The following is a 144,179-nucleotide window of genomic DNA, read 5'->3' on the forward strand; positions in this document are numbered from 1 at the left end:
TACTGATGGGTGAATCACGTTGCGCGCGGCACAGGAAACCAGCTGGCTTTAAGGCAAATTCTCACTACGACCATCATTAACAAGATTTTTCTCAGCAGTCCGCGATATGTCGTCAATTTTACAAAACACTCCTTGGGTCGAGAATAGTGTTAGGTCTGAAAGGGATAGACCAATCATAATTTTCTCCGCTGCTGATAATCATCGAGTGATGTAGCACGTGCGTTATTAGTATTATATATATTTATTGTGCGCGTTTATGTGTGATGATTGTCCCTAATTTTCGTAAGCTACATTTTTTTAAATTCATGCGGATTCTTTTTATTTTCGTCAAATATTTGAGAAATGGGTAGGCTATGCACGCACATGAAACTCGCACGGGGAAATTTTCTAAATTACTGTAAAAAAAAATGGTTCAATGATATGCTCAACAAAAATATATGAATTTTCAAAACGGCATTCTCTCCCATGTTTTCACACATTTATCTACCGTCTTGATATTAAGACAAAATCAAGAACAAGTAACCTTTTATTTACATCATTAATTAGACGGTTTGTTTCATACAACATGAAACTGCACTCAAGGATTAGAAAAAAAATTATTTCGATTTTTTATAGTGTACTTGGTGCGCAGAGTATACTGTGTGTGTTGTGTGTTCGTAAGGGTGTTTACTCATTACACTTCTGTGTACTGCACAGAGAGTAGCAGTGCAATTATTTTAACATAAGTGACATAATATAGAATTTTAATACGTTTTGTATTACGAAATATCGATGTTATTAAACTAAGAAAAAAAAAATCTGCTATGGAAGAGTTTAAACGATATAAAAAAATATATATATATATTGTAGCGAATTTCAAAATGTCTTGAAAACACATCGCGATATAGAGAGATTCACCAGTTAAATAATATTCTTATATTGGGATGAGTTTGACATTAGAATAAAGGCATTTGCATGCAAGATTTAAAAAAATATATATCGTAGAGAAATTTATCTTTGTGCCGAGTATAATAATTTATAACGATTAATCACCATGAATAACTTTTCCAAGTGTGCGTAATTATTAGGGATACGTAAATTTTGCAAAAAAATTTTTTTAAATCTGAAATTTCGCATTTTTATTTCGCAAAAAAAAAAAAAATTCAGATTAGAAATTTCGCATTTATTCACAATAACGAATTCCAAATTCACTTTCGTTCACACACAAAAAAACAACTCGAATAAGTGAAACGGTTTAAATCAAAAATTTCGCATTTAAAAAAAAAAAAATTTATATCTATTTTCTATTAATTTAACCTTATTTTTCAAATGCTTTTTATAGCATTTTCCGAGAATTCAAAAAAATTGCATATACAGTCGGGTACACTTATAACCGGTGAATAAAAAATACACTTTTGAAATCCTTAAAATTTGTCCCATTCACGTCTATACTTTTTTAATCTCTGTTATAACATAACCTGCTTAAAACATATACTGTGGATATAAGCAGCCAAAAAATAGTGGCATAACCCTGCAAAAAAAAAAAACCAAGGAAAATATAGAGTCAAAAACGGCCTTTTATGGACAGCATTCCTTGTATACGGGCGATATCTTAGCCCTAAATTTTTTCAATAAACGCGAAGATACATGGATGAAATAGTTACACTTCCTAATCAACAGATAGCACTGAATATAACACACTTTAGTGCCACATGTCGATAATAAATGTAACTATTTTGGCGATAACATTTTTGATATTTAAAATCCTGTCTTCCTGTACAAAACTGCATCGTTTATGCTTTTCGGAATTATAGAATTTTTACAACTTTGTGGTCTTTTTATTGGTGGTCTCAATTCAAGTGTATTATTAATTGGCGAATTCATGAATATCAGTGGATCATTTTTTCTGAATTTTTTAAATGTACAATATTGTCAACTTCCAAGTGAAAAACTATGAGCACAAACTAGAAGAAAATCTCTCTCACATTAACATTTTAAAAAATATCTGCATGTTGTATATTTTATCTCGTTTTCTAAATAAATTTCCAAAATTTTCACGTACCAATCAAAAACTACTAATTTGTTCCATTGCTCTGGCCGCGTTAGGGAAAAATGTGTTATTTCCCTAACGCGTGAGCTTAATGAGTGCTTTCCAGTCGCGTATATACCGCTTCGCATAGGGACAAAGCTGCAGTAAGAGAACCTTTGAAGCGGCTTTGCATAGGGACGATGTGAGAAAAATCAAACCAATCTAACGAGAAAGAGTCCCCGCTTTTAACGATGGTAACGTAAATCTATCCCACAATGCACCGCAAACACGTTTGAAACGCGGGCATAAGTTCTAGGCATAACGACATAAACGTAATAGACCCCCCCCCCCGATTGGTTCATTGCGTATTGTAACTCGTATCGCGTGTTGGGTAGCATTGTGAAATTTTTGTGCATCGCGTAATATCAAAGGCGTTGCCCGACCGAGCTTTTTTCACAAGCAAAGCTAATCGTAATAAAACTAACAACGTAAGGCAGTGGTTAAATTTAAATTAATCGCCAGACCATTTAATTGACCATTGTTTTTGAAAAAAAAAGGATTTATTCCCAAACCTTCCTTCCTCATACATGCACTTCACAAACATTACTCACTTGCCTTTCCCTTCACCGGGGGTCCCCAGCCTATTTGTTGGCTAAGGGCCAGTCACCACCGAAAAAGTCTGGTCTGGCATCGCGGAATGCGGTTTATTATGTATTGTGAGATGTTTTATTACTGGTGGAATTTCGCTTTATTATTTACTATTGAAACTCGTATTGTGGAATTTTTGTGCATTCTGATTCATTACGTGTTGTATCGCGTGTTGGGTGGTATTGCGTATTATGCGTTGTTTTGGTTTATTACGTATTTAGTTCATACATGTGGAATTTCGCTTCATTACTTTTTACTACTGAAACGCGGTATTGTGGAATTTTTGTGCATCGCGTATTGCGATACATTACGTGTTGCAACTCGTATCGCATGTTGGATGGTACTGCGGAATATTGCGTGCTTCAAGTATTGCGCTATATCACTTATTGTAACTTGTGGAATTTTTGTGCATCGTGGCTTCACTTTATTACGTATTGTGAGATGTATTGGTTCATGCGTATTAAAGCTGTGGAATTTCTTCGATGTACTTTACTGGCCCATAATTAACTTTAAAGCATCCTAAACTACGTGAATTTATGCTGTTGAACATTAAAAGACAATGTGGAGACGTTCATGTTCGAGAAGATATAAAGGTGAAATCAATGTTATTGCATGAATATCCAACTCAAAAGTAGGTCCGGCTAATTCATATTTCATTTTCTCGGCTTCGTATCTCTAAGAACCTTCAATACAATTTTTAAAATAATTGATGTGGCGGGAAAACGCCATTAAATTTCCATATTTCTGCAGTAAAATCGGCAATTTCTGTGGGGATCATTCTTTGCCTGACCCTCAGTGATGATGATTCTGACGTCTATTCCAAGAGCCTCATTACTGGGAGAATTGAAAATGTGGCAAACTTACACCAGCAGCATTGAAGGAGTGACAAACCATTGTAATGGCATATACACGTCTGAAACCGATTGATTGGGAACCACGGTAACCAAAATAAATATTCCGAAAGTGTTTTTTTTTTTGGGGCGTAGGTTGGTGGTGCTCCCCGGATAACGCAAAATGCACCTGGTTTTTGCCCTAACCCAGTGTTGAATTAATTTGCTATTATCATAATATAACAGATTAATTAATAGCAAAGACATGTCTTTGTCCTATTTTGTAAATTGTTTAATATTAAATATCAAATATACTAGGGATGGCCTTGTATAAACCGAATAAGAAAGTGATTGTTGTGGCCCAAATACCATTGTTGCCCGACAAATTTTCGGGCATTTTACTTGCTCTGACGAACTTTTAAAGAATGTTTTATGTATGTATATAATGTTTAACGGTAGATGGCGCGATTTTTTATGACTCAAAAATATCGAAATATGTTGGCAAGAGCAGATAATACCGGTTTAGCGCAAGGACATGCGATTGGTGGAGAACGCGGATGGGTAAGACGTTCCAGAGGGTTCCGCCCCCTCCAGACAGTGGCGCCACAAACATGGTTCTATGAAATAGAAATTTGTAGAATATTTTTTTCTCGAAGTGTTGACCAAAGCTATAAATAGACGATCACGAGGAGAGAAACTAGATTTTATATATATATACTAGCTATAATACCCGGCGCTGCCCGGGTTTTCTTCCATGAGGCTGTTTGGATCACGTGATATCTCCCTCTTTCTTTGAGGGACATGCAAACCGTGTCTAAGTTAACCAATATGGCGACTTCATGAAATAAACAAATCTAGATTTAAAGAAACATAGAAACGAATATATTTTTTTCCCCTTTTTTTAAGGGGTGCTAGGTATTTCGATCCCCCCCCCCCCCTGAACTTTAATTTATCCATCTGCCTGTTTCAGCTTTAAAAAATGCTTAATTGAAGCTGTGGAATTTCTTCGATGTACTTTACGGGCCCATAATTAATTTTAAAACATCCTAAACTATGAATTTATGCAGTTGAATATCAAAAGACACTACGGAGACATTAATTTTCGCTTGAGAAGATATAAATAAAAAGTTGAAATCAATGTTATTGCATGAATGTCTAACTCAAAAGTAGGTCCGGCTAATTACTTCATATCTGATCTCCTGGGCTTCGTATATCTCTAATCAAACTCAATATTTCAGAAATCTAGAATTCAACACAATTTTTAAAATTATGTATGTGACAGAAAACTCCACAAAATTTCAGCATTTCTACAGTAAAATCGGCAATTTTAGCACTGATTTCTGTGGGGTATCATCCTTTGCCTTACCCTCAAAGGGATGCTGATGATGGTGTCTATTCAAAAAGCTCTCATTACTGGGAGGATTGAATAAAGTGGCAAACCATTATAGAGGCATAAATATTATACATATACGTACAGCATTAAAGAAACGGCAAACCATTGTAAAGGCATATTAACACGTCTTAATATAAAGGCATATACACGTCTTAAACGCATTGCTAGGGAACCACGGTAACCAAAGTAAACGTTCGGAAAGTGATTGTTGAGGCCCAAAAACCATTGTTGCCGGACAGTTTTTTGCCCATTTGGAGCATTTGCCCTGGTCTGACAAAATTTTAAAGTAGCCTATCGTTCAAGTCGGGTCCCATTTGGTATATATGCAAAATTTGGTGACGATCGATCTAAAATTGTAGATTTGTATAGAGAACATACACACACAGAAAATCAATTTTATATATATAGAGAGAGAGAGACTGGATGAAAAATCAGTTGTGATTGAACTTAGTGAGAAATTTGTTAGCTCTCTGATTAGCTTGTAAATTGCTTTTCTGTAAATAAATCTGTGTTTGTCCGTCGAACCTCTTCTTGTTTTGCAATCCCGAAATCTTATGGAAATTGTCCGGAACAATTTGGTGTCGGAAGCGGGATAATTCAAGACTGGAATGAAAACCAGAAGAATGGTCATGAAAATGAAATGCGAGAACAGCTGAACCAACTGATGTCTGTGATGGGACAGATGAACAAATCTACGGCCACCCACCGTCAACGCGTCCATCGCTGGAGTGAAAGAAGATGTCACCACCTCCATTACTGCCGTGAAAGACGACGTCAAAGAGGAAATCACATCCATGCCGGGGTGAAGGAAGACATCGCTGTCGTTGAAAGCAGAGTGGATGGAATAGTGAACACCGTGGAAGAGAGAGGACACCTCCGAGCCGTTAAACTGAAACGCGGCCATCTCGCGGGGCGGAGGTCGTTGTAAGGAGATGCCCATAAAGTGTCTACCATATCTTACAGCTGAGCGGCGGAGACCATGGAATGTTTGTGGAAGGTGAAATTGACGGATTTCCTTGCCTGATGGTCATAGACACCGGAGCCAATGTGGCTCAAAAATTCCGACAACGGCTCCTATACGTGGCACCTTCACTGACGCTACAGACCGTTACCGGGGACAAGATGACCGTGCATGGGAAGATGGAAGTCTCGGTGAAATTCGCTGCGGTCTCTTACCGTCACACCGTCTTTGTGGCTGACATTAAGACCCATGCATTATCGGATTGGACTTTCTCGGAAAATACAGGATCTCCCTGGATTTGAAAAATAACCAGCTTCGTACGCCAAAAGAGAACGTCGCCCTATTCAGATGTGACAGCAAAGAAATCCCTCTCCCAGGGGCGTAGCCAGAAATTTCGTTCGGTGGGGGTGGGGGGTCAAAGTGATAAAACAATAGGTTTGGCCATCTTTTTCCCATTTTTTGGTGATTTTCTCAAATTTCGGGGGGGGGGACCCCCCCCCCCCCGCTACGCCCTTGCCTTCTCCGGAAGATATTGGCTGTTCGGGACTTCACGATTCCGCCAAGAATGAAGAGCATCATCCATGGGACAACCCGGGACTTTCAGCTCGGACTGAAGGATTTTTCTAGCGAAAACAAGAATAGCCTGTTGATTGCCGCTGCCCTGGTGGATTCATCGAAGTACGTCGTTCCTGTCAGACTAGTCAATATTGGCGACAAGCCGAAGAAGGTTCGGAAGGGTGAAGAAAATCGCTACGTGTGTGGTTCGGGAAATGCAGCAGAGGACTCCGAAAGTTTGTTCAAGAACCTGATAGGAGACGCCCAGCTGGATCCTGACCAGAGAACTGCTCAGTCGACAATCGAAAAATTCCGAGATTTTTTCTCTACCTCATCAGCTGATGTTGACCGAATTAGCTTGACGCAACATCACATCGACACTGGGGGCCATTCACCAATTAGACAACATCCTAAAAGACTACCAACTTCTTCTTGCTTCGCAAACGGAAAACTACTACAGGAAATGCAAGTCAACAACATCAATGAGTCCATGGGCATCGTCGATCGTACTGGTGAGAAAGAAGGACGGTTACACGCGATTCTGTGTCGATTATAGAAGATTGAACGACGTCACCAAGAAAGACAGTTATCTACTTTCAATTATCGACGACACTTTTGACACGTTTTCCGGACATCAGTGGTTCTTTACCCTGGACCTGAAGAGTAGAAATACACCCGGACGATCGAGAAAATGTGGCCTTCACGATTGGATAGTTCGTGTTCAAGGGACTGTGGCAGTTCAAGGTGATGCCATTCGGCCTGTGCAACGCCCCAGCTACTTTCGAACGACTAATGGAGACCGTTTTACATGGACTGTCTTACGAATTGTGTCTCGTGTACTTGGACGACATAATCATTATGGGGGGGGGGGGGGGGGAAACATCTAGAGAATTTGAACGAAGTCCTTCAGAAGCTGAGAGATGTCAACTTGAAATTGAGCTCGACAAAGTGCCTCTGTAGGTACGAAGTCACCTACTTGGTACTTGGGTCACATCATCTCACGTGAAGGAATAAGGACAGATCCTGAAAAGACCAAAGCCGTGAAAGACTGGAAGCGACCAGAGAATGTGCACGTGCTTCGGAGCTTCCTGGGGCTTTGCACAAATTCGTCCAAGGCTTCTCTACGATAGTGAGACCCCTCCATCGTCTCATTGAAGCCAAGCAAAAATTCCTGTGGACTGACGAGTGCGAAAGAGCGTTTTTACGTCTCCGAACAAGCCCCCAACATCGGTTCCAATATTGGCGTTTTCACGAGCAGAGAGGGAATTTATCCTCGACTCTTACGCAAGTAACAACAGGATTGGAGCTGTTCTATCGCAAAAAGTGGACGGAAAAGAACGCGTCATCGCCTACTTCAAGAGTTTGTCCAAGCCTGAAAGGAATTGGTGCGTCACGAGGAAAGAGTTGCTTGCAATTAAAGCGACTGGATACAATAGGGGCTATAGTTCCGTCAGGTAAGGTTTCTTCGATAAAGTAAGGACCAATGATGTTAAGAGGCTGGAAAATCACATTTGCCAAATGCTTGCCGGTTTCTTTTAGCCCATAATTGCGTATATTGACAGTGAAGTTCAAACAAAAATGGATTACATTGCTCCATGCAGGGCCGCAACTATATATTTTGTAATGTAGAAGAAGCAGTTAAAGGGTAAATTCGGCGTCCCCCTTCTGGTTCAGTACCCGGGGCACCAGATCCACCTGCTTCCCCTAGTTGCAGCCCTCCATAACATGTGCCTCACTAAGCGTGCGCAACCCCAGTCTATCACCAAAGAGGCAAATCACTTACGTTTTTTCCTCCAATGAGAGATGGCTATGCGGAGCATTAAATAGCGCTATCTTTAAAAATATCAGAAAATAACTTTTTTTCTTCACATGAACATATTAAATGATTCAGAATTTTTCACACTGTCAAGGTTAAATTTTCAAAGTTATGTACTTATTCTATTAGATATTTTTGATAACTTTTTAAAAAAAAAATTAAATTCATGTATTTTTTTGAACAAAAAAAAATTTCGATCTTGAGAATGACCCGGAATCTATTTTTTTGTGTTAAACGTGTCGTGCTGTCGGGATCGTTAGCAATACTAAGATTATAGAATGCCTATGGTGGTTCAAATGGGCTGGTGAGTGTGTTGCTATCATAACCCGACACGAATTTACATTGAATTTCAGTCACGATAAGTTTTTAAAAGTGATGACACGCTGTCTGAACATAATCCGAACATGTTGATCGGTATCGTAGGTTCGAATCGCACGAATCACAAACGGTCGTGAAAATGCATCGGAATCTGGTTCTTTACATGTGTTTCTTTAAATTTACGTAAAGCGGGAATGAAAAAAGCGTATTCAACGGTTCCAATATAGACTCAGATGGGGATGATATGACATATACGGCGTGCATTTTCCAAAAAAAAAAATACGTGAAATATGTCTATGAAATTGTCGGTTCGTCCCGTTATCGGTTCATTGCAGCTGCTTCGAGAGTGAGGATCGATGAACAAGACTATAAATAACCTTTTAACGTGGTCGTAAAAGCCTATTTCTGCTTGGATTTGCACACACAAATTGCGTATAAATTTCACAATATTTCAGTCATCTTCGCTTGATGAAGAAGCGAAGCGAATCCACTCAGCGCAGAAGAACGAAGTACGCAAATTCTTAGTATCATTATTGTAAGTATTTATTCCTGCTGTATTTGAAATTTTATGACCAATTCTCTAATCTCGTTTGCATTAGAACTCAATGAGAATTATTTTTATTAATGAATATTTTCTATCTGAAGAATATGTATGACAAAACGGAAACTTTATCGTTTCAACCAACGAATTTATCGCAATGGTATTATGGCAATTGATCAATTATAAAGAGAGGATGCAAATATTTTCAAAAATTATAATAAAATAAATGATTTTTATTAATTTCAAACAACTCGAAAATAAACTAAAATCAGTAATAGTTTTAAAAGTTACAGATTTCTCTTTTTTTGTGATATAGTACAAAATATGTAAAGCATCGGCCTACAACAGTAAAATCTTCAATCATTACACTTCACTCATAGTTCGAAAAATGGGAGGCAGATGGCAGCATTATAACACACAGAAACAACCTTCACATTACGTTCACAACATATAATAATTCGTTAGAAGTTCCGAAGAGGAATATGGACGAGGTGCATGGGGTTTAGTAGCAGTAGTACATGGATCACCCAAAAAAGAGGCGCATTGGACCCACTTATTACGCTATTGCCCCCTATGCAGTACGTCCATTTACTCGTTAAAATTATTTATGACTCCAATGATCGGAACTTAGCAACTGATATAAAACGCAAATTTTTAAAAGAAAATTTATTCTAAAATATATGGGGTTTTTCAAGAACAATACAATCAATAAAATACCAGGTTATTTGGAAATTTAAAAAAAACCTTGAACTATTCAATAAAACATAGTTTTATAGTCAAATAGTAACTATATTATTAGCTTAAAAATGATCTCATTCGCTAATTTAAATTTAAAAAATTACTAGTAAAGTGCAAAATTTTTCCCCCCACATATCTTAAAAAAATTGTGAACCATTTATTCCGTTCTCAAGTGATGAATTGAAATAATGACCAATAATTTAAACAGAATATACTTGGAAATGTTCATTCAAAAACATTATTGTTCTTCCCATATACTAATGACATAAATCAAGTTTATTTAACCGTCCTTAGAACTAAGGAACAAAAATGCAAATGGAAAGCAAATAATTTTATGATATGCTTATCAGAGATCACTATGTACGGGGTATACTATAATGAAGCCTTTATCTCGTCAACCGTCCTTCGTAAAGGCGTAGTTTCGTTTTAAAAAAATGCTCAAAAGGCGCTCAAAAATTACCTTGCACCAGTTCTGAGACTGAAAATACAGTGTGTCACAAAATAAAAAATCGAACTTTTCATACGGTGTCTTTGTCCTCTACCTTCCAATTAGAAATTTGTTGCCTTGTCTCTCTCTCTTGAAGCCAACAAAAGACAAAACTTCCAAGTTTCCATTTTCATGATCTTCATAATTTAAGGCATATTTTTATATTTTAGAGCATTATTTTGCATATTCCAACATAAAAATTAAGAGACATTTTTACCCCCCCCCCCCCACACTATCTCCCCAATTTTCTCATTTCCCGCAATTGGCAATTTTATTGGTAAAATCAACTGAAAATTTTACACACCTTCGATGTCGTTTTTTTGGCAATGATTGGTGATTCCCTGTAATTTCCCGTATTTTTTTCTCGAGAAAAGTATGGTCAGCCCATTTATAAAAGCATATTTTTAGGTTTCTACGGCATATTTTTAAGTTTTTAAGAGCATAGCATATTTTTATGGAGCATATTCTGTAGGTTTTAAGTCATAAAAATCCTATCCCTATTCATAACTTTTCTCCAATTTCTGAATTCAAAAATATCTTAGCGAATATTGCACTTAGATACATGGAATTCTTTCTGATTGCCTCAGTAGATATAGGGCAACAATTTCCCAGTTAGAGGTCAGGGGACCGTATAAAAATTTAGATACAATTTCTAACGGTTTCTTATTTTGTGACACACTGTATTTTCACTCTCAAAACTGGTACAAGGTAATTTTTGAGCATATTTTGAGCATTTTTTAAACTGAAATCATACCTCTAAGACGGGCGGTTGATGAAATAAAGGCTGCATAAGCACTTTACAGGACACGCTGTATAGTTGAGAGAGATTCAGCCTCTCTTCGATAATTTGCATCTCACAAGTAATTTTAATTCACTTAATGAGGTGATGTTGAATGATTCTGGCGTTGAAACCGGTTTATACAAGGCTGTAAAATATTTGGAGATTTCATTCTTCTAGCAAAAAAGTTCATTTACAAGTATGATAAGAAAGTTCACTTTTTGAAATTCTAATCTCATTCTTTACCGTGAGTTATGTATTAATGAAATGGTCTATTCAAATATAGTCACCCGTGTTTTAAATAAGATATTTATCATGAAGTAGGGTTTTTGTTTTTTATGTATTTTCACAAGAAATCAATGATTTGCTCCCAAAGGACGCTGTATCATTAAAGAACTTGACAAAACACTTGAAGCGCTGCACTAATATTTATCAAATACGTTGTGCTGAATTAATATTTATCGTAATTTGCGTTGCGTAAAATTGGTACATTTCATTATGGTGGACACCCGATTAGACGTATTTCCTTCTACGTCTAATCGGGCTACAGGTGATAATTCAAGCTTTCGTTTCGTTGTGCTCAGCAACTAGCTGTAAAAAAAACTTAACAACTCGTTTCTGGATCCCGAAACGTAATATTTGCAAATGTTGTTGATCTGTTTTGGTATCTATACTAGTTGCATATAGAAATGTCCTGAATGGAATAGAATATGCCCCCATAAATAAATAGAAATGTCCATTCACAATTCCTCTCCACTTGTCAATACAAGATTCATTGAAAGACTGGTTATTTGGGGAGATGAAGATCCACAAATAACCAGTCTTTCAATGAAACTTGTATTGACAAGTGAAGAGGACATTTCTATATGCATGTAGCCATCTGGTGGCTTATGTCATTCACGAGCTATTAGTTGATTGTTGACGCCGTCCATGTACGGTGCCTTTCCACATACATATACGCTCCAAGGTTGAAGTATTCTATCTGCTTCCATAGCTTAGATGGTAGAGCACTCGTCCGGCAAGCGAGAGACCGGGGTTCGGGTCCCCGTGGGGGCAGTGATGAATTTTCTTCCTTGTAATCTTCATCTCCACAAATAACCAGTCTTTCAATGAATCTATACTCGTTTTCTACGTACCTTTTCATGGCTGCTGACCGGTGAAAGTAGTTGAGCAATTTCGTGGATTAGCAAAATAAAAAAATTTGTGCGATTTCTCGAAAAATAAACAAATGGCCAGGGTGGTGGAGCTAACTAAAAAAAACAATTTTGGGCCAATGTTACCCTCGTATGTGTCTAACTTTGGCCCATTTCACATTTCCTATCTTAAAGCATTAAATTAAAAGCTAGAATATTTCTTGAACCTGGGCCCGTAATAAAACTTTACTTGTTGTGTTGCAAAAAACCCTGTATTTCAACTTTTATTGATCATAAAAATATCTATATATTTTTTTAATTTTTACTTGATTTACTGACTACAACTAGTACCTGACTAAAACTAAACAAAGACACCTTTTGACAGGCCTTGGACTAATTATTAAAAATCACTAATTAACCATTTTGTGAAATTGAATAATAGCAAATGCTATTTCTTCATCGCGTAGCGTGGAGGGTTTGGGCCTGTTTAAAAGAGTGCTGCTATCGATAAACTATTGCATCTTTCTGAAAACGAAGCTGTATCAAAACTTATGAATTCGATTTCGGTATTAAGGTATTTCTAAAGAACATAATGTGGGAGTATTTATTTATATTTTTGCGTGATATAGGAGATGGCAGCAGCGATTAATCCGTTATCGACACTAGTGTTCTTCTTCATTTCGCTAGAGTCATTGGCTGATTCTACCCCACGTAGAGATGTCATTTCGAACGGAATCATTGGTAAATATCATTCTTATTCAAAATATATCGGACTTGGCTAAAACTTGTATTCCGTGTTTTTTGCCATTGGAAATGGAACTGATGTACTCGATGACACTGTTTCCCCCTTTCAATGAGGATTGATTCCCCCTTTAAAATTATGAGTCCGGATTAAGATAGTTATCGTAATGCATGTATATCTTTCTACCATATAGTCAGAGTATGTTACGATGAACTTGGATGCTTCGATACTGGTCCTCCATTTTACGACGCTTCCAAACGTCCGATAAGTTTGCCACCCGTCGATCCTTCCAAAGCCGACACTAAATTCAAGTTGTTTACACCTGGTCGGAAGCAAATACCTTACGAGCTCGAACCCAAAGAGGACTCGGTCCGAAAATCAGGATTCGACAAACGATTGCCCTTGAAAATCCTTATAATCGGTTACATAGAGGTAGTTACGGGATTTGACTATTTTTCGGTGAGTCTTCCCATGTCTTATCTTTCTCAATGGGTGCATGCGATATACAAAACGTTTAAAAATGCAGTTATGAAGTTGTTATATGTGTTACTGCCAAAGCCCGAAGTGCGGTAAATTTGCGACGAGGCCGGCCACTTCTCGAAGTGGTTGGAAATCCTTGGCCAAAACTCGATGTGCTGACATAAGACGGCTCGGTAGGAGCCAAATATATTTTTTTAAATAGCCAACCTGTGATACCTGTCCATTTATAACAGTTGTATTGGATTAGCTCCATGTGACAAGAGAAAAACAGTGAAATTTTAGAGAAAAGGCTATAAAAATAATTATACAAGCATATAGTTTCTTATGACTAATTTTGGAGAGAAAAAAAAGAATTTTCCGCATCGCGACTGCGGTTTCATGGTTGCCATAACGAACGTGGGCATAATTATCACGAAAAAATTCACCAACTTGACGACGATCCCGAATAATGTCTTTTGTTATCGGACTTTGGCCAGAGATCACCGGCGACTTCGGCAAATGTCCCGAAATTTCGGGCTTTGCATAGCATATGCACTGCTTCGAATTAATATTAACTACAAAACATCTCCTTTACAAATGTAAATTCAGCTCATGAAAGACGCTCTCCTCGAACGTGACCAGTACAACGTCATAATAGTGGATTGGTCGAAGAGCAATCGTGGGGTGTATCCTCAAGCAGTTGCTAATGCAAGGCTAATTGGTGTCCAAACTAGTCAGCTCGTGAAGTTTCTGCAGGTGAGGAAATCTAACTAATAAATTAGTTGAAGAAAGTAATACATTTTACTACCAAATTTTATTTAGCAAATTCAACGCTAATTATTTATTTTATTGATTAATTTAGTATTCACGCAACGTCAGCGCCAGCCAAGTGCACATCATCGGCCATAGCCTCGGTGCTCAGGTTGCGGGATATGCTGGGAAGCGTATTCAGAATCTTCACAGAATAACAGGTAAACTGTTGTTGGAATGCAAATAGAAATTCTTTCGAATAAATTTTAAACTTTGGGATTATCTTATTTGGGATGACATTCGAAATAATAAGCATATATGTAGGCGAGATATCTTGTACGTTACACGTACAGGCATAATTTTTCATGCATACCTTGTGTGCTGAAACAAGTTTATAACTTGTAGCGACAAATGAATTCCGCTCTGAGAAGTCATTTATAAAAGCATTGCCCTGTACCAGGGGTTCTGAAATTGTGCACTGCGGCCGCCCTGTTGCTCCTCCGACCTTGCAAAAGGAAAAAAAATGTCAGGGTCAACGATTTTTTTAAAGGTTTTTTTGAAAATATCCTTTGTTAGACAGTTCTGGGGGAGCTCGCGGATAAGCATTGAATAGGGGAAAATGGACGCCTCGGGTACGAAAAGTTTGCGAACCCCTGTGCTCTATACCGCATTTTTCATGTTCATCGAGATATTTAAGTTTCTGAGCCAATGATTTGGTTTTGTTCATGAACTGCAAAAATACAAATTAAATTCAAACTTTAGAGAAATGCGTAATTGCCATAACGCGTAACTGAAAGATAAAATAATTCCGGAGAATCATCGCAGTTTTATAACTACAGTCGCTTAATCGGGTAACAAATAAACGTATAAAATGGTCTGTAACCAAAATTTCTCCCATAGAAATAGATGATGATAAAGTTCCTCGGTTAGTAAAAAAAAAACCATGAAAAACTTTTATCCGCTTAATCGAATGTGTTGCCTATCACACATATCTTCCTTTTTTTGGCTAATTTCTGCTCAGAGAAACTTGAAATGCATTTCGTTTGAAGAATTAAGAGAATTTGCAACATTCGAGGGGTAAAGAAGAAAAAGAAGCCTTTATGGTGGAAGACGAGCATCCTACCACTGCATACCCGTAGGGCTATAATATAAAAAGAACATTGTCCAATTTCGATAAATCAACAAATAAAGGGAATGAAAATAAACAAGTAATGTAAATACTGTAATAGAAGATGGGTAGTAAATAAATGATTAAATATTAAGAACGCCACCTAAACAATAAAATAACGACTAAGAAGTAAATTTCTCTTTCCAATTGATGACAGTCCCCTGAACAGAGATTATCAAGATATTACGACGTGAGCGTAACAAAACATCGTCGTTTTACATCTTCAATATTTCGAACGATCATTTTAAATATAATCGTAATTTTTTGTAAATGAATTTTCGAAGCAGACATTACATTCCACTAATTAGTGTCTTAGTTTGAATGTATAACTGTTTAGGAGCCATTCTAATGATCTGCTAGGGGCTATTCAAGTATTACGTAAACAGATTTTCAGAAATTTTTGACCCCCCCTCCCCCTTTGTCAGCAAAAGTCTGCAAAACACTGACTCCCCCCCCCCTCTTCAGCAGCTTAGAATATTTCATATCTTCCAAAAGATTTGGTTGATGACGTAAGCAACCTTCAAACCCTCCCCCCCCCCCCGTCATCAAAATTCAGTAAATACGAAACCCCCACCTCCCCTTGATGCTGACGTAAATATATATATAATTTATTCACGATAAGTCGAACTCCGATTCCTCGAATATCTGTTTAAGTCGAAGTTTTTACTCAGCCCAAGAATTTTTCCGTATTTAAGTGTTAAAATTTTCCCTTAACTCGAAATTTTCTTCCTTTCCGGGAATGAGAGAAATTTAAAAAAAAAACATTTAGCAACAGAATTCAGCAGATTCATTTGCCTGCTTACAAAAAGTGAATGACTTCCTCACGAAAGAAGGACGAAAAACAGAGATAGTCAGAAATCATTGCATTTTTTGACATAAATCAATCTTTTGAATACAATTTATTCAATTAAATTTTATTCATACGAGAATCGTGTATGCGTCCGTTTCCATAATACAACATATACATCTAGTTTGTTTCCAAGTATTCTCATTCAATAATTAAACATAATTAAATTAGAGAACAACTTATCGTTTAGAATTTCTTCATCTAAAGTAGTCTGGCGTATTTTACTGATACGGTATTCGTAAATAGCACTGTAAAGATTTCAAAATCATACTTTACCCAACTCTGCAATCGGAATTTTCGATAAGTCGAACTAACAATAACTCGAAGTCTTTTGTCGGCCTCTGCACATTCGACTTATTCAGATTTGACTGTATGTGAACTTCTATATAAACTTGGAAACTTTTCTGCAGATTGTCATTTTAAGAAATAGTTAAAAAGTTAAAATTTTCATTGAAAAACCAAGCACTTACTTCGAGACTAAGATGGCGAAAGCTGTGCAGGGACAAATTTTATACATTTTATTGCCTTCCCCCACCTCCACCTAATGTCTCTTGCATCTATTACACAGGGTTGGATCCTGCAGGTTCTTATTTCACTGGTACTGCGAGTGTCGTGCATTTGGGAGCCGAAGACGCTGATTTCGTCGATGTGATACATACAAATATGGGGAACGTCAAGTTAGGTATCGTTTAACAACTGTAGAGTATTTGTATTATGGCAATATATATACTGTTGAATCTCGTTATAACGAACAAGAGACCGGAGAAATCATTTCGCTATAACGAAATTTCGTAATAAAGGAATTCCAGGTTTTTCCATCGCTCCTATTGAAACTCATCTGGGGGATTAAAAAAGTGTTCGTTAAAACGAGATTTTTCGCTATAACGGGATTCAACTGTATATACATATATGTTACGGTAAATGTGATAAATCGGATATTATGCGTAATAACCTGTGATTAAATTTGATAAGTACTTGAAATTTATCGCCTGTTATTATGCATAATACCCTAGTGTAATTGGTGAATTCGATAAAAGAGGAAAAAAGTTCCAAACGAATCTAGTATGTGTGACGAATATACATAGTTGAACAATGATAAATTTTGCAATCGTAAAATATAATGACACAATACATGAATGAATTATAATTGTGTATTATATCATATAATACGATTTATCATGTTCACCAATGACGTGGCGCTTGGATATTATGCGTAATCGCTGGTAAAAGCGATAATATTTTTAGAACTTATTAAATTTACCAACGACGCTTGAGTACTTGACACAGTCGCCAGTAAAAGTGATTAATTCAGGGAGATTTATCAAACTTACCAAAATGCCCGGTGATTATCCATAACAACTGGATTTATCGTATTTATCGTAACACACATTTCTTTCCAGCATTTGGGACAACCGACATCGTCGGAGACATGGATTTCTATCCAAACGGAGGGACCCGCCAACCAGCCTGCCAGTTTGTACCACGAATCTTGTATAAATATACTATAGGTAATGAGCCAGACTAATGATCATTCAGATATTCACATAAATATGTATTAGAAATCATTCTGATAGTTTTATTTTTCCTTATATTTCTATTTCAGAAACTCTCATTCAAAGAATCTGTGATCACTTCATTGCGATTAACTATTTCCTCGCTTCGATTAAGGGCAAGTGCGAATACGGATTCGTCGGAACCCAATGTCGAAGTTACGAAGATTACGAGAAAGGCACCTGTGGATCAAACCAGAGAGCCATCATGGGTTACGATTCTACTCCAATACCTGGTCTGCCCCAGGGATCCAAATTCTATTTGGATACGTCCGCCGTGTATCCGTATTGCTCATCACAACAATCAACATGATTGATGTTAGGCAATCGAATTATTTTGGATTCATCTCGAAAATTTCAATAATTCGTCCATCAATATGTGATTTGCTTTTCACCAATTTCCCGCCCCCCCCCCAAAATCATTTGTCCAGGATTTGCATAAATGGAAAAATATAATTTGTTTGGAAAGATTGTACGTAGAGATGGATAATTCCTGGAGAATAAATTATTTTATGAAAATTACGATTAAAGTCCGTTATAACGGCAGTTCACAATCACCGGGAAAATTGTCGTTGTTTCGTACTTTTCGCTGTAAGCGATTTTTCATTTTTCGCTGGTTGTAAAATTGTAGAAAATTGCTGCTTTATGCATTAAAGCGTCTTTCAGATCATTTCGTTCTCTAGTCACGAGTCGATTTTTCTTTTTGTTTCACAATTGTTTTTTTTTGGTTAATTCTCTAAGGACATGAGAAGAAAGTCTTTATCTCTTAGTCTCAATTAATTCATCACTGTTGATTTTCATCGATGTATGTATGGACTGCTACTTCACTAATTACCAACTCTGGCCATATTGCAATTTACTTGTCATTAACGAGTTGGGTTTGAAATGAAGGCACCATCTATCGGTGGACGGCTCAAGCTCGTTAAGGAAAATATCTACTCGTAGACATCAAAAACACTCTGATATCTTCTGCATACAGTAAAACTTCTCTTTTGGGAACACCGACATCACAAAAAAAAAAAATTCGTCGAGGGGTGACCGTTAATCAAGGGTTTGAAATGCATACTTTTATTATACAACGGAAAATCATTATTTAGCCGTGAAAGAGGGTTGACCATATCTGAGAGGTGTCCGTTAAAAGGGGTTTTACTGTACCTCCGGTGATATAAGCGTTTAATGGATTTCGTTCAAAGCACTTTTTGCGAAACAGTTCAGGCTTATGCGGACGACCTTTTGGTGATTGCATCCGCCCCTACTGTCAGGGGATCAGGCGATCTAGCAGAGGAAGCCCTCAGAACAGTGTCAAATTGGCTGCACATGCATAAGCTCACTCTCTCTATGGCTAAGACAAAATTCTTATGGAGACAAAATTCTCTCTCTTCTTCAAAGAAGAGGCCTCCCACTATCTGGTTCCAAGGAAAAACTATCAAGAAAACGGACGTGCTATGTTATTTAGGTGTCTTTATCGATAAGCAACTTAGCTGGGAAGATCACATCAAGGAACAGAAGAGAAAGGCGCCCGGTGTTCTTCAGAGGATGCGCCTGATGGCCGGATCACAGTGGGGATTAACACGGGCTCTAAGGAGATCACTCTATTTGACTGTGGTTGAGCCTATGATAGCTTATGGAGCTTCAATATGGCATTCTCCCAAGGTCCAGATGTTCAGACGGCTCGATGCAATACATAGACCCTTTCTCTTATATATCTCTAGTGCGTACAGAACTACACCTACAAATGCTCTTCAGGTGATTCTAGGGCTTCCACCATTATCCGTGAAGGTAGAATTCCTTGCCAGAGTCACGCGTCTTCTAAAGCTTCACAAGTCATGTTCATTGCTTGGGGGAACATTAGTTCCCGACGCCAGCAGACTATAGGCTGGTCCTCGCATCTCGCAGAATCTCTGCAGGTCAATCAAGTTCTTCGGAGGACGATATACCTAAGGAGAATTCCGTCGTATATTACACGGATGGCTCTAAACTGGAATCAGGTACAGGAGCTGCCTGTATAAAAACCGTGGGAACGGAGATCGTGCATAAATGTGCTGCTGAACTAAAAGAAAACAACTCAGTATATTCAACTGAAATGCTCGCTGTATTTACAGCAGATCTGGATGCAGCTACAAAAAGGGCACGGACTGTAATAAAATCGGATAGCCGTTCGAGTATCCAGGCCATTCTAAATCCACTCTCTGAAAACGCAATGGCCAGAAGGATCAGGAGTATACTTGTATCTCACCCTTCAATACGCATCTCCTGGGTTGAAGCCCACAACGGCCAGTGGGGAAACGAGCTAGCGGATGCGGCGGCTAAACAAGTGACCAATACCGTACAACACAAACGGCGACATGACCACAGAAAAAATTGCTACCGCAGCGAGTCCCCCATTGAGGGGTTAGCGCCAATACCGGAGACTTTTGCGAGGAACTCTTATATCCAGCCTCGTACGCCAAGTCTTTCCTCTGGAGGGACATGATAGCAAAGTGGCAACTGGATTGGGATATACCGGAGGCATCAGGAAGATCAACTCATGAAGTTATAAAGAAAGTAGATACTAGGAGCAGGGACAGGTCACACGAGCTCATCTTATTTGTCACCGGTCATGGACCTTTCCCGGCAAACTTACAGCGCGTTAAAGTGATTGCCAGTTACAAATGCTCTTGTATTGAGCCTGGCACGCCCCTGCACTACGCTACATGCTGTCCAGAAACGATGCCCTTTCACTTCCGTTCGCCGGCTGCCCATCTACACAGACCATGGATGCTTGGCATACTACGTCGAGAGGAATCAAAGGAAAAGATAAGAAAAATGGTGAAATTCCTTGAGGAACATCCTGGGAAGATAAGGGATCCGTCTCCTCCAGCTCCTGCAACTCCGGTACCAGCACCTCCGTTAATCGGAGATCGCCGCGTCTTCACCCTGACAGTGCGCTGGTGGCACTGTTTGAAGGCGGGGAGCAGGATGAATCCTAAATCTATAATCAAGTGTCCCGGAGATATTTTAAAGACCTTCAACTGTGATCAAAAGCGAATTGGACAGAGTGTACTGAACTGCCCGAGCGCAATGGGGTGCTCTGCCTTTCTGTCAAACGATCCTCGATCAATCAAATTTATTTAATTTCAATTTATTTACTTATTTAATTTAATCGAATTTCTGATTGCGCCTTTGCGATATGATTTTATACAACTTTCCACGATTATTTATTATCCGTGCCCGTTGCACTTTGAGTTTAACTTGATTAATTTGATTCTTCTTTTTACATAATTCCTAATTTCCTTTCACTATATGTAATCTTTGACGTATCAATAAATAATGGTTTTGCCGGAGATGCCCTGGAACTCCCCCCTTCTGGGGGGGGGCGAGGAGCTTACGTTGCTTCTTGCGACAGAGCCTGGGTGTCTCGCGGTTTCTCCAGTTCTCCAGTATCGTCAGATTGTTTAATACAAATACATCGCCACAACAAGCAAAATGCCATACGAGGTGGCTGATAAAAAGATGCCCATAAAAATATGGATGTCATATATTTCAAAAATACAGCAACCCAATTAAAAATGCAATTAATAAAAATTATAAACAATATATACACATGATAAAATATTATACAACGCCCATAAAGAATACTTATGGTTGTCTTATTCTAAGTTGTTTTTTTTTTTTGAGAGAGGGAGAGAGAGAGTAAAGTTTTATATTTGATAGCTTCTCGATTTTTACCCCAACATGTTTATCGTATTTCTTTTTAAACGTGTCAATTGTGTTACAATTTACTACCTCCGGGGGTAAGCTATTCCATTTATTAACAACCCTATTGGAGAAAAATTCCCTGCGACACCATAACCTTGCATTGTCCCTCACCAATCGATACTGGTGTCCGCCTTGTAAAGCAGTCGATTGGCGGTGTACTAAAAGTTCATCGTCCATCCTATCCATCCCAAAGACATATTAACGTCTAAAAAATTTCCCACTTCAAATGATGTCTCAGAAATCGTTGAAAACAAAACAACAGCGATTGGTCATAGCGATATAATATTGACGTCACACTTTCCTATGGATATGAATTAGACGAATAGAAATTACCTCTAGCGGAATCATCGTCCCTTCATCTTACGTTTGAAAAATTATTTTTAAGTTAAAGAGTGACATCTAATCGTTAAAAAAATATGGGATGGGGTGGCTGTAGCAATAACATCGATGTCACACTTTGCGCAAAGATGGCGGATAAGTTCAGCCTGGTGTTTCCGGAAGTTACAGATGTGAACAAAACCGAGTTGTTCAGCTGGTTTATGACACAAAATATACTGATGGTGGACATCGTGACTGCCAATCTTTAAAGCTTCAGCGTAAAATTCACGCTTTCGTTGGAAAGATTAAGCTCTTGTAACGATGAATGAGACTTCGCAGCTCCTACCTGTATCGCAGCTCTTAAGTAGGGTTTTCCTAGGAGTATGTTTTCTGTGCCGCGTGCAACGTGAATCGTCCAGCGCGACACGCCGTCCACTCACCAATAAGAAAAGCAGCCTGACTGTTTTCCTACAGAGCACAATACGCCTCACGACCGCGCTTTACGTCGGGAGTGATTGGCCGACTGCTTCTGGAGGAGTCAAATGCGTCGTGCTCAGCGCGTTTTGCAGATTTTCTCTTCATTCTTGTTTTCTTTCCCTTCTCTTCAAATTGGAGCATGCAGACGACAGAGTAGCTGATGCCAAGGCCATATACTATAATATAGCTGCCCTGATCTGTTGCGTCACGCTAGGAAAACACAAACGCGTAGCGTAATTATGCAACACGTTTCTGCCGGCGCGAAATGGTCTAATTCAGTTCACGCGGCGCAAGAAACATATTCCTAGGAAAACCCGGCTTTAGGTGCGTGACGTCACGGCGAGTTGAAAATATTGATTTGTGCATGCCTTCATTTATGCTTGGAAGTGGTTCTTTTCTTTTATGAATGCATAATATCTACTAAACAGTTCTTGCGAGTACAGTTCTTGTGAATTTACAGTAGACGTAAAAAACCTCTACAAATGTAGAAAGTAGCCCAACATGTAGCATATAGAATGGTTGAAGAACATTTAAATATATACTATGTTTCTCGATTAACATTCAAGGGAGTTATCCGCATTTAAATTTTGGAAATGTTGCCTTTTTTGATTAGAATTTGAGCTGGTTAATTGTGAACAATTGAAGTTTTCTACGTCGCCCGTTGATTGCAGAAGGTTTCAATTAGCCCAGGAAGATACCATTACTACCCTTTCATCATTAACATAAGAAACATGATCATTAAATCACGGCGGGACCTCCCATAACGGACACTCCCGTTAGCGGATACCTCCACTGATGGACACAATTTTGAATTACATCGACGGGACTCAATGTGTCTTACTATCCATTAACGGACACTCTTTGTTAGCGGACAAAATTTTCGGTCCCATGGGTGTCCGTTATGGATAGGTCCGTTTTGGAGAGATGAAAAATATTGTAATGTATAAAAAGGGTGGATATGTCCCACTTTTGATGGAAACGTCTAACTTTACATTGTAATTTCTACCAAAAATATTCCCGTTTGAATAATATCGGGTGCATAATCTGGGTGCAACTGCAATGAATCATTGCTAACTTTTTTCTGACACAACTTTGCCTCATTTGAGGTAACGGAAGTAAAGTGCTTTGCATCAGTCAGGGGTTGTAAGTGGTTCTATCTATCTATCTTTCCAAAGTTCCTGGGAAAAGTCTCGTTATCATCCAGAGCTCCATAGATCAGTCTCTTCATCGTCCTGGGTTGCCTGTAACCAGCTTGCAATCAATGAGGATTCCGTGGTACAGTCTTGCAATCATCAAAAGCTCCGTGTAACACTCCCGCAACTATTGAAGGTTGAACTAGAACAGTGGTGGCGAACTTTTCACTGTCCGATGGTCAACATAATGGTCAGCTGCAACGCCACGGACCGCACCAGGAAAAAACACTCTGGTGTATAGCCGCAACAGAGTAAAATGGACTCCAGTTCATAATTCGATGCATATTAATTGTTTATCTGGTTAGGTTCCCAACTAGATGACATGTGTATCAAAAACTACTCTTTCTCTGCTTCTTCAGCAAAAATTAAGACGCTAACTTGCATAACGATGTGGCGGAAAGATATTGAGAAGAAAATACGCATAACAACTTCAAAAGCAATTTATGTTCAAAAAGACAGTATGATGATAATAATACATAACAAATTACTATCGTCGCTGGAAAATAATGATGTAAATGCGAATCAGGAAGTCTGCTGTGTGTGTGGAAACCAATAATAGCTCAAATAATCATCAGAAAATCAGTTTAATACTAGTCGGGGGGCTGCACAAATTCACCTCGCGGGCCGCATGTAGTTCGCAGACCAGGCCATCCCTGAACTTTAGAGTTACCAGATTCGAAATCTCAGAAAAGAGGACGCCTGCGAGCACCCTTGATAACATCATTTTCCCCATTGCACAACAGATGACGCACTTTTCTTCCAAAAAAAAAACTTACCACCACAAAAGTTTTTCCCAAATAAAATAGAACCGCCATGTATGTTACGGAAATTTGATAAATCCACTTATTATGCATAACCACCGGCTATTATGCATATTTACCAACCATTTTTGTAAGTTTAATGAATTTTGTTTTTCACATTTACCGGTGATTATGTGTAATCCCCAGCTCTCGTAAGTATGATAAATCGTCAATGAATTATTTGAATTTGCCGGAAATTTTGTTTAAATTTCAGTTAAGTATGAAGGATTCGATCAGTGATGTTGCTTATGTTTAAAAATGTGAAGGAAGCTCACATTGCAATGCTGATAATAATTTAAACCTTTTGTTTTTATTTCCTAACACTTATTTTTATTTACCGTATTTTAATGTGTATAAGGAACCCCTTTTGTCGAAAATTTGGTCCCAAAAATAGGAGGCGGTTCCTTATACATGGATAGCATTACAGATATATCTTTTAAACTTTTTTCCAGATTTTAGACCCAAAAAATTAGTGGGTTCCTTACACACGTTAAAATACGGTAATTTAGTTTTTATGGCAAAGTATTTGTAGGGCACCCATCCCGTACGGGCGAAACCAATAATTGGTCGAATTTAAGTGATATTTTTGGAAGTGTTCTTCTATATTTATCATACTTACTTCAATCGAGAATAATGCATAATTACGGTAAAAGTGACTAATGTATCAAACTATCAAACTCTCCAAAACGATTGTTGCCGCGTATAATTGAGATTAATTAATGAACATATGAACAGAGTTTACGAGTTTATTATCATTATAGGCCGGAGCCCTTGTATTACAATCAAGCAGCAAAAAGAACGGCAAATAGGTGGCGTGCAGAATCATCAAATTAGATCACTAGGAGTTACACAGAAATGTCGTAATGCAATAAAAAAAACGCAACAGCAGCTCAGAAACAAATCGAATTTTCCTTGCAATGACATTTTAAGAGACATAAAAAATCATTCACCAAAACAGTATCTGTCGTCAATAATTTAACCAGATCAAACAATGAAACGAATTGCAATTGTGACAGCGAATATCTGATTCCCTCTAGGACTACACATGAAAAAAATCTGGGGCGCATTCTTGGTTGCAGAATGGGCAGGTAAGGCGAAATCTATCTATTCCCTTTATGAAGTTACAACGTGCATACAGCATATTTTTGATGTAAATGAAACTGTAGTTACCATTGAGATATATATTCTTCAGGGAGGAAATATAAATCAAGATTTTTATAAAAATGATGGAAATCCGACTTACGTATTCGGTTAAGATAATGAACGTTCATAAAATGATTCCCAGCATCTCGCTGAGGATTCTAGAATTATTGACGAAGCAGAGGAAATTAAAGGTCAATGATTAAAGAATTATTCCCGGTAATTTTTTTTGAAAAAAGTAAAAAAAAAAACGACCTCCCCGGCCTATTTTTGAGTCAATGCCAAATCTAACGCACGTTTTTAACAATCTCGTTTCGGGCAACCCAAGAACCCTATCTAACGATTTTAATGTTCGTTGTAGGATAGCAAAATGAAAGGGCAGGCGACCAAATTCAAAGTAAACGATGTACGAAGGGACAGAACGAGGTAGCGAATAACTTTTTTTGAGATGAATCTAAGAAACAATGAATCTAGACTGACACCCGTCAAAGTTCCATACTTCACATGCGAACAAGGCCGGAGGTTAGTTAATGTTACCGTACATTGATTTTGTTTTCCCTTCAGAATTTCAGACCAGGCGGGAAAGTGAGGAGAGGGGTAATGACGGCCAAAAGCTAAGCAGTAGTCTTGGACTTGAAATATCTCGCGGCATTTTGACATAGCACAGACATTATGAGTTGGAGCAAAAAAATCAAAAAATATAATGACGATCCGTGTCCCCTCGTTTTTAATGAATTATGCCCACCTTCCGATCAGTTTTATTACTTCGTCTGGAGCAAGGTGGGTGGTTTCTTTCTATACCCCCAGAAGTTGTTTTTTTTTTTCATCTTTTGGGAGTATGTTTTTCCCCAGTATTTTGAGTGTTGTTTGCATCCTATTTTCTTCATTTCTGAATGGAACAGGCACCCCCCCCCCCCACTCATTTTAGTACACGGCATCAGCTGTTGGTAAGCAAAGAATGGTGGTCTCGAAATGGATGTTCGGGTCTTCTTCTTCCAGAGCTGTCTGCTTATTCGACTGTCTTTCATGTTATCTTGAGGCAAGCTGGGTCATGATTAGAATAGCATCTGCCCTGCTTGGAAGCAACTTGGATTCGTCTGGGAATTTCGAGGGCGTTAATTAAAGCATGTGAAAATCATAGGCGGAGATAGACTTGGAAGTTTGGGGTGGGGGGCACGATGATGATGTTGATGTCAATTCATCTATACATATATGCATTAGATCAGTCGACTTCACCTTTGATGCTGGGGGGCAATGCCCCCCCCCCCGCCCCTCCCTTATCACCGCCCATGGTGAAAATGTGTGTGTATGGGGGGGGGGAACACACACGCAAACACTCATGATAATGAAGAGAAAAATATTTTTCACAGAGAAAAAAAAATTCCCTTAAAAAAAAAAAGTGATTCCGGAAACCTGAAAAGGACAAAAGACTGAATTTTTCTAAAACATCGGAGGACGCTTGAAATCACCCCAAAAAGAAGGACGGATGGTAACCCCACTTGAACTAGGACGTTAAACATCTGAGCTGGAGAGGTGTGCTGCCATCTATATGATGCATTAGAAAAATAAAAATAGGAAGCAATTTTTCTTGAATATGGACAATCGTAATTTAATTCATTCCACCATTATATTGTAAAAAATTTCAATCACTTAAAAAAATAATCACCAAAGTATTATTCCAAACAAATTTTAACTGTTCAAGAAAGTAAAATATTATATGATTTTATATATCAAACATTTCAAGACGCAGTTATTGTGGTTTGACTGAGTGTGGTGGAGTTCTTTTCGCGAGAATTTCTTAATACCTGTATGCGAGGCTAGATGATTGATTCATTGCTAAGAAAACAGACAGGACGTGGATAAACATGTCACTGTATGTCAGAGCCGCCTTTACCAGACGCGGGGCCTGGTGCGAAAATAATAGTGGGCTCCTTAGCCCAGATTTTTTTTTTCTTCTGTAAGAGAGGGGAATCGAATATTCAGAAAATGTAAATTTAGAATATATCAAAGAAATAATTTCAGAATTGAAAGTTCAGAATTCCAGAAGTGATGAAAATTCATTTTTCCAGAGTTAATGAAAAATTCCAGAATTAATGAAAATTCAGAATTCCAGAACTGATGAAAATTCTGAATAAATAAAAGAAATAATCTCAGAGAGGGAGAGGAGAGATTTGATGAAAATTATAATTAGAAATTTAGAATTTATGAAAGATATTATTGTTACCGTGAATGCGGGGCTGGTGCGAAAGTAATAGCATGGCCAGGTGCGTCTCAACAATTTTTTGGCATCAAAGATGTTTAGGAGGGGGGGGGGGCACTTCACCCCAAGTTTATGTATTTTGTAGGGGGAAGGTTATTATTTCAAATATACGGGAATGCTAAGAAACGTAAATACCAAAAAAAATTAAACATGCTGAAGGTAATTTTAAACTAATGAGAGAAATAATTCCAGCACCAATAAAAATGCACAATTGACAAAAGAAGAGAATCGAAGAAGAAAAAATGATGAAAGTTCAGAATTAACGGAAGAAATAATTCCAAGGTGCTAATGAAAATTCGGAACCAATGAAAGAAATAATCCCAGAATCGACGAAAGAACTAATTCCAGAATTATTGGTGATTTTCTAGAATCAGTGCAAGAAATAATTTGAGAATTAGTGAAAGCCTCCAATATCTTACCGTGAGCGTGGGGCCTCACAAAGTGCGGGGCCCGGTGCGGTCGCACCCGTCGGACACCTGTAAGGGTGGCGCTGGATACTTCTAAGCAAACTCCTAAACGTTCGTTTTATACTTCTGACCTTTTTTCATCAAGTTTTATAAAGGGTTGGTGATTTTAAGTGATTTGAGCCATCTGTAATTGCCAACAGATGAGTGAAAGGTATATACAGGGTGGGCAAAAAGTCCGTAGAAACTTTTAGAGGCCCTGCCTTAAACAATGTATATTAAGCATTAACATCTCATGTTAAAGTATTTATTCAACTACTGACTCGTAACGCAAATTATTAACTTTGTGTGTATGATCAAAACAACAGCTGTAATTTATTATCCTTACTCGTGAACGATTCAAGCTAACACGACCGAAAAATACGCACTAAAACCATCTCAATCCGGTTACAAGAGCAACCTACGAAGAAAAATTTATTAACATAAAAAATCAATTACCATTTAAAATATCGACCATGCATTGGTCGAGCCCAAACATAGTTTTTGATAATCAGTAATTACTACACTGGTGTAAGAAATTAAGAGAATGTGCAGACCTGGTCGATTATCTCTAGAACTACTGTACCGATTTTAATGAAATTTGATATGTACATACATTGATACAATACAAAACAAATATCCATTCAATAATTGTAATACACACGCATGATCGTGCGTAACACTCGTTGGAATCGGAAGGTATGAAACAGCGGTTGCAGAATAAACAAAAAAATGAGTTAATAGATGGGTTAATAGGGGGTATGGTCCCCTCTTACAGATATACAGGTCTCGCAACGTGATTTCATACTTGAAATAAGGCAGTTTATCATTTCCTGTGGCAATTGGTCCCACTCGTTCAGCAACGCTGTTTTCATTCCCTAGATGGTTCCCGGAGGGATGGGGGGGGGTTGCAATTGCCCTCCCTAGAGCGTCCCAGACATGCTCTATAGGGTTAAGGTCTGGAGATCTGGCTGGCCAATCCATCCGGCGAATATCCTCACTCTCTAGAAAATCGTCGAGCAGAAGAGCTCTATGTGGCCTCGCGTTATCGTCCATTAAAATGAACTCAGGGCCAACTGCACCCCTGAAAAGGCGAACATAGGGCTCCAAGACCTAACACCAGTCACAGTGTCTCTTTGAAAGACATGAAGAGGTGTGCGGCCATCCAACGTGATGCCTGCCCAGACCATTAAATCTCCTCCGCCATAATGGTCGATTTCGCGGACATTGGAGGGTAGGTAGCGGGTCCCTGGTTCTCTCCATATGAACGTACGGCGAGAATCGGTGCTTAGGCTGAACCGGGACTCATCAGTGAAGAGAACGGTCGCCCATTGATCCATACTCCAATCTCTATGCTCTCTGCACCATGATAAACGGATTCTCCTGTCCGTAGAAGTGAGCGGGACGCAAACAGAAGGTCTTCTTGCAAACAACCCTCTCTCATGAAGTCTTTTGGAAACAGTCACCCTTGATACACGGGTTCCTGTGGCTGCATACAAGTCACGAGAGGGCTGAGAAGCTGTAGCACTCCTGTTACGCCTCGCTATAATCGACAAATGGCGATCTTCTCTGGCCGTCGTGGCTCTTGGACGACCTTGCCCAGGCTTTCTCTCGATTGATCCGGTATCCTGGAACTATTTCCATAAGTTACACACGACGCTGGGCGTTAAATTGAAAGCTCTACAAATCTGGACTTGAGATTGGCCTGCTTCTAGCCTCCCCACAATTCGCCACCTCATTCCATCATCTAAACGTTGGTGGTTACTCATTTTTACTGTTACAATTTGAAATTAACCGATTGCTACAAAATAACACCAAGAAATTTGCCGAGGTGTGCTAGCGAACGAAATGCGTCTTAACTTACGCGCGCTTATAAAGCCTGTTTCTCTACTGGCTCCACCTACACACACGTGTACGTTTACGTATTTGACGTACAAGATTTGCATTTTTGTCTAGAAGCAGTGGTTTTACATTCAGTTTAGTTCTTTTCATGAAATTCGATAAAATATGCAAATTCTCTTAATTTATTTCACCAGTGTATATAGAATCCCAGGGTCTTAAATTTGTTTAAATAACGACACGAAAACGAATGTATGTTTCTTTTTCTACGGTGTGCATTGAACAGCGACATCTATCAACGAATGTGTTTTTGAACTAGAATTTTTAAAAATTTAAGAAACACACACAAATCCTAAATATTATTCTTATATTTATTATTCGTCGCTAACTAAAACTTAGTTTTGTCATTACTGGAAAACAGACTTGACTGTTAATGTTATAAGTAAGTATATTATAATATTTTTTAAATTATTTTTTTTATAATATGTGTTGAAAGCGGCAAAAATTTATGTGTAATACAGCAAGGTGAAGGTGAAAGAAAATCGGGCGCTTCTCTCGTAATTGCCGTTTTCCGGGAATGTCCGGCAAATGAAGCTTTGAAAGTCAAAAACGGATAATTCTAGATACTTTATCCGTGAACATGATCTTTTCAGTTGCCATATATTGGTGTAACGCGGCGCACACGTCGCGAAAAAATATCTCAAGTATTATTTAAAAAAACAATACGATATCTAGAAACTATCCATACTTAGAATAAGACAACCATAAATACATTATGGGCATTGTATAATATTTTGCCATGTATATATATATTGTTTATAATTTTTTCGATTGGATTTTTAATTGGATTGCTGTATTTTGGTAGTAAAAGTTGTATATGGCATCCATACTTGTTATGGGCATCTTTTTCTCAGCCATCTCGTTGGGCATTTTGCCTGTTGTGGCCTTGTATTTGTATTTAAAAAAATTACATACAAATATTGCGCACTGAATAGAGACTACTGATGGGGTCTTGTAGGTTCTAGGCCCTCTTTGACGTTTTTGATAAGGTACTCATTTCCGTAAGAGAGAAGATTGAATTAAAAAAAAAGATATAGCAAACGATAAGCGATATAGCAAAAGATAAAGACAGCAAACATAACACCCGTGTGCCAAAGAGGTAATTACAAAATGTGAGAAGCTGTCAAATTCCACCAGTGTAACGTTACCAGCATCCCAAACATTACCAGAACCGTGTCAGTGGGTCCGGGACGTTAAAACTTTTTGGTGAATGGAGTGATTGGCTGATTTCATATGCAGTCGAACTTGGTTGATTCAGAACCGGAAGAGTTAGACTAATCAAATTCATCAATATAGGATAACTATACTTGCACAAAAACAAAAAAATTTGGGTTTTTTTTTTCCTCAATTTTTTTAAATTTTAATTGCGATTGGTGATGGTACCCTCTTGACAAGGATTTTTATATGACAACTGGCGATGTCCCGTATCTTACAGATTATTATTCAAGTTCCCAGTTTATCGAATTTTATTTTTCTCAATGAAATATGTCCATCTGATCATTTGAATATTTTTCGTGAAATACATGTTCCTTTACTACGATTTATGGCAGCCCTTTATTTCCTACACCCTTCAGCTATATATTTCAGCAGTAATTGGCAAATTGCATTTCAAGCAATAAATTGCAATTTTCGGCAAAATTTATTGACATATACCATATTCAGGACCGTAATTTCCTGCATTCTCCTCGATGACGTGTGGGTGAACCTAAGTATGAAGGTACAATTTTATTTGAACCCATATGGGTATTACCAAAATCAATTACAACGAATGAATAATTTTATCAACTCTGCCTGCGGACCACCTATGCCATCGTCTCGTCGTGTGGACTACCTCTGGTCCATAGGTTGAGAAACGCTGGAATAAATGAATAAATTTTATTTAATTGTCCCACCTACATCAACATATCCAATGAATTTTGCTATTTTCACAATGTCATATTTCTAATTTGAAAGCCCATTTTCAGGATTAAAATCAAACTACAAACCAAATTTTGCGGGTCGCAATTTGTAAAATTAACTTTTCGAAATCGCGTTACAGCGAAACCGCGTAGAGCGAGGGATACCCGTACAGCAATTCCTTCAATTTTCATGAAATTTTCAACTATTTATGAACATATAGGACACCTTGAATATGAGAAAATTTTTTAAGGGGGTGATTACGTTTAAATTATTGACCAGGCACACCAAAAACCCTTTTGAAAACCTGCCGAAGCATCTTGAAATTTTGGAAGTCTCTGAGATTTGTTTTCGTGACCCTATCTCACATAAAGACTAGAGATCTTAGAGTGATGACCGCTAGATAAAACTGACCCCCCACGTTTGTTTCCACTCCATTCCCAACATCACACTTTCATCTTGGAACTTTCTAGTTTTTGAACCGACCTCGTATTATCAGATCGTATAAAATTTGAATCACTTTTAAGAAGTTTTTCTCTATATAATTAGCTTCCGTTAATAATTAACATATAATAGCTTTCTCTTATTATATTTGAACTCATTAGTTACCGGGGGGAAGGTCATTCCACTCTTCATTTACCTTTCATAAGGAGATTATCATTAACTGAATTGCCCTCATTATCCTCATCTTGATGTTGTTGTTGTTGTTATTTCGTCCTCGTCGATGTCTTTCGTGTTTGGACGAGTCCCGGAAGCCGACGGACCAGAACAAATGCATCAAATATCAATCAGTCCAACATGTCCGGATGCCCCCCCCCCTCCCACGAACCTCACCTCAATTATACAATATGTAAATGCATATGTCTGGAGGAAGCAGTTTCGCGTGATTATAGATTCACTCCATACAATGGAATTTTATATCTGAATTTTGTTTAAAAAAGGTGATGGAAATTTCGATCATTAAATTGGATGGGGTTTAAGTACGTCGATAAATATTCATGGCCAATGTCGGTGAACTGAACGCGGAAAAGAATGTCCCCCTATTGATCATGAATCCAGATAAATCGATGTAGATTATACTTCCGGGGACAATCGAATCGGGGGGGAAAAGATCGAATATTCAATACCATTATTTGTTTAGAAAGGATATTTTCGAAAGAAATATTGAGGAGCTTATTGACGTGAATACGTCTTTTAAATCATCCGACTATACTGACAACATTGGCAAAAAGTTGCGTGACGAAGTTCTTCAAACGCTCATATCTCTTGCGTTGGAGGCAGGGCCGTCTTAAGAGCATCATGGGCCCCCGGGCCAAGTGGTTTTTTTGAGGCCCTACAAGGTAAATTCCAAAAAATTCCAACCAAATCTCATTTTTGTTAAGACGTCCGTTAAGACGGCACTGGTTGGAGGTACGCAAGTCAAAAACAATGTTATCGTCACTACACATTGTAAAAGGTACATTCAATGGTACCACTCCGGTTTCAATATCTCTTCATGTCTGGGCAGTAGAGCCGCTGCCCTGATTGGGAAACAAATTGTTTTACGCTGTATATCGAGCAGTTCACAAAGGAAATAGGCAACATTGGCATCGTTTGTTAGCTATTCCAAATACAAGGCAGATTTACAATATGATACAGTTTCATTATGTCAGTACCTATCACGCTATTTAAGGTACAAAAAACGTATTCACGTAAAACTTGAGGCCGTGTCTATGACACACACATCCTATCCCCAATTCTTTTTCAAAAGGGAACATTTTCACTTTTTTTCGAAATGCACTTTTTTGACGGTTTCTGAATCTTTGGAATTGAGCTCCGTCACGTTATGTGCAACAGGGTTTATTCAAAGGAGAATACTTTTGGTCGAAATCACAATGTAACGTTGGTCGTTTCTAACGAAAGGGAACATATTCACACACCTTTTGCTCATTAACTTCGGTATTTTTCATTCAAACGATACATAACATAGCTGTTGCCTTATTGGTGTTTAGTGTCTCAAACAGCACATTTTTCACAAACGCTTCCAAAGTCGTATCCCACGGTAGAACCTCTCGATAACGGACAGCCATGGGACCTAAAATTTTATCCTCTAACGAGGAGTGCCCGTTAATGGATTTGGATAGTAAGATACATTCAGTCTCGTTGATGTAATTCAAGAAAGTCTCCGTAAGTGGAGGTGTAACTAACACGAATGTCCGTTATATGTAAGAGGTTCTATTTTCTCTTTTTTCTTTCAAACCAAACACGACCCAGGCTCTATCCGCTATAGCTAATTTTAGCCATTGCCCCTGTCCAGGGGGCGGGACCGTGTCGTTGAAAACTTCATTACACACCCCTTTCTTTTCTAATAAGATGAAAGCCACGAACACTTTTACAGAATAACATTCGGCATATACTGTAATTACGTAAAATCAATAAGTTAATTGTTTTCTCATCCAAGTTCACGAGGTCCCCGGAGATCTCTCCGAAGACCCCTGGATAAGAATCACTGCGTTTGAGTGGAATCTGTGAGTAGTACTTGTGAAGCTGTTTGTTAATTAAATTAAGATCCGTAACCATGACAAGTACTTTACTGCAAGCCGTATGCTCTCAGACTCTATTATATGGTTTTTTGAATATTTTTATATAAAAATGTGCCGTTGAATTTCGACTCACCATGCATGCTCATTTTAGGATCCACTCGCTTCATTTTTAACAGTTGGTCTTTGCCTGTCTCCATATCGGAGCTCAAGCGCCAACTCAATATCCAACCGTTTTCCTGTTTCTTAGACTTAAGCTGGGTTTGCTTAGGAATAGGTTTTTTGCGCCGCGTGAACCGAATTAGACCATTTCGCGCTGGCAGAAAAGTGTTACATAATTACGCTACGCGTTTGTGTTTTCCTAGCGTGGCGCATCAGATCAGGGCGGCTATATTATAATATATGGCCTTGGCATCAGCTACTCTGTGTCGTCTGCATGCTCCGGTTTGAAGGGAAGGGAAAGAAAACACAAGAGTGAAGAGAACATCGGCAAAACACGCGGCGCACGACGCATTTGACTCCTCCAGAAGCAGTCCGCCAACCACGCCCGACGTAAAGCACCGCCGTGAGCCGTATTACGCTCTGTAGGAAAACAGTCGTACTGCTTTTCTTATTGGTGGGTGGACGGCGTGTCGCGCTGGGGGAATCACGTTGCGCGCGGCAGAGGAAACCTGCTCCTAGGAAAACCCGACTTTATCTCTCGTTTAACTTTTCTTTTCAAAATCCTCCATGGGTTTTTTAATATCGACACTTCCAACATTCTAATTAAACCCTCACTGTTAGACTCAACCATTCCCAAAAAATTACAGCCCATCTTTGCTTCTTCAGATTGCAACAAATTTAGCTTCTTCCCAAGAACTATTACCGACTGGAACAACCTACCACCAAATATTCTAGATTATACTACGATTTCCGAATTTTCCTGTATCACCAATCGTCATTTTCGTCATACATACCTTCCGTATAGGCCTCGGCCAAACAATATTGAATAAATAAATAAAACATCCGGTTATACGCTTCCCACTTGAGAATATAAGGTAGCCTACAGGATATCATTTTTTCATGCTTGGAGTAGAACAATAATAAATTGATTCAACGCTGATAGAGAGCGAGATTGTCCACGTGTGTCCGGCGATGCATTCGACATCTACTTAAAAGATAATCGAAGATTATCATCACCGGATCTTTAACCAATTATGGCTTATGAATAGGGATTAATATAACTCTCGGTTAAACCAAGAAATGCTGCAGTCGTGCCAGAACTATTGTTAGAGGCTTCCGGTTGGATAAAGATTCAACACATGTGGCGCATAGACGGACAATACACGCGCTATATAGAGACACCGAACTTGAAAAAAACAATTAGACAGAGAGTATGTTGACCATGGAATTATAACATGTACATATACGATGTCTCTTCTTGTTGTGGTAGAATTAGAAATCGGGGTACTTTTTTTGTTAAAAACGGTCATTTTGGGTAAAACAAATGTGATTTTGGTTTGGATATGGCACAAAATTCAGAGGGTAAATGTTATTTCCTTGAATATTTTAGCAAAATAAAATTTATTGCCAATTTTATATGCAACCATAGGCATACGCAGAATTTTCTCGAGGGGGGTTTCAGATTTTTTTCCTTCTGGGGGGGGGGGGGGGTTAGAACCCCAAAACCTTCCTATGCGTACGCCAATGTATGTAACATTAGTATATTTTCGGTACTTCTACTAGACATGTTACACTAACAACTACTGGTTGTGTCACCAAGTTCTTCACACAGATTGCAGCTCAGACATTTTTCTGTGCAATTAACTCTAAAGTTTTAGAATACTGTGAAAACTTTTTGAGATATGATTGTTTACGGGAAAAATTAACATTTTTGTTCAAAAATACTTGATATTCTCAATTCAAAATAATGTATAAATCAGAAAAGTCTCAAACATATCGCTTATCTCATTGCTCAGCCAGCAAAATAGCTGTTTAAAATACAGTGTGAAAGCTTCATTGAGATATTTTGATAAGTTTTTCCATGAAGTGAAAAGCAAAAAAAAACAAAAAAATCATGAGAAAACACATTCAAAGATTACATTTTCAGACTAAGGTCGGAATATCACTATAAAAGTTTTATAAAAATTATTTTACAAACCCTGCAAAATACAACAAATAAGCGTATCGGTTACATTGGAGCCTACGTAACCAATAGGCTTATTGGTTGTTCCTTTCAAGTTTTGTAAGAGATCTTTAAAGGTCTGGACACACATATCCGCAACGCGGCCGACACACGTGTAGGTCATCACTCGGTAAAAGAATTGCGCACTGCTAAGTAATGCAGCCGTTCACACATCTCCGAACCGCGGCTGAGCACCGTCACCGCAACGAGTCCGTACCGTCAGCGATAAGTTCAGTTCACATGTTTATGGTGACGGTACGGTCTCGGGCGACAGAGAATGAGAGAGAGCAGATATATTTTTAATAAAAGAGTGATTTTTTTGTAAATGTGTTGCGGGCCGCTTAAGTGATCTGGAACTGGGTTACTCAAGTGATCTGTAAGTATTCTGTGGGTTGTTGAAGTGATCCGTAAATGTGCTGCGGGCCGTGTAAATAATCTGGAACTGTACCGCGAATCACTCAAGTGTGCTTAATCACTTATCAGTAAAGGTGCCACTTAATTCATTTTTACAAAATTAAGTTTGTGATCACGGGCCACATCAGGTGTCTGCAGGCCACATTTGGCCGGCGGGTTGAGCATTTATGCCTTCAAGGCTTCCGGTTCGAGTGGATGGGAAAAAAAAAATGTTCAACATGGCGCATAGACGCACAACAAGCGCGCTGTAGAAACACTGAACTTGAAGAAGGCAATTAGACATATGCTGACCATGGAATTATAATACACGAGTCTCTTCTTCTTCTTGTTGTGGTATGACTGAATCCACGCCGACTCACTACTCGTACATCTTCGTCCTTCCTATAATAGTTATTTCCCTCAGTTAAAGCGTCATTGACAGTTCAAGGTGAGTCTTTAAATCTTTTCTAAATCGAGTGGTGAACCATCCGCTCCTTCCATTACGCGGCCGCCGCCACCACCACAATAACAACATCGGCGTATTCAAATTAAGTCACCGTAATGTTCATACAGGAAGTATTTGTGTGCGTCTGAAGCGCGCAAGAAATAACATGAACATTGAGGATGTGGTGTGAAAATTAGGAATTGATTTTCATGGGGAAAAACCCATGATGATGATGTTGTGGTGAGTCAATATGATTAATAGACCGTGGGGATCGCCGACATGAGCAGGAAAGTATGCGACCGTATGTTCTGGGACCATGTTGCGTGTAGATATGATTTACAGCAGGGGTGCACAACCTTCGGCCCGCTGGGCTAAATGCAGATAATACACTACGATAAATACATATTTCCTTCATAAAAATACGCGATTCATACGGGATATCGCTAATTATGACCAAAAAATTTTCAAAAGCAATTGAAGTGGCTAATTACAGCCAAAAAGTTATCAGGGGCAAGTAAAATTGCCCATTAAAAAAAATTATCAAAGTCATGTGAAGTGCCAATTACAGCCAATGCAATGCAAAAAAATGTCAAATGCAAGTAGAGCTATCAATTATAGCCAAAAAATTGTCGAAGGCAAATAATGCATCAGAAAAAGTATATGTCAACTATGTGTTGTGAATATATTTATATATGACTAATTGATTGTGTAAGACTCATAATTACCGTAACATAATTTATGTCATGAAAATAAACATGCATACATCCATACAACACGATAAAAATGCATATTTCCTCCATAAAATACATTACAGTATCTATACGGGTTATCACTAATTTCAGTCAAAAAATTGTCAGAGGGATGTGAAACTGTCAATTATAGCAAAAACAAATTGGCTAAGGTAAAATGAATTAAACTGGTTGAAAATAAGGGAAAAAACGGGACATTATTTTATATAAAAATCTTGAAACGGCCAAAATTACGGGAATATATAGGAAAATAAAGGCCATATCGTCATCCTACATACACAAGTTTCTGGCCCGCGGACTAAAAAAGTTGTGCACCCCTGATTTACAGGGTTTCTTCCACACACACCCCTCCCGTGACGACCCGGAAAGGACTAGTATGATTTTTCTTGGAGCCTATAATCGATTGACAAATTGCTGTTTTACTATAATTGTGTCGTAGAAGTAGAAAAATGTTAGTGATAAATTTGGTCATTTGCTAAAAATTACCTGCATCGCCGTACACAGGGAGCAAAAATTTGAAGGGTGACGAATTTCCCCAGTGACCTGTTTTTTAAAAATATTTTTGAGGTTAGTTTAAGCTGGAAGGACTTATAAATTCCTGAGGAGACGATAAATTCATGATTCCATTGGTGATATTAAATAGAAATATTCAAATATCTGGGTCCCTATTTCGTTTCAAAGACACCCTTTGACTTACAGATTCTTCGGGTGACGAAACTTCAGCCCACATATAAGCAGCCTGTCTTGACGCGCGGGCCCAACAGGACACTGCCCAGGGTCCTCGTGCTAATGTGATCAAGAACCATGATGCTTTTCAGAGTGAAAAGGAAATTGGTCGGTAGGTGCTTCAAATATGGAAGGGTTCCCCGCAGCATCTCTTGGCCCGGTGGCCCATGATGTTGTTAAAAGGTTCTGGCCTGTCTACAGTGCTAGTGGTAACATCGTGATGACGTACCAAGGAATAACTTCAATTTGGAGTGACCATGGCACCCCCAACGTACTTTAGAGAGCGTCCGGGATTTTATTTTTACTTAGAGAGTGTCCGGGCAATATTAATTTTTAATAAATTTACAAGATAAAATATTTTAAAATATATATAACGTTAATTTTGAGATCCTTTGGCCAGAGCCCTCTCAGCTTGCCTCTTATGAGGGGCTATGGCCGCGAGATGTTCAATATTTTAATCTCGATCTCGAGGATGCTACAGACGTAAAATTAGAGCCGCCCTTAGGGGGGGAGGTTAGGCATGTGACAAATATGGTCGCAAAAGGCCCCGAGTTTTTGGGAGCCCCGCAGTTACGGTGAAAGAAATTAAAATATGCATGAAATGCACCTTTTTGTAGTAAACAAGGTGTCTGAGCTTCACAAAACTATGGACTTCTGGAATTATTTTTTCATCAATTCCGGAATTCATTCATTAATTCAGAATTTTCACCAATTTTAGAATGCTAAATTTTAAGCAATTCTGAATTTTTCCATCAACTGTGGAATTTTTTGTTTTCATTTATTCTGCATTTTCATCAATTCTGGAATTTTGCATTTTTTTATTTCTTTCATTAATTCCTAAATTTTGTCAAGATTTTCTGGTTTTCATTTATTAAGTTTTCATTGGTGCTGGATAACCACTTGTTTCAATTATTTTTTAATCAGGTCTCAGATGATTTCGTTTATTAAGTCCTAATTTTCATTAGTTTCGGAATTGTTTCTTTCATCAATTTGAGAACCTTTCATTAATTTTAGCGTTAATTTACATGTTATTGTTTCCATATATATTTTTTGTGAATATTTTTCATCATTCCTATATATTTATAATAATATACAAATCTTTGTATGCCGTTTCTCGTCAAAAGTTTTGAAATCGCAGCTAAGAGAGTCCTTGAAATTATCGAGATTCCTTTGGCCCGCTATCATTTTCTCAAGGGGCCTCGTGTTTGGTAAGGGCAGCCCTGTTTAAAATGTTTGCAAATAGTCCCTGTCTCTCTCTCCCTATCTCTTGACATATACATCAGTTGGGGGTGACATCTATCTTCAAAATTAATAATGACTTACACAGTTTTCGAGTTTGGAGACCCCGGCCCAAAATATTTTTTGTAGTCCTATAAAATTCCGATAATTTAACTAAAATAATTATAAATTGACACATGCAATCACACGGCAATCCTTCTGTTTGACTGAAATCCCTGGACCGCCAAACACTGTGATTTCACTGATAATTCAGTGATAAGCTTGTTCTGCACATACGATGAAATTATTCTGGGTATAACGGGGTCCGATCTTCAAGAGTGGCCCTATAAGCTAATAAAATGTAGAAAGATTTTAGTCCGGATGTTCACCACACCTCAAAGTCATTAAAAAAAAAAAACTCCTACGATGTTCTAGGGTCCTCTCCTCTAGCTAAAAACAGCAGCGTACCAATTTCCATACTGCAATAATTCTCATTATCGAATAGGTTCCCTTACAGGCATTAACTCTCCGGAGCGTGCCCGAGTTGGCCTATGCAGGCTCACGGCCCCGCTTCGAAACTGAGAAAACCAACACAGAAATTCGAATTCGGAATTTCGGGTTTTTTTTCATTGTTTGTATGAAAACTTATTTGGGGTATTAGAAAAGTGTTCGATAAAACAATATTTTTTCGCTATAACGGAATTCGTTAAAACGGGATTCGAATGCAGTTTGCCAAAAGTTATTCTCGTGAAGTAGTATTTTTTTCTCTTTTTTTTTTGGTACAGAAAAAAATTTAATTCGATAGATGGCACTGCATAAAAGCAAATCGCCGGAATTGTGAGCACCAGAGTCCTATAGAATGCAGGATTAACTGCTTATTTGCAATTTCCCTGTTACTGGCATTCGATAAGCTTTTCATTGCGATGTTGACATTAGTGAATAAATCACTGTGTGTGAAGTTGTTTTACCTCACCCACGAATCGACCGATGACGCTTTACGAACGTTTCAGGAACAGAAGAGATTGAAGGAAGGTTCACACACACACACAGACCAACCACTCCTTCCAAGCTGATTTTCCTGGCCCTCTATCGCAAAAAATTAGAACTAATTATTTTTCCGTATCAAAGAAAATCCCCCTTCGTCAGAATAACTTTTTCGCAAAAACCACATTCAAACATATCAATTCCTTCAATTTTTATGAATGTCTAAACTATTCACGAAATTATTTGACACCCTGTTCGTGTATTAAAGTTTCCCAAACTTTTTGTTCCATCACCGCTTCTTCGAAATTTTTTTCATTCTCATCGCCCCCTCAAGTCAACTCATAGGATCCTATACTAAATTCAAAGCTTCTACCGCCCCCCCCCCGGACTTTTGCATCGCCATCCTGGGGGGCGCTATTGCCCACTTTGGGAAACACTGGTGTATTCGAAAAAAACTGAACTTACAGATAGGAAACATTTTCCGGACTCATTTTATGGCTCAAAAACTCCTTGGAAGTAACCCATTGAATGCAAAACAAAAAGAAGTGAAAGTCTCATCATCAAAAAACATGATGAGATTCATCAAGACAAGACTTTCTTTCCTCAAGGCCTGATGACGTAACCAAGGTCGCAACGTCGTGACGTCACGGGGCCCTCACTTTTCTCCTTCGAGATGATATTATTATCTTCGATTCATTTCCCTATCCAACATCCGAACAAACAAGTCGTCTCTTTCTCTCTCTCTCTCTCTCTCTTTGGAGACAATACACATTTTTCACGTGCAATTTTTCCGTCTGTGCTGGGGTCAACATGAACAACATTCTATTACTTGCGTATTCATGCGTTGTGATCGTGTTTTTTCCTAGCGTCACAGCTACGAATATCGTGAGAATCAGGCACATTGGTCCACGTGATCCTTCAGCAAGAAGAAGTAAGTAATACATATATTAAAAAATATTAAAGAACAATGAAATTCCGTTATAACGGCAGTTCAAAACCGAGAGGGAAAATTGTCGCTATGACGGAATAAGGTAAATTATAAGGGAATATATACATTTTTTTTTGCTCTGTCAGGTTAAAAAATTGTAGAAAATTGCTATTTTACGCAGTGTTTCTTAACCCTTTAACCGGAATAGCAGAAAAAATCAACGAATCTCCCGTTAATGCCACGTCTTTCTTCTTAAGAAGTAAGTTTCAGTTTTCAGCAGGAGAAAGCAGGAATAGAAAATTGCATTCCATTGATAAATCGACTTTACAAAATATCTGTGCTTGTCATTTCTCTATAATACGTTTAAAAATGCAAGATATCTATCTTGTCAATGCCGGTGAGAGGAATGAATTAACTATTTCAGATAATACACATATATAAGAGCTAAAATTAAATTTATAATCCAACAATTTTAATACCGTTTTATGGTTCAGAAGCAAAAAAAGGGCCATAAGAAGGACGGTTCACAATCACGACGAGAATCGCGGCTATAACGGACTTCTCGTTATAAGCGAATTTCCGTTTTTTGCTCTGTCAGGTTATAATATTGTAAAAAATACATACGAACTTTAAATAAGAATAAATAAGGGTTATAATAAGAACTTTTCAAACCGTTCTATGGTAGATATACAATAATAATAATAATAATAATAAATAACGACCGTTCACAATCACGAACAAAATTGTGGCTATTACGAATTTCTCGTTATAAGCGAATTTTGATTTTTGTCAGGTTAAAATATTGAAGAAAGTTGTTGTTTTATCTGCATTAAAGCATCTTTTATAGATGACTTCGTTCTAATATTAACGGACGAACAGAACTCTAGGCATGTGAAATTCATTTTTGGTCTCACAGCAGTTAATTTGATAAGATATTTTTGCATTGAATTTCGTATTATTAAAGCAATTTAGTCGGCGGCCAACTGAACAATCAAGTCTCAATTATTACATCACTGCTCACTTCCATGTCTTCACGGACTCATCAACATTTTTTCACTAATTGGAAAGTTTTCTACACGACTTTTCAGTCATTCGGAAATGACTCTGAGTTGTAAGTTTCGGTACCGTGGTCTGTTAGTCACTTGGAGAAACGGAAGTCTAACAATATCATCAGATAACCCACCATGTGTATGGTGGGAAGCCCAAAAAATAGGAAGAAGGGGTTGAAACAATTTGACTTTTCTGTGCCCATCTTTTGTTCGTAATACCTCAGAGTAATTTTTACGAAAAGCATATGCCATGATACGCGTCACCATGTTCAATTCTTGAAGGAAAAACCGGCGTTTTTGAGAATTCTTTCGACGTTATAGCGAATGCGTTTTAAACTCTCTATAACCGAGTATTTTTCATAGGTTTAACATTTGACAATCACTTACAAATCAGTCGTTAAAGTGAGATTCTCGTTATAAGCCCTACTCGTTATAACGAACGTTTACCGTATGTATAATTTTTGCGTTGATTTAAATAAGTAGTAATAATAATGGGAAAATTAATTATTACATTAGTAGTTTTTTGAGTGGGATCATGTCTATAAAATTTTTTTTTGTAATGCAAGTATGCAGAGTGTGTACACAAAGTATGTTCATTCAGCTAAAATAATGCACGCGGTTAATAATCATTAACCTAGCAATCTTAACGCGCAGCCTAAAGACAAATGTCCCTTCCCCAAAATTATTGAATTCTTCACATACAAAAAATGTACAAGATTTTCAAACATAAATTGAACGTGGAGGCTCCAAACATGCTTGTGCAGTAAAATCTCCGAACTCGTTTAGACGGCCCTGCAGTCAAGTCCGGAAGCCACATAGAGCCGTAAAATACAGTAGAAGTCCGTTATAACCTTACGGCTTATAACGAGTGATTTGCAAGTCATTGCCAAAAAGCTAATTTAAAGAAGCAAAAAAATATTCAGTTATAGTGAGTTGAAAATTAGGAAGCATTTGCTATAATACTAAAAGAATTCTCCTAAAAATGCTAGTGCCCCCCCCCCCCCTCATCAGGAATTGAACATGAAGACTCATATCTTGGCACATGATCCTCGTAAAAATTACTTTGAGGTGTTTCAAACAAAGACTGAACAAAGAAAAGTCATATCTTTTTACCTCCTCTTCTTGTCTTTGGGCTTCCCCACTATGCACATGGGATATGTAATGATTAGAGCCTGGAAGTTAAGGCACTAAAAATGCCTAAAATAGGCACTAAAAAAAGGCGTTTATAATTTTTGGGAGGAAGAAAAAATTACTGTGAAAACAAAGGTATTAAGGGTCCAAAAACTAGCTCAAAAATTGGTTGCACTTAATCCGTTAATTGTTTTAATTATAGTTTACAATAACTGCATTATATTTTTCCGAGTTAAATTGATTTCAAGCCCAAAATAAAATGTTAGTCGACCCTCGGGATTAGGCCAGTTCCAGGGCCACTATTACCAGACGCGGAGCCAATAGAGAAAATTCGCGAATAATTTAATTCTCGTTTATTTGTTGTATTATTTGGAGTAATCATTATCATTTCTATAGTTGAAGCATGGCTATCTTGTTCTATTTTTATGAAATATGTATTACCACGTATGCGGGACTCTTTCAAACGCATTACCCTGAGTGACCGCATATGTCACACACCCCTTGGGGGCGACTCTGGTCAATTTAATCGAATACTAAATATGTAGGTTTAATAAATAGCCATGGTTGTTTGCAATGAATTTATGGTACAAAAAAAAAAATCAAATCAAAACAACATGGGTCCCAGAGCCCTGTCTGCTCCTTCCCCGTCATGACCTCTTAGGACAATCATCGGTCGGCTATACACATACAACGCAGTCCAATGCCTGAGCAAGACATGTAAGAAGCATGTTGAGAAACAAAAATTTCTTAACTTCCTCTACTTTTCACTATAGGCGGTGATAGACTTCGAAAATATCAAAAAAGGCATTTTTACTAAAAAATTTAGAAAATAGACAAAGACATTTATAGCATTTTGTCTGAACTTCCGGGTTCTAGTGATGATTTCATTGGACTTTTGTCACTCCCAGTGTCTAAGACACCAGAACTTGCAGTTTGAAATCGTTTCCAAATGACTGAAAAAATCGTGCTAAAAAAAAAACTTTCCGATTAGCGGGTAAATGTTAACGAGTCCACGCAGCCATGGAAGTTAGCAGTGATATGATAATTGACACTTTTAATTGCTCAGTATGCCGACTAAACAGTTTTGATAATACGAAATTCAATGCCAAAATATTTTACCAAATTAACTGTTGTGAAACCAAATATCGAGTACCGTTCATACGGTTAATATTTGAATGAAGTGATCTAAAAGGTGTCTTAAAATACAGATAAAATAGCAATTTTCTACAATTTTATAACCTGACAGAGCAAAAAATTAGAATTCGTTTATAACGAGAAGTCCGTTATAGTGAGGAACAAATTTTCCTCGTGATTATACGAACTGTCATTTTATTGGTTTTTTGTACATGGACCATAAACTGGTAATAAAATTCTCTGATTAAAAATTTCATTTTAATTTGATCTGCTTAAAACTTTATCATTCATACTCTAGTATACATGTATTGTCACAAATAGTTAATTCTTACTGCTTATTAACCCCCTCACCGGCATTGACGAGATATCTCGCTCTTCTTGAAAGCATTTTAGTTTAAAAATGACAAGCACAGATATTTTCTAAAGCTAATTTTTCAATGAAGTACATCCCGGCTGATCCCTGGAATACATAGTACCGGCTGAAAACTGAAGCGACGTCTAAAAACCACATCATAAAAAAAACACATGTCATTTACCCGGGATTCAGTGATTTTTCCAATGTCAATTAAAGTGTTAAGAAATTCATGTTAAGAAGTTGGTTATGGCTTTTCGGTGCCGGCCCTCCTCGCTATGAATCAGCATTTTTACTGGCCCCTAATGATTTTCTATTGAATTTACAGAGCAGGAAAAAAAATCGATATCCAATCCTCTCAAAGGAAAGTCCGTCTTAACTAACAGGCCCAAACCGGCACAGCCAAATAATTGAAATTGCATAGAGGGTCTCATTGCATTGCGACAAAACATATGCAAAATAAATATATAAAATTTACAAAATTTTAAATTATGTTGTTTAATACTTCGTCACTGTGGAGAGCCCCCCCCCCCCCCCCACGTATCTTTTCGCCCAGAAGCCCATGATGCTGTTAAGATAGCCATTCTGGAAGCTGTTGCTCTTTTAGCCTTCTCTTTCTGAGGGAAGGAGCTTGCATAATTGTAGTTTGTTTAAAAAGTCGCAAGATAATATTTTTGTGCTGCGCCGAAAAATGTTCAAGCTCCCTACTGGCGTCAATAATTGGTTTTAAAGGTCTGTGTATCATCCCGGTGAGAAGCATGCAAGAAATAGCCGTCAAGATATAGCTCAATACTGTGTTTCCTAACCTTTTTGATGTCGCGGAACCCATTCAGTGAAGGTCAAGACATCCCAGATCCCTTGTAAGGAAGGTCAATTTACACGCCACCTCTTCATAAAATCCAGAATATATATTGTTTTTTTATATAATTTGCATACCATAAATAGTTGAATAAATATCAATTTCACAGCACTAATTGTGCTCTTCATGCAATAGTAGAAAACGAACGATCCCGCGGACCCCTTACAAAGTATTCACAGACGTGAACCACATGATCATAGTTCCCATTGAGAGACACGTGGAAATAAATAACAAAAAGAAACTGGATCTCTTATAAAGCAAATAATAGAAAAATGTTTTTAGAACATTATATACATAATTCGTAACTACATACATAATTCATTTGTAATAATACACTGACAATATGCAAATGCAATAATTTGCTGACAATATGCAAATGCAATAATTTGCTGACAATATGCAAATGCAATAATTTGCTGACAATATGCAAATGCAATAATTTGCTGACAATATGCAAATGCAATAATTTGCTGACAATATGCCAATGTAATAATATGCTAATCTTTTTCTTTATTGTAAAATACTTATTGTGAGCATCAGGGGCACCAAATTATGGCTCGCGAGATGTTAATGGTGCTCCCATGGATAGGATGTATATATAATTTTTTTTTACACATTGAGAAAATAAATGCTCCCTCCGGGGAACCCCGTATGGTGAATCATATTTGCCCCGGAGGGGCCCCATATAACTTACTCCCTTATTTTTAATTTTCATGGCGATTTCTTAATTCCTTTGGCTGCATTTTACTGGCGAACAGTCGATCCTAGAGGTATATTTCCAAGGTTCTTAGGGAACCCGTGTTCCCCGCAAGCCTACCGAAAATTAAAAACATATTTCGGTGAGAGAAAATTTGAAATATCGAAAGGAAATATTTTTATATGCTATAATAACCAATTTCTGTTAATTTAATTGGTTTTTGAAGGGTGGTAACTAGAAATTTCTCGGGAAGAAAATTATTGCGCCTTATCAAACCTTTTGTGTCCCTTCAAAGGTCGGTCCTGCGTACGCCGCTGATACACCCCTTGCAACATGAATAACGTATTTGAAGTCTGTACGGTATTCGGATACTTTTTCTAATTGGAAGTATGGCTTTAGGATCAACGGTTCTCCAATAAAATGCGTCAAGGAGAATTAACGAATCGTTCTATATTTTTTAATTAAATTGATGAAGATTATAGGTTTCTGTATTTTTGTTTTGTTTTTTCTCTCGAAAGATTATACGACTGCGTGTTGATTGATCCAGAATATAATGAGATATAGAAAATTATAATGTTGGTATGCGGAACACCAAGACCTCATGATTCATTTAATTTCATGTCTTCAATCGTGAACATGAATCTAAAGCAGTATTTCTCAAATTATAAAGAAAATGAATGACTTAACAGATAACATGTTGCGAAATTATGGTGGAAATCTCAAGTAATTGGAAAGAAAATGGAATTTTTCTATCCGGATATTATGATCATTTTTCTTTCAACACGTAGAAAGATAAGAAACAAAAAAAAAACACATTCAAAACTATCAGTTGGTCAAAGTTCTCTTATAATGGAAACTATCGATGCAATTTCTTTTTTTTTTTAAATAAATGTTCGAAAAATATAAATTGACGCTTCCATTTTTGCTAAAAATGGAAAAAAAAAATATTGAAAACTGCCACATATAATAATATTTCCGGCTTTATTTACACTTTACATTTTGTAATATTTCATCACGTATATAATATTGTTTGTAATTCCATTTTTAATTGGGTTGCTGCATGTTTGAAATATATGACATCCATATTTGTTATGGGCATCTTTTTCTCAGCCACCTCTTTGGGCATTTTGCCTGTTGTGGCGTTGTTTTTGTATTTGTATAAAAAAAATCTTTAACAGAAACCTAATATACAATTTCAAGCGCACACAAACTTTCATTTAGAAACGAGGAAATGAAAAAATTAGTATTGAAATTGATACAAATACAAATACAAATACAAATACAACGCCACAACAGGCAAAATGCCCAACGAGGTGGCTGATAAAAAGATGCCCATAAAAATATGGTTGTCATATGTTTCAAAAATACAGCAACCCAATTAAAAATGCAATTAACACAAATTACAAACAATATATACACCTGATAAAATATTATACAATGCCCATAAAGAATACTTATGGTTGTCTTATTCTAAGAATGGATAGCTTCTCGATTTACCCCAACATGTTTATCGTATTTCTTTTTAAACGTGTCAATTGTGTTACAATTTACTACCCCCGGAGGTTAGCTATTCCATTTATTAACAACCCTATTGGAGAAAAATTCCCTGCGACACCATAACCTTGCATTGTCCCTCACCAATCGATACTGGTGTCCCCTTGTAAAAGCAGTCGATTGGCGGTGTACTAAAAGTTCATGGTCCATCCTATCCATCCCATTGAAAATTTTGAACACTTCGATCATATCTCCTCGACACCTGCGTTCATCCAATGTAAACATATTCAAAAAATGAAGTCTTTCTTCATAACTCAAGCCCTGTGTGCCAATAAGGACACGCGTAGCTCTTCTCTGCACCCCTTCAACCAAGTCTATGTCCCTCTGTAGGTATGGTCTCCAAAACCTTACAGCATACTCCAGTCCAGGACGAACTAAGCCTCGAAAAAGCGGAAGAATGACTTTAGGAGAACGCGAAGAGACCTTTTTGAAAATGAGACCAAGCATTCTATTCGCTTTTTTGACAACCGCTGAACAATGTTCAGAAAACTTAAGTCGATCGTCAATGAGAATTCCCAAATCGGTGACTCTAGTTGCATCCGGGATAGTGACACCATTCAACTCGTAAGAGAACCGTGGGTTGTTCGAACCAAAATGAGCGACCATGCACTTATCTACGCTAAACGTCATGCTCCATTCATTTGCCCATGCTGCAATCTTGTTTAAGTTGGTCTGGAGCAACTCCCTATCGCTTTCATTTCCGATTACCCCCATTAGCTTCACATCATCTGCGAATTTGCTAGTAATTCCATCGATACCCTGATCGAGTTTGTCGATAAAAAGTGAAAAAAGTATGGGGCCAAGGACACTTCCCTGAGGAACTCCACTTGTGACGTCTGTCCAACCAGAGAATTCCCCGTTCACCATAACTCGTTGCGACCTATCTCTTAACCACGATTCTATCCAATTCAGCAAGTTGCCCCCTATTCCAATCTCGTGTAAACGCTTCAAGAGTTTGCCATGTTGGACCCGATCGAATGCCTTCTGGAAATCAAGGTAAACAACGTCGACATTTTTGCTCTTACCCAAAGCCTTAGTCACGTAATCATAGAAGCAAAGGAGGTTAGTTACACATGACTTCCCCTTCCTGAACCCATGCTGATTATCCGACAATACATTATTCTCGTCTATCCACTTCACAAACTGCCTTTTGATGATAATTTCCAAAATTTTCGAGAGGGAGCTCGTCAAACTCACTGGACGATAATTAGACACCACTTCTCTACTACCCTTCTTAAATATAGGAACAACGTTAGCCAGTTTCCAATCTCTCGGGACGATACCCTCAGCAACACTACTCCTGTATATCTGTGCGACTGGCCCCAACAATTCATTAGCACCTTCCCTGAGAACCCTGGGATAGATATCATCTGGTCCTGGTGCTTTGCTTGCACATACATTTCTTAGAAGATTTAGGACCTCCACGTCTTCCACTTGAATATCGTTGAGCGTTTTATTACCCCATGCAACACCCGTATATCGAATATCATTATCTCCATTAAAAACCGACGCGAAAAAGTCATTGAAAGCACTACACATGCCTACATTGCTCTCTACTTTTGAGCCTCCTATCGAGAGGGGGCCAACTGTCCCCTTACATCCATTATTGACGTATCGAAAAAATGATTTTGGGTCAGAGCCAATGTTATCTGCCAACCTAGATTCAACTTGCTTTTTACTATCCCTTATCGCTTTCTTCAACAGTCTTCTTTTATCAGTAAACAATGATAGGTCACCTCGTCCACTTTTATACTCCCTGAATGCTCTTTTCTTTTCAAGATAAAGGTTCCGCACGCTATCCGTGAACCATAGAGGGTGTGATGTACAAACACGCTTTTTTCGAACAAAGGGTATGATGTTGAAAATTTATTTACAAAATGAAAAAGATAACATTACATTTGCTTAAATTATCTCTAATTAATTTTTTTATGAGAGCAGCTATAAAATGTGAAGTAAAATTGCAAAATAGTAAATATCTAAGATTTGAACGCAGTTTGCTGTTGCTCTACAAAACACACACACATTATTATCTTAACTGTACAATGATGTGGATAAAATTGGGAAAAGAATCTGCAAGAAGTTTTGTTTGAAAATCTGAAATTTCATTTATCCAGAGAAAAAAAATATATATTTGGGAGAAAAAAAAATAATTTATCAAAAAAGATTCGGAGAATTGAAAAATACTTATAAAAAATAATAATAATTTAAAAAAACAAAAAATTCCAAAAATTAAAAATAAATTGTAGAAAATTGTTTATAAATCTTAATAAAATTTGAAAATACAAAATTTTAATTACTTAGGAAAAGTATATAGAGTTTATATAAAATTTTAGATATATAAAGATAAAATTTTAAAATAGTAAATTCTAAAAAATGTAAATGATCAATTTTTGATTTTTGAACATTGTAGAATATAAAAAAAAAATTGTATTTTTGATTTAATAATATGAAAACCGAATCTAAAATTCTGAATGAAATCGATTGCAAGACATTCTTAAAATGATCTTTGTCAAAAATTAATATTGGAATTTTTCTAAAAATCTAGACAAGCATTAAAAATGCAAAAAATATATTTATATAGATATGCATAAATTGTAAAGAATATAAATGTTCAATTATTGATTTTGAAATATTTAAAAAAATATACACAGAAATTTGTATTCCTGATTTAAAATTGTAGAAATGAAAAATAAATCAAAACTATAATTATATATATATATATATGACTAAAAAAGATTGCAATATACTCATAAAGTGGGAAGAGAAATATATATAATGACTGATAAATTTTTAATGATACAAAAATGTAATTACTTAAGAAAAATAGAGGTATATATATATATATATATATATATATATATATAGGTAAAAATTTTAGTTTGAATTAAAAAAATGTAATTAAATTTTTTTAAATAATTTGAAAAATGTGTAAATAAATATTCAATTTTTTTTATTTTGAAACATTGTAAACAAAATGTAATGAACTAATGTCAACAAAAACTTTTTCATTTAAAAATATAAAAAAAGTACATAGAAAAACGCATTTTGCATTTAAAAATCTTCAAATGAAAAAAAAAATCACACGATATTTTCGAAATGAGAAAAGTTTGAATTTAAAAGTTAACGAAACGTACACTTGTAGAAATTTTTTATAAAAATTTTAAAAAACTTGAAGAACACAAACGAAAAATATTTGTTTAACGAAAATAAAGTTGTTTAAAAATATAGGTACAGATAAAAATTGTTAGATTTTAAAAGAATATTAATAAATATTCTATCTTTTGATTTTAAAATATCAAAACATCTAAACAAAAATTCGTATTTTTCATTTAAAAATCTAGATATGAAAAAGAACTAAAATTTTTTTCGAATTAAAAAACCTCACGGTATTCATAAAATGGAAAAATTTTGAATTTAAAAATTAACAAAATCAATCGTAGAAAATTTTACTAAAAATTTTGAGCACAAAAGAAAAATAATTATTCATGAAAAATATAGTAGCGTAAAAATATAGGTTTAAATTAAAGTTTTAGTTAAATTAAAAAAAAGCACGAAAAAATATAATAATTAAAAATTTAATTAAAAAAAATATAATAATCGAATAAAATTTCGATTTGTGATTTTGAATTATTAAAAATGTGAACAACAACCAAAAAATTATGATTTAAAAATCTAGAAATGCAAGAGAAACAAAAATTTGAATAAAAAGATTACAAGATATTTATAAATTAGGAAATTTTGGAATTTAAAAAATATAAAAAATATTGTTTAAAATTTTTTCTAAAAATCTAGGGAAAAATTATTTAGGGAAAATACAGTATTTTAAAAGTCTGGGTTTCGGTAAAAGTTTATGCAGTTAAATTTCAGAAGAATATAAATAAATATTCAATTTTTGATCTTGAAGTATTAAAAATGTTGGCAATTTTTTTTTTTAAAAATTTGAAATAAAAAGGAAACGAAATTAAAATTTTGAATATTGAAAAATATTCATAAAATGGAGATTTTTCAGATCAAAAAATACAACATACAAATTGTAGAAAAGTTTTCTAAAAATCTAGAAAAACTTGAAAGATACAAAAAAATATATTTTGCTAAAATATAGTATTTCTTATATTTTAAAAGTATAGGAATAGAAAAAAATAAATATATATATTCAATTTTTGATTTTGAAATATTAAAAAGATATAACAAAATACTTTAACTTCTATCCAAAAAAACCTTAAAATGAAGAAACGGAAACTAAAATTTTAAACAAATCAAGTGAATGCAAAGTATTTTCAAAACGAAACAAAATATATTTTTTTTTTAAATGAATCAAAAATAAAATTTTGAATTATCGCAAATTATTAAAAAAAAGAGAGAAATTTTCGAAAGGAAAAAATGCGATTTGTATACTTTATTCGAATTCTTCAAGAATTACTTAAAACAAAAGAACACAAATCCAGTTTTTCCTGTAAAAACCTTGATAACAAAAACGAAATTACAGGAAAAAAAACAAGTGCAAATACAATAGATACATGAATAACATTATATTAAAAACGCAAGGGAGATCAAAACGCAATTCTAAAGAAAAATTGCGGAGCTCTTTTATTCTTTTAAAATGTTATTTGTGAAAATGGATATTGGAGAAAAAGACGTCATTCCTCAAGGTTGCGGCTGATTTACAAGACTACTTAGTTTTGGTTGATGGATCATAGGTCATAGGCTCCATGGCAGCAACAAGATAGGAAAATCTTTTGTTGCCTTTGTATACTTAAGGGTCACACTATTTTTGATGAATGAAGTAAGTAAAAGTCCTTTGGAAGTCCTGAAAATGCCATTCAAACGATAAAAACTATTCTACTTGAGACAACACGTAAATTTTCATGTGATAGACCTGAAAGTATAGGTTGTCCCGAAAATTCGTAAACAGTTTAAAAATTCACAGAAATTGAAGGAATTGGTATACTTGAATGCGACTTGCAAAAACTTTTTGCCCATCAAGAGGATTTTTTTAATAGAAAAATAAAAAATAAGAATAAGAAGAATAAGAATGAGAATACTAATAGAAAAATTCTCATCAACGGGGATTTCTTTTCGGTATGGAAGAGAAATTAGTTCAAGGTTTTGTCAATGGATGGCGCTGCACGAGGGTTCGGCTGTAATGTGATTGGACCCGAACCTTTCTTTAATCTGTTCTGCGTCTGAAATGTGCGTAAAGCTTCCGGCGGCGATTCGTGGTGGAGGTAAAACCACTTAACCAATAGTGCTTTATCCACCAAATGTCAGCATCGCAATGAAAACCTCGTGTAAGGTTCCTTGTTACACCAGTAGCATTCATCAATTCGAAAGATGTTAAACTTAAGCCCTGCATTTCGTGCACTCTGCTTTGCACATTTTCATAGATTTTCTTTTTTAGCGCCCTCTATTGACAAAAATTTGAACCAATTTTTTTCCTGTAACAAAATTAAATTCTCCTTCGTGAGAATAGCTTTATCGTACACTGCGTTCAAATACACTAATTACATCAATTTTTAATATTTTTTAAACTATTTACGAGTTTATGGGGCACCCTGAAAGCTTTAAATTAATTCGGAGTTTAAATACTCGGTAAAAATTGTAGTTATATTATTTAAGAATCCTCTTATACTCTAATCGAAAATAGGTGGCAATTGGTGAAGGCTTCGCAATTTCAAATGTGGCAGCTACAATGCGGATTAGGAAAATTTTAAAAGTCGCTTGAAGGGATAAGGGAATGTTCGGCTTTTGCTCTACTGATACGATAAAAAAAAAACTATCTATTACATATTTGACACTATATCTGCATAAATAACATGATCCGTATACGGAACATTTCCGTATTTTTCAGTAATTTTTTCCCTCCTCAACTTGTAAGGAGTCTCATACCATTTAACATGGTCAGAAAGCCTTAAAAACGACGCTCTAGTAGAAATACCATAGAAAATATTCCATTGAGATTTAGTTCAAATTCCATATACATGTTTTTTCCATGAAGACTTCAATACCTATGTTTCAAACGTTAAGAAAAAAAAAATTATTAACAATTTGCGTGCATGATAAAATAGCATGGCTTCAATGTAACTGAATAAAAATCAATTCAAATTCGGGACAAATTGAAAAAATTAAATATATTTTTTTATAAAATCAAGTGTTTATTAATTGATCTCAAGTATTTTGCTTCATTTGATGAGCTAAACAGTTTTCTTGGTTTTGGATAAATTTTTATTGTAATCACAATTGGCGCTTCACAATATGTGCCAGCTGATTTCTTTAGGGGCTTTGCTTCGCGGTCGCTCGTCCGGAATTATGAAACGCGTTTTTTAAAACTAGATTTATTTTCAAATAACGCTAGCTACGTACATGTGCGACTTGCCAACACGATATTTAGAATTCGACTCGCTGTTGCCATCTTTCAAACAGTAATAACGGAAATAATTGATAAAAAGGAATAAAAAATAAATAAAACGATCTCCGATCGTCCAACAATGATGTCATGCCATTTCATCATGCTTGTTAATATATATTTTTTTCTTTTTCTGATGCTTGAAAATTTGAAAAAAATATAATTGTTAGAGATATATGTAAAATTTTATGTTGGCAGAGAGCATATATTACATAAATCGAATATAGGTGCATCATATTTGAAATAAATCGATAGTTAAACGAAGTATTTTTAATTAAACTTCTAAAGCAGTATAGTTTACGAGTTAGACTGTTTGATTGTCGTCAAATATGTATGAAATGTCCCGTTCTTTCAACGGACCTCATTTTAATTCATAATCTTCCAAGGGAATGAAGATAGTTTGATCAAAAAATCAATTACATTGTAATGAATATGACTATATAGACTACGCATCTTCAACCAGTTGCACGAAAGCATCGTGGTGCTCCCTGAAGTGCCTAGACTGCTCGATGCTAGTGTCCGATTTTGTGCTCGCGAGCACTCGATCAACGTTACAATTAAACACCTTAGGAGCATTGCATCCGAGGATTTAAATCATCGTCATTTCAAACATTCGTATGTTGAACTTGCCCTAAGTGTGCTTTCTCCCTTTGATGATGGGTACAGGCAGTGCTCGCGCTTGGAAAAGGTTGAATACCTCTGCTACAGACAGGTATAAGTATTCATATTTGTCACGTGGGAATTTTTTTTTTTTGTCGTGAAATACATTTTAATTCGCGGCAAACTTGCTGTTGAACCTGCCAAGGATTATTAAACACTATAAATTGATGATTTCTTCGACAATTAGCAACATCTTTGGCAAGAATTGGCGATGTATCGTATTTATGATTCTGTAAAAATATATATATGTTACGGTAAGATATAAGATAAATCCGGGTAATACACAATATAACCGGTTATTATGCATAACCGCCGAGCATTTGGTAATTTTGATAAATTTCCCTGAATTTATCACTTTTTACCGGCGACTATGCATAATATCCAAGCGTCGCGTCGCTAGTAAACTTATCAAGACGATTGGTAAGCATGCATAATAACCGGTTATGTGTAATAACTGGTTTTTCACATTTACCGTAACATAAGTATATACAAGTAGAACCAAAGTATATAACGAACATATAAGAGGCTAAATATTGGCCGTTTTAACCCATCAACGACGACTTTGATTTTTTTTTAAACAAAAAATGAATAGAACCACTTTTCCACCATTTATTGCAAAAACAAAAACGTAAAATTTAGAATGGCCAATTTTCTTACTAACCGGCGTTAATGGGTTAATGCACAAGTCCAGTTTACAACTACAATAATACTTATAGGCGCGTAATATAATGAGGTGTATATTAATGAAAGTGCATTAGCTTGCTATAAAAAGCGTTTATCATACATAGTGTCCTATAAATTCGTAAATACTTTACAACTTTACAAACATTTAAGGAATTGTTATGTTTGAATGTGGTTTATGAAAAAGTTATTCTCACGTAGCGGCTGCATGAATAGGGTGAAATGTTCCGTGGACTGGCACCGGTCCACGGTCCACAGCAGCGGTTTGAAGAACACTGTATAAACTACATTGAATTCGATATTTCTTTCACTTGATCCACGTTCGGTGAAATGCATTACAGGGGGACACGACAAGACCATGGTAATATAAAATACCAGATGCTCCTTCTTCTTGTGGGCGTCGTCACGAAATTTGGATTCGAATAACAACACACATCTATAACAATAATAATAGTAATAATCCCTCCAGATCGTCTTGCGTATTCGCCAAATTCTACCAAAGGGCTAGAGTTCACATGTCAGAGTTCGTGCATATTCGGTTAAGCATGGCGTGTTGGCATCTGGTTTCTGAGGAGTGTCCGGATGTATAAAAACATACCTGATTCGGATGCAACATGCGTGTAAAAAAGAAAATATACTTTAGACTTTTAAAAGAATTGCATGTAAAAAAGATCACTCCAGGCATGATGTAGTACTAGTAGGAGGAGCATTAAGAGGTTATAGTTCCATAGCCAGAGAGGTGTCCTCAAAGGTTATGTAGGAAGTCACGCGCTGAGAGAGAGAAAGAGAGAGTATCTTGTTATTTTCGAATTATGGTTCTTTGGTTTTTATAAGGTAGCCATTTTCTAAAGACAGAGAGAGAGAGATAACGGATGAAATAAGAGATGGGAGTGGAAATTGTAATAAAAGATCAAACTATTTCTTGTAAGGGTTGAAAGTAGTGCTTTCGAAGGTCAGAATCGTTTCTTAGTACGAATACAGTAAATGTCCGTTATAACGACAATTCACAACCACGGGGAGAATTGTCATTATAACGGACTTTCGTTACAAGCGAGTTTCCATGTCTTGCAGTGTCCGGTTATAAAATTGTAGCAAAAATTGCTGCGTTATCCGCATTGAAACATCTTTTATATCACTTCGATCTAATAGTTGATTAATTAAATTTTTTTTGTAATTCGAACTTTTACAAACTCCCCCTTGAGGTTTTTTTTTTATCTAATATTTAATATTAAAATTTCTCTTTCAATTCGAATTTTTTGGATAATTCGAAGTTGGAGGAAAAATATCATATTTATTTTATGAGCAAATTTAGTTTGAAAAAATTCTACAATAACTCGGGCTTTTAATGTTCTCGATCAAGTCGTTAAACAAAAAATTTTCAAAAACTAATAAAAGTTTTAAGAAATTCCGTTTTCCTCTCTCTACTCTTTTCTCTTGATAATTTAATGCCCTTTTAAGCATTGTTCAGCATCGAGACTGCGTACCACTTAATACCGATTATACTTTTCAACCTATAGATCGAGGTGTACCATTAAAAATCCGATTCTGTCGTCATTAAGAGTAAGGATATTATCGGAAAGTTCAGATTTTGTAATACATTAACAATAGGATATTTCTTTGATAGCATAAAAATGATCAGCAAACTTTTTGGGGAAACAGTTTCATAGCGAATGATCATGAACTGTTTCTGCAAATCACAGGCTTTGAACATGGTCAAGAAATTCTACAGTGGCACTGATTCCAGAACAGTGGAATGATGTAGCAGCTAAGATCAATTATTATAGTAATAAATTATTAAAATTTGAGAAAAATAGTTTCGTAACCGAATGATAAAACTTTAATAATTGAAGATAATTATCATATGTGAATGTTGAGGATTAAGTTGCAATTTGTAGTAATTTCACAGTTCCATCCAGGATAGATTAATTGGATAATTCGGATTCATTTCCAGTGACTTTGGATTTGGTTGTACATATATATCTAGCACTAATGATAGGATTTTTGTTTTAATGTTACAGCGTATATGTAGTTTTCTACTTGCTAAATAATACATTGCTGACTTTCTAGCTTGGTGGTCAAATTGTTGCAGGTAGTCACTTTACTAAGCTCTGCTGTGTCCATTTTCTTTAACTGATATGTACACATTGCACTTACATTATTCAAATCTCTTATAGTGGTTGCCTCGGAGTCAAAACAAATAATGATCAAGGTAAAACCGTCCGATTCTCTGCCAGTCGGACGCGTGATGCCAAATATTCCAACGTCCATGTCGGAGTCCAAAATTCTTCACTTGAAGGTAAAATACTTCATTTTGAATTAAAATTACAGTTGTGTGTAACCTTTTCTTCGAAACTATTATTACAGGCTAAATGTTACTGTTTTTTTTCTACCAAACGGAAGGAGGTGATGAAAGCGGGCGCCGAGTCCAAGTGGAACACCCTACCACCCCTGTCCTATCCCGAACCGTTTCGAGTTATTGGGGGTATTCGATTATGGAAGAAAGGCGTATCAGGTCTGAAAAAACCCAAAGTTGTAGTGTTTTGGCAAAATTTACACGCAAACTAAGCTCATATTTAGAAAGAGCAGGAAAACCCTATCAGGTGTCACACCAATTTTGTCGAAATATCTAGATTTAACGGTGAGGTTTAAGTGCTGAAAGATTGGCAGGGCAGAGTTCAACTCGAATTGTTGCCAAAATTTTTAACCGTAAATTCTGTGAATACCCTCGTAGTTACAACCTGTCAAATTAACCGAAAACTGGTCCCTTCCACCAACTTTCAAAACAGCGTACAACAAACAAACCATATTGGTGTATTAGTTCAGGAGAAATTCAGCCTTTTGTTTGCAATACATCACTGGAATCGGCGTTTGTCCAAGTAGATATTTTATTAGATATTGGCAACAATTCGATTTTGCACTTCACTAGTCTCTCAAAGGTTGTAGCTCGCCATTTAACTCAGGTATTATGATGAATAAGGGTGTCACCTCATAGGAATTTTTTTCCAAAATTAAATTGTCGCCAAAATCTGTAACAGCCAATTCTTTTCGGCGAATACCTACTTCGACGAACGTCGATTTCAGTGATGCATTGCAAACAAAAGGCTAAATTTCTTCTGAACTTAGAACACCGATATGGTTTATTGTATTGTCTTTCGAAAGCTGGAACAATGAACACGTTCTTGGTAAATTTCGCCAGTTGTAGCCACAAGAGTGTTTGCGGCGATTGAAAATTTTAGCGACGATTCGATTTTGAACTTCTCCAAACTTACAGCGCTTGTAGCTCACCATTAAATCCAGATATTTCGATGGAATTGGGGGTCACCTTATAGTATTTTTTCTGCTTTTCCAAATATGAACTTAGTTTGCATGTAAACCTTGCAGAAACTTCACAAATCTTGGGTTTTTTTTCAGAATTGACACATTTTTCCTCCATAATCGATTATCCACCGTAACTCGAAAACGGTTCGAGATAGAACAGGGTTGATAAGGGAAGTTTGATGTTCCACTTGGGCTCATCCATCCCTCCTTCCGTTTAGCAGAACAGGTCACGTTCACCCTGTATATCACATATTACAATATCATATTCGTGTTATACATAATGTAGCCGGTCGTTCTCAAGTTCCACAAAGACAGGAAACCGAACTCAACTGCTGCAGTGGACACGGAAAAACTGTACAATACCATGCAGGCCATGGGACTGAACAAAATGGCATCACTTCTACGTCGAATACATTTAGGAGAAGAGCTCTTGAAGTCAGGTAATACAGTCTTTCTTCTTTTTTTTTCAATCTTTCATTTGTGATTTTATCATAGTAATAAACTTGTAGGACAATAACTTCGGCATAAGAAGCTTGAAATTACACCTGATGAAGCCTCTACGGAAGGGGGATCTTAACTTTTTTTTTTGTTCCACGTACTATTTGCGTCAATAAGTTGAAGTCCACGAACCCCCTAATGTAAATAAGATATAGGCCACGGACCCCCTTAAAAAAAGTTATATTGAGTGTACAGCAGTGGTAAAAGAAAGAGTTAATTGTTTTCTCATTTATACTCAATGATCCCCTGCAATTACTCCAAGGACTTCTGGTTAAGAACCCTTGCTCTACGGACACAATACTCTATCTCGCAGACGTTGCAAATATTTTCAGGAGTAGACAGGTTGGTGCAAACTACATTAGCATCATCCTTTACAACAACGGCTTTATGCACGGACTTCTAAACAAAATGATAGTCGATACAAACGTAGTAATGGGGGAAAACAATGATGTGTTAATTATTTTCCCATCCAAGCTCACGAACCCTCTTAAATCGCTCCAAGGAACGTTGGCTAAAAATCACTGCTCTACGAATAAGAGCGTGTACACTTCATCTCAGACGCTACGCTACAACGCTTTCCAGGACGGGGCCAACTGCATTGACGGCCGTAAATAGTGTCAGAGAGAGGTCATTGCATTTTTTGCATCGTCTACTACAGTGGTCAAAATCACTAAAACCAAGGCCCGTTACAACAAGTTAAGCATACTAACCTAATGACTCTGTGCTTAACGTTTCGAGTAGCTTATCTCTGAGAATTGAGTATCTACTTTATTATCTGCAGTTTTTTTGCCAGGACGAATTAACCGCATTTTTGCCAACAAGTCGTGTCTGAGAGATGGCAGATTATTCGCCGATATTCCAATTCTTCTGCTCTGGTCAAGGCAAGGAAAACTAGCTGGGGCCCATAACAAGCTAAGCATGTTTACTAAATGACTATGCAGAATGTCCAATTATCCTTTGTCTTCTTATACAACGGCCGTGTCCACACGTAGACGAAAAGTAAAAATTCATATATGCTATCTCTTTCGTTCATGTGTTCGGCGAGAGCCAATGTTCATTGATATTGAAGCGACTGCCTGCCTGTGCGTGGGCGGTTTTTTTTTTAAGTTTCATTATGAGTAAAGCGCACGTGGTAGCGGCAAACTTGCTAGGTAGTCTGAATGGCGTTTATGACAAACAGTGCAGAGGCCTTCTATCTCTAGGAAGTGCTGGTAGTACTCGCTGTGATTCATGTACAAGTGGAGCTGCTCTTGCAATGGTCTTCTTGTAGTGAAATGACGAAAAAAAAAGTCCTTGTCTTCAGTTCTTGACCAGTTTCTTTCAGTTGAACAGGTTCAATTTTTTTTTTTTCCGAGAGACTTTCTCAAGGAATCAGCGAAACGTATTGCACATTAAAAAAGTATTGCACTTCATGATATACAAATTAGACAGTTCCATTCTACTGATTGAATAACAAAAAATGCGGGATTTTAGCTTAAAGGGAAAAAAAGTCCAATTTTGGGGGAAAAATGGAATGATCGTACAAAGCAAGCAATGTGCGGGATACAAAAACCGAGTTTGCCCCGTTTTACCAATACCCGTTTACCGTACTTGCAAAAAGAACTTTTTTTTCGGATACAGTTATTTGGTTATTGTTATCAGAATCTCCGATTCCTAATGTGATCACATTTAAGCGGCGTGAACTTAGCTTGAAATATTTATTCAAACAGTAGCTCGAACCGATCAAGTGATAGGCTTATCCACATTTCCGGCCGATCTACCTCGATCGTCTTTGGAAGCTGAATGGGAAATGCCAAGAGAGAGACAATCAAATGAACAAAGCAGCATGCATCATCATCAATCATCACCACCATTCAAGTTACTGTAATACTGTTCCGAGGCCAAAATCATGAGTTCCAGTTTAAACGGTTTTTGCACCACCATATGACAACGCACGAGCAAATAACGCATCGCCAAAAAAAGAGCCCCTAACGTAGTCATTTCATAGGGGGGTTGGACTATAATGATGATGATGATAATAATGATAATGCACCGTAAATATCATGTCTCATTCCATCTTACCCCGTTTTTGTTTGATATTCGCTAGGCCCGTTGACTTTATTCTCGCCCACCGACGAGGCGTTCTCATTGGCTCCGAGAGGTCTTGTTCAGAACCTTCTTCAAGACGGTAATCAAGAGAGCCTGTGGAATATTCTCTTGCATCACGTGATCAGAGGTCACATGCAAGCCGAGGACGTGCGCAATGACTTCACGATGCCTACCCCGCACCATACTGGTGCGCCTTTGCGGTTCAACATCTATGCTGGGGGTCAGGTAAGACCTTTCTTCTCCTTTTACGTTATATTCTTATCTTTTTCTTATTTGGATTTTCTTGAAAGGCTTCGTGAATAATACGCTTTTTATAATCTTTGCCATGCAGTCGTAAAAGTAAGAAAGAAACTACACGTTTGCGAGAGTGAGACGATTTCTGATTTGTTTTTTTTTTCCTCAGCCCTATGTGTGAAGGAAAATATTTTTTTCTAGATATTATGCCTAGGCGAACTGGTCTCCGCTTGGAATCGAACCCAGTCCTCTTGTAAACCGTGCAAGCGTACACCACAGGAGTGCCACATTTGCTGAAGTTGAGAGGAGGCTTCATTCATTTCACACGCCGCAGAGGCTCTGTCAATTTTAGCCATTGCCCAGGTTGAATGGCTGGATGGTTCAGGGTGCTTTATAATGCTTGTATAAGGCACATAACTACACTTGGCCATTTTGGCCCAGCTCTCAGAAATCTCCGCCACGTGAACAGATGCCTCATTCGAAGCGGTTGTATCAGTGCTTTATTGGCTCAGTGTTCGTGCTGCCCAGCTTATGCCCTAGCGCCGAAAAGGTTCATTTATTAGAACACGTCACTTTACCATCACTAGAAGCGTATTGTTTCCGGTTATCATCAAGTCTCTTGATTTCTTCCCGTAGTTGTCTTGTCTCAATAGTGCCGGCGTACGGGATTTTGTTTTGCGGGCTCCCAGTTGAGATTTTGCAACGTGTCTCGATGATGCCGGCAAAGGGACTTAGTGTTGTGGGCTCCCAGCCCACGACTGAGCTTTTCAGCTATGTCTTGACGTTGCTGACCGGCCCATGGGGCCGATCAAACGGGACTTTATATTGTTGGTTCCCAGTTAGGCTCCCCTAGCGATCGGTTGACTTTTGCCACCATACTTCAAAGTTGCAGACCGGCCCAAGTGCCAGCCACAGCGACTTTGTGTTACGAGCTCCTAGTTGCGCCCAGCTATGAATTGAGCTTTTGTCTCGACGCTGTCCGGCCCAGTGCCGGCCGAAGAGCGTTTATCTCACTATTCAGAGAGGCTACTGAGGCCTTCTACTTCAGCGCATTACGTTACAGTGCATAAATAAGGAAGGAAAGGTCGTGTCTCCTGTGGTATAGATGAATAGCGCGCTTGCGTGATTTGCAAGAGGACTGGGTTCGATTCTCGACGGAGACCAAACTATTCTTTCCGAGATCACCTCGACATAATATCTCGAAAAAAGTCTCTTCCTTCAAACTACGAGTTTTGTTATTTCACAGGTCGTCACTGTAAATGGAGCTCAATTCCTGTACAATGTCCGAGACGTCGACGGTGTCCTCATACAAGCCATCGATAGAGTTTTGTATCCATTGGCGGAAACGAACCTGATTGATAAGCTGAAAAATGAGTTCCACGAGATGCACGCGACGTTGCTCAAAGCCGGATTATCTGATCAATTATCAAGTAATTGATTATCATTCTTACCTTCATTGAAGAAAATTATAATGGATGTTCTTTTTGTCAAAAGTGATGGATAACACTGTGTAACGAAAGATAACCCTATTTTGTCCTTGAGAAAAAGTTGTTATTTCTGTGTTTGCTTGGCTCGAATAATCATCAAAATGATAAATACTTCCCTCAAACTTTGGTTTTATACAAATACAAATACAACGCCACAACAGGCAAAATGCCCAACGAGGTGGCTGAAAAAAAGATGCCCCTTTTGTGGTTAAGGGATCGATATTTGCAAATTGGTCATTCACCATTCGCTGATTGGGTGACTGGAATATTGAAAAATGGCAAAAAAAACTTATCATACGCATAATAATTTGTAGTAACTGCAATAATTTTAAAACTATTACTACCCATGAAGAAACAACAAATTAGGCACTAAAAATCGACGTTTAGAGTAATTTTGATTTTGTTTCGTTGACACCTGTGGACATTCTTTTCCTTTATCTATTAATTTTGCCAGGGGCGTAGCCAGAAATTTTGTTCGGGGGGGGGGGGGGGGAGGACCAAAGTGATAGAACAATAGATTTGACCATCTTTTTCCGGTCATTTTCTCACATTTCGGAGGGGGGGGACCAGACCCCCCAAGTCCCCCCTCGCTACGCCCTTGAATTTTGCAATTATCTTTCAAGTTTAAAATTTTTTAATTTTTAATTATTAGTGAATAATTGATGTAATTAATTACAAAAAAACTAATTTTTAACAAATAGAAAACACATTGTCAAAGGAGAACAAGAAGATGAATTGACTTGCACTGGTGGTGCGGTATGGGGAAAAAGTCAAGAACCACTGCTATAGAGGGTGTTCATATCTGCTATGCCCGAGGGAAATTGTTAAATAGAGGTGTCCCTGTTTCTGAATGTCCCTGAATCGGAGGTCGGAGTGTAGGCCTACACCTCAAATGAATTAAACGGTCCTCGAGAACTTGCAACTTTCAGACGTTACCTTCATTTTTTCCCCGCAAAATTCCAAGGACCTAATTTTTCGAAGACGCTTCATAGAAGAAATGCTTTTTCAAGGGGTCGACGGACATATTATTTTAGAAAGCCGTGGGACTGCCAATTGCAGGATGACATATTTTGCTTCATTTCCATAAAGAAAAATCTAAACGTCAAACTCCTATTAGTTTTCTATGAAATGAGGGTACATAAATAAATTAAAATGACGTAAAACTGATTTTTCCATCAAGAAAAGACCCCGTTACCTCTTCCCGACATCATTCTTCCCTTTACAAAAGATTATTATTACAACAGGACGTTAAGTAATATTCCTTTGTAAAGATAAAAGACTTAGATAGGAGCGAGATAGAAAAAGAAAATATAATGTGCAATCCGAAAGGGAGTGTTAATGAGTTGGGGGCCCCCCTTAGAGGACGAAGGGCCCCGCAATAACATGAAAGCAATAAAAAGAGACGATGATAATAAAGATAAACAACGAATGACCTCTGGAGAGAGGTTGAGACATAAAAGAGATGAAATGTCAAGGTTTTTTGTGGCTTCTCTTGCGTTGGTTGGAGACACCATCCTGCTTACGTCACTGCTTGCTTTTGAATTGTAAGCGTAAAACACTTGCAGAAGCGTAATTTCTATTTCTTGTATTAGAGAAATACTATTATACCTTAAATTCTAAATACAGGGTGTTCTGGCGGAAGCAGGACCGCCCTTACCGGACGTGGGGCTCGGTGCGAGGACAATTTCGGGGGCCCAATATCCCCGATCTTATATACGAACATTCTATGAGAGAAGTGAATCAGCATTCAAAAATTCGTACATTATCACAAAAATATGTAGGAATGCTGAAAATATCCGTACAAGAAAATATAGACGCAATTAAATTTAAATTAACAACACAAAAAAAATTAATGCAATTTTCGAATTGAAGGAAATTTTCAAACTCATGGAAGAAGTAATTTCAAAACCAACTAAAATTAGGACTCGCAATAAAAGAAATTGTCTCAGAACTAATGAAAATTCAGAACCGATGAATCGAAAATAAGAAAAATAATTGACAGATAATCCCATGAAAATTCAGAATAATTGAAGGAAATAATTCCAGCACCCATGGAAATCCAGAACCAATGGAAAAAGTAATTCCAGAACTGATGAAAATTCAGAATTTTGATTAAAGAAATAATTCCAGAATTGTGAGGAGAGAAGTAATTCCTGAATTTATGAAAATTTTGAACTAAGGAAATAAATAATTCCAGAGACGTGAAAAATTCAGAATTAACAGGAAAAGGTTCCAGAGTTGCTAACAATTAAAAGGAAAAAAAGTTTCAAAATTGATTTTAAAAAATTCAGAATTGACGTGAAAGAAGGTTCCATAATCAATAAAAATTCAGAATTAAGGGAAATAAGTTCTAGAATTGGAAAAAAATATTCAGAATTAACGGGAAAAAATTTCCAGGATTTATTTAAAAAAAATCAGAATTAACTGGAAAAAGTTCCAGGGTTCATAAAAGTTCAGAATTAATAGGGGAAAAGATCCAGAATTGATAAATACTCAGAATCAACGGCAAAAATAGTTCCAGAATTGATGAAAATTCAGAATTAACGTAAATGGAAACGCTATAGAAAGATAAAAAGATTCAGAATCGACGGGGAAAAAAAAACCTCTAAAATTTATGAAAATTCAGAATAAACAGTATAAAAGTTCCGAAAATGATGAAAATTCACAACTAATGCAAGAAATAATTTGAGAATTGGTGGAAATCTCCAATATTTTACCATGAGTGTGGAGCCTTAAGAAGCGCGGGGCCTAATGCGCCCGTGACTATCGAACGCGCCCAAGGGCGGATCTGCATCTTAAATGCTATTAAACGCTTTTCAAGAGATGGAGTACCGTTCGGGCACCTCCAAAGGGTGCTCACATTGAACTTGATTCAACTTAATTAACTTGCAATAATGAACTTGAGTTTCTGTCTTCAATGGAACTTGAATTTATAACTAACATGTGTGGTTCTCCCTCTATTAGCCGTGCTTTTGGATACCTTTAGCCAGGATACCCTGTACATTGATTGTGTTTCTTATTCGGTACATTTTTCGTAGGTGGTACTTTCACTGTGTTTTCTCCGAGAGACGAAGCTTTCGCTGTACTTCCAACTGAAGCCAGGGATACGCTACTGAGTAACTCGACGCTCCTGAGAAGTGAGTAACGTACCGTGTGTACCGGTATTAACGGGATCGAAATTCCAATTATTGATGAATAGAGGTATTGATTAAAATCCATTTGTCTCATTTTTTTCACAGAGGTTGCCCTCAACCATGTTGTACCAGGGACGTATTTCAGTGCCGCTCTCGGCAATGGTTTCAGTGCCAAGCCTCTCGGTGGCAATATCCTCCTCTTCACATCACGAAGAGGTAAACTTCACTGTGATTTATTCGATGAATTTACCGATTTTTCACCAGAATGTACATTTAATATGTTTCCCCCCCCCCCTCTTTCGAAGGTATGATTCTGGTGAATGGTGTACCGGTTATGGAACCGGACCAGATATCTACCAATGGAGTCGTTCACGGTATCAACAGAGTACTGGTCCCAGAGGATCTGATACAGCAATGTAAGTGCATGCAGAGGTACCCATTGATGCCGGCGACTCTGCGACCTTCGTCGACGGCGTCGGGTGTCAAAGACGGTGCTGGTGGTACGACGATATCGGATTCCGATCCGGATAATGCATTAGGGATCCCATTTGGTACCAGGATCAAGACTGCGTCTACTGGTGTCTTGCTACCTGAGTCGACTGCTGCTACTCAAGGTGAGCGATTTCTCTCCGACTAGCACCGATCTTACTAGAAGGTTAACCGTTAACTATTAATCTTTTGGTATCCATGGACCCCCCCCCCCTCCTCCAGTGCCAATAAAATGAATATGAATGTCAGGGACCCTATACAAAATAGTACAGGCTGCCCCAAATTGTTTACATAGTAGATTAGTTCTGCACCCATTGAGTTTAGAAACATTTTTGAATCAATAAAAAAGGTTTCAAATGATTTGCAGTTACTCAAAATCATCAGATCACAGAAAAATTAAATTTGCATGTAAACTATACATTCTCAACCCATGGCCCACGGGTCAAGTGTAGTCCTCTGAGTCATCTGATGTGGCCCGTGACCACAAACGTAATTTTGTAAAAATGAGCTAAGCGGCACATTGACATACAAACAGTGTGAGACCTGCGGCACAGTTCCAGATCACTTGAGTCACGTGCGGTGAAGTTGCAAATCATTTGAGTTGTCTGCAGCACATTTCCAGATCACTTAAGGGGACTCAAAGCACATTCCTAGACCACTTAGTGGGTTACTTAAGTGGTGATCTCAGTCCCAGATCACTCAAGCAGACGTGGCACATTCACAGATCGATTAAGCGACCCCACAGCATATTTACAGATCACTTAAATGACCTGCGGCACAGTTCCAAAGCATGTTCCTGAAGAGTCAACGATTGCAGAGTTATCTGCTGCCATTCTCCGCTGTTCAGAAAGCCTTCATAACCAAGAAGCCTGGATAAACAAGCGGAGATGAAGATGAAGTTCGGGGGGGGGGAAATTCACATTCCTCTGTGGGGAATCGAACCACCGACCTCTCCGGGCGAGTGCTCTACCATTGAGCTATAGAGGACAGGTATTTTCTTTCTTTAGAGCATATATATGAACGCTGAACGGGACCTCACAGACGCGAATGTGAGTTTTCCTTCCGAATTTTATCTCCGCTTGGTTATCCAGGCTTCCGTACTTCGTATGAACAGCAGAGAGCGACATCGCGTTTCTCTCTATATGACGCCATCTGGGGACTAACGTCGTAAGAGCTACTAGCTGAGCTAGGAGGCTGCCCATGCGCAGTCCCGATCAGCGTTCATATATATATATGCATTAAGGAAAGAATATTCGTTTTCTGTAGCTCAATGGTAGAGGACTCACCCGGACAGTGAGAGGTTGGTAGTTTGAGTCCTCACAGAGGAATGTGAATTTTCTTTCCGAACTACATTTCCATCTCCACTTGATTATCGAGGATTTCGTAAGTTGGGGGACAGTATTTTGGACTTGTATTCAGTATATATAGCAATGAAAAAAAAACCAATCGATTGATTGATAGACGGTTTTTTCCCAGCCCAGTATATCAAGGATGTTTTTGGATATTATTCGGAGGTGAACTAGGAAAGAAACTCGAACCCAGGCCCTCTCGCAAACCGGGCAAGCATTCCGACATGTACAACAGTGGTGCACAAACCATGGGTCGCGAGAGATTCTCCGAAATAAAAACTTCCAAATAAGAAATATGTGAAAACTAAAGAATGCCTTAGTTAAACTTAGTTCAATTACCGTGTATCACACAATGCAATTTTATCAAATTCTACTTACACAATAATCAATATATACTGGCTCCGTCAGGCCAGAATCACGAATGTGCAATGTCCTTGCAAAAAAGAAGAAAACAAACGTAAAAAAATTACGTTTGAGTGTTTACTCTGCCCATGTTACTCTCTATGGAAGTTTTTCCTAAAATGTTTATAACGTGTGTTTCAATAGGTATACAAATTCGCGTTTCAGGCACAACTTAGATAGCAAAACAAGGTAACAAAACAGCTGATAAAAATAAAGGGAAAATTTGTACATTCGTGCTTCTTGCATGCGGCGGACGATATCCAATGCCGTCTTAACGCATGGGCCCACCCGGCACGGCCCGGGGGCCTCAAGCGAAAAGGGGCCTGACAAAAATGAAAACAGGTAAAAATTTTCTATAATTTACCAGGTAGGGCCTCAGAAGAACCACTTGGCCCAGGGGCCCATGATGCTCTTAAGACGGCCCTGATGGCATCAAGTTAGTACTTTTACACAATCACCCGATTTCAAAATTGTATATTTCTTAAAAATTAAAAACGCACAGAATAGAATGATAAGTAATATGTAAATATACGGGTGGAAATGGGTCTACGTTTTATGAACAATTTTTTTTAATGGTCAATTTTGAGTGTAGAATCATTTCGAAATCGGATAATTCTTAATCACTATGTGTACGAAAATCAGGGACGATACACTTCCATCTTGCATAAGAGACACACACTAAGTACCTGCATCAAAAAACAAAGTAAATATTTATATAACATTAAAAAATATATATATCTTTGGAAGTCAATATCCCCTAATTAAAATCGAAACAACCATTCTGAAAAGGGCTTTCGGAACACCATGTTTACTAAGAAAAAATCAGAATGTACTGGAAAAACCAGGAACCAGGACGTATGGTCAGCCCATGTAGAATGGGGAAGGGGTCGTGAGACACATGGTCAGCCTGTATAGGGGTTCAACGATAATTTTTTTAGTCAAAATGGGGGGGGGGGGTCACGCTTCTGAATAGCACTGGAGAGTCACTCTAGAATCTACAGCACTGGAGACACGACCCTTCCTTCCTTATTTCAATCACTGTGGCATGAGGCGCTGAAGTAGAGACATTAGTAGCCCCTCTTAACTGCAGCAAATCTCCCCCAGGTGGGACGGAGAGTTCACCTCGGCATAATATCCAGGAAAATATCCGTTTCCTTGAATTAATTGATTGTTTTCTCATGAAAGCTCACGGACATCCCTGAAATCTCTCCGAAGACTAAGTTGTAGTGTTGGTGGACCCCCCCCCCCCCGGTTGAAAACCCCTGTCTTACAGAATGAAATGACTGTTAGTTAAGAAATGTATGGCACAAGAATCAAACCAAAGTTTGAAGATTCTTTTTATTTGGTTTTATGGTGATATTAACCTTTGAATTTTGCAGGTCCAGATCAGGATGATGAAGAACCCCCCGGATGGCCGGAAACTACTGACACCCCGAGGCCACTGCTCGGTATGTTGAGCGACCCGGTACGGTTACCCGGTGGTAGAAGAGCAACTTTCTCTACTTCCAACAATTTGTTCCGTAACTCAGTCTTCATCAGTCGCATTCGTTACCCAAGTAAGTGCTCAGTCGCTTCGTGCTGTCACGATGATTTTTGTTTACGTGTACAATAGGTGTCTCAAAAATATTGGGACAGACTTTCAGGGGGAAGGTGGATATCGGCTGGGGCAGAGGTTCTCGACCTTTGGAAGCCTGGGGCCCGGTTTAATTCTTTTTGGAGCGGAAGGCCCGTACATGAACACGACTAATTGGAAATGAATGGAAATCAATCATGGCCCGGTTTGACTGATGCCAGGGCCCGGCGGTTGAGAAACACTGATCTAGAGCAGTGGTCTTCAACGCATGGCACTCGGGCAGAATGTGGCCCTCTGAGATTTTCCGCCCTCCTAATACTTTGCATTAGGAGAACGAAAAATAGTAGAAAGTAGTAGAAACTAAAAACTTTCTAGAACGAAAAATATCGTTCTAGAAAGATTATCGTTGAATCAAAAAGCAGCAGTTTATCATCAGTGAATACGCATTTGCCAAGACGAAAAAATATCGTCGTAAAGGGATTCACCGCCGTATTAAGTGTCGTTGTAGCGAGGTTTCACTTTATTTCATGAGGAAAATTTCGGCATGCAAAAGGCATAACTAATTGCAGAATTGCTTAAAAACACCTCGATGAAGGAAATATATAATTTCAAAATTATTTCAAGATATTATTTCAAACATTGAGGAAATAATTTCAAAATTATTTCAAGATATTATTTCAAACATTGAGGAAATAATTTCAAAATTATTTCAAGATATTATTTCAAACATTGAGGAAATAATTTCAAAATTATTTCAAGATATTATTTCAAACATTGAGGAAATAATTTCAAAATTATTTCAAGATATTATTTCAAACATTGAGGAAATAATTTCAAAATTATTTCAAGATATTATTTCAAACATTGAGGAAATAATTTCAAAATTATTTCAAGATATTATTTCAAACATTGAGGAAATAATTTCAAAATTATTTCCTCAATGTTTTTGATATAGCTTCTGGAAGAATAAATTTCAGTCTTTGTGATACCAATAATTTCACTCGTTGAAAGAAATAATTTTAACTTTTTTAAGAACAGTCCCAGAATTATTGGGAGCAATAATTTCAGAAGTATTTCTAAAGTATTTAAAAATAATTATTTTTAATAATTTCAATCATCGAAAGAAATAATTTGATAATTACTTATAGGACATTCACAGAAATATTGAAAGCAATAATATTTGGGAATAATTTCTTTCAGAAGAAATTTGGGAATTATTTTCAGACATAATTTTCGAATTACTTTATTTTATTTATTTTAGAAATGATTTCTTGATAAAACCACTTGAATTATTTTTAAAAATTAGTTCAGAAATATTTTTAAAATTAATTTTCGTATCATTTTGAGAAATAATTTCTCAATTACTTCTAGAATTAATTTCAGAATTTTTAAAAGACCTTATTTCAGAATTAAGAAAGAAGAGTAATTCAATTATTTAAGGAGTAATTCAATTATTTAAGGAGTAATTCAATTATTTAAGGAGTAATTCAATTCAGAATTATTTCACACATGATGAGAGAAATAATTTCATAATTCGTGAAAGTAATTTTACAATTAAGCGATAGAAGGGAAAGTCAAAAACTTCAGAATTGTTGCGATAAATAATTCCGGGCTCTCTTGGACCAATTTGTTAAGACACCATCAAATCCTTGGAATCTGCATACCAAGTTATAATTCTAAATACTTGGTTGGCTCGCGGGCTTCATGTAAAATTCTAATTTGTCCCGCAATGTCTCTCCAAAAGGTTGAAGACCTGCTTCAGAGGATATTTACCTCTATTGAACGTTTGTCACAATATTTTTGAGACCCCCTGTATACGGTATGTTATTCATAGATATGATTAAATGTTCTTACCCATGATGGCTCCCTCTTCAACCAGGTGCTGCTGGTATGACTATACTCCTACCTACGGATCGGGCATTCAGGCGCTTGCCGCAAGTCGCAATGGATCAGTTGAGGAATGATCCATCCAGATTGAAATCAACACTCGGTATGCACATCTTAGAAGGCAGGATCGATCCGAATGCATTGATATCGGGCGTTCCTCTGAGGACTGTCAGTGGAAGGACGCTTATGGTCAATGTCCTTCCTCAAAGAAAGGTCAGTACAACCAATCTCTGCAGCCAATGCGTTCAGGAGAATTCCATGATACTTGTAATGCAGGGGTGCACAACCTGCGGGCCAACAATGGGTTCCATCCGGACCTAGAAAAGCGTTCCTCTAGAAAAGTATTAGCAAAAAAGCTGATCATATTTCATTCATAAATTTGCGGTCGGGATCTATGTGGAGCGTCGCCAAGCTTGTGCACTCCTACTGTGATGGCTTTAAATGCTGTGCGAAATTGGTTCACACACACACACGGAAAAACATTGAGATCTTACAAACTTTGCACTCCTTTTTACTCAGGGGCTGATTATAGGAGGGGTTCCCATATTGGCTGTCCGTAGCGGGACCAACGGCGCCGTCTTCGTAATCGACCGTTTGGTGCAACCTTCACCAGCAGTAAGTATCGATCAAATTGTCAAAGTATCCGCGCCGACAACCCCTGCGGATGATGATGAGCTGTCGATATGGAGAGGGTTAATCGATGATGTACCTGATCTAAAGAACGAGCTGAAATCCAGTATGTATATTGGGAATTTTTTATAGGTTAATATATAGTTAAGATGAGACAAATTTTCTCAGCATTACAATCCCTATATTTTATTTTTCCAGGGGATAGATTTTACACAATGTTCGCTCCAACGAATTCCGCGTTTTCGCATCTACCGCCAGACCACCTGAAAAGGTTATTGGAGGAAGAGCAGCTAAAACGAGGTTTGGATCCATTATCTTCATTTAGACATTATAAAGCTTTGCACGGGGTCAAAAAATCGAATAGAATGCTCGGTTTCATTCTTAAGAAGGTGTCTTCGTGTTCTCTTGAAGTCATTCTTCGGCTTTTCCGAGGCTTAGTTCGTCCTGCAGTGGAGTATACCGTAAGGTTTTGGAGACCATAGCTACAGAGGGATATAGACCTGCCGGAGAAGAGCTACGTGGACTCTTGTTAACTGCAAGGCTATAATATTACATAATATTATACAAAGCCTAATCCTTGCTATACTCAAATGGTTATACTCAGTGCTTGCAAATGGGATAATCTAATCTCCTTTTTGCTAATTTTCTCTCCTAGAATAAATAGATGGATGTAATGCAATAGAGCAGTGTTTCCAAAGTGGGAGATGGAATGGTCCAGAGGGGCGATAGAAGGCACTGATTTAACATAGGATCCGAGGGATTCACTTGAGTTGGGGGGGGGGTGATGAGAGAGAAAAAATTCTGATGAAGGGGGCTATGGAACGAAAAGTTTGGGAACTATGCAATAGAGCTTCCTCTCTTATCTGCCGTCATCGCGAGTTTCTTGTTGGTTATCCTATAAACAGGATTTGCTTTTTCTCCTGGTTACCTCAGCATTTTCTTTCGATTTTATCTTTCGCTCTCTTCTCTAGCGTCAGAGACATGCAAATTATTTTTCCTAAATATGAAGATCAATGAATCAGAAGGGAGAGGAGAGCATACGATTTGATGTGAAGAAATCGTGTGCCTAAAGGGGAACTCTGGTTGATAACAAAGAAAAGAAAAAAAATCTACTTCACTGATTTTTTTCCTCTTGATTTCCTAAATGTCATTAAAGAAGCCAGTTCCGGTGATATATCGCTCGCACCTCAAATATACATCGTTTAAATTTGATGACAGAAACCCGTAAGTAAAACGGGCTAAGCATTTTTGCCGACAAGGTCGAAATCGTGTGATATCAAAGTCTCGATACAGTTGAAATCCCGACTGGTAAAAATCGCGACAATGTCGAAATCTCGACGAGGTTGAGATCCCAACAAGGCCAAAATCCCAACAAATCACATTGCAGACAGGATCAAAATCAATTTCTATAAAATTCCGTATTCTGATAGAAACGGGAAAATGAGGCTTATACGTTGAGCATTAATTGTTTTAAATTTATTTGTCATAAATTTTTTCTGCTCCGCACCATCCTGTTGTCCTTTGAATACATAATTTTGAAATTGATTTTTATCGTGTCGGTATTGTGACTTGTCGGAATTTCGACCGTGCTGGGATATTAACCTGATACTACGATTTCGACCTTGTGGGGGATTTAGACCGCGTCGCGGAATTTTGACCTGTCAGAATTTTAATCTGGCGGGATTGTGGCTTGACGGGATTCCGGCTGTCGTGTGAGTACGTCATATCATTGCTATATCATATTCTCTGGTACCAGCAGTCTATATATAACCTTTTGACACGTCAAGACTTTCTTATTTTACAAAATACAGTCGAATCCCGTTTTAACGAATACCGTTATAGCGAAAGTCCCGTTTTAACGAACACTTTTCTAATCCCCCAAATACGTTTACATAGGAATAATGCTAGGTAACCTGGAATTCCTTTATAACGAAATTTCGTTTTAACGAAGTGATTCCTCCGGTCTCTTGGCGTTCGTTATAACGGGATTCGACTGTAGTTTTTTTTTTTTTTTTTTTTTGCCGTTCTCTTTATACCGCCAGTTTGTGACATTGAGATCTTGATCCGATGCTAGAATAATGCCAAGTATTCACTGAATTTCAATTATGGAGATTTTGCCTAATTAAGATTACTCAACAGTTCGCTTTATTAAAGACTAGCAAAAATACCCGGCGCTTCCCAGAGTTTCTTCAGTTACTGGGAGGATTGAAAAAGTGACAAACCATTGTAAAGGAATACACTGTTATACATAATACTGACAGCACCAAAGAAGTGACAAACCATTGTAAAGGCATGTCTGAAACGCATTGCTAGGGAACCACGGTAACCCAAGTAAACATTCCGAAAGTTATTGTTGGGGCCCAGGAACTATTGTTGTCCGACGGGTTTTCCCCGATTTCGGGCATTTTCTCAGCTCTGGTGAACTTTCAAAGTAGCCAGACTATGGTTCAATCCCGGTCCTGTTTGGTATATATATATAATGGCAAAATTTGGTGACGAGATCGGTCAAAAATTGTAGATTTATATAAAGAACAAACAAACATACATACTTTCACATTTATATCTAAGATGCAAAAAAGTCCTGTTATACTTTCATTGAAATATATTCTACGTTCATAGATCTCATCAGAAGCCATGTCATGACAGGGGCCTTGTCCAGGAACTTGCTAAACCCAGATCTCGTGGCACCTTCCTTGAAAGGCAATAAGCTTCGTTTCCATCGTATCGCAGGTAAGTTGATCGTTTTCGATGAAAATGTATCGTCAATGATAACTCAATTAAAAGTATGAAAGCTTGCCGGAAAGCAACTAACGCGGAGCACAGTCCAACTCGGTTATAACGACATTTAAGATTCCGTGAAATCTTTTCGTTTTAACCGACATGACGTTACAACCATGGTCGACTTTTTCGAGCTTTATTTTGGTCAAAAATATAATCATATGCAATCAAATATCTGCATGGAGTTGTTATTTCAGTGTGATTAAGGAAAATAAAAATATAAAAAATACTGGAAAATTGGGATAAAAAAATGAGGGACATTTCCAATTCTTGTCAAAAATATTGCAAATTCAATAAAATCAGCAAATATTGCTTATATATAGATCCCGGAAATTTAGGCACTAAAAATGGTCTAAATAGGATGGCAAAAAGGCACTAAAAATGCCTAAAATAGGCACTAAAAAATGCATTTATAATTGGGAGAAAGAAAAAAGCAACTGAAAAATGTGTCATTATATCCTAAGGCTTTGTGTTTCCATCGACGTCATAAGCAAGGTTCATTAACGTTATTTCCAATAGAGAATCAGCACAGACTGCCAATAGTTTACCTTATAGCCGAGATTTGGTTAGAGGCCGTTCAAGTATTACGTCATCATCGATGGGGGGGAGGGAGTTCGGATTTGCTGACAAGGGGGAAGGGGGGGTTGGATAATGCTTACGTCATCAACCACCCTTTATGAAAATATGAGTTAGGATTGAGAGGGGCAAAGCTGATGACAAAATTTTGCTGACGGGGGGGGGGTCAAAAATGGCTACCACCGAGGTCGTTATAACCGAGTTTGACGTAATTTACTGCATTCAAATGCTCTGGATCATGAGTAAAACGTATATTTAGAGCGGACGATTCGAAAATCATCCGTAAATTCTGCAGGGATCGGCATCTCGGCACACTCCTAATCGATTAGAAATGAATAAACAATAGCATTAGGCACTCAAAACCGGACACACCATTGATGTTATAGTCATTCCTCTCGACATCGATGACCGTACAAATATAAGTTACCGTGACTCACTCTCTATCCTATCTTTTTCGTACCACACGTGTATCTCGAATATCCCCCCCCCCCCAGTGGATACATTTCCATTTAATTTAGCCTTCCAGGTGTTAGTGTGTCATAAATATGTCTGAATATTCATCAATATAGTTTTTCATTATTCCGATGACCCGTAAAATGTTGAGGTAATGATTCGATGACTCATATTGACGAGTGCGTAGATGGTAGAACTTCAATAATGAAGCAGATTTACTATGGTATTTTCTTCTTCACTTCATGTTTCAAGTTTCGGCTAATGATGATCAATGGCATTAGTGACTTGTCACTAAACATCGACTGGTTTATGGAATAGGTGGTATGCGTCGTTTCTTTCTTTCTTGTTATTTTCGGCTTCTGGTTTATTTTCTCTCCCCTTGACGTTTGCTTTTTCTTAATGGTGGGAAATATGGAAGAGGTTTAATAGAAATTGTTTTCTTAGAGTGTGACCAGCATTAAATGTGACGAACAGCGTCAATGGGGTTGCTGGTTAATTATTTAAAAGATAAAAAAAAGAAACATCATATTTATATGTTTGATTGCAATGCTAGATGATCTTGAAATTAATGATAACGAGGATCACGAACCATCTATAGCATTTACTTTTGAAGTACAGTAGGACTCATTATCCGAGCTAATGTGGACCGGACCTTACAGAATTTTGTCGTTAAATGAAGTAAGTAAAACCATATAAATTGTGTAAATTACGCTCACAAAAAAAATTCACGTCTAGATGGGTGCTACACCACTCTAGGTCAAATCGGCCGGTCTGCCTCCTCGCAGTGTTCCCGGTAACTAGGTCCCACGTCAGCCCAGAGGGAGTGCGTGTGAAGACGCCTCTCCCGGACGTTGAAGTGGATTTTATCCAATGCTAAAGTAGCAACCGGTGGTGATGGTGTATACAAAGCTCTGAAAAAAGCTGAGAGTAAAAATGCCCCCCCCCCCGAAGTTGCCTCCGCCGGTAAGCCGATTCAGGGATGTATTGCTAGTCTCACCCTACCGGATATGTACTGGGTAGGATGTAGGCTTTGTTTTATCCAAAGCCTGTACACCCCCTACGGATGGGAAAGATGTGTATCCAGCATTACACCAATTCATTCGTAATTAGTGTATTAAGCAACAATATTATTAAAGGACTACACCAGCTTTAAATGCAATAATAAATTTTAAAACACAATAAAAATAATGAGTTACTAAAAAATCAACGATTAAAATTAAAAAGAAATTGAATTTATTTAACAAAAATTTAAATATTAATATTTTACATCAAGTGATAAGTGTGATAAAATCTCGAAAAAAAACGAGCTATATCGATTAAAAAAAGTTATTCTATAAGATTAGTAGTATAGATGGCGCTAAAAAATTGGATTTCATTGGCTTGCACGAGTAAAGAAACCAAAACTGCTTAGAAAGGAACATTTTTTAAGTGAAAGCTTTTATATTTAAAAAAAAAAAAAAATTATATATCTTAAACACTTTTTGCAATGAAACAGGTATTTTCTGGATATTATGCCAAAGTGAACTTGGAAAGAAAAGTCATGTGGTCTCGGCCGGGACTCAAAACTCGAACACTCTTACAAAAAGGGCAAGCGTGCTACTACACCGCTAGAGACGCGACCCTGTCTTCCTCCAGTGGTGTAGATTCTACACGTCGCGTCTCTAGTGGTGTAGTAGCACGGTTGTTCTTTTTGTAAGAGTGTTCGAGTTTTGAGTCCCGGCAGAGACCACATGACATGCTATCATCTACACTGTAGATATTACTATGCATGTTGCTATGTCTTTTTTGGTAATTACAAGAAATCATTTTGCGGTATAAGAAGAAGACATGTTCCGTGCTAGAACATGTGCGTGTATGTGTTGTTAACCTAACGTGAAGTTTGTTTCTGTGTAATGCTTGTTATATGTAATTCTTCCATCTGCCCTCATTTTTTCTAACTATGGGTGAAGTGTAATGATTGAATAATTATGCCGTTCCAGGCCCGTTGCTCTATGTGGTGAGACTTTTTAACGATGGAGATCGACTCGCATTCGCTCCTGGAAATTGGAAACCACAGAAAGCCAACTTCAGTCGACCACTACTGTGGGTTTTGAACCGAGGTCCTCGCGATGTGAGTCCGTCACTATCACCACTCAGCCACCACAGCGGCAGCCAAGTAGACCCAGATCAAATCAGCCAAGTCTCCTATTAGGGGGGGGGGGGGACAATTGTTTCATCGGGTTTTTTGTTTCTCAGAAACCTAGAGCAGTGTTTCTCAAAGTGCGCGTCGAAGCTCCTAGGGACGTTGCCAACCTTTATCAAGATGTGTCACGGCGAGTTTGAGACATTGATTGCTTATTTATGATTTGAAATGTTTCTTTTATACTGGAAAATATCTGTCAAATTATTCTGAGAGCCGTAGGTGACCGATGAGTTGGGCAAGGGATCCGTGGCCCACAAAAGTTTCAGAACCATTGGGGGAGGGAGGTCCGATAGCCCCGGTCGATACGATACAGCGATAAAGTATCAAAGAATGTTTAGAGGTGTCGCGAGTTCGATACCCGATTCGTCCGGGTCAGACATTTTCCTGGCGCAGAGCTACAGCAGAAACGACGACAACATGACCACGGAAAAAGATTTCTACCACAGAGAGTCCCACACCTTCGGGTTAGCATACCAACCTCTCAGTGAGTATAAAAAAAGTAAGCATATTTCGAACGCTGCCGTTCGGAATCGGCAATAAATTGTAGGTCCTGGTCTAACTAGATTTTGTATGCAGAAAATAGCCGTGTTGTGACAAAAATGATCAAATGAGAGCCATTGTCCTAAGGACTGAAATTGGAATACGATTCAAAAAAACCTCAGTGGGGAAATAAATCGCTTCGAGGGGAATCGGACCTTTACTTTTGTACGTTCTGCCGCGAGGCGGCGAAACTCAAACGCGGACCGTTGTCCATTGTCCTAAGATTGTCCGTTGTCCATTGAGAATCATTTGCCCTAAAGACTATAAAATTTGAATACGATTCGAAAAATCTCAGAGGGGGAAATAAATCGTTTCGGGGGCGGGAAGGGGGGAGAGATCGAGCCTTTACCTTTGTTCGTTCTGCCGCGAGGCGGTGAATCTCAAAAACACAGACCAGTTTTTACTTTTTATTCGACCCTGCCATGTAATTGGCAAATAATTGGCGGATGGTACTAACAGGGGCGTTTGTCACGTGCTCGTCTAATGTTCTCTCGGTACAAACAGAACATTAGAATACATGAGCTAGGGTCGTTGGGAATCACAAACAGGTTAAGATACGTGCACGGTATGTAATCCACGCATTTCATTCGGCAATATAAAATACAGCATGTTTTTTCGTTGTTTCTTATCTCTCATTTATCCAATCAATTTACGGTCACGTTTTGTAAATCAGGACATTACGAAACTTCCTACATGCTCTGGTAAATTGATAACAAGAGAAATGAAATAATAATAACAGTAATAATAACAATAAGATAACTACGGACAGGATTAAGAGAAAGAGAAAATGCGGCATATCTCTATAGTAATTTTATCATTAGCCGCCTCTGAATATCAGGATGTTGATAAAGTGCGTTCAACTCTTTTTCTTTTTCAATTGATGATTTCTTTCACAGTACATAAATTAGAGCGGGGGGGGTGCAAATCTCCTGCCCGCGGGCCAAAGGGGGGGGGGGGGCTTCATCCGGCCCACGAAAAGTATTTAGTATTAGTATTAGAAGGCTAATCATATTTCCTTCATGGAAAATATGGGAAATTGGGATCCATACAGGCCATCACCAATTATCACCAAAAAAATTTCAAATTTGAGTAAATTTGCTAATTATAGCGAAATAAATTGTCGAAGAGAAGTAAAGTCGCTATTATATTCAAAGAAATTATCGAGGAAGAAGTGAAGTTGCTAATTATAGTCAAAGAGAAAATGTCAGAGGGAAGTAAATTTGCTAATTATAGGGTAGTGAGTCAAAATCGGACGGGACATATGCGGACAACATGGAAATAGGGTCAAAATCGGACAAATTTTGCCGCGCCCTCGATGTTGGCGCTGTATCTCCCATTTGTTTCTCCAACCTGTTAAATGGCGACAAAATGGATACAACAAGAAACCGGGTCAAAATCGGACAAATTTTGCCGAGCCGGCGATGTTGGCGGTTTATCCCTAATTTTTCCACCAAGCTGCTAAGTGGCGATTTTCTCTTTGATGGACATTATAAAGACATGCAGAGAAACTTTTGATGAAATTTGAACAATGCAAAACGTGAGTCGTCTACCAGTCGCCAGAACAAGTTTAAAAAGCCCGTCCTCTTTGAACCACTGACAAGTGATGGATTGCTACACGTAAAATAAAACGCCGACATAACCAACACTATAATAATATATAGCTTCAGTAGAACTATTGTCATTATTATTACCGGGCTCGGCGCGGAAGTGATCATAAGTCCTTATCCCGAGGGATTTCTATCCTAGGAAGGGTCTCTACAACTAATCTCGCCTGAGTATTATCAGCACAGTGCGTGGACTGCGGCATTGTCAAACCAAAGGAAGTTGATTGTTTCATAAGAGGGAAAATTAGTAAAATCATACATAAATTAATGAGCACTTATACGATCATATACATAAACGATATCGATTGATCGTACATGCAAGATATATCGTGGGAAAAGAAAAATAACTACATCAACTGAACTAAATTTAATCAATAAAAATCACGGCAACTCACAGATGCCACACGTGGATAGAAATATGATAATATAGAAAACATGTGAACTACTTCGACAGAAACATTAAAAAAAGATTTTATTCTAATGAAGTGATCTAAAACTATGCACACACACACACTTATTCCGATTACAGTCAATCCAGTTTTTAACGTTCCCGCTTAGTACGACTTATTTCTGTGGTCTCAACTCTAAGTACAGTACAGTGGATCCCGCTTATAATATTTTTCAAAAAACCTGTCACAAAAACATTGTAAGCGGGCAAATGCTTTAAATGGAAAATCTTAGAGCGAATTAGTGAGTTGGAAACACCAGAATAAGTCGTACTAAGCGGGAAAACGATATAAGTAGGATCGACTGTAATTCTCATTAAGATTTCCCATTTAAAGCGGTTCTCGCTTACAACGTTTTCCATGACAGTTTTTTGGAAAACGTTATAAGCGGGATCCACTACATTATTTAATATTTATGCATTGCATATAATAAGTAGTCTATTAAAAAATCTCTGAGTTGAGCATAATGAATCGAAATGATAGATATCAAGTAGATACATGCGATCTTCATGCTTAATTGATTCAGAATTGAAATTCTATTAGTGTCTTATTAAGGATTGGACGAATAGTGATTTGAGCGAATAACCGAATACTCGGCGGCCGAATATGTATTTTCTTAAAATTCAACACAATCATAAATAAAATTAGTGTTTTTAATTGAAAATAAAATTATTTGTAATTTCAAATGATTGACATTGAATTTTAGTTATACTATACGTCCCACGTTTAAATAAACTTACCGTTTTGTGGTCCAGGATTTTTTTATTGTTCTTGATTATGCTTGATAACTTGATTCACATTGCAGCTCTTATTGATGAACCATCATTAGTTACACTTGTCCGAAAATGGGTAAAGAGCACGAATAACTTCATTTACTAAGAAATTTATTTCAAATGCTCCAGAGAAGTATGGACCGGAGGAGGAGGCCGGACACCCTTTGCTTATATTCAGTCGTTCGAGAAAAATTACTGGGGTCATTACCATGGGTGCTCAGAACCCACAGCACTGACTCGGATTACCGAAAAACGATAGAAAACGACTCTCAAGAGAGGGGGGGGGGGGCTACATTGATTTGAAGGTAAATATAATAAAAAATGTTAAGAAAATACTACGTTTATCCTGGGTCACAAAGCTGGGTCACAAAGCCCCATCCGCGTTCTACTTGTATAGCGGCATTTGAAACATGAACAATTAACGGCCATAAGGAACTTACTTCCATTTGATGACATACTGTATAATAATTACATTAAAACAATAATTTTTCTAGTTTCTCTTCTTTGGACCTGCCTATTCAGACACAATCTCCCCTGCTTTGTTATTAATTCAATAAATTAATTCGTTACAGATTAGGACTGCGAAGACCCATGACATCTTTATAAGGGAGACTGACATGGTTTGCAGATATATGAATGCTATAGTTTTTGTTTGATTGCACAGTAAATTAACTATAAAGATGCTTGTGAAAAATTTTAGCTAATCATTATAGGTACACTGAAGACCCCAGTTCAGGAGAAGACTCCTTCTGTCCCAGTCTAGTTCAAACGGGAACTGTAAGTACATTGTGTGTGCAGCGAGTTCCATTCAGTAGTGTACGGAAGATTTTCTCATGAGTGCGGGGGGGGGGGGGTAAACTTTTTCTTCGTCGAAGGAGAATGATAGTTAACCTACAAAATAGGGTGGATAGATCTATTGGTTTTACATGACAGTCTCGGTTTTTGTCCAATTCGGATCCCGCTTATAGCGTTTTTGAAAAAAAGTCATAAAGAACTTTGAATAAACTAAAAACGCGCGAATTCCCTCAGAGAGAGACAGCCAGACTGGGGCACACACAGGGAATGTCTAATTTCGTTAGAAGTGTTAAAATATCCTCTATAACACTGCTCAAAACAAAAAAAAATCGGTTGCCGCTGTGGTGGTCGAGTGGTTATAGTGCCGGACTCGTGATGCGAGGATCCGGGTTCGAACCCCACAGTGGTGGTCGGCCGAAGTTGGTTTTCTGTGGTTCCCAACTTCAAGGCGCAAATGCGAGCCGATCTCCCCGTTAAAAAGTCTCGCCACAGAGAGCAACAGTCCTACAACGGTAAATCATTCAACCATAACACTTCACTCATAGTTAGTAAAACTGGGGGCAGATGACAGCACTACACATAACAAGCATTGCACAGAAACAAACTATACGTCAGGTTGCACTACACGTACACGCACATTCCCGCATTTACCGATTCGTTGGGGGGTTCCGCGGGGGGGGGGTGCATGTGTGGGGTAGCAGTAGTAGGTAGGGGCTCGGGGATCCATGATGTTCTTAAGTCAGCCACCTCGTTGGGCAATTTACAAATACAAATACAAATACAATTACAACGCCACAACAGGCAAATTGCCCAACGAGGTGGCTGACTTAAGAACATCATGGATCCCCGAGCCCCTACCTACTACTGCTACACCACACATGTACCCCCCCCCCCCGCGGAACCCTCCAACGAATCGGTACATGCGGGAATGTGCGTGTACGTGTAGTGCAACCTGACGTAAAGTTTGTTTCTGTGTAATGCTTGTTATGTGTAGTGCTGTCATCTGTCCCCTGTTGTGGCGTTGTATTTGTATTTGTATTTGTATTAAACTTCAACGGTTTTAGGGTAAAGGTTTTAGTGGGCTGCCGATTCCAAAACTGGTGTTGGTTTTGACGAAATGACTCTAGTTTTGAGATAGTACATATTCTCAACATTCCAATGCAGTCTGTAATCACTATTTTTTGCGGCAGATTTTTACTTTTGTGTTTTTTCATTTATTTTCGTAACTTATTCTCAATATTATTGCATTCATAGCATCATTAAGGAAGCGTAATTTTCATATTTACGGAATAAATGCGATAAAAGTGAAATTAGCCGATGTAGATGAATAAATACGAAAATTTTGATTTTTATAACTTTTCCTCAAAATTTCGAAGATTTACAATGTTAAGCGAAAATAGGTTGTGATTTTGCTGAGCAAAATGCTTTTGAATTCTAACTCGTGAATTAAGAGTTCAGTTGCCTTCCGTTTCTGAGTTCTATCCGAAAATTATGGACGTTACTGACTATTTATACAAGGACCAAACTACTATATATGCATTCGCGCACGTTTTGCGCATCAAGTTAATTTTCTCATGAACGCAAAAGTCAGCCATTTTTTTCGAAAAGACAGAAAAAAGTTTGACAGCAGCAGAAGAGTTTAAATACATTTATTTTTTTACACGATATTCGACGCAACAAATTAACCTCTGCAGCATATACAGTGGTTTTATGCTGGGCCTATCTGACGCCGTGACAACACTTACATCAACTTTGCACCCAAATTTTGTACTTTGGAAAGCTTCTCCAAGATAATATTTTTTGCAACGTTATGACATGGTATGAAGTCATTGATAAATACAATCATACTACTTTCAGTAGTCATCTAAAATACTTCTGTTGATGGCCATGCACATGAAATTCTACTACCTAATTTGCAAAGGCAGTTATTCAAAGTCTTCGTAGTCCCGCTAATAGCAAGAATGCTGACACAGTCAACCTTCGGTTTACGAACGTCTCGGTTTGCGTATAATTCGGTTTACCAACAACAAAAATTGATTCGGTTTACGAACACGCAAGCAGGAAAATATTTGACTAAATTCGAAATGATAATGGAGAAATTGAAGTGTCTACGGCCGCATTTCGATTTTTTCAAATGCATTCCTCCGAATTCGACTCCTTTTATCCAGCTCATAGATCAGCATGTCATTTCAAATTTTGGGGCGGTTTTCATCAAAGAAATTTTTGAAGCACGTTTTGCAATAACCTCTGACACATATATAATTACTACTATCTGATGTCTAGAAACATCATTTTAATGTCCCACATTGCTCATAGAACTTATTGATGAAGTTTGGGAGCAAGTGACTTATAAAACCATGAATTCGGTTTGGAACGCATTGTAGCCAGATTGCTTTGCAGGCAGAAATTTCGAGAGCTTTGACACTGAGATTAATAGATGAAATTAATCAGACTAGACATGGGTACAGCTCTGCCCATGTATAGCATATATGCCCGTTTTCTCGTAAAGTCTGGTTTTTCTCTGGAAAAAAGTGTTTTTAGTGTCAGTATGATTATTTCAATAGCTTTCGAGTTATTCACTTTTTTGAGCGTGAAAAAGTGTAAAAATTGACACTGTAGGAATCTTCGGGGTCTTAGAAACGAATGAATCTATTTTTACATTAATTCCTATGAGCAAATGTGTTTCGGTTTGCCAACCTACCTCAGGAACGAATTAACTTCGTAAACCGAGAGTCGACTGTATTATGTACCTACAACGCCGTTACTACTCACAGAGGGAAGTACTATTAAAGAAGGAGATATGGGGAGACTACTGAAATATTAGCTTTTAATTAAGTACTTTATTACTTCGCTTCAAAATGAAACCTGAAGGGAAAATGTATCGTTAGTTTTGTTCATTTTTGCGAATAAATGCAAAATCTCCGATTTAGAAAATTTTATTTTTGTGAAATTTCGAAATTTTATGCGCAAGTTTACGTATATCACATCATCAGACATTCGTTATTTGTCATAATCTTGAGCTGATGAACCTCTTACTGGGACAACAAAGAAAATATTTTTAGAGAGCCAGTGGTTCATAGATAAAATACATCTCCCAACACTTCATAAAACTCTGTTTAGTGAAGCAGTTCGATAAAGCTGCTCAATAAATAAAGTGGCGAGTGCTTCCAATTAATTTGTAAAACGTTTCCTGGACTGAACAATGAAAAGCTGTGAGCAGGGATTTTTGATGGTTCTCAAATTCATAAATTTCTTAAAGAGTCGAAATTTTCATCATTTTTGACGGATATTAATCAATATCCGTCCAATCCGGTCGATCTTCAGTTTGATCATGTTTCGTATCGGTTGTTGAGAATTTTTTGACAAAGCAGAGAACGATGAAGAATTGCAGTAAAATACGATTAATTTGTAATTTGAATTTAAAAATTTTCAAACGTTTGAAAAATAGGCTGTTAATATATGAGCACAAAGGCGCATTTTCTTGTTAGTTACTTGGTCCAATTTCACAGACAATCTGAGTCATTTTAATGACGAGAGGCGGTTTCATGAAGATATGAAAGTAATGGAACAGAAGTATCAAGGCAAGCTCGAGCCTCGCGTATGATGGCTGATTACTCTACCGAAGCCTCCTATGAAAGACATTTAAAACCCATAACAGAAAATCATGCAAGTGCTTCTCCTTGAATTAATTTAATATCATTTTGTGTTCATTTTAGTGGACAAAATGCAACATTATAGAGCATATCATTACTGCATGGATCTATTCTGATATTCTAAATATATTCCCTTATTTTCATTCCATATATTATACGATACATAAACGTATATACGATATGTATAATGTATATTATACATACATATATTGTTTTACTTTTATTCTGAACATAAATGTACCAGATTTCGTGTGACGTGCATTGCCTGCATATTGAAATCTGATAATTGAGTGGAGTGTTTTTAAAGATATTGATTTATTGATTTACAAATACGCATTATTTTATTATCAAGGACGGGCTTAAGCATTTTGTGGCCCTAGAAAACGGCGTTTCCTAATCCCTGAGTAACCATGAACACCCTTGAGCACGCCAGGTTTACATAGGCAGAATGAACATCAAACTACTATTTCATGGTCATATAAAAAAATCATTCGAAAATAAATTTGAACGATATTGCACGCTGCTCCCAGACATTTAAAGGTTGGAGAGCTGTCGGGGCCATTGAATCGATTACCTACCCAGGACCTCAACTTCATACTCTTTCAGCCGGGCAAGTATGCATTATGTATGAATTGTGTAATTTTTTAAATTTTAAAAGAAGAATTTAGCAACCCATCGTCCGGAGCACTAGATCCACCTCCATCCTTTACTTGACTTGGAGGAAGGGGTTCTGTGAAAACCCTAGGCAAGAGGAATAGGGTTCGATGTCTGAATTTTAAAGGTTTTAGACAAAATTTTAAGCTACAGCGAAACCTCGATACAACGACTCTGCAGAGCAAGAAAAAATGTCGTTGTAGATCATCACGTTTTTGCGGCCCCTAACATTTAACGCCCCGGTTGCGGCCCTAACTATCATCAGTATTGACTTATCTTCCGATTTATGTATTGATTTTCATGATTAAATTGCTTACTTTTCATAATTAAATTGATTTATTCCATTGATTCAAGCTTTCTATTGATGTAAACTGTGCTCGCAGATTTAAATGCGATTTGTGTGCTGCTTATGTAGTACTACTGAAATTTAGTTTTCACTTTATGTTAAAAATTAGAGCGTTTGAAAAAAAATGCCAGATTCACACACAGAATCAGCACTCAAAATTACCATGAAATCACTAAAAAGTTTTTGGCAATAAAATTAGTGTTGAGCAGTCTACGTGTCAAAGCACTCGAAATTTCTGCCTGAAAAGCAATCTAGCTATAATGCGTCCCAAACGGAATTTATGGTTCTGTAAGTCTAGAGCCGCCCTTAGAGGTGTGCGGCAGGTGCGGTTGCACCGGGCCCCGCACTTACGGTAACTTATTGGAGGCTTCCATCAATTCTTAAATTATTTCTCGGATTAATTCCGAATTTTCATCAATTCTAGAATTTTTTCTTCCGTTCATTTTCTAATTTTCTAAATTTCTCTATTTTTCTAATTCTGAATTTTCATTGGTGTTGGATCCATTTTTAGTTATTTTTAATTCTGAAATTTTCATCAGTTTCTGGAATATTGTTTCCTCTCATTACTTTGAAACTACCTTTAAGTACTGAATTATCATTAGTTTTTTTTATTTACATTTTATTGCGTATTTAAAATTTTTTGTTAGGATATTTCTCAGCATTCCTGCATATTCTGAAATAATAGCTGATGATATTTCCCCCCCCCCCACCACAAAATATATAAAATCGGGGCTAAGGGTGCCTACACATTTTTGATGCCTCGAAATTTCTGAGATGCACTTGGCCCCGTGTCTGATAACGGCGCCCCTGTGTAAGTAACTTTTTGCAAAGCTTCATGAATAAAAATTATGAAGAATGTAGTGTATTAGTGTATTAAATTATGTTTGCAGAAGTCAGCGATTGTTAATTCTGAGGCAGAGATTATTGCAAAACACCTTCTTAAAAGTCCTTTGATTTAAACCTTCTCAAAGTTTTAAAATTACTTTTTCATCCATGGACTGGATAAGAGTCGTATTTGGAGGTACGGACGGCAAACGACGTTTCTCAGAAGAAAACAAGGCGACAATTGACTCTAATCATCCTCCCAGCTCTCAGTCAATTCATTCTTCTTCATAGTACAATCTCCCATGGGGTCGGCAGCCGACATATATTGATTCTTCTTCAAACTTTCCAGGAACTTATTCTCCCCCCCCCCCCCCCTCATTCAACACATTTAGAAAATGTAGCTCGAAAAATCGCCAGAATCATTCGCCAATAAGTGTTAAATTATCGGTTAACATAAAATGTCCGATTTTGACCCGATCGCGACCAGAGAACGTACCTTAAAAATCGCCAGAATTACTCGCCAGTAACGTTTGATTATTGGTAAACATAAAATGTCCGCATATGTCCCGATTTCCGACATGTCCGCATATGTCTCGTCCGCTTTTAACCCCTAATCAATTATAGAGCCCATGTGCTAAAACTTCCAGTACGTAGTTTCGAAATCAGTGAATAATAACCAAAAATAGCCGATTTCTTTTTAAAAAAAACGACAAGATCCAAGTGAAGAAATTACAGGTTTTGACAATTATGTTCAGCATATTGGTTTGCTTGAAGCTGGCAGCCTTAATTTCTTAACCTATTCCTATACGTGTTTACATGTACAGAATAGGTGAGTGATATCAATAAAATATACTTTTATACCATCCTAATATTATATGATCACAAAAATATTCGATTAAAACTCGAGTAATCGATTAAATTTTTTTTTGATTAACCAGTTAAAAATTTTAATCGATTCCCAGACCTATTTTAAATGAAATATTAACTGAGATATTTGACTTTCGGCATTTTTTTTTAGCTTTTGGCATTTGACTTCAGTAATAGTTTTCAGCATTCATCGCACAATGATTGGGGGGGGGGGTGTGGTTCGCAAATCGCGGAAACGTTAATTACAAACTCAAGTTGTAGAAATTATGTGATTGTGTCAAAATAATTGTCGAAACGCGTAATTGCTGTTTATCATGAACAAAAGACTAAAATACACTGCTGGCCACCGTAAATGCAACACCCTGAAGGAAGCATGCAAATAATATGAAATTTACAACATGCATTAGCGGAGGTGAGATATGCAAATGATTAGAATTTCAGCGCAGACGCACATCACGCGCGCCTGTGGCGCCACTTCAAAGCGCTATTTAAGGCTTGGAGATTTCGACGATTTGAAGTACGGCAATTGTGTTTTTCTTGGGGTTTTTTCAAAAAAACGATCAATTATGCCTCGTAGAAAACAGCGATCATCTTTTGATCAAGTATCCGAGTTCGACAGAGGAAGGATAGTGGCCTACCGAGATTGTGGATTATCTTTCAGGGAAATCGGTAGTCGTGTTGGACGAAACCAAACAACTGTAACGCGGATATGTGATCGTTGGATGCAGGAGGGTACGACGGACCGACGTGTTCGATCGCATCCACCTCAGTGCACCACTTCACGTGATGACAGGCGTATTGTGCGTATGGCAGTGACGGATCGCTCAGCCACATCACGAACCATAGCACAGCACATTCAGTCTGTACCGCATCATCCAGTGTCTGCGCGTACCATTCGACGCCGTTTACAGCAGAGTGGTCTGTCCGCAAGACGTCCATTGCTTCGTCTACCCTTGACGCAGAACCACAGACGTCTCCGCCGCCAATGGTGCGATGAAAGAAGGATGTGGACGGCACAATGGAATGAAATTGTCTTTACTGACGAGTCACGCTTCTGTCTGCAACACCACGATGGTCGGATTCGAGTCTGGAGACACCGTGGAGAGAGGATGCTGAACAGCTGCGTTATGCACCGCCACACTGGTCCTGCACCGGGTATTATGGTATGGAGCGGTATTGGATATCACTCTCGCACTCCTCTAGTACGCATTGCCGGTACTTTAAAAAGCCAGCGCTACATCTCCGAGGTGTTGGAGCCAGTTGTCCTTCCTTACCTTCAGGGCTTGCCCACAGCCATATTTCAACAGGATAATGCGCGACCACACGTGGCACGCATTATCCAAAGGTTCTACGTCAATCGCCAGATTGAATTGCTTCCCTGGCCAGCTCGCTCTCCGGATCTTTTGCCGATAGAAAACACGTGGTCCATGGTTGCTCAACGATTGACCCAGATTACATCCCCAGCTGCCACACCAGATCAACTTTGGCAACGCGTGGAAGCTGCTTCGTCTGCTGTACCCCAAGAACACATCCAAAGTCTCTTTGAATCAATGCCGAGGCGTGTGGCAGCGGTGATCTCCAACAATGGCGGCTAGTCTGGCTACTGATTTTGGCAGGAGCCACACTTCACAGAAGTCTATAAATTTAATCATTTGATGCTTGGTCAACATGTTATCTACAAAATAAATATTGTTGCGATATCTCTTGTCTTTCTTGGTGTTGCAATTTGGGTGGCCAGCAGTGTAGTTACGTTCCTTCTATTTATACACGGTTCCTGAAAATGACAGTGTTTTTGAGTTAATGAAAGCTTGCCAACACAGTGATGAGTTACCAAATCATAGTGGTTTTGTATATTTAATATCTCGATAAGTATTGCATTTAAAAATATGAATTTCTTTGCAAATCACTTTCCTGAGCGGGATCCAAAGATAACTTTTTTGTAATTGAAAACATGTTTCTGAAGTTAATATATGCAGAGATATCCGGTGTGCAAACAATTTGGGACAGCCTGTATTAATGATTGAAATTTTAATTTGATGATTTGATAAATTATTGAATTGTACACACAATTCCGTGGTTATTGTCTTTTTTTTCCTTTCCACCTACAGGAGCTTTTGAAGTGAATTCCGTACCAGTGTATCGACGTCCGATAGTGACAAGCAATGGAGTGGTCTTCATCGTAGAAAAGCTTCTCTTCTCTCCGATTACATCGCGATCCTTAGAGCCACCTGAAGAGAAGACTACAGGTATGATGTCTCGTAATTACACACACACACCCTACTGATACCGCTCAGACCTATACAGCAGGCGCGGACCATTCGTTGACATTTTACGGGACAAACAAATTTTCTCACATTATTTCGGTTCTTGGGAGGGGCGATATTTGAAATCGCTTGTGAACGAAAGAGGTGCCAGCGCGTGCCGGAGGTTACAACCCTGCCATTTTCATTGCGATGCTGGTTCACGATGCTGGGTTCACGTGCCCTTTGCACTCCCACTGGATCAGCACCTGCGCTAAGGTAGACATCTCCCGTTGCTAATGGAGCAGAGCTGCGAATGAAGCCTAGGCAGGGCAGATATCATCAGCTGCGAATGGAGCGAAGGCAGGTGGATCCGGGGCGATGCTCCTGAGAAGCGACTGATTGTGTAGGTGCATTGGATCCCATATTTTACCGCAGAAATTTACCCCATAAAATTGGGCTCTCAGTAGGGGAGATCGCCCCCATACTCTGCCTCGCCTCCCCCCGGATCTGCTCTTGCTATGTAGTGCCCGTTCTAGTGGACGTATTCCATTCAAATTTGGCATATACATACGTTACGACTATGTAAAAAAAGGAGAAATGTAATTTTAAAAAATCGCAACTTTTCCCACTTCTATGGGAGAAATTTCGGTTCTGAAGGAATCTATTCATGCATGCGGAGTATCCGTTTATCCGTTACCGAATTAAGCGGAGGTGACTGTGTTTGGCTCTCAAAGGAAAGCAATTCTGCTATTATAATGCCCGAGCGAGCGAAATATGATCTGAAAACTAAAAAGTTTGTGCATTCATGCTTTGACTAATCCAAGTGCAAATTCTCTCATCACATACGCAATGATACGCCTTGCTCAGCAGATAATTATTCATGATTCTTTATAATGACGAATTTATCCACACCGTGCTTCTTTTTAATATATATATAAGGCAGTATTATAGATAACAATAGGTTCTACTTGGGTTGACCACATCGAGAAAATACTTGAAACCGAAATTCTAAACATGGGATATTGCCTACTCTCGACAAAAATGTTGCCAATCGTAGCTGAAATTGCTAAAAATATGCCAATGGGCGGGAAATGAAATGTTACTGCAAATTGCAGTGTGATTAAATGAATGTCATAGAAAAAACGTTGAAGATAAGAAATATACGGTGTATACCATAAATTCATAAAAATTGAAGGAATTGGTATATTTAAATGCGGTTTTTGAGGAAAAGGTTATTCTCACGAAGGACTACGATTAGCAGTTCATTTCTGAGTTTTCCTCTTACTTGAACAGACATGAGGTTTCCATTCTGGTGTTGACATTGGTGTGGATAATGCACTATTGCTGAAATTGTTTTACCTCAGACACGAAAATCCGGCTGAAGCTTCACGGATGTTTCGGATACAAAAGAGACTGAAGGGATTATTTGCTTTCTTGCACTGTCCTCTATCGATAGAAATTTGAACTAGTTTTTTTTTCTGTGCATCAAAAGAATTCCCCCTTTATGTGAATAAGATTTTGGCAGAAATCTCATTCAAATGTACCAATACCTTGAATTTTTATGAATTTTTAAATTATTTATGAATTTATAGTACATGATATGAATACAAAAAAGTTCTAGGTAAATTATGAATATAATTTGTAAATAATAAAAATTATGTTTTTCAATGAAAATTATTTAAATTATAAATTTTCAGTAAAAAAAATTGTCAAAAACTACGTCAAAAAATTAGACCGTTATATTTTAAAACCACATCGAGAGGACCCCTTGAAATATGGTCATATACAGTTTCTCGTGTACAGCTTCTTAAATAATTCCAATAATGATTGATATGTTTTTGATCTCGTACAGAAGCCGCACCACAAAGTCTGGAAGAGATCGCACTGCGCTATAACGCCACAACGTTTCTCAAATGGATTCACGCTAGCGGTTTGAGAGATACCATAAAAGCTCATGGTGAGTAACGGAGACATATATGTACACTCATGCTCAAAAGTTAAGCAACAAACTGATAATTTTCCATTGTAACAGTATGATGATCTGGGCAGAAATTGCTATTGGCGCCCGCGCGCATCGACCCTCTCATGTCTTCACTTAAAAGTTCAGAGACGGTAGTGCACTATGGAGATGATATCTTTGCACCATTTCTCTCTGTCACGGGACTTGTCGCAACGTTTATGGACGATAATGCAAAAGTTAACACAGTTTGTGTTGTCAAGCATTGCTTTCAGTCTGGAACGCCAACTGGTATGAAATAGTCACTCATTTATTTCGGCTTTTACCCAATTAGACATCCATGGAAAACATTCAACTGCTCTCCGTGACCCGTCCCAAAGCCTCGGTGAGCTGCGAACGAGTCTTTCGCGCTTGAATAGACCCTGATACCGCAAAACGCCATTGATAATCTTATTATTGTTGTGGATCGACGTTCATGAGCCTGTGGATCCTGCATAAGTTGTCATATCCATATTGGTGACTGGTGACCTTCTCCATTGAACTTTTTTTTGGCTCAATATAATTATGATTGTTCTTTTCTTTATGGCAGTTATTCAATAATTGAATTTTCTCTGTTTCCTTTGTAATTTCACCAGAGGGTGTTCTTTGCTTCACCCTATAATCTGTGCAAACTACAACAAAAACGGAATTAAAACATTTGCTTTTATAAGAATTTTTAAGGGATTTAGACTTACATTATTGGTGTGATTGATTACAGCTCCTTGCGCCTTGATTCTACCAACAAATGCCGCCATAGCCCGCATGTCCCCAACGCTGAGGATGATCGCAGTCACAAACAGGAGGGCTCTGGTGAGACTCGTCAAGTATCACGTCTTCACGACACCGAGGGTCTGGCCATCTTTCGAGGCGAACGAGTGGACTTTGCCCACCTTGCTGCCTAATATACCCCTGCGCATCAACGTCTACAAGAATAACACGGTGAGTGTTATTCTGCCATCATCATTTGGACGCTGATTCCATCATTTTTTGTAGTGAATTCAATTTTTTTGCTCTGTTTTAGGAGATCCATCACTTCAGTTATTACATAACTTCACAGTACTGTTTCTTTATCGTTTTTCAGTTACTCACATTCTCTGGCTGTCCGGTTCAAGAAATGATGCGATCGAAAGATAGGATCGACGTCGCGATTGTCAACAACACGATGTCTCCACCTGTCGGTGATCTAGATCTGACGATGTCCAAGTCACCATTGCTGCGGAACTTCACTAAAATCGTTAAAGTTTCGGGAATAGATTTGAAAGGTAAGTTGGAAAGGAGTGTAGTCGATTTTTTCACGTCAAAATCACCGACACTCGGAACATTATATACGTTACGGTAAATGTGGTAAATCGTTTATTATGCATAATAACCGGGTAATTATTCGTAATTGCCAATCATCTCTAAGTTTGATAAATTCACCACTTTTACCGGTGATCATACATAATACCCAAGCGTCGTTGGTAAATGCTAAAAACTAAAAAGTTATACGTAATGATAATTTGATGAAATGATACGTAATGTCAGGAATTGATATTTGTTAAATGAGAGTTCATTATATCGGGGTAGAATCGTAAAATGTGTTAAATTGGAGTTCGTTATATCGAGATTCGATTGTAGAATTTGTCAAATAAGAGTGTGATTGTTTATTGTTTCCGCACAAAACTTGTAAAAATTCGTTAAATCATAGAGTTTGTTAAATGCGAATTCGTTATACCGTGATAATATCGTAAAATTTGTTAAATAGGAGTTCATTATATCGTAGCACAATCATAAAATACGTTAAATGAGAGATCATTATTTCGGGTTGCTATCGTATAGTTTGCTAAATAGTTGGTTATATCGATATAACTCACCTTATATCGAAGTCCGATTTCAGAATTCGTCAAATAGGAGTTATTTCGGAGAGGTTCGTAGAAATTTGTTAAGTCAGAACTCATTATATCCTGTTCAGACCCTGGCTTTCCAGTACGGTCATCTAAATAATAAATCTTATCACGGCAATGGGTTCGATTTATCATGTTTACCAACGACACGTGTATTATGCATAATCACCAATAAAATTGATAAATTTAGGGAAATTTATCAAACCAAACTGGTCGGTGATTATGCACAATAGAATTGTACCATAATAATCGGATTTATCAGATTTACTGTAACATATACATCGTTACTTTAACTCTTTTCTCAATTTCATTGCCGAAGCAATCTCTCGGACGTTTCGATCTCGTATATCTTTGAAATGTCTTATGAATAATTCGAGCATTATACTGTACGACAGAATACTCATTTACTAAACATTTCTTCGTATCTTTAGGTAAAAGCGGTCCATTCACTGTATTCGCTCCAACAAAATGTGCTTTCGAAAGTATGGCGCCAGAATTGTACCAAGAATTGATCACGAATCCTGATGCCGCTAGAGGTGATGAAAACTACTAATTTATGTGTATATACTCATAATGTTGTGGTAAAAGTTCAAATGTCCGCAGTCTGAACGTTCCGCGAAGTGACCGACCACTTCGCGAAGCTTCTAGACTTCAGACGTGGATCGTATCATATACAGTCCGCCCTGTTTAAGTAGTAACGGATAAATCATTACCCCGCCTATAGGAATAAATCCTTCCTGAACCAAAATTTCTCCCACAGCTTCAATGCTGAAGTTCCCTGCTTATTAGAATAATTTCCCTGGATAATGCTATAAAGACATTGGGAACTTTTATGTTATTAAAAGTATCTTAAAAATGTATGTGCAAGCAAAGCACCAGGACCAGGTGATATTTATCCTAGGGTCCTTAGGGAAATTGTTGGTGTCATTTGCATAGATTTACAGGAGTAGAGTTACTCAGGAAAACGTCTCTCGAGATTGAAAGCTTGCTAATGCAGTTCCGATATTCAAAAAAGGTAGTAGAGCAACCGTATCCAAGTATCGTCCAGTGAGTTTTGAGATAGTATAAGATTAGAATCTTGAATTTGACTATGAACTGTCTGTCCCTGTCAGCAGCAGTCCTCTCTTCTTGACATCTCTCAACGTGTATGCAGGAACTGGCTTCTTTTTCAACTTATCCTTGTTCATTCAACTTGTTCCCGTGGAACTGTCATCCTCGGTCGCCAGCTCCACAGGAACAAGTAGAATGAACAAGGGCAAATCGGAAGATATGGAAAACATTAATTAAGCCATGCATGCACGTTGGAAGATGTGAAGAAGATCGGGCTGCTGACAAGTTCATAGACAAATGCGAGATTCCAATCTTATATTATACTGACGATACAAATTCAAGATTCCGATCTTGCATTATTTTGACGATGCAAATTCAAGATTCCGATTTTATATCGACGATTACAATTTGACAGTCAATTGACTAATGCACGTATAACTGGACCCTTAATTTCACACGGGCATTCTGCACGACGCTGGTTTGCTCATTTTCATTAGCATATGCAAAAGGACGGGGTTTGGGTTCTAACCCCCCTTGAGCCAATATTATAGTGTTATTTTGCAAGAAAAAACGTAAACCCTTTCCCCCACATCAGAAGGAAAAAAAATTTGAAAACCTTCCCCCCCCCCTCGAGAAAATTCTGCATACGCAGAATTTATTATTTATTTATTTATAATCCATTTCATTTATTTCTAATGACCTAATCGCCCAGGCTAGATGCTATCGGACATCGCCAATTTTAGAAACTCTGACATCGTAAACTTGTTTGAGCCACACATGATATACACACAACACTTTCCGACAAACACCAATTCATTAAAAATTCCCCAGAGGAATGTTTACGAGGCGCATGTACGGTGTAGTAGTAGTGGTAGTGAGTTTAACGAGCTTCGTCTCGAAAATTTTGGAAATCATTATCAAAAGTGGATTATCAACCGGTAAGTGGATGGACGAGAATAATGTATTGATTTATTGAAGAAAAAACCGGCATGGGTTCAGGAAAAGGAAGTCTTGAGTAACCAATCTTCTTTCTTTATGTGATCATGTGGCATCGTCTTTGGACAAAAGAAAACATGTCGATGTTTTGTTTCTTGATTTCCAGAAGGTATTCGATCGGGTCCATTAGGGTAAACTTTTGAAGCATCTCCACGTGAGATTGGAATTGGAAGGGGGGGGGGGGGGTGGCGTCAACTTGTTGAACTAGATATAATGGTGGAGATGGGTCTTAATAGTCAGATAGTATCGTCGAGATAGGTCACAGCGGGATATGATCAACGAGAAATTTTCTGATTGGACAGGTATCACAAATGGAGTTCCCTCAAGGAAATGTTCTTGGCCCCATACTTTTTTCACTTTTTATCGAAACTCGATCAGGAATATCGATGGGATTGTTAGCAAATTCGCAGATGACGTGAAGCTAGTAATTGTAGTAGTCGGGAATCCAAGCGATAGGAAGTTGCTCCAGATCAACTATACAGCCAACATTTTCAAGGTACAGAAAAATAACTTAGTTAAAATTTTTGTCGATAGAAGGCGCTACACGGAAGCAAATCACAGAATTCCATGAAAAACAACTTTTAAAATCTCTTCTGCGTCCGAAACGTTTGTAAAAGCTTCAGCTGGCGATTCGTGGCTGCGGTGAAAAAACAACTTCACCAATGGTGCTTTATCTACCAATGGTCAACAACACAAGGAAAACCTTACTACGCGTGTGCCAGTAACAGAAAATTCAGCAATGAGCTGTTAATTGTACACCCGGCAATTTTCACATTTCCAGTGATTTGCCTTCGGGCACCTACCGACATAAAATTAACCAATTTTTTCTTCTCTACAAAAAAAATCTCCCTTCTTGAAAATAACTTTCTCGCAAACTGCATTCAAATATACCTATTCCTTCAATTCTTATTAATTTCACACTATTTACGAATTTATAGGATACCCTGTAGTGTGACATAACAATTCATGTTTTCCCTTCATATAATCGACACCCAATTTAACCCCTTTACGTGCTGGCTTTCGGCAAAAAAATTGGACGACTTGCATTTGAATTAATAGAGATAAATCTAAAAAAAAAAAAAAAAAACTGCTAGCATTGTTTACACGTGAGTAATGAAGGAAAGAGGGTGAGGGAAGAGTAAATGGAGGTTTCCGTTATTTCCTCCTCTCCCAACTACCCTTTCCGTATATATGTTATACTATATTTCTATTAATCGTCACACCACAGGGAGGAAGAAAAGATAAAAATATAATACTAGTGTAAAGAAAAAAAGAGTTTTTTTGTGCTACAGGATTATCAATGAAGAGTCCCGAAGGAAGGGAGACAGAGCTCGGATGTATTTCTTCAATTTACACACGGTCGTGATATCTCGTTCCTGATCGTTAAGAGGTTAATCAAATATTATAAGATGGAATAATTGATGTTATTTTAAGCAAGGCCGACAGAATATCAATTCAGATCTGAGCAAAATTTCACGTAAATCATCGCACATCTCCAATAGTCTTACTAACCGAATCAACGACCCAGTCCATATTCCGAAGAATTTCTAACCGATAGGTCACCGCCGGGGTAAAAAAGAGTATGGCAGGACCGGGAAGAGTCGAGATGATGTGAAAAATCAAAGTATCGAAAAATACACGTACAGTTAAAAGCAAGAGCTGCAGGGAAAAAAAAAAATTTGCATTACTTACAAAATTGGGTATGCATGAAATTACATCTTTCACTACTCGAAAGGGGGGAGGGGAGGGGAAAGTGCATGACAATCTGTATATAAAAACTACATTGAGAAAAAATGCAATTGTGTCCCTGCGGAAGGAATAGAAAATTAGCGGCTAGGGAAAGAGTTCACACGTGCAGGTCCGCTGCATTTCAAATATCTAACAATACACTATTTCATGAAAATATATGAATAAACAATCCACTTACAAACTATATGAATACGCAAACGGCTAAGGGAAGCGTTATGCACTTCCTAGTTCGTCAGAATTATAGAGGAATATGTGGGGTGTGAGGAAAAAAATGGTCGCATGATACACAGTTACAGGAGAGAATACATGTACGCGAAGCGTATCGAAGTTACACAAAGTAAGAAAAGTGAGAAACGGGTTTGTTAACAATGTGAATACATCGAGAATATTTTGAAGGAGTTTTGGAGAAAAAATACAATATATATCTTTGAATGTGATAGGACCAAAGTATCGAAAAATACACGTACGGCTGAAGAAAAGAAATGTATGCTTACAGAATTGGCTATGCATGAAATCACACCTGACACTACTGAATAGAGTGTAAAAGTGTAAAAGTACACGACATACTGAATAAAAAAAAAGAAAAAAAATGCGGAATGAATACAAATTTAGTGATTAAATTTGTATCCATTCCGCATTTTTTTTTTTTAAATAGACTTCATAAATGCTTCTACACGTTTAAGCAACATAACCTTACCAACTTATTTTTAAAGTAACATCAATCACTGAAATTCAATTAGATCCGACGTATTGGATGAACATCTTGTAAATATATTAGAAATGCACCAGTCAACGGTAAAAGTAAAGGCCGAACATCTTGGTAGGCCTTCCACTTACCGTTTTGCCATAGATTTTAATTTCAATTTGATAGAAAGGCACAACAGCAGCTGAAACATGTGCCTGACAACCGAAAATGCTAAATCTTAAGTATTAATTTCTGAGAGACTAATAATAATCAAACCTTTAGATGTACGTAGTTATATTGAAACCTTTCGCATACGAGAATGGTCATTTGGTTATTCCTACAATTAATCAAAAACAAAAATTTATTATTCGCAGATTTTGTGCAGCGCCATATTGTCAAAGGGACAACATACACGGAAGGAATGTACGATGGTCTTAAGATGGACAACCTCGCTGGAACACCCATAAGTATCACGAAACCACCCGGTAGGTTGAATTCTGATTAGAATAAATTTGGAGGCTCTTCGAAACACAGTGTGATTCAAAACTCATGGGCAAAACTTTCAGAAGTAATAGAGCTAGACGAAAAATGTTTGTTACACAAAGCATGGTCGAAACACAAGTGATGGACCACTGGACGGCACTGTATACTGTATGATACATCGGGTTACACAGTGAAACCTCTTGTTTGCGGGCACCGATAGAAACAAAAGCATTCTGCCTTAAAAGAGGAGTGACCGTTAATCAGGGGTTTGAAATACATACTTTTATTATACAAGGGGAAATTATTATTTGGCCGTAAAAGAGGGGCGGCCGCATCTGAGGGATGGCCTTTATGAGGGGTCTTACTGTATTTAAATAATCTTTCTGTTCTATTATAACCATGAGATATGGATTTTAAAAGAGCTGGCTGAAATGTTCCAAGGTACAACATTAGGTCTTGTTGGCGGCCCTTGGTTTGGTAAGTAGTAGGTGGTCTGGTACCTTGAAACAGGGTAAAATTTCAAAGACAAAAAATACAAATATCACTGGAAAAATGTAATGAGTATTTGAGTAAAAAATCTCAGAGGGCACATTATAGTGTCGAATTATAAGGCAATGCGTAAAATTGCGAATTCAAACTGAAGTCTGGGCCTTTTGTACGGTTTAGCTCAGAGTACTTCAACATTTTTCAAATTGTAGATCGCTGAAATTAAGTGAAAATTTTTCGCGTACTGTCACAAATATGAGAAATAATTTGTGAACCGGAGGAAAAAAAATTTTTTGAGGGAAATTTCTCTCCTAAACTTCTCGGCATTACATTTTATAATTTGGACATTGCTACAATAAATCAATATAAACGAGAATTGACGGGATTTTGCTGCCATCTGTTGAATAAAAATAAAACTATCTGTCATGGTTCTCAAAATAAAATAGTAATATGTTTTAAGCTCATGTGCAGCAAGAAAATATACTATATATGGTATAAAATTCTAAAATTTTTATTTTTATGCTGCATGCCAGTCTAGATTTTACACGCCAAAACACCTGTTACTATATTTTTTTGGTAATTACAATTCTCATTTTGCGGCAAACTTAAAAATATACAACGTATTTCTGCAAATTTTGATACTTTGGATTCCACGTCCGAGACATTTAGTGCCTATTGGATATATATCGGCTAGATGAATGGATAACTGTATTAGCGGCGACAAAATGGTAAGTGCTGCTTCTGTTGTCATTTTCTTTTTGGCCGAGTTTCATCTGTGAATAGTAGTGCAAATGTCGCGGACCATGGTTGGTAAAAATAAGATGATGGTATGCTTTGCGCATAGTGTATTGCTAAATAATGATAAGTTAAATGTTAGTAACATAATTGATAAGATCAAAGAAACTGTAGATGATGAAAAGCTACCTCTTCAGGACACTTTAGAGTTTATTTTTTATGAACTGGATCCAATTATTCAAGAGTTCATAAATCATAATAAGTTCAGTGAATGGCTATGTGAAATTGATAGTGAATGTGAAACTAATGGTATCTTACGTACCATTATAAAATTAGTTGGAGACTACGAAAATTCAAAAGATGCTGCGTCTGATAAAATAATTAGTACCGAAATTCTCTGTAGTATGAAAAAATTATACAATTGTGATTTCCAGAAATGTGGATTGTATTTAAGTAAGGATAGGGATGACAAAAAATATCCGATAGGGACGCGAAGTAAAAAGAAAACTAAAGTAACTCATGGCATTATTGTCAACGATAAGGTAATTGTTGAAAAGGAAACTCGGACTGCGGATGAATCCCAGGCTTCCCAAAACAATCAACAAGAAAAAACAAAAATCATAGCAGATGATCAGGTGGCTGGCCCATCTAAGCAACCTGATAATTGTTTGCCCAATAGGGCTAATGGAAAGTCAATAAGTAAAAATGTTGAAAAAGAAAATACAAATGATCCAGATCCCACTAACACAAATGAGTGGCAGTTGGTTGAAAAAAAGAAGAAAAAAGTCAGAATACCCCCATTAAATCTGACAAAATACAAGAACTGGAAAGAACTCTCAGTTAAAATTAGGGGTGTTTGCGAATCAAATTTTGATGCCAAAAAAACTGGCACAACATTGCAATTACACGTAACAACAGAAAATGATCATAGAGCTGTGACTAAAATGCTTGAAAAAGAGGGAGTAAATTTTAGCACATTCACACTAAAGTCAGACAAAAACATAAGAGTGGTTATTAGGGATTTGGATACAACAACATCTTGCGATGAGATCAAAGAATCTCTCGAGGAGTTGGGTTACACAATTATTAGTGTGGTACAGCTAAAGAGCCCCCGTCATAAAGATGGTGAAAAGATTATGGTCCCAATACCATTATGGCTCATTTATTTGCCAAGAACAGATAAAAGCAAGGAAATATATCAAATATCTTCATTAAATTACTTAAAGATAAGGGTTGAAACATACAAAAGAAGGAAGGGGTACACGCAGTGCTACAACTGTCAAGCCTGGAATGGGCACACAGCCCGAAATTGTTATAACGAAGCCCGCTGTGTCAAATGTCCAGAAAAACATCACACATCACAGTGTGATAAGGTAAAGGGTAAGGACTTACCAGTGTGTATAAACTGTTCCTTAAATCATCCGGCGAGTTTCCGAGGATGTAAAAGGTACCCGGGGAACCTTAAAAAATCTGGTCCTAAAGCAATTACTGGGTCACAAAAACTTAGACCACCAAAGCCCAGGCTTTTTTCCGTCACAAGTTCAAGTGACGATGAAATTGAGAAAATAGACATTGAAGCTGAGGAATTACCTCAACAGCAAAAACCAACAGAAGTAAATAATAGACCTACAAGAAGGCATAAGACATATGCAAAAGCTGCAAATGTCCACGAAGAGGTGGAAAATAACAAAATAGAAACTAACAAAAACACAATGACATCAAAAGATGTTAACATGACTGAAACAAACAATAATGTATACTCTGTACCAGAAATTATACCCACATCAACTATTGCAGTTGAACGTAGGGAAAGTGTAAATAATGAGGTAACCGCAAAGATCCCTCCCAACAGGATAGATGGGGAGGTGTCCCAGATTGTGAATACCGGTAATAATGAGATATCATTCCCCTTACAGGAGTTAATGGGTCTAATGAGAAAATGTTTTAATAACATATTACAAGCTAAGACATATCAAGAAAAATACTCAGTATTTATTGATAGCTTTACTGAAATATCTATGAAACTATTATCGGTAAACTTCACCAATGTTCAATAATAGTTCACAACAAATAAAATATCTCAAGATCATGGCGTGGAACGCCAGAGGTATTATTCGTGATCTCCAAGAATTAAGAGAAATTGTTGCAGATGAAGATTTTGATCTGATGTTAATTTGCGAAACATTTTTAAAACCATGTTATACAGCTAAGATAGCAAATTATGATTGTATAAGGAAAGATAGAACGCACGAAAGAGGAGGGGGAGTAGCCTTATATATCAAAAGGCATTTAAATTATGACATTGTTGACCTCCCACATTCCCGAGATTGCGAAGCGTTGGCAGTGGATTTGCACCTCACTAGCACTAGAAAAATCCGAATTTGTGTTTTATACAAACCACCAAATAATCAATTTGATATCTCTCTGTTAAATCATATATTTGACTGCAATTATGCAACAATTCTTAGCGGTGATTTAAATTCTAAATCACCAATTTGGAATTCAAATAATTACAATGCAGCAGGACGTATATTAGAGCAGTATTGCAGAAATAAAAATATTATTACATACGGGCCAAGTGCTGCGACACACTATCCGGATGACAGCAACCGAATACCAGACGTCCTAGATATTACACTGGTCAAAAACCTCAGTGTTCCTTTAGCAGTAGAGGTAATATCAGCACTTACATCAGATCACATTCCAACAATTATTGATGTTGATTTCGAAATTCCCATACAACAAAAAATCAAAAAAGTTACAAACTGGCCACTATATAGGCAAGTGCTTACAGGAATTGAAACACCAGATAATGCTAGTGAGTGTACCATAGATATAGAAAATGAAATAAACTCATTAACACAAAAATTGCAGGACACTGTTAATAATTCCACTCGGGAAAGGTCAAACGAAAACAACCCATTAGCACTCCCCAGATATCTGAGGGAAATGATAAGAGAAAAGAATAGAGCTAGAAGAAGGTGGCAAAGAACCAGAGATGCTACACATAGACTCAGATATACAACATTACGAAACAATACACGTCGAGAAATCAGGGAATTTACAAGTGAACGATTTCTAAGGTTCCTAGAAGATGCTAATTGTGAGGATGGGTCGTTCTATAAAATTTATAGAGCACAAAAACCCCGTAGCCAAAGACTTACATCTATACATGGCCCGCATGGACTGGTATATACAGATGAAGATAAGGTAGAAGTATTTGCAGATACCTTTGAACTGCAATTCTCACCAAACACTAATACTTCAAATGTTCAGGTCGAGAGAGTGCTTAGAACTATTAATGAATATTTTGATAATCCTCCACCTGAAACACAAACAGCTCTCACTCCAACAGATATCAATGAATTAAAAACAATAATAAAACATTTGAAAATTCGGAAAGCATCTGGGCATGACCTAATTTCAAATATGGCACTGAAGAATTTGCCCAATAATATTTTAGAATATATTGTCAAAATTTTTAATAGATTGCTGGAGCTCAAATATTTCCCATCTAACTGGAAAACAGCAATTGTTAAAATTATACCAAAAGCTGGCCAAGATTTGCACTTTCCAAGCAATTGGAGACCCATCTCATTGCTTAGTAATTTTGGAAAGTTATTCGAGAGAGTTGTGGTAACACGTATCAACACTTACGAAAAGTCTCATCCAACAATTGGGCCCGAACAACATGGATTTAGAGACGGTCATTCTACAACCACACAATTATTAAAAGTTATAGAAACACTCCAAGAAGCTAGAATTTATCATGATACAGCTGCAGTTGCACTGTTGGATTTAAGTAAGTCATTTGACAAAGTGTGGCATGAGGGGTTGCTCTATAAAATGGTTAGAATGGCCCTACCCTTTAGCATAATTAAAATTGTACGTCATTATCTTGCAGCAAGAACTTTTTATGTAAAAATCAATGACACAATATCTACAACTAGACGAATTAGATCATCTATAGTGCAAGGCAGTGTTATAGGACCTTGCCTCCACAATTATCACATGAATGATTTTCCAGTGGCAATTAAGGGTATTACTGCGCTGTACGCAGACGATTCAATGATAATTTGTACAGATAGAAAACCACAGAAGGCATTAAGTAATTTACAAGAATTAATTGATCAAGTCGAAACATGGTGCGAAAACAGCAGAGTTAAACTTAATGCAGACAAGACAGTATTTATGTGGATCACAGGAAAACTAGATCTACCCCCAGATGCCGGAATAGTGGTTGGGGGGAAATTCATTGAACCGGTTATAAGTACTAAATACCTGGGAATAATAATTGACAAACGATTGACATTTGTGCAACAACGCAATTATGTAATACGAAGAGCAGACGTAGCAAAACACACTTTAAAACGCATACTTGCAAGCAGATCAACATTGACAATCAAGAACAAATTAAATGTATACAAAATGGCTATCAGATCCATACTTTTATATGCTGCACCAGTGTGGCTCTACTCGAGCAATCAACACATGGTTAAATTAGAACAATATCAAAACAAAACAATAAGAGCTATGCTGGGAGCCAATTGGTTCATCAGGAATAGAAGTATAAGAAACGATATAGGAATGCCAACCATACACGCCTTTGCTCAAAAGCTGGCTAATAATCTCTTCCAAACTCTTGAAGAGTCAGAATACCAACATCTTAGGGAAATATCCACTTACCCAAAAGATCAGATATCAGCTTTTTCCAGACCCAAAAACTTTCTGGTTATGAAAAGACCGGAGGTACCGGGATTGTGAAAAGTGTATATAAGCAACTATATATAGTGTAAATAATTAGACCAACTGCAAAATATCAAATTTGTAGATAATATATATTTAATCAAATAATCATAATTAACTGCATTTAATAACATATAATCGCATTTATTAATATGATCTATAGTTGACGCTGAACATAAAAATGAGAGTAGGTAATATATGCATTATGATGAATGATTAATGTTAAAAGAATAGCATTAATTATAACTTAATGACGTCCTAACAGGCTGATGAAGTGACATTCTGTCACTGCCCTGTTGAGTGACACTTTCTGCTTTCTATTTCTCCTCCAGCCTACTTAAGCTTTCTTTTCCCCCTAGATTAATAACCCAATATGGGTAATATTAAACTCTAAGTAGTTTAAAAAATAAAACATATACAACCATGGCGAAAATAGCACTACTAGTCCAGGATGGCTAAGAAATGACTCAGGGGTATGCACTGATTGCCAATTTCAGTCGGAACCCACAGGCCACTATGTCATATTTAGGATTTAGGAAAAATATAGTAACCGATATTTCAGCGCATAAGATTTACACTTAATGCAGCATAAGAATAATAAATTTATATTTTATACAATATGTTGTTATTTTTATTCTGTGCATGGCAGTTTAAAACCAAAAACTATTTTATTTTAAACATTATCACAGATAGTTTTGCTTTTATTCGATAGATAGCAGCAAAAGTCCTAGTGCAAAACTTTTTCTATTTCGATCGCTGTTAGATTTTCTATTTAAATTCCAAAAAGCATTTGAACTAATTCATCAATGTTCAAGGCAACATAATTCCTCTTTCCTGACATACACGAATATTTGAGAGTAATCTTTAACAAACATCTTTCATTCATTATTATTTTCACCGAAAGAGTTAAAGTTACTAAAGCGTTTCATACACTTAAAAGAGTTAAAATACAGAGAAATTTTAAAGAAAGTCCTGTGAAATATCCCGCCGGGAGTCCGATAAAGATTACATTCTCAGTTGCAGTTTATAAGGGCCCCATGACTGCACCGTACTGCTAAATATTAGGACCATAAAAAAGATCAAAATACATTGACTAGATATCAATGTATTGATCATGGCTGCCAAAGGAAGCATTTCCGTGAAATTTCATTATATTGTTACTAGGAACACTTAAGGTGAAAAAATGAGGAAAAACAGAACTGTTTACACTGTACAGTTTTTCTACATGACCGTGCCAGGCATGTGGTAAAAAAAATGCATGCCGATCGAAAATTTTACGTCTCGAACAAGAGATTTGTCCAGCCCTATTACCAACATTTGTTTTACCTGGCAGTGATGAGCAATAAAATATTATCTCAACTCTCCTCCTAAGAAAATTCACTTCGTAAAATTTTTCCAACAAATTTGACCAGGAAATTACCAAAAGGGATGGAAGAGAAGTTTTATATTATTCCAAGATACCCGATGTTCCACCATTTGTGTGAGAGATATTGATATCAATAACTTTATTCACAGTATTTGGTATGATTGAGCACTTGGTATGGTTCATCAGATGTTTGCATACACTGCGCAACACTGATTTTAGTGCCGGGTTTTTTTTAAATGGCTTTATGTGTATTTCATATGCTGAAAACGAATATGATATTAGTTTTTGCTCATCAGCTCTTGTTTGTGAGATATGAAAATAGCGTTATTCTCGTTAACACATTAAATTAGGCTCAGAGTACAGGCATGAAATTGAAGGAAAAAAATTGCTTAACTAATTTTTATCATTTCAATTGATTGAAAAAGACGCAGCAACACTCATATAGATCTTAATACCTTAATTAAAAACCAGAAATGAAAAAATCAGATAAAAACAACAGGAAAAGTTAATTTTTTTCCCACTCTAATCTACCATCATATGAGTATCCCATCTGCCCTGGTATCGGTCTTCCATAGCTGGTGAAATCGTTCACATTGTTCCTCACTAGTATCACCTAGATTTTCGGGGAAACGGTCTAAGTTGCTGTGCAAGTAATGAACCTTTATGATCATATTACAACCAAGGTCTCTAAAGTTGTTGAGAATGCTGCTAACTAGTTCGACATAGTTTTCAGCCTTGTGGTTGCCAAGAAATTTTTTAACAACAACAAGGACAAATGAGATCCACACTGTCTCATTCATGGTATCTACAAAATGAGGATCATTTATGAGCTGTCTGATTTGAGGACCATCAAAAATTCCAGCTTTACGTTTCTCTGTACTTATTCCGCGCATTTTTTGTCCTATGTATGCAAAGCAAGGGCTGTCCTGTGATCAAGGACTTTCATGAACTGCTACATTAACCCTAGCTTTATACACAAAGGAAGCGAAATGATTCTGTCTCGTCTGGCAAAGGGTTCACGAACGACATTTCTTTTTCCAATCCAACAACCATTTTTTCTCTCGTAGGCCACTCTTTTCCTCTCCAGTGGTATTGTTAGGCTCTGCTATCCCATAAACACATGAAGCAATGCTATTTCATGTAGCCCCTTGCTGACCAAGAAGAAAGTTAATCATTTTCAAGTCCACACAAATTACTCATTGATGTTTGTGAAACTATCTTCTCTATGACCAAAGTGATAAAATCTTATTCCTCTTTCATTTTGGTGAGTGAACAATGGGTATTGAGATCCCTTCTCTTCCCATTAGTCCACTGTCATAGATGTTATGCACAAGTTTTACACACTGCGTATGGAGTCCAAACTTTATCTTGGTCACCAAGCTTAACGCCAAAATACCCAAGGTAAGCTCTTTTAACGAAATCAGAAAAATGGCTTTACCGTTCTCTTTTAGGGTGTACTCACCACGTCAGTAGCAAAATACATCAGGATGATCATTACAACTTCTTTGACTGGATGTCATTCTTTCTTTTATTCAGCCCCCCAAAACAAAGAACTTTATAAGTTATGTTGTAGTTGTTCGTGATTTGCGGAATAAAATTCCTGTGGAACAGATTAAAACACGCTTAAAACTTTATTTAGATCCGGATTGTTTCACGGCCATGCGTTGTGAAAGCCAGACAACACACATTTAACTTGGGCACACGGAGCAGAAAGAAAAAGGCAGAGAAAAACGAATCCACATAAAAAAACTTGACTGTTACTCAATGTTAAAATATTGCATAATTGAGCTGAATTTCAAAAACTAGAGCTGATAGAGAAAAACTGTTTTCATATTTGAAATCAGCACACCAAGTATAGTCAAAATAAGTTTAAAAATTCCAGGCAATAAATTTCTTTTTTGTAATGTTGTGATATAATTACTAAATATAGTTCTAAACATGCAATGGAAACACGGCAAAAAAGAAAACGCACAACTTTTGCAATTAAAATTTACTTTCTGGAAAAATCTCTGTCAAGGTCACAAAGAGCCGAAACGACATTCAGTTGTGACGTTATGCGTTTCTAATCTCTTTTTTTTTTGCACTCCAACAAATACAATACCATTAAAACTATTTCAAGTGCTTCAATGTTTACTCTCGTCAATATACAACAGTTTCCTCTACTCAAAAAATATAATAAGAAAAAAAAAATGGGGCTTAATTATTATTAGGGCTTTCAGGGCATTCCCGTCCGCAGAACTAGAGGCGTACGCAGGGGAAAAGGGACTTAGGGAGTTCGTGCCCCTTCCCAAGAAAATGAAAAATTTGAAAAAAAAATTAAAACATCAAAAGAAAATATCTTTTACATGCTATTTTGAAGGCGCGGTAGACCAAGTCGGTAAGCTACTCGCCTAACGACACCTTTAAATAGTGTTTAGAGGGTGTCGCAAGTTCGATACCCGATTCGTTCTTGTCAGAAACTTTCCTGACTCGAAGGTACAACAGATACGGTGACAACATGACCACGTATAAAGAGATTGTTACCGCAGGGAGTCCCACACCGATGGGTTAGAGCACCAACCCCCCCCCCCCCCCAGTGAGTATAAAAAATACAAAAATGTTGAACACCGCCGTTCGAAATCTGCGATAAATTGTGGATCCCAGTCTAAATAGTCCTCGTTTGCAGAAAATGGAAAATGGTCGTGATGCGACAAAAATGATCAAATGCTATTTTAATCTATTTAAGATAATTTAAATGGTTTCAATGAGGGTTGATAAATTTCTCTGAAAGGAATTCTCTGTGACCCCCCCCCCCTTTCCCACGACAGGTCAATCCTGTGTACGCCTCGGCGCATCACCATACATAAAATGTATATCCGGCCTTCCTGATTCATGAAATCAGATGTCCCTTCAGCAATCTACGATCGAATAAGTTGAAAAACCAGAGCTTTATGCTTTCGGTCACAGCGCCGTCTAGTGATTCACCGGTGGTGTTACGACCATGCATTGTACGACGAAAATTGTTTGCTTAGATGTGTCATGTCACTCTATGAAGTTTTTCCCATGACTTGTGAATAAATAGCATATTTCTCTTCTTCTTTTAGATTGCATACACGTGAACGAGGCGAGAATGAGGTACGGTGATCTAGGAGCTACGAATGGAGTCATTCATATATTGGACAGGGTGCTCTGAAAACCCAAAGAAAATAATTCATCATAAACGTGTCATTTCGAAATCGCTTGGAAAACTGCACAAACATATATATATATATTTTTTTTTTCCTGAAAGCACATGGGTGATCCATCGTGTGCAAGTCTTTCAGCGATTATCCTTAGAAAACGATGGAGAAACGAAGACTGATGTAATATGTGTGTTTCAATGTGTTTCCTCAAGATTCGAGTTTCGTAAATTTCGAGTTCGTGTCTGCTCGGGGGGGGGGGGGGGGACTGGAAGCTCTCGAGCATGAACATGATTTTTATCAGTCCTAATCAGGAAAATCCCGTTTCCTGGTTCAAAGATTTGATTGTAGATACGGTTACATGAATGTATACGTTCGGTTGTGTGAAAATTTATTTGTGTTTTGGTTTGGAGGTGATTGGCACCAAGTTTCAAAAAAGGAGCCAAATATTTTTTGGGGGAAATAAAGACATATCAAGTTTCTTTCTTTTGTTTCATCAATAAAGTGTTTTTGTTTCCTTTGTTTAGTTCAGTATTTTCTTAAAAATTGGTGATATATATATTTATATTTATTTATTTATCGCCTCTTGTGGAGGGCGATGAAACGAATGACGAGAAAGTTCTCAAGGCAGCAGATGTAACACGGGACTCTACGAGTTTGCTTAAGCTAGAGCCACACGCGTGTCCAGTCTGGTCCAATAGTACCAAGGTTGGTCATGGGCGAGCAGTATGACAAATCCACCATTGGAAATGATCGTGAAATGTTGGAGGCCAGAAAGTATTGGAACGTAGGTCGAAGAGAACGTTTAAGGACCTTCCAGCCTAAGTCAAAGGAGTTGCCTTCTTTCTCGAACCTCCAATCAGTCACGACCTCCTATATTATATAGGAGGTCGTGAATCAGTTTGGCCATACATTGGCTGAGGAACGCTAACAAATACAAGACCACAACAGGTAAAATGTCCAATGAGGTGTGATTTAGTAGTCACAACAACCGCGGTTGAAGATAAAATTGTTCGGGAAGCAAATATCCGCAAAGAAGCATTGAGCTAGGCTAGGCAAGTGTATAGCCACACTATACCGTTGGTGCATCATTGCAACAGGTGTGGCAAACATTGAAAGCAGATATTTAAGAATGGTTATTGGGCCAGGTTGCACACGAGTGAGGCCAGGGCCGGATTAACCCATTTGAAGGTCCTAAGCACGCAAATGATTTTGGTGCCTCCATTCCCCATTACTTTAACCTTAACGCATGACTCGGGATCTCATGACAATTAGATCTGATCACAATTTTCAAGAATATGTAAATTGGTAAACAGGTATTTTTAAGGGAACGGGGGGGGGGGGGTGGGATTAAAAAAAAATTATTTCACTTGAGGCCTATGTTCCCTTGGGTCGGGAATCCAGTAAATGATGTCGCTTGTGAGGTTTCTGCACTAAATAAATATTTCAGGGAATCAAAATGGGGGGGGGGGGGTCATACAACATGTTTTTTTTTTTTTTCAGTTTGGGTTTCTGTACCAAACGAAGAGTCTATCAATCAACTACAAGAAACCAGTATTGTAGTATTGTTCCAATTTCTAATCATTTGCCGGTTATGGGGTTTCTGAAATAAGCGCTTCAATTAATTTAGTTTCTCTGTTTTTGTGTCCCCCCTCAGGGCCGCAACTAGAAACTCAAATTTACCCTGCTACTTGAAAAATCAGTATCCATTTTGGTGCCCTATCCTCATAATTTTTAAGGGAAAAGTATAAACTCAGCACCCTTCCTGGTCCAGAGCCCGGGCACTAGACCCCAATTCCCCTGCCATCTCTTAGTTGCAGCCCCGGTGAACCTTTCAATAAATATCTTCAACTGTACAATCAAGTGCTATTAAAATTTTAGGCTTTTCGACAAGATGGCTGATGCTGGGGGGAAAAATTAAAAAAAAAAATCTCTTTGATAATTTTTTGCGGTGCCCCTTTTCTCTTGATGCCCTAAACACGTGTTTATTGTGTTTAATGGCTAATCCGGCCCTGAGTGAGGCCCAAGCTTTAACAAGGAAGTCGATGGGAATATATTTGTATTTTTTCCCCCTGAGAAAGGGGTGATGACACACGAGAAGACTGGTTTAGTTTTCAGGATCTGTAAATTTTCTCTGTGAATAAGTACATCCTGCGTCTAACCAGATCATGGACCCTCCGCTCTGTCTCAATGAAGAGGTACGAGCAGAGGTAGTCGAAGAAGACTTGGTGTGTATGTGTTTTAAACCGAATGTGAAGTTTGTTTCTGTGTGTAATGCTTTATTTTAATGCTGTCGTCTGTCTTAAATTTCCAAAATGAGTGTGAGGGAAAAGTAATGATTGAATAACTGTATCGTTGCGGGCCTGTTACTCTCTGTATCGAGGCTTTCAAACGACGAGAACCACTCGCATTCGCGCCTCAAAGTTAGGAACCACAAAAAAACCAACTTCAGTCGACCACCACTATGTAGACCAGTGTTTCTTAACCTTTTTTTGCCCGTGGCCCCCTTTGAACCATATTTTTTCTCGTGGCTTCACCTGTCTTACCCAGTCTTCGACCCTCATCTAGAAGCAAGATCCTTTATACGTATTGAATTGATTTTTTCAGTGAATTTATACTGAACGAAAATTTTGCAAATAAGATTGGCCTCCAGACCACTGGCCTAGAATTTATTGAGCTCTCCGCTAGGCCGTCTCAACATCATGAGCCCCCTAGGCAAAGTGATGCTATGGTAGTCCCATACTTAGCTGGAAATAAACAGCCTACATATTTCCTGCCTATTTTTAAAATTTATTGTACTACACAAAATATGACGTGAGACTCCCGGCCATGACCCCTCGCAAGACTGGGACTGATAGAGCTGTAGTCCGGGGCCTGATATGGTTTTCATCATTTTTGTTTTTCGCATATAAATTTAAGAGATGAGGGGTCTGTGAAAAATCCATCCGGGGGTCTGTGAAAAACCCCATCCTACCGAACCTGCTGCAGAATGTAGGTGGTAAGACCGGGATGGGTCCATGCCTTAAGACGGCCCTGGTTTTGTTGGATTCTGTATAAAAGCTTTATTTCTTCACACCTTAATTTTTCTTCTCAACCCTCCAAACCACCTGTCATGGCCTCTTTCTTCATTTTCCTCCGTGCCCCCCCCGCCTTGAAGTATCCCAGTACCACTAGGTGGCCATATGACCAGGGCCATCCTAAGAGTATCATGGGTCCCCGGGCCAAGTGGTTTTTCGGAGGCCCTACCTGGTAAATCCTAGAAAATTTCAACTGGATCTCATTTTTGTGAGGCCCCTCTTCTCTTCAGGCCCCGGGCCGGCCTGGGTGGGTCCATGCGTTAAGACGGCACTGCATATGGCCAACGGTTGAGAACCACTGGTGTAGACGGTGGGGGGTTCGAACCCGAACACTAGATTCTGAACCTTTATGAAAAATAAACTTTTTCTCTGCAGTAGGATACTTACTAATTTCACGTGTTATAGCTAAGAAAAATTTTTGAAAGAAAAATATATGTTCCAGTTTGACATAAATTAATAAGTCTTAAATGATATTAATTTCGAAGAACTCGCTCGCAAATCCGCCGTGGTTGTGAGGATTAACTGGAACCGAATCTGTATTGGAGTCTGGAAAAACCTTCATTAGCCAAATCCGTATTCGTTAACCAAGACAGAAAAACTAAAAAAAATATTTTGTTACCCGAAAATTCGTAAGCCGGGGCATTCGTTATCCGAGGTATAATCGGATTCGAATTTCAAATTCCTGTATTTTATTTTTGGAAAATATGGTCAGTCGTAACTTTGTGCAGGTGTATTTTAGCGCCATCTGTAGTATCTTTTACTTTTTTTCTTTTACGTCCCTGGTAATAACGCCTTGGGTCAAGTAATCGTCTGATAGTAGTGTTGTCGGCATGTCCTCGACGCGATCTTGATCTAGAAGGACTTTTCCACAGACGGGCGTTCCCATGCACTTCCCACTTCCAACGATGTTTTGAAAGAAAATAAGAGGTATTATTAACGTATTTTGAACTTTTCGAAGTTGGTTTTGGTGACGTAAAAAGTTCCCATCCATGTTATTTTCATGAATGAGAGGCGTATGTGATTTAAATACCGAAATATATATATTCAATATATCTCGTTAGCTATAGACTTGGTGTGTGTAGATATCCGAAAGCTTCGTTAAATTCAAGCTTTTGAAATCCACGGAATTAAAAATTTGAAAGTTTTTAATGTTAATTTATGTGAAATGTGCGTTGGAATCTTTGTTAAATTCATTCAAACTGCATTACCCAGCCTAAATGGTGGTAGTGTTTTCAACTAGGCCCTATTAAAATTTTCCAATGAAATCTTATTTATACAATATTATTGGCCCTGGGGCTTATAAAAGAGGATGCGATTGAAAATGACACTTATATTGTTTGATGTTGGACGAAAAACTACTGATAGTGGGAGATTCGACAATAGAGCTTGGGAGTTACCTCATACCATTGGTGAATGGAACAAAGAAGCTTTTTTTTTTTTTTTCAAACCGAGCACAACTCAGGTCTATCGCCATGGGCAATTTACTACCTAGTGAGTTGTGCCGGAAGTGTGAGTATAGATACACACTCAGACTGTTGGGTACACAGTGTTTATGATTTTTAATGCTGCCATCTATATCTCAGGAGTGAAGTGTAATGACGAAATATTTGTACTGTTTGTAGGACTTGCTCTGTGGCAAGACTTTTTAATGGGGAGATCGGCTCGCATTTGTGCCTTGAAGTTGGGAACTACAGAAAACCAACTTCACCGACCACCACTGTGGTGACGGTGGGGCTCGAACCCGGGTCCCTGCGATGTGACTCCGTCACTATGACCACTCGACCACCACAGCGGTTAGAGGAAAGCTTTTTTTTTTTCAAACCGAGCACAACTCAGGTCTATCGCCATAGGTAATTTACTACCTAGTGAGTTGTGCCAGAAGTGTAAGTGTGTGTGTACCTAACAGTCTGAGTGTGTATCTAGTGTTGTATGATTTTTCAGTGCTGCCATCTATATCTCAGAAGTGAAGTGAGTGATGTGTAGTGACTGAATATTTGTATTGTTTGTAGGACTGTTGCTCTGTGGCGAGACTTTTTAACGGGGAGATCGGCTCGCATTTGTGCCTCAAAGTTGGGAACCACAGAAAACCAACTTCAGCCGACCACCGCTGTGGTGACCATGGGGCTCGAACCTGGGTCCCCGCGATGCGAGTCCGTCACTATGACCACAGCGGCTAGAGGAAAAAGCTGTATTTAAAACGGTCAAAGTGGAATCAAAAATAGGTTTTATTTTAAGGGAATGGTCGAGTCTTCTAGAGATGTAGGACGGTTCGGCTGAGATACCAGAAGTATCTATGTTGAATTGACCATGGAAAATTTTATATAACAATGTTAATCGAGAATTGAGACGAAGAGTAGAGAGGGAGGTGATGAAGTTCCTTTTTAAGTTCGTACACGGAAACTAAAGATGACCAGCAGTCGTGAGCAAATCGGGTAGATTTATTTTGGATTGATTCGAGTTTGTGTATATTACTGGAGTTATAAGGGTCCCAGATTTCAGCGGCGTAGGAAAGAACGGAGGAGAGATAAGTTTGGTAACAGAGTAGACTGATATCCCGATTGAAGTGTTTAAGGTTGTGACGGAGGAAGAAATGTTTGTTTACACAGTGCTGGTAAACTATGTCAACATGTTTGTTCCAACGTATGTCGGCTGAGATTATGACACCAAGGAATTTGATTTGAGAAACTTATAACATTAAATTATTGATGGAGTATGAATATTCAAGAGGAAGTAATTTACGGGTAACTTTCATGTGAACTGTTTTTGAGATATTGATTGGCATTTGCCATAAAAAAAAAACCAGTCCACGATGGAAGCAAGGTTATTTTGGAGAAGTTCTTGATCAGATTCATGGTGAATTAGTCATTGGCAAATAATATAGGGGTGCAATTGAAGGGATTCTAGAACGCCATTGATGTAAATTAAGAAAAGGCTTATTTTTTAAAAAATGGGTGGTAAAAATCCCAATTTCTAAAAATAAGATGAGTGTTCTCCATTGTCATTGAAAATTCAAGGACTTGTTATGCCTAGTCCAGTCATAAATACTGTTATAACTTAAAAAATGAATAACGATATAGTTGAAGATATTTTATAATCTGAACACACACACACACAATGTTCCATGTGCATGTATTGACGACAAAAATTAGCTATAGTCAGGGAATAGTATGTCTCTCTTGGTAATTTTTATTCTTTGGCGAGAAAGTCAGAAAGCATAAGAATTTGCCAAGAGGGAAATGAAATCATACTTTTGGTTGTCTTCCTTGTCAAACAAAAGAATCTCAGAGGATAACGCTATGTCTGTTAAAACAAAAAAAAGATAAAATCCAACAATAACATTCTCCAACTGAATAGGGAATCAAGATTAGAAATGACATATGACATTAAATTGTGACAAAAATGAATACAATGGCTGTAAAAACTTGAAAATGACGAACGGCTAATCCCATGTGGCAATCGGAACAATTTAGGTATAATCCACACCTAGTAATTTTCTCGCCGTCAAACATATCTGACAAAAAAATTGCCAGGGTTGTGTACTACTACTTCACCAAACTCCAACTCTGACCATAGCGCTATATTGCAATTCACTGCCATTAATGAGGTGGAGTTGGAAATGAAGGTGCTGTCTATCGATGGTCGCCTCAAGTTTGTTAAGAAAAATATATATCCTTGGGTTTGAGACCGTGACAGCATCCTTCACGGTGGTAAACGAGCATCTTACCACCACGCCACTCAGGCTTAAGGTTGTCTGCTGACACCAAAACAAAAAATCTCTAGCAAAGAAAACATAATGAAAACTAACAAACGGGAAAAAGTGTTTAATTACCTTTATAGGCACCAAGACGGGATTGCAATCCTAGTGCAACCTGAGGCATGTAAGGAAAGGAAATCTTTTTTTTTTACTGCTCGCCTGGTTTTTTCTTTTTTTCCCTCCACGGCACTGATAATCCATTAGAAATTTGAATTACCCTTAAGGCATATACATACGTGTAATAATTCACTAAATAAATCGAAATAATCTACACATGAACGGGTGGTACTACCGAATTAGAAAAACCCTGAAAATGCTAAATTAAAATTCAATGGAAAAATAAATTATACTAGGCTTAGAAGTTACAAGGCCTCTGTCCAACAGAGGTAGTTTAATATCTTGAACAGTGGGGGGGGGGGGGCTGTGTTGAAACGACTGCGAGCAGAAAATAGCATCACCAAGTGATGAGAGTTCATCGTTCGTGCAATGAAATTCAACAATGGGATAGGGCAGAAAATATTTCTGCCAATAACTAACATACCTAGATGAGAATACGCCAATGAAACATAAGAGGGAATGAAGTAAAATTGCTACAGCTATATATAACCATAGATGTGATTTCGCTTTAACTTTGTCAATTTGTCATGATCCCTCACAAAATACCAGAGAAATATTTTTCACTCTGGAACAAATATATCATTGTTATGAGTTTTTCCACACAAATTTACGTGATTTGAACATTAGCTGTCAAAATTCTCGGAATACAAGAATGCAAATTCCCTCCAAGCAGGGCATGCTATATCACGTCCCATCTTGCTCTAGGATAATCGACCACTGATAATATGAGCAAAGACAGGTCAAAAAGCAGCTCTGAAAGAAAACCAAAAAAAAACGGCCACAGCATCCATTTTGAGAATACCCACAGTTGATGCCATGAATTGAACTGAGAAGATAATGTCAAGATTACACCTCCCTCTCTGATGGGCTATATATTATTCCTCTCCCCCCCCCCCCATGTGTTTGTCCACCTAAGCACTGCTTGAGGGTCTCAAGTGCGGAAAAGGCTTCGTAAAAATGAATTTTTTACAGTGAGTATATAACAGGGCTGGACAAATCCCAAGTCACCATGGTGCCTTTAGCAAAATGCTATAATGTTAATGATTTATGGTAGGATGTGTTCTCGTTTCGTACCTCCTCTATGCGTTTTGGCAAAAGTGGCTACTACTTGTTTCGCATTCTAAGATATTATTTCACATTTCGCAAAAAATCTGGCCAGGTTGCAGACCCCAGATAGACTACTTTTCCGGGGGGGGGGGAGAAGCTCTTATGCTGTAAAGATACCCTTGAGGAAAAAGGGAAGTGTGCCCTGTGTGTTCTTCCACACAGGGTCATCTTAAGACCATCATGGATCCCAGGCAAATTGATTTTTTTCTAAGGCAACTTATTTGACTAAGCATGCAAATTAAAAGCACATATTTATAAACTCAAATTTAGCCAGGTCTCAGTATTATGAGCTTCTCCCCTTTGTACTTGAGACCCCCGATTGGGCCCATGCATTGAGACAGCACTGCTCTTCCAGTTAGAAATATAGAAAATAGTGGTCTGAAGTTCTTGAATCTTTTTTATCACCATAGCGGCACTATCTATTGAAAAAATTGGGAAGTGTGTATTACGAAGAGTGTGCACGCGCGCGAAGGTGTCCTTTCTCAGTTTCCAAATCTGGTAACCTTACATAGTATTGATTGGTGCTAAAGATTTTCTGTGTGTGGTTACTAAATTGGAATCTCAGGCTAATAACTGTCCTGGAAAATTCAAAATTTCTTTGTGTGGAAAAAATGTTCGGTGCCTAGATCTTTTTGTAATTTGTCAAGTCCCTGATTTAGAACTTCGCTACCTTTTCCCCCATACTGTTAAATACTATTACACTGATATCTATTGTGTTAAATTCAATCCATTCTGTTAATTCAAATTTGTTAATCACATCACATTACATTGAGACTAACTGCTATGGATTGTCCAGTTTCTACAGACAGCCGCCATAGATAACATATCTACAATAGATATTCTCAATACTACAGAAATTGGTTTTAAAAAAATCTGTTCAGAGTTTCTTGTGGTTTACTTGTTTTTTTAAATTGCATCAATCTCTACGTGACGATTAATTTTGTATATGCATGTGATTGATTGATGACCGCTCACGCCCAGAGCTGTTGTGCAAAAAAATTTCCTCTCTTCACCTCCTGGAGAGAGTTCCAGAGAAGAGCTGATCTGTTTTGTCTGCGTATGTGTAAGGCAGTTTGTAAACCCGCTGCTGAAACATTAAAAAAACCTGTTTTCCTTCAAAACTGGCCCCACACTGTCGGCTAAAAATGGGTTTTTGAGTAGTTCAGCGAGACTGATCTGGACCCGGCATATTGCATGGTAGAGCTCGCGCGACTTGTGCCAGAAAGAATGTTGAATCATAAGTGCGTCGTAGGAGCTCTGATTCATAGAAAACGGGGAGTGGGGGAAATCTAGTTGCTGGACATCTATATATATGGCCTTATGCAGGTTGGGATTGGGTTCAATATTCACAAATTATTAAGGGACTCTGTGACCTTGGAAAGTCGTTTCAAGAGGGGGTTCATGTGGCCTGAGATTACAGTGCAAATGAGGTGCTGTTTAATGGCCTTTTAGGTAAAAATTAAAGAAAAAATAAATTTTTGAGTGATTTTTTTTTTTTAGAGGGGGGTGCTATGGCAAAGCTGAATATTCATCATTACTGACAAGCTTCAAGCTAATGTTGGCATGTCATGGCACCTGAAATTTGTAGAGTTTTGTTGCATGACGTAAATTTTTTTGCTATGACCTGGGATTTCAAATTAAGGTGCAGGTTAATGTATGTTTTTTGTTTTTCTTCTCCAGGTTATGTGAGTTTCGTCTGTCGTACCTGGGCAATAAAAGTCAGGTGCCAAAAATGATTGGTGGTTTGTTCATTTACAACCATAAAGGGGAAGTCTTGGTCTCGAGAGTCTTCCGAGATGATATTGGCAGAAATGCAGTCGATGCATTCCGGGTGAATGTCATTCATGCCAGGCAACAGGTGCGTAGTCCTGTCACCAACATAGCTCGCACTAGCTTCTTCCACATCAAAAGAAGTAACATCTGGCTCGCCGCCGTTACCAAGCAGAACGTAAACGCGGCCATGGTTTTCGAATTTCTTCTGAAGATGGTCGAAGTCATGCAATCTTATTTTGGCAAGATAAGCGAAGAAAACGTGAAAAATAATTTTGTTCTCATTTATGAGCTTCTAGATGAAATATTAGATTTTGGTTATCCCCAGAACACGGATACGGGCATCCTGAAAACGTTCATAACACAGACGGGTGTGAAGTCGCAGACGAAGGAGGAGCAAACTCAGATAACTACTCAAGTTACTGGGCAGATCGGTTGGAGACGGGAAGGTATCAAGTATCGCAGAAACGAGTTGTTTCTTGATGTCTTGGAATATGTCAACCTGCTCATGTCGCCTCAGGGCCAGGTCCTGAGCGCGCACGTCGCTGGCAGAGTCGTAATGAAATCTTATCTTTCTGGAATGCCCGAATGCAAGTTTGGGATAAACGACAAGATCACCATGGAGAGCAAAGGAAAATCCAGCACTCTTGATGATCCGAGTCGTAGTTCCGGGAAGACATCGATTGCAATAGACGACTGCCAATTCCACCAGTGCGTCAAGCTGAGCAAGTTCGAAAGCGAGCACAGCATAAGTTTCATACCACCAGATGGTGAGTTTGAATTGATGAGATATCGCATAACCAAAGACATAAGCTTCCCGTTTCGAATCATTCCACTGGTGAGGGAAGTTGGGCGCACCAAAATGGAGGTGAAGGTGGTCCTCAAGTCAAATTTCAAGTCGTCGCTCATAGGGCAGAAGATCGAAGTTCGCATTCCAACTCCTCTCAACACCAGCGGAGTCCAACTGATCTGCATGAAGGGCAAGGCGAAGTACAAAGCCAGCGAGAACGCCATCGTCTGGAAGATCAAGCGCATGGCGGGGATGAAGGAAACCCAGCTCAGTGCCGAAATAGAGCTCCTGCAAACAGACACCAAGAAGAAATGGAACCGACCACCGATATCGATGAATTTCGAAGTACCCTTCGCACCATCTGGCCTCAAAGTCAGATATTTGAAAGTTTTTGAGCCTAAGCTCAATTACAGTGATCACGATGTCATCAAATGGGTGAGATACATTGGTCGGAGCGGGCTGTATGAAACAAGATGCTAACTGGCTTGGCATTATTTAGGACTTAATATTCTGAAACGGTGTCATAGTTATATTTAGATTCCCCCTTTGTAGTGACGTTTTAAATGACTGTTGGATATTATTGGTTTTTTTTTTTTCTCCTTGCTATGCTTGATGTATAGCTAGCAGTTATCGTTGATGTTTGTACATGTAAAGCAATCATTCCTAAAAAATGTGACCATAATCTGACCTGGTGTTCTAAAAAAATGTATGTTATAGACTTGAAAACATTAAATTTATGGTGTAGCTGACTTTGTGAAGTTTCGTCATTTGAAACAATGGCTCTTTGGTAATTAACTCTTTGCAAGAAATGTCTAATTTTGTATTGCATTGTTATACAGTTGACTCAAATTTCATGGAAAAGGATTTTATTTTTCAAACTCTGTATTGTAGTGCAGTGTTTGACAAGTTCAGGGTTGCTAAGGGGAAAAACAAAGGTTCTGTGCATAGGGTGGAAATGGCGCTCTACTCTAATTTACCTGGGTCCAGGGACTCGGGTTATCAGCAAAATCTGGGTCCTTGATTGAAGGAAAATTCAGACAACAGATGACACAAGTCTGTGAGCGAGGAGTGACAGTGAGTCGATAAATGATACAGTAGTAAGTGAGAAAATGGTAAGTGAGCAACCTAGAGATAAAATGACTTAGTGAATGAGCCAGGGGTAGACCAAGTGATTTAGTGCATGTGACTGAGTGAGCGACCAGGTTATTGAGTGTATAGCAGAATGAGCAACCTAATAAGTTGATTATATGTGTGACCCAGTGAGTGAATGGATGACAAAGTGAATGAGCAACCTAGAGATTGAATGAGTGATCCCGGCCAACTGAGAGAATGATAGAGTAAATGAGTGAGTGATCTGTTGGGCAAGGGAGTAAGTGAGTGAACTAGTGAGTAACAGGGAGCAACCTAGTGAGTGAATGATAGAATGAACTACTTAGTGATTAACTGAGTGACCTGGTGAATGGACGAGAGTGAGCTAGCTCTAGTGAGGCAGACCAGTTTCACTCATTCATTCACTTGTGTCCAACTGATGTCTGAATTTTCCATTTGGTGAATTGCTGGTCGTTTATTTTCCTAGCAGTGAGTTGAATTTTCTGGCAGTGAATAATTCGCCATAATTCACACTTTTTAGTGAAAGTGTCTCGTCTCCCCCATTTTGCATGTAGCATTTGCTGAAAAATCACTGGTGTCTCTAAATCAAATAATTGATTTCTAAGAAAATGTCCAGTCCAAAGATTTACAAAGAATAATTAATTTACTTTTAACAAGGTTACATTATGAATCTCAGTCCGCTATGGTGACTAGGATATTGGTCTGGGCACCTAAAATCTTTCATATGCAATTGCTAAATTGGAGTATATTTAATAGCCGTAAAAATTTTTTGATTTTATGAAAGTCAACGTGAGAAGGGGATATAAAGTCCAAAAAACATTATTTTGAACGGTTTTTCTTAGGGGCGATTCAAGTATTACGTAAGCAGATTTTCAGACATTTTTGACCCCCCCCCCCCCCTTTAGCAAAATTTCGTCAGCAGCTTGGAATATTTCATATCTTCAAGGGGTGGTTAGTGACGTAAGCAACCTTCAAACTCCCTTCCCCCTTTGTCAGCAAATCCGAAACCCCTCGATGCTGACGTAATACTTGAATGACCCCCTTAGGCCTGGATTATTATTCTTTTATAGAACTTGAAAAATGCAACCAATAATCGTACCTGTCACATTTGCGTAAATGCAACCGATAGTCTTATTGGCTGCATTTTTTTAGTGTTATAAAAACTTTAATTGTACTTTGATAATGTTTTTTTAATCCCGGCCTAAGGCAAAAACCCATGCTCGGCTCGCAAGAAATTTGGCTGGCGCCTTAATTTAGTTTCGATTTACTTTCATTGTTATATATTCTATTGGTAGAGAATTGTTGCATAGCAACACTGAAATTAATATTTGCAATAAATCTGAAAATATGTGTAATTTGAAGAGTAAGACTGATTTATTAGTGAATATGACGGTGCATAGCAAACAGGGTATGGAATTTTAGTGGCGAACCGTTCATCCTAGAGGCATAGGCCTACTTCAAATTAGAAATGCATCCAAATAATGTGTAGACCTCAGATACTTCAAGTTGCAACGAATTGTATAGTTATCAAAATGATACGTTCTTAGTCTCCGTGTGCCCCAAAACTCAATTAGGAAGTTCTCTCCTGATGCTACCTTTCTAAGTGCAATATTAACTGAGATATTGCGGGTAAAACGTACCCGAATTTTTCGGCGTTTTTCCTTAAATTTACTTAGTTTTTCGAATTTGTATTATGTCAGTGAATAATTTCACTTAAAGGGAACGGCCGGAAGGTGCCATCCTCAAAAAATTATGAGAAAATTTTTTTTAATTTATTCGGAATTCAATCATTAAAGCCGCAAAAAATTAAAAATTGCAACACTTGGCTACTTATTGCCTCAAGCTTCTTGGCGATATCTATGAACTTTTCCAGCTTTTTCTCCAGTAGAAACTCGTTTATACGACGTTCAAGAGGCCGAGCCAAAACGTCCTATTAATGTCTTTTAAAATGAGAATTTTTAAATAAAATGACTCCCGCCACACACAGGTTTACAAAATATGTCTTTAAATATATAAAATTGCATCTCCAATTCTATCTACTCTATAATATAAAATCACAAACTCGAAAAAGGCCCTTTTCTAAACAACGAAAATTAGTGACGATTTTGGGTCAAGTATTCATTTTTACAAACTGCCGTGATGAAGTCTAACAATTACAGCTTAAAACTTTTACGGAATCTTATTATGTTGTAAGTGTGAGTATATGAAACAATATTCAAAACCATATTTAAACAACAAACAGTAAAGAGGTAGCATTCATTCTGAAAATTGAGAGCCAAGGGTATGAACATAGTGCACGCGTTTCCGATTCAGAAAGTGGGCGTGGTTTACTCGCGCCGGGGAGGATCCACATAGTACAAGCCGGTTTTCGGCCGCTATATTTTATACTGCATTTTTTTTACTCGTCAAACCTGTGGGAGGGAAAAAGCGAAAAAAAAATGCTGACTTAAAGAAGTAAAAGCAGTTTCGATTCTCAAGGTTGGTAATAAAGTATTTGGAAAAAGGGTTACCATAAAGCAAGGGTAGACGAATTCCTTCTGTTCTAGGGTCAAGATAATGGTCTAGTCAGTACTACCCGGGCCTCAAAAGAACAGGGGACCTCCTTAGAGGATAAATAAAGTCTATTATTTTACTTCTCGATGACATATTTCTTCTCGATGGGGATATCAGTAAAATGAGTAGTTGAATTTGCTAGGTAAACCCTGCATATGCGCATTAAGGACAAATGGATGTTTAAGAATTGATAAATTAAATTAAGACTACAGGGAGATAACATCCACCGTTAGACTAATTCAGTGATGAAAAATTTCCCGCATTCGGGGGAAATATAAATTTTTATTTTAAGCATCCCGATTTGAAGTCGGGTTTTCCCGCGTGAACCTAATAGGACCATTTCGCGTAGAAACATACAACTTTATCACGCTACGCGTTGATGTATTCCTAGCGTGGCGCACCATCTGGTTTGTCGTCTGCATATCCACGTATTTTTGCCATTATGCACAATAAAAGAGAGAGACAAAGAAAAGGGAAAGAAAACACACAACAAAAGTGAACAGATCCCCGAAATGCGCAACGGTTTTTTTTCTTTTATTTTTTTACATTTGACTCCCCCAGAAGCAGTCGACCAATCACGCCCAACGTAAACCACTGGCGTGAAGCCCGTTGCGCTCTGTAGGAAAATGCAGTCGAATCCCGTTTTAACGAATACCGTTATAGCGAAAATCTCGTTTTAAATAACACTTTTCTAATCCCCCAGATAAGTTTACATGGGAGCAATGTAAAAGCCTGGAATTCCTTTATAACGAAGTGATTTCTCCGGCATCTTGGAGTTCGTTACAAAGGGATTCGACTGTAGTTGTACCGCTTTTCCTATTGGCGAGTGGACGGCGTGTCGCGCTGGGCGATTCACGTTGCACGCGGCACAGAAAACCTGCTCGTACCAGCCACTCATCAATAGGAAAAGCGGTACGACTTTTTTCCTACAAAGCGAAACACGCCTCGTGGCAGCGCTTTACGTCGGGCGTGATTGGCTGACTGCTTCTGGAGGAGTCAAATGCGACGTGCGCCGCGCTTTTTACCGATCTTCACTTTTGTTGTTTTCTTTCCCCATCTTTTTAACCTCTGTTTTTTTATTATGTCAAAAATACGTGGATACTCGTATGCAGCCGACATAAGGGAATGATGCGCTACGCTAGGAAAACACATACGCGTAGAGAAATAAAGTTACACGTTTCTGCCGACGCGAAATGGTCCTATTAGGTTCACGCGACGCAAAAGAACCTGCTCCTAGAAAAATCTGGCTTAAGCCGGACCATGGAGAAGCTCTATTGTATCCTGTAAAATTATATGGGCCATTCCCATGAAATAGGACAAAAAATGAAAAAAAAGTTATAAAAAAAAAGTCAATCAGAAAAAAAATCCAAGAGGACAGACACTTCTTTACCTGCTAATAAATGAAATATAGTCAGTAATGTTTGTTAAAAATTCATGGAAAAAATTAATCTAAATTTAACCATGTTAAGAGTCAGGGCCGGATTAACCATAAGCACATGCTTAGGGCATCAGTACAAAATTAGAACCACAAAAATATATCAAATGGTATAATTTTTTAAATGTAAAATTTTTTTTCAACATCGATCAAGATCCTAAAAATTTAAAAAATACTTGATTGTATAGTTGAAGATCATTATCACAAGGATGGCACAAAAGATGAGAAAAATGATTGAATAAATGAAAAAAAGATGCACAAAATGATGAGTCACAGAAATTTTGCTGAGTTTTTCGATTAGCTTTTCACAATTTTCATAAAGTACGCCCAGGGCTTTTTTTAACGTTATCATACGCCCACATACAAAGCGATTTTTCTGAGAGAGGCACTACTACCTAGTTAAAAATTCCTACCTACCTATTTGCCCGATCGACATTTAAATTAGTTTTATAAAATTCCTAAATTATTAATAATAATTCGCGTGGTCCACCTGCTGATACTTCATCGTGGTTCGAATCATATTGAAAAGATAAATTTTTGTCATACCTTTAAAGACTTTCATCATCTCTTTATCAAATATACGTTGTAATTCGATAACTGATCATTTTTCGAATTTTTTATTGCTGTTTTGTTTAATTAATGTAAATTAATAGAAGTAAAGGAATGAAGTGCTACAATTCCATGACCCCCACAAGGGTGGGGCTGACAGGCAAGATCGTCTTAAGAGCATCATGTGCTCCGAGCCAAGGGATTTTTCGAAGGCCCTACCTATAAAAAATTCTCGAAAAATTCAACTACGACTCGTTTTTCTGAGGCACCTCTTCTCTTGAAGCCCTTCGGGCACGGCCCGGGGAGGGGAGAGGCACGTGTTAAGACGGCACTGCCTAAGCTTCAGACCCAGGCGTCCTCCTTTTTCAGTTTTGAATCTGGTAACCCTATCTGAAGACCACATAATCGGTATTTTCACTTATTTGTTCGATCATCCATATTGTCCGAATTTTTTTGTGGAAAGAAATAATTATTTTTTCTACATAAAAAATATCGATTATTGCGGAAATGTACGAATTTTGTTACCGAAATTTTCGTCTCAAAAAAATTTTATGCTAAAAAATAACATTCTCTCTCTTTATCATCACCGCATGAGTTGTCTGAAATTTCAAGATTAGATGGCAGCACCAACAGTATATAATCAAGACTCAGAATCTCTGTCGTCTGCTTCTCTCCAGGTTCCTTGTTTTGGACATCTCCTTGTGTTCTGAAAAAATCACTGAACTGGAAGTTTGAACTACCAGTTCTGTTTGTGAGCTTAGTTTGTAGGGAACCGAACAAACCGTCTGTCGTCTGCTCATTAAGAGGTTCTTTGTTTTGGACGTCTCCTTATGCTCAAATAAAATAACCGAACTTTCAGTTTAAATTTCCAGTTCAGTTTATGAGCTTTGTTTATAAGGAACTAAGCGGAATAAAGAATATAGTTTTTTTACTTAAAACTTCATCATCACCATAAGAGTCACTTTTAAAATAGATATCAGATGGCAGCACATTCTATGTAATACTATAAAGTGGAGTGTGGAAAAATTCACTTTTTAAGATCTTACCTGTGTCTGCTTGTTCGGAGGCTCTTAGTTTTGGATATGTCCTTGGGTCTGGAATAAATAACCGAACTGGAAGTTTGATCTTTCAGGTCAGTTTATAACCTTTGTTTATAAAGCCGGGTTTTCCTAGGAATAGGTTTTTTGCGACGCGTGTACCGAATTAGACCATTTTGCGCCGGCAGAAACGTGTTACATAATTACGCTAAGCGTTTGTGTTTTCCTAGGGTGGCGCATTAGATCAGGACGGCCATATTATATGGCCTTGGCATCAGTTACTCTGTCGTCTGCATGCTCGGGTTTGAAGAGAAGGGAAAGAAAACAACAAAAATGAAGGGAAGATCGGTGAAACGCGCGACGCATTTGACTCCTCCAGAAGCAGTCAGCCAATAACGCCCGACGTAAAGCGCTGTCGTGAGCCGTATTGCGCTCTGTAGGAAAACAGCCATGCTGCTTTTCATACTGGTGAGTGGATGGCGTGTCGCGCTGGGTGATTCACGTCGCGCGTGGCACAGAAAACCTGCTCCTAGGAGAAAACCCGGCTTAAGGAGCAAAGCTGAATGAAGAATTCAGTTTTTTATACCTGAACTTCGTCATCACCACATGAGGCACTTCTGATTTTGAAAGTAGATAGCAGCACCAACAATATTTTAAAAAATGAATGTCATAAAATATTCTAGATCATCAAATTAATTTTAATTCCCTTAAAATTGTTAGTGCCATTGTTAATTCACGGCAAATGCTACAAGGCAAAAGAAACAAAAAACTGCTATTGGCGGACGGCGAAACGTTTCGAGTTATCCGGTATATACGGGACTCATTACTTCCTAGATACAATATCTATAGCGCGTCTGTCCTAGTCGGGAAGACTGGATGCATTTATTGCACCCACGTCCTGCTGCAGGGGTCGTTAGGCTGGGATCTTTGTTGGGGCCTTAGAGGCCAGATTTTTCATTGGTCCCTCGATAAAGAATTTTATGGTATGAAAAAAACAAAAATTATATGTAAGAAACTAGGCTGAAGCCTTTCAGCCCCCACAGAGGCCGTGCGACCTGTGCAGCCACCTCTCTAAGAAAGGGTGCCAAATCCGAGTTGTAAGGTAAAAAAAAATTGTTGAGCTGAGACTCATCGGGGGCACCAAAAATAGATCCCGCATGGGCAGAGATTCCATTCTCTTTTCTGCCCCTACCGATTGGAACATCAAGGCCACCTTAAGACCATCGTAGACCCGGGGCCACAACTAGAGGTTTGGTCAGCTGTGTCAAGCAAGCATTTTGGCACTCTCTTGTAATGTTGACACCTAGAAACAGCTGGGTTGTCTGAACACCAGCTTTTATGGATACTTTTACTGGTGTTGGTTGTGTACATAGTGTAAAATAAATAGATCTTCAGTATCTCATCTTCCTGTTAATTCTCATATAATTTTGAAGTACACTGGTGTAAGAAATTAAGAGAATTTGCAGACTTGGTCGATTATCTCTAGAACTACTGTACCGATTTTAATGAAATTTGATATGTACATACATTGATACAAAACAAATAACCGTTCAATAATTGTAATACACACGCATGATCGTGCGTAACACTCATTGGAGTCGGAGTATGAAACAGCGGTTGCAGAATAAACAAAAAAATGAGTTAATAGGGGGTATGGGTCCCCCTCTTACAGATATACAGGTCTCGCAGCGTGATTTCATACTTGAAATAAGGCAGTTTATCATTTCCTGTGGTAATTGGTCCCACTCGTTCAGCAACGCTGTTTTCATTCCCTGGATGGTTCCTGGAGGGGGGGTTGCGAGTTGCAATTGCCCTCCCCAGAGCGTCCCAGACATGCTCTATAGGGTTAAGGTCTGGAGATCTGGCTGGCCAATCCATCCGACGAATATCCTCACTCTCTAGGAAATAATCGAGCAGAAGATCTCTATGTGGCCTCGCGTTATCAACCATTAATATGAACTCAGGGCCAACTGCACCCCTGAAAAGGCGAACATAGGGCTCCAAGACCTCATCCCTATACCTCACACTAGTCACAGTACCTCTTTCAAAGACATGGAGAGGTGTGCGACCATCCAACATGATGCCTGCCCAGATCATTAAACCTCCTCCGCCATAATGGTCGATTTCATGGACATTGGAGGGTAGGTAGCGGGTCCATGGTTCTCTCCATATGAACGTACAGCGAGAATCGGTGCTTAGGCTGAACCGGGACTCATCAGTGAAGAGAACGGTCGTCCATTGATCCATACTCCAATCTCTATGCTCTCTGCACCATGATAAACGGATTCTCCTGTCCGTAGAAGTGAGCGGGACGCAAACAGCAGGTCTTCTTGCAAACAACCCTCTCTCATGAAGTCTTTTGGAAACAGTCATCCTTGATACATGGGTTCCTGTGGCTGCATACAAGTCACGAGAGAGCTGAGAAGCTGTAGCACTCCTGTTACGCCTCGCTATAATCGACAAATGGTGATCTTCTCTGGCCGTTGTGGCTCTTGGACGACCTTGCCCAGGCTTTCTCTCGATGGATCCGGTATCCTGTAACTGTTTCCATAAGTTACACACGATGCTGAGCGTTAAATTGAACTCGCTACAAATCTGGACTTGAGATTGGCCTGCTTCTAGCCTCCCCACCTCATTCCATCATCTAAACGTTGGTGGTTAGTCATTTTTACTGTTACAATTTTAAATTAACCGATTGCTGCAAAATAACACCAAGAAATTCGCCAAGGTGTGCTAGCAAACGAAATGCGTCTTAACTTACGCACGCTTATAAAGCCTGTTTCTCTACTGGCTCCGCCTACACACATGTTTACACTTACGTATTTGACGTACAAGATTTGCATTTTTTGTCTAGAAGCAGTGGTTTTACATTCAGTTTAGTTCTTTTCATGAAATTCGATAAAATATGCAAATTCTCTTAATTTATTTCACCAGTGTAGTTCACTTTAGTTTTTTCATTTCAGTGAGTTTTCGTCATTTTTATAACGATCCTTAGTGTTTTAAAAAAAAATTATCTTTAAATTTTGGGTGAAATCTGCAACAAATTAAACCAATTTCTATAAAAACCTATGGGAAATCACATTTTTACTAATGAACATGATTTTGGAATGAATTATTCTTTTAGCTGAGGTATCACTGCATTTTAATCAACTATGAGACATGATATGAAATCCAGCATTTTACTTTGTCCATATCAAATAGTCTTACAATATTGATGAGATTCATGTGAATAGAATATGAATGTCATTTCTTTTGGAAGAATGCTGATATATTTTTCATCCCACTCTTGTCTGCCTTTTGCAACCTTTTCTGCGATGCTGTCAACTTGGTTTTCTAAAGAAAAATAAAAGTTAAAAATATTGAAATTATTACCAAAATACTGAATCCATTGAAGCATTTAAACGACCCACAGCACATTTTGCTGATCACTGAAGTAGGTCTGTGGCACATTCAAAAATCATTTAACTGACCCGTGGCATAGTTCCAGAATACTTAAGCAGTCCATGGCAAATTTAGAGGTGACACGTGGCACAGTTTTAGAGCACTTGAGTGTTTCAGTGCAGTTTTACATCACTCAAGTTACCCTCGGCACACTCCCAGATTACTTAAGTAATTCGCTACATTTTCTCATCCACCTCATTGGGCATTTTGCCTCTTGTGGCGTTGTATTTGTATATGTATATTTACAAACTATTATGAGTGATACACGGCACATTCTTAAAGTACTTAAGTGGCCCGCAACACATTTCTAGAGCACTTAAATGGACTGGACACATTTCCAGATCACTTAAATGATCTGCACAGAGCAGACTCTATAGAGGACATTGATAGGGGGAATATTAGTTCAGGTGCTCACAAACTAGGGAAAGGTTTTTCTCATTTTTGACACAGTCAGTAAAGACGCTATTAAGATTATTTTATATTTTATAAAGGGCGGTTGATGACGTATCATTAAAAATCATCATCATTAAAATCCCCCCATTGATGCTGACGTAATACTTGATTGACTCCATATGCTGAGGCAGACATAAAAAACTTATTGAGTTATTGTAAGCTCGACTCTTGGAGAATTTGAGGGAGAGGAGGAAAGATTTATTAACATATATAGAATTATTAATGAACATTCTATTTGTAAAAATGTTAAATTAGAAATTTTTATTATTGGCATTGAACATTTAGAGATCACCAACGTTACTTAACTGGAATTAGAAACATCATAAGAATTAAACATCTTAATGAGTTGTACCGAAATGTAAAAATAAAACATTTCTCTACTCACATTTTTGTCAGAATTCGAAACAGACACTCCATTACTATAATCCTCAAGCGGCGCAATATCACCAGAAGTTCTGTTTCTCTATTTTTGGGAAAGAATTTGCGTACATTACTAAAAAAATTATTTATACAAGTACAATAGAGCCAAATGCATATGATGTTTAGATTCATATTTTTCAGGAGGGAGGACGCTACTTCTATTAATTTCAGTTTATGATTACTGCATTTGTATGATGTTTTGACATGGCTCTTTTGAACATTACATAAACATTTGATTGTGCTAGACAACAAATTTTTAAATTTTTTTTGGCATCCTGAATGAAAGCAGTCAATTCCTATGTAATTCAGTGTGCTGGGCACGGATCTGACTATAAAAAGCTGGATTGGCACAGGTTTTCTTTGAAATTGCACATTTAATGCATATATAGTTGTATAATACAAATACACCCCCAAAGCAGAATATGTCGAAATCTGTGACGTACGTCATAGAACAATCAATGTTACTTCAGAACAATCTGCAAGAATTTTAAATTTCAGTTTAGAAAACACTGTTATGGGTATTTTTACTGCAGAACATTTCCAGTCAGCCGAGGGCTCATTGCAGAACAATGACAAACAATCTGCTTTGGGGCAAATGCATCAAACATAATAGAAAGAGATAATTAAAACGTGCAAAAAAACAACATAAACATATAGGAACCTCCCAAATATATAGAGACAAAATATTAATATACATAAAAACACAACGCAAATACAGTCAATCCCACTTATGTTTTCAAAAAACCGCAACTAAAAACGTTATAAGCTGGAAAACATCTATAAGAATTATAAGACACAGACTTTCACGAACCATAGCTTTTTAATGAAGTTTTTTAAATTCATTATCTAACATTACAATACATATAGATATTTATAGGAAGAAATTATGTATTTGTTATACCATTAAATATTTACGTGCATTATACAGGATGTATTTCATAGGGAAAAAAAACAAGAAACAGAAAAAAAGAAATCTTATATTTTGATTGATGTACAACGCATCTTTGAACCTAGGTTTTCTGTATCAAAAAATCAATCATAGACGATTGAGCTAAAATTAGAGCTTTTCTTTTTAACTTGCTCCTTGACATATTGATTCGAACTGTGCTCAGCAAAATCTAACGATGTTACTGCTTCATTTTCTGAAATTTCGAAGGTCATGAAAGCATCGTATTGGCTGTTCCGTGAAGAATTAAATTCCAGGAAGTAGTCGAGAAATCTGATTTTCTTTATTTGAAAAGTCGCTTTCAAATGCTACTTGATTCTGGAATCTGAAAATCTGTCGAGTTGTTTAAGTTTTGTGTCTATGTCACTCATTTGCGGCTCGATTTTGTATCAATAGTTTGATTATTTTTTGTATCATAATTTTGTATCAATTAGGAAGTGGATGAGAAAACCACTGTTTTATTTTTCTAATACATGCAGACGTTGTCTAAAACCACTATGAGAAGATTCATTTTTTTTGCAATTAATCTAGTGCGGCAAATTTTAATAATAAAAGTAAAAGAAAAAAAGAAAAATCTCCTGAGAATTTTTTCTAGTTCTCATCTGTTAGCCTTTCTATTCAGAGACATAACATTGATCACTTTGGTGTATGTGAACAGTGGTAAGGTCAGTTTGTGCTCTGCACACTACCCCCAAAGCAGAATGTTTAGCACTGTTCTGCGACGAGCCCTCTGCTGACTGGAAATGTTCTGCGGTAAAAATCCCCATACATATAATAGTGTTTTTTGCACTTTTTCTTAAAGTTCTTCCAAATTTTTCTGCAGTAGCTGTTCTGCGACATATGTCACAGATTTCAGCACATTCTGCTTTGGGGCACACTACAAAGTGAGAGAACAAGGAAATAAAAAAAAATTCAAATTATTATTGTATCCAACTCTTGAAAAAAAGACAGAAACAATACTTTTCAGTCGATTCTTCATGTAGGAAAAAATAATCTGCTTCACAAAAGAACAATAAAAGAAAAGCCCCACCTCTAGTTTTCACATAATGGTTAATTGCTAGAACACAAATAAACAACCATTTTTGTTTCTTTACCTGCGAAAAAAGCACGCTTATTTTAGGGGAGAGAAGCCCAATGTGAATTTTTCAAGCGTTGTGTTGGGGGGGGGGGGAATCCCAATGAGAATTTTTTGAACTTCGTGAGTGTGGGAATAGAAAAAGTGCTAACATTGTATCCGGGAAAAGTTAATATTATCAATATAGTAACAAAGTTAAATTCACGAAAATTAGTTGTACTAAGTGGGATCGACTGTATATAAAAAAACAACAAAAATGCATAGAAACGCAAATATATTACAGCACTATAGTTCATTAATTTTTAATATGGTAATATCTCTGATAAAATGGAAGATAGACCTTTTTCATGGTGATATTCATGTTCAGCACAACAAAACAATTCAGAATTGTGGATTTTTATGTCAGATTGAATAGTTGGACTTTTATGTCAGCAATTTCATTCTTGCTCACAGACACAGCTCGTAAAGCACTTTTTTTAAACACTTTGCATGGTAATATCTCCAAAAAAATAGAAATAAATAAATAGAACTTTTCATGATGATATTCATGCTCAGCAGGTCAAAATCATTCAGAATCATGTATTTTCATGTCGGAAAATATGGCATTGTTGTCCACAGATACTTCTCGTAAAGGACTTTTTTATACTTTATATGGTAATATCTAAAAAAAAATGGTAAATAAAACTTTTCATAGTGATATTCATGTTCAGCAGGTCAAAATCATTTAGAATTGTATATTTGCATGTCAGATGCAATTTTTTTGCTGTAAAGTGCTATAACTTGAGTCGCACCACAATCATTTTCTGCCATTGTGGTAGTCCAGGGTCATAGTGATGGACTCACATTGCGAGGTCCCGGGTTTGAACCCCACCGGCGCCACAGTGGTGGTCGGCTGAAGTTGGTTTGCTGTGGTTCCAAACTTTGAGGCGCAAATGCGAGCGGATCTCCTCGTTAAAAAGTCTAGCCAAAGAGAAAAACAGGCTTGCAACGGTACAATTATTCAATCATTAAACTTCACTCATAGATAGAAAAATTGATGGCAGCACTACACGTAACAAGCATTATAAAGAAACAAACTTCTCATTAGATTCATAACATGCACACGCACATTTCATGTAACATGCACCAATTCGTTAGAAGTTCTGCAGAGGAATATGAATGAGGTGAATGAGGGGTTTAGTAGTCATTTTCCGCTTGCAAGAGTTAACTAGATTGGGACATACAGTTTATTGCTGATTCCAAATGGCAGCATTCTATGATTTTTTTTGTTCTTGTATGTCTCACCTAGATATTGGTGTACCAACACCTGAGGGGAGGGGGAACGATTTCCTGCAGTAGCAATGTATTTATAAAACAGAGTTCTACGCCATATTTTCAGTTTGTGTGCATAACTTGAAAAAAATGTAACAATACTAAAACAGAAATTGCTAGGAAATACCTTTTGTTGCTGTTTCAATGGACTTCCTTCTTTCTCTTCTTCAGTTAGTAGAGAAAATCTGGAACAATATCGACAAACAAAATCAACATATTTTGATTTTTCTCCTCCTGCAAATTTAATACACTTAGACACATTTGATGTCCTTGGGATTTGATTGACCAACAGTTTAAAAGTACTTTTGTATCTCTTTTTCACGCCTTTTATTGAGAACTGTATGCTATGAAGTCTGAAATTTTCTTACCAATGCAAATGATGATACAGTAGACTTTCGATAATCCGGTCGTACATTAGTGCAGCCCATCCAGTAATCTGGTGGTTTTGGGTGGGCTTTCTTTGAGTATAAAAGAGGTAAACATGTTACTGCATGTCTATACGAACTTGTTTATATTATTTAAATTGGTTTTTTTCAATTAACTTCCAGTAATCCGGGGATTGTAGTAATCTTGCAACACACCCTGGTCTGATATGACTCCGATTAGCGAGAGTCCACTACATTAATTTAGGAAAAGAGATATCACAAGTGTAAATATATAGCTGCAACAATGCTCTTTTGAAAGCTTCACTAAAAGGCATCGTTAGGTTGGAGCAATAAGACCATGGACATTTCTTCATAAATAATGTTACTCAAACAACTTTGAGAAAATGATCAAATGTCTGTATGTTGGTTGGAATATATTGGCTAAAAATTATCATAATTTTCTGTAAAACTCTTGCGGCTAATTCAAAGCCACCCTATCCAATAACCTTTTTCCTCTCTATTCTGACTAGTAACTGTCATGAACATTTTTTATGTGTTTCTGAATAAATGTTTACTGCAGGATAACATCTAATGTATAAAATTCTCAAAAAAAACTTGTAAATACACAAAAATTTAATTTAATTTCAATGTTATTTTCAATTATTTATTAGCTTGTTAGGTAGGATAAGCCACATCATTTCATTGAAAAAAACTTTTAATTTTGCTCTTTCATTTCTCTCAGTGCAGTTTATCTATCCAGAATACTTATTCATCAGAAATTATGGTGGTACAAGACAATACTAGACTTTCAAATCAATGCATATCTATTATCTGATTATCCAGAAATTTTGATTTTCTGGCAAATGTTTTTCATATTTTGCAGAATAATATGTAGATAAAAATATAGATAATTATATTTTTTCTGAAGCACACATTAGCACCTTTCTGAAGAGATCAGAAAGGTGCTAATGTACTAGAAAAATTGTACTTTTTAATTTATGGTCACCACACCAATTAAGAGATCCTTAAAGCACAGAAACAAATACCATCGGATTAAAAAAATGTCTACAAAAAAAATATGATGCTTACCCGTAAGAATTGCATAATTTTTCAGCCAAGTCATCAGCTATATATTCAGAAATAAGGCGACATGCTGTTTTTTCATACTGTGCTAAAAAAGATGAAAAAAAGCTATTACAGAGAATAAATTAAAAAATCCCTCTCATGTTGAATTAATTTCAGTATTAAGTGAATTTATATTTATTTCTACATAAATAATAAATCTTTATTAGAAATTCACATAAATGAATTGTATTAAAAGAATTTCTAATAAAGATTTTTGATTGTTCATTACATGAAATAGTTTCCAAACAATAAACCAAGTTAAAAACATTTTTTTTAATATTTATAAGCTTTAATTTATCTTCTATAAAAGAAAAGATCAATACAAGGTTGAAGAAATATTAATGTAAGAACAGAAAATATAGAAATTAGAAAAGATGCTACTGGTCTGGCAGAGAAAATTTAACAGTAGAAAGTTCAGCATTTTAGGATAACTAAACAAAAACAGTAATATTACATTTAAGATTACATTTTTTTTGTGTAGATTATCTTTCATTAACTGTTCCAGATAAATAAATGCAATAACTGTGAAGGTTATATCATACTGTCAGTGCTGAACTTTTCTCCAGGACAAGAAACAAAATTTTCAGCTGAGGAGCCATCAGAAATATTGACATCATTTTCTTGTAAAGATTCTCGAACTTGTTTAACTTTCTTCTTTAACCACTCTAGAGTCTTGCTCTCATCATATGAATACACAGTCAAGTCCATGACATCTAGAATTAATATATATATTACACATAATGTATGAACTCATAACATCTTGAGCACTGAAATAGACAAAAATGTGTTCAAAAGAATTTCTATGTACAACATGGTAAAAATAATAGGTAATTCTTATTCCTAAGTCTGAATGACATACAAAATGGATAAGATTTATATATCTATAAGTCCGGGATTACACTATAAAGGTTGGACAAAAGATCTTTTACAAAACGTAAAAAAAAACAATGAGATTACTGGTTACATTTGTTCAGATGTAACTAATATTCTTATTGGTTGAATTTTTCAACTTTTATGAAAGAACTTTTACCAAACTTTTATAGTGTGATATCAGCCTTATAAACAAGTATTTTTCTAATTTAGGGACTGATCTTGATTTTTAGGATTAATTTTGAACAAAATATTTATCATATTTGGTCTCACTTTAGATTCTACCAGAAATGTTGCCACAAAATTTAATGCAGGATACTCTGAAGTCGTTTGGAGTTAGCCTTCAATAGATATCAACAGTTATGTTAAAAAAAAATTAAACGATCAGATTTTCTCCCCTTTAAATATGCAAACCATGTAACACAAATTGATGGTGTGGGGCTGCTTTGGGTCATCCCGTGCTGGTCCTTTAGTGCGAACAGCAGACACCATGGACCAAAAAAGTATTTGGACATTCTGAAGGTACATATAGTACCCCCTATGGCACAGCTTGAATACTCAGATTTTTGATTTTTCAACAAGATAATGAAACAAAGCACACAGTCAATTTTTCAAGTCATGGTTTACTGCCAACAAAATAAGAATTCTAGAATGGGGGACTTAATGCTTCCCAGATGTAGTGCAGTAATTAAAGCCATGGAGTATCCTACAGAGTACTGAAAAATTTGTTATTTATTGGGTATTTATGAGTTGATAATTTTTGAGAACCCTTCGATTTTTTTTCTTCTACGTCATGAGTTTGGGTATTTTTGTAAAAAAGAAATTATATTACTTAATTACGAGATTATTTTCTCTCTCAGATATGTGTGTATTTTATTAGTAGGTAAGAATATACTATATGCTTTATACTCCAATTTAACCCATGCATTAAAATATTTGAACAAAAATGTGGTTGTCTGACAGTTTTTGAACGAAACTGTCTCTACAACCCATATCATCACAAATTTTTCGTCTACCGTAGAAAAAACTTCAGTGACATATATAAAATTAGACTAATCCAACATATAACAGTTTAAATTCTTCTTTATGCATATGTTAAAAATTAGAACAATAATTTATGACTTCATACACAATGCATTTCAATCTTTGACCAGAAAAATTTCAAATACCTTTGTGATTTGCAATGTGCTGTAAATCCTCATGGTCACAACATTTTTTTAAGTTTTTGGCATCTGGGAAACTTTCATCAACTAGGATATCTTCAATAGGACAATACCTTTCTTCCTGATAAGTCAATAGTAAGAAGATTATGATTGATATACGGTTGAGAAGCACACAAATATCATATAATTATATTGCAATATTTTGAGAGAAGTCAAGTACCAGGGCTTGACAAATTGAAAAAAATTTAGGCACCAGACCAATTTCTCAAGAGCCAAGCATAGTTTTTTTCTCATGAAAGCAGTCATGAATATTTTTTTAGATTTTTCAGAAACAATGACCTTTTTTCATGTAGGAAAGCTCATTCAGCAATCATAAATAGAAAATTTTTTAGCACCAGTATCAATTTCGAAGTCCCTGGACTTGTCAAGCCCTAGCAACTACATATTTCTAATCGAAAAATTCTTCAAAATTATTTTGATTGTAATAATTTCCTATGTATAACCTACAGATGCAAATTTCACTACTTAGAGGAAAAATGGTATTGCATAATCCACATATGCAAATTAAATTCAAAATAATGAAATACTGTGGTTAGAAGAGGTTTTTGGCCACTTTTTTTTGTGTGAAAATGGTTTTTTTTTCATACTCACATCTATAAATCTTAAAAATAATTTAGTACAAATTATTTTGAAAAAAAAGTTTTTAAACGTCTCGAAAAAAATCTGCAGATAGTATGCAGAGGTATAACCACACTAAGAAATTTAAAATTTGTTCAACCCTTTCCACAGTTTTATAAATTTCACTGATCCGCATTATAATTAGCACAGTGGAAATAAACAAATTCTCTGCAAAATGCCATATCTTTTTTTCAAGAAGACTTTTTAAGATTTTGTACAGGGGATATAGTACTTCTCTCTACCCCTGACTGTGAGAACAAAAAAAAAAAACCTGGTGGAGAGAAATATTCTTATTATTCATACTATAAACATATTTCTATACTGCCCCAAAAGGAAAGGGAAAAAAGGTATGCAGTAGAATTTCGATTATCCATGCATGGATTAACCGGGGAGCAGATTAATCATGCTAAAAATTTGAATTTGATGCTCAACTCTGCTCTATCCATGTTGTTTTTTCATTGGTTATGTGAAACTTTGTGAAGCTTTGTGATAAAAACAAACATTTCCATTTCATAGAACTGGATTACTTCATTTCTTTTACAGAACAGCCCCCATTCTCAGAGCTGAACTCTCATATCAATGCATTGAAACGGCAGCCCCCATATTCCCACTTAAGACTAGGACATTGTCTTTGGGTGATCGGCACTTGAAGATTACAATTACAGAAAATGCTGGGAAGTTAGTTAAAATGTATTGGATTTTTTTTTGCAACTGAAAGATAAGGCACAAGAATGGTGTAACTTTGGATGCAGTAACGTGACAGCATGGCTTATCGACTAGATCACGGCTATTCCTTGTTTGAGTCCTTCATTTTATAACTGTGCAGAATGACTTTCTCACTCTTTCTATTATGAAAATGTGAATGAGGGCTGATTTCAGCCACTGGTAATTCATGTCACAGTTTGGGGTGGGGGTGGAAAACATGTTTTACTGGGAGGAAACATTTTACAAAGTTTCCAGACTTGTCAATTAGCAAATAAGAGGGTTTTTTTAAGGAGGTTAGATATCCCATAATTGCCAAAATATAAAGTATCATATCTTGTAAATGCTGAAGAGATTTTTAATGTATAATACACAGATTACACAGTGGAAAACACAGTAGTACTACATAGTTGTTTGTCTGAGCTGTCACACTGAAGATCAGACGCCTGAACTATGAAGCCATAAAGATCTACAGACATTACAGTAATTTTAACAAAAAGACCTGAGGCAGAGCTTAGCACAATAAATTGATGATTGAAACACTCTAAGAAGTTTTAATTCCACTTGAGATTTTAGTGTACTTTCCACTAATGATGTCTAGCAAAATGATTAACTAAATATTTGATTGTAGTTTTTGAAGTGAAACTTCTTTAGGGACATAGTATTGAAATTTTGAAGGAAAAAACTGTCACAGAAAGCAAAATGCTTTATTTTGGGAGGAAAAGAAAAGCTGTCACAGAAAGTGAAATGCTTTCTTTTTCCTCAAAACCGGTTCCATAGAATAACCGTATGAAGTTCTGAGAAGCAGATGGGTTGATGGTGGGGGGATGTTAATAGAGACTCAACTGTGTAATGAAGTTGGAGAGTGAGGGTACAGTAATATCCCTACTTACGCTACCCAGTGTCACACGAATTCTGAGTTTTTTGAAAAATGCACATTTCTCTAGTTCAAGTACAATCACAGGACAATTGCTGAATTGGTAGCGATCATTAAGCTATAGCATCCTTTCCCACGTAGAGAGGATCTGTTCACGTTTACAGGAGTGGGGAAAAATATCTAAACAAAAAAAATCACTGAACATTGACATTAATCTAAGAAGCAACTCCAGAACAAATGAGAATTTTGACTTATTGAAAGTGACAATTTTGCATTTATTATAAATTCAAAATTAATGAAAAATTCTAAGAAAAATTAACGTATAAAACAATTGAAAATTCATAAATAAAACAAGCAGTTAACAAAAACAAATAAATAATGAGAGAAATAGTTTCAGAACCTATGAAAAACATAATTTTTTTGAAAGACACATTTTCCATCTTTAGCCACAATTTCACTTCTGGGGTGAAAATAAAATTTACATAAAAGAAAAAGATTTTCAATGAATTTTGTGTGAACAGAAAAATCACTTTATAAGAGAGAAAACTCATATTTTACTCAAAATTCATCTAATTTGAACATGAAATTGACAATTTCAAACAAATATAAAAAAAGACAATAATAAACATGTTTACACTCACTTTATAAAAGTATGGGAGAACCATAAAAAGCGGGTCAATTGGTGTCACCATATACATTTTACCATCTGCAATTAGAGAAAATATTTTTTTGAATTGCATATTATATGATATACATATACCAAAATGAGAGGCAGAAAAAAAAATCCCTTAAAATAATTCATTGAATTCTATGATGAAAAAAGTCACCGCCATTCCCAATTCTTGAAAGCACTACAAATAAGTTTTGAAAAGTTGCCAGGTAATGACGATGTTACAAAAAAAAATCATCCTTTCCATTCCAAGAAGACACTATCCCATAAAACCCTTTATTGTTAGGAAATCCTAAAAGTGATGAAATATCTTTAAGGAATTTAGAAATTTTTCAAAACTGCCACAGGTTCAGAGCAATAACAATCTTCCGACATGGGTCTTTTGTGACAGAATATATGCATGTAGGAAGTGAGTCAGGTCAACATGATTCAAACCTGGATCCTCACTATAAGAGTTCAGCACTATGTCCACGGAAACTGTGCAGAGGCTCCCTCATACATACTAATACTACTACTTAACCGTACATGCATCTCATACACATTCCTCTGTGGAATTTCCAACAAATTAATACATGCCAGAATGTGTGTTCTAAGTGTATGCGTGGCCCTAACATATTTATGTTGTCAGAAAAATTGCCCTAGATGTACATCAGGGCTTGAAAAATCCCAGGTGCCAGGTAAGCATGGAAAATGTGATTACTGAATGGAAGACTAAGGGCAGCACAAAATTTTAGGAATTTAAATCAGCATGTCTCTATACTTACAAAGGTCTAGAGAAGTTGTGAAAATATTATATTTTTGACCATTGTTTAAAAAAAAAATCATTGGCTCCTACGACATTGGGTTGGTGCCTGAATTTTTTAACAATTTGTTAAGCCCTGATGTATATACTATACTATGGAAATGAACGCATACAAGATACATAAATGAAACAAATCATAAATATAGTGTATGTACAAGACTACTTTCTGTCAAAAAATGCTACTTCTGCCTCTTTTTTTTGTACTTCTTTTATGAGAAAGTCATTCACTTTTTACAAGCAGACAAAATTAGATTCGTTTGTCTGCTAAAGTAGATTTGCTAAATTCTACTGCC

At 37.4% G+C, this 144,179-nt stretch overlaps 4 protein-coding genes across 6 annotated transcripts in view; 3 read left to right on the plus strand and 1 right to left on the minus strand.

Moving 5' to 3' along the window:
• The first annotated feature begins 8,983 nt into the window (after positions 1-8,983).
• Positions 8,984-18,142, plus strand: LOC149083953 (pancreatic triacylglycerol lipase-like). Its single transcript, XM_089234327.1, has 8 exons — positions 8,984-9,038; positions 12,836-12,947; positions 13,142-13,407; positions 14,017-14,163; positions 14,270-14,378; positions 16,741-16,854; positions 17,573-17,680; positions 17,776-18,142. The coding sequence occupies exons 2-8, from the start codon at positions 12,839-12,841 to the stop codon at positions 18,033-18,035; spliced, it is 1,113 nt and encodes a 370-aa protein (XP_089090453.1). The 5' UTR covers positions 8,984-9,038; positions 12,836-12,838; the 3' UTR covers positions 18,036-18,142.
• Positions 18,143-41,786: 23,644 nt separating this feature from the next.
• LOC149083954 (transforming growth factor-beta-induced protein ig-h3-like) lies at positions 41,787-111,941 on the plus strand. The gene is made up of 20 exons (XM_089234328.1): positions 41,787-42,015; positions 58,707-58,828; positions 60,137-60,290; positions 62,435-62,661; positions 63,917-64,100; positions 67,196-67,294; positions 67,397-67,507; positions 67,597-67,905; positions 70,911-71,087; positions 72,984-73,204; positions 73,511-73,727; positions 73,820-73,921; positions 76,241-76,351; positions 92,222-92,359; positions 94,209-94,313; positions 95,071-95,291; positions 95,434-95,614; positions 96,667-96,771; positions 101,090-101,200; positions 111,615-111,941. The coding sequence occupies exons 1-20, from the start codon at positions 41,895-41,897 to the stop codon at positions 111,701-111,703; spliced, it is 3,105 nt and encodes a 1,034-aa protein (XP_089090454.1). The 5' UTR covers positions 41,787-41,894; the 3' UTR covers positions 111,704-111,941.
• Positions 111,942-115,577: 3,636 nt separating this feature from the next.
• AP-2mu (adaptor protein complex 2, mu subunit) lies at positions 115,578-123,053 on the plus strand. The gene is made up of 2 exons (XM_089234329.1): positions 115,578-115,693; positions 121,425-123,053. Exon 2 carries the CDS (start codon positions 121,477-121,479, stop codon positions 122,782-122,784), a length of 1,308 nt encoding a protein of 435 aa, XP_089090455.1. The 5' UTR covers positions 115,578-115,693; positions 121,425-121,476; the 3' UTR covers positions 122,785-123,053.
• Positions 123,054-132,153: 9,100 nt separating this feature from the next.
• LOC149083956 (ribonuclease H2 subunit B) overlaps positions 132,154-144,179 on the minus strand; it is a 20,680-nt gene continuing 8,654 nt past the window's right edge. For 2 of the 3 annotated variants that reach the window (XM_089234331.1, XM_089234330.1), the window contains exons 5-11: positions 143,056-143,120; positions 140,164-140,278; positions 138,667-138,837; positions 138,089-138,170; positions 136,762-136,819; positions 133,268-133,345; positions 132,154-132,321 (exon numbers count right to left, since the gene is read on the minus strand). In XM_089234331.1, the coding sequence (XP_089090457.1) occupies positions 132,232-132,321; positions 133,268-133,345; positions 136,762-136,819; positions 138,089-138,170; positions 138,667-138,837; positions 140,164-140,278; positions 143,056-143,120 (659 nt within the window). In that variant the 3' untranslated portion in view covers positions 132,154-132,231. Of the gene's footprint in view, positions 132,322-133,267; positions 133,346-136,195; positions 136,284-136,761; positions 136,820-138,088; positions 138,171-138,666; positions 138,838-140,163; positions 140,279-143,055; positions 143,121-144,179 lie in introns of those variants that run through there. The other variant, XM_089234332.1, reaches the window with a different exon arrangement.

Source organism: Pholcus phalangioides, unplaced genomic scaffold (genome assembly GCF_987345545.1).
Source record: "Pholcus phalangioides strain wild (caught in Gottingen) unplaced genomic scaffold, Ppha-v1.0 ptg000008l_1, whole genome shotgun sequence".
NCBI classification, from domain to species: Eukaryota; Metazoa; Arthropoda; class Arachnida; order Araneae; family Pholcidae; genus Pholcus; species Pholcus phalangioides.

Excerpts from the sequence above, each read along its gene's own strand:
- AP-2mu (XM_089234329.1), top strand. The coding sequence starts at position 121,477 with ATGATTGGTGGTTTGTTCATTTACAACCATAAAGGGGAAGTCTTGGTC.
- LOC149083954 (XM_089234328.1), top strand. The coding sequence starts at position 41,895 with ATGAACAACATTCTATTACTTGCGTATTCATGCGTTGTGATCGTGTTT. Across the intron at positions 76,352-92,221 it reads TCGTTTCCATCGTATCGCAG|GAGCTTTTGAAGTGAATTCC; the intron begins GTAAGTTGATCG and ends TTCCACCTACAG. Across the intron at positions 95,615-96,666 it reads TTCGGGAATAGATTTGAAAG|GTAAAAGCGGTCCATTCACT; the intron begins GTAAGTTGGAAA and ends TCGTATCTTTAG.
- LOC149083953 (XM_089234327.1), top strand. The coding sequence starts at position 12,839 with ATGGCAGCAGCGATTAATCCGTTATCGACACTAGTGTTCTTCTTCATT. Across the intron at positions 14,379-16,740 it reads GAATCTTCACAGAATAACAG|GGTTGGATCCTGCAGGTTCT; the intron begins GTAAACTGTTGT and ends TCTATTACACAG. Across the intron at positions 17,681-17,775 it reads CTTGTATAAATATACTATAG|AAACTCTCATTCAAAGAATC; the intron begins GTAATGAGCCAG and ends TTTCTATTTCAG.